This window comes from Grampus griseus (genome assembly GCF_964374135.1).
Source record: "Grampus griseus genome assembly, chromosome: 5".
NCBI lineage: Eukaryota > Metazoa > Chordata > Mammalia > Artiodactyla > Delphinidae > Grampus > Grampus griseus.
This window is the reverse complement of record NC_138998.1, coordinates 32,816,627-32,960,805: the sequence shown is the minus strand read 5'-3', so window position 1 is coordinate 32,960,805 and position 144,179 is coordinate 32,816,627. Positions and strand designations below refer to the sequence as shown.

The 144,179-nt window shown below is 38.5% G+C and overlaps 2 protein-coding genes across 6 annotated transcripts; one reads left to right on the top strand and one right to left on the bottom strand.

Annotated features, from left to right (window-relative positions):
- Positions 1–6,292: 6,292 nt before the first annotated feature.
- On the top strand, positions 6,293–22,939 carry CDV3 (CDV3 homolog). Of its 3 annotated transcripts, none has more exons than XM_082654451.1 (5): positions 6,293–6,905; positions 7,633–7,709; positions 17,297–17,442; positions 18,721–18,880; positions 20,528–22,939. In XM_082654451.1, exons 1-5 carry the CDS (start codon positions 6,666–6,668, stop codon positions 20,532–20,534), a joined length of 630 nt encoding a protein of 209 aa, XP_082510577.1. In that variant the 5' UTR covers positions 6,293–6,665; the 3' UTR covers positions 20,535–22,939. The 3 variants fall into 3 exon arrangements, with proteins under 3 accessions (XP_082510577.1, XP_082510578.1, XP_082510576.1); XM_082654452.1 differs by having other exon boundaries at positions 20,248–22,939; XM_082654450.1 differs by having other exon boundaries at positions 20,070–22,939.
- A 34,727-nt stretch (positions 22,940–57,666) lies between these two features.
- TOPBP1 (DNA topoisomerase II binding protein 1) lies at positions 57,667–134,988 on the bottom strand. Of its 3 annotated transcripts, XM_082655611.1 has the most exons (28): positions 134,882–134,988; positions 134,151–134,241; positions 131,802–131,936; positions 130,195–130,338; positions 129,344–129,525; positions 127,922–128,118; positions 126,293–126,472; positions 125,407–125,567; positions 123,534–123,697; positions 123,135–123,385; positions 97,052–97,395; positions 96,229–96,401; positions 92,018–92,229; positions 90,264–90,550; positions 83,493–83,666; positions 83,291–83,400; positions 80,580–80,703; positions 79,841–79,987; positions 79,621–79,723; positions 77,839–78,031; positions 76,216–76,433; positions 75,251–75,417; positions 74,901–75,012; positions 72,865–73,028; positions 72,195–72,332; positions 69,355–69,444; positions 69,056–69,217; positions 57,667–58,508 (listed from the first exon to the last, which is right to left on the bottom strand). In XM_082655611.1, the coding sequence occupies exons 2-28, from the start codon at positions 134,232–134,234 to the stop codon at positions 58,365–58,367; spliced, it is 4,560 nt and encodes a 1,519-aa protein (XP_082511737.1). In that variant the 5' UTR covers positions 134,235–134,241; positions 134,882–134,988; the 3' UTR covers positions 57,667–58,364. The 3 variants fall into 3 exon arrangements, with proteins under 3 accessions (XP_082511737.1, XP_082511738.1, XP_082511739.1); XM_082655612.1 differs by lacking the exon at positions 79,841–79,987; XM_082655613.1 differs by lacking the exons at positions 131,802–131,936; positions 134,151–134,241; positions 134,882–134,988 and adding an exon at positions 131,134–131,260.
- Positions 134,989–144,179: the final 9,191 nt, after the last annotated feature.

The following is a 144,179-nucleotide window of genomic DNA, read 5'->3' as shown; positions in this document are numbered from 1 at the left end:
GGTTGGGAAGCCTGATGTGGGGCTCAGAACCTTCACTCCAGTGGGTGGACTTCTGTGGTATAAGTGTTCTCCGATTTGTGCATCACCCACCCAGCCATTATGGGATTTGATTTTATTGTGATTGCGCCCCTCCTACCATGTCATTATGGCTTCTCCTTTGTCTTTGGATGTGGGATATCTTTCTGGTGAGTTCCAGTGTCTTCTTGTCGATGATTGTTCAGCAGTTAGTCGTGATTCCATTGTCCTCGCAAGAGAGAGTGAGCACACGTCCCTCTACTCTGCCATCCTCTTAAATTGCCTTTTTAATTATTTTTTTAATTGTCAGCAAATGTTTAGTTATTGTTTACTATGGGGCTGGCACCCACTCAGCAGGAAATGAAGACCCAGTAATGAGCCGCAGGGTCAGAGAGGACAGATAAAGGAACAGTCACCAAAAACCCCTATGCAACTATAAATCATGTTACATGCCTTAGTAATAACAAGAATACTATTAATAATAATAACTAACAGTAACTGGGATGACTCTGTGTCAGACACTGAGCTGGGTGGGCTTCAATTCCATCCTCTCATTGAGTCCTCACAGCTCCACAAGGCAGGTGTGTTTATCATCCTTAATTTACAGGTGAAAAAACCTGAGATGCAGAGAAGCTAAGTGACTTGCAAGGAAGAGGCAGAGCTGTGATTTGAGTCCAGGTCTGACTTTAGAAAACAGGTGCTTGGGGCTTTCCTGGTGGTGCAGTGGTTGAGAGTCCACCTGCCGATGCAGGGGACATGGTTCGTGCCCCAGTCCAGGAGGATCCCACATGCCGCGGAGCGGCTGGGCCCGTGAGCCATGGCCACTGGGCCTGCACGTCCGGAGCCTGTGCTCCGCAACGGGAGAGGCCACAACAGTGAGAGGCCCGTGTACTGCAAAAAAACAGGTGCTTGATCATGAAGTAAAGAGCAAGGTGCTTGTGAGAATGTAAAGGACTTGCCTTTAGTATGGGAAGCTCTCTCTAGGCTCCCTACACCCTCACCCTTTTCCTGCTTTTTTAGTCCAAGGAGGATGACAGTACTATTGACCTACTGACTTGGTAACCAAGACTGGGCTGGCTCTGATTCAGAAGCCGAAAATGTCAGACAATTTCACATTTACTTGTTGGGTCATGAAATAGGATTAGGACCGGAGTTAAGGTCAGGGATAGGATAATGGTACCTTGCCAACATAATTATATCCTTGCACTCTATGATCAAAACGATTGAGTCAGAAGGTTTTGCATTGTGCCAGAGTCATCTGACTGGCTCCCAAAGAGGCCACCCAGGGTAGTTTTACCTTGATCAATTTACCACAGAGCTGAAACTGTTTCACAGCCAAGTCAGTGTTCTGAGGTTTGTCTGCCTAGAGAAGACTGACTCCCAACAATCCAACGCATAGGAGGCTGAAGTATATAACCAGATGCCCATGTATTCATTAACAGTTGGTGTTAGTCCTCCAGTAACTGGCTGTCTCCTCCCTCAACCAGAGCACCCTTTTCCCAATATAAGCAATCCCTGGGAGCCAAATCAGTCATCAGCAGGCTGGTTGGTGAGTTAAGGGAGGCAGATGTAATAATCCAAGTCAGGGTGGGGTTTGGAGAGTCATCTCCACCTCACAGCAGGGTACGGTGTGAGCTCCAATTTCATGTTGCTCTTTCCTGGACAGTGGTAGGTAATAAGTGCCAACTTCTAGCCTCTTGGCTTTACCCTACTTCTTTTTCCTTCCTCTTTCTATATGCCAGCCTCATTCTTTCTCTTTGTTTCATGCATTCTCCATAGAATACAATTGATTAGATTGCTGATTATTCAACTGCCATCACATTCCAGCCCTTCCACCCTAAGATTACATCAAGGACATCACCTTAATGGGTGGGTTGGTTGTTCCCAAGCTCTTCATTCATTTACATAATTTTTTTGTTTATTCTCAGATATATTAGGTTGAACCATATGGAACTGCTATTTTGGTAGGTTAAAAAACAGATAGCTGCAATTTCGTGTGGTTCAACAAACAGCAGACCTGATCCACTAGGGGTGGGCTTAATGAGTCCAACTCCCTTTTGCAAGCCTTGGTGGTAGGTTTATATATGGTGTGGGGGGGTGCAGGGTCATGCATGGCAACCCTTTACCTCTTTCTGGAAACAGGCTCTTCTGGGTAGCCACTGGTGTCTGGGACCTCATTCCTCTTGTTAACCATTTATCCTCCAACTAGAACCTTAATGTCAAGGACGAGCTAACGAGGGACTTGAGGTTGAGGAAGAAGGTCAAATTTTTGGCTACACATGACTGGCTATGTATTCTAAAGCCAACAAGGAAAGATGTTAAGGAACACTTAGATAGTCCATGGTTTGTGCAATCCCCTGTTAATGTGGAAAACTGGGGACTAGTGGAGACATTTTACAAACTTCGGTCAAATGCCTCTGTGACATAGGCTGTATGCCCAACACCATTCTTACCTTCAAGTGTTTTTGTTACTGAACACAAGGCCGTGTGTCCAATGCATAGTGAGGCGAAACAATACCAAAACATCAGAGTTTGGAGCAGAGAAAGGTTTATTGTGGGGCCACGCAAGGAGAGGGGTGGCTCATGCCTTAAAAACCCCAAACTCCCCAAAAGCTTTCAGCAAAGCCCTTTTCTAGGAAAGGTAAGACAGAGGCATGGTTAGTTGCTGCAAACTTCTTGGTGTCAGATCCTTTGTTCTTGAGGTCAGGTCACCATGTTCCTGTAAACCTCCACCAAAACAAATGTTATCCTCTGTTCTACCTAAAAGGGGCAAGGTTCCAAGGCTCAACTTTCGCCCTCCAAGGTCCAGGCCCTGGCTAAGGGGAGGGGGTCCTTGCATAGGCCGGTTACCCTGCCCAGGAGCATTTGTCCGGCACCCAGTCTGGGTCCTCCCTCCAGTGCCCAGGCCGGGCTGAAGAGGCAGATCTCAGCTGGTGGCGCCCTCAGGGCCAGGTCCCCAGACCCGCCCAGCCTTCATCACTGAGGGGGCAAGGTGCACAGGACCCCACAGGCCCTCATGTTCCTCAAGCCACCCAAACGGGGGCCAGGTCCTGCAGAAGACAGCCGCTGCCATTAGATCACAGAAGTGGGGATGAGGGAGAGGTTCTCGGCTGTTTCAAGGCCTGGGCCTGGCCAATGGGTGCCTGTGGCGAGGACTCTGGAGCCCCGCAGGACACAGCCCTGTCCCCGGGCCCCCCAGCTCACCTGCTGGCCCCGAGGCCGGAGGGCCTGGAGGGTCCCAGGGAGAAAGCCGTGATCCCCCTCTCACCGCACTCTCTGCTGCAAGGACCACTGCAAGGATGTTGGTGGAGTGGACCTCTAACCCAGGCTCTAAGGGCTGCGCACCCACCCGGCCCCTATTACATTTTCAATGTGCTATAATTGTATGTATACGTGTGTGCTTCTGGCTACCAGTTTACCATACAGTAAGCTCTGTGAGGGAAGGGCCTATATCTGACTTATACTTAACTCCTAACATCAGGCCTGGCATACAGTAGGTACTCATTAAATAAATGTTTTACATAAATGAATGAGTTAATGAGTGGATGAATAGTTAAACAACAAATCATACAAATACCAGGAAAGCATCAAATACCCATGCCAAACAAAAGGTCTCTGGGCCTTTAAAGGTCAGGAACCAGGCTGCCTGTAGAAGTCAGTAGAGGTTTCACCAGAGGAAGTGACCTGAAAGTAGCTGCTCCCCAACTGGAAAAGGTCATCAGTGGAACAGGCCAGGCAGTAGCTCACAGATCTGAGAGAGGAAGCCACAAATGAAAAGTTACTCCCCATTTCCTGGTAAGTCTTTGGCCAGCATGAGCTGCATTCCTTTGAGCTGAGCGTGTGTAGAATTTCCAGCCTAGGTAGCAGAATGGAACTTGGAATGAATAGCTCAGCAAAAAAGAACCCAGGGATAATGGGGCTGGGCCCAGCTGCCCTGTGCCAGCTCTTGAGCTCATGGAATATTGGAGCTCAGTGGGCCTTGTCGAGGGAGATAAATGATGTCCTTTGGATTATACCACTTCAGAGGACTCAGAGAGAAATTTCCACATTCAGACAGCATTAGGATACTTAGAAGATGTGCTGAAATACCTGGTAATGTTCCGAGTGCTCGCCACTATTCAACTTTCCATCTACCGAGTACAAATGAAGGTCTGTTTTGCTTTAAAGATGGGGAAGGTCCAAATATCGAGAGAGCTGGATGATGCTTCATGATGAGGACGGGGTGAAGATGAGGATTCAGGGCTCTGTGTAACCCATCTGGAGGAGGGTAGCAAGGGAGATTTAAGAGGAAAACCTGGTAGGAATATATGCTGTCAGTTTCAGGTCAGGGGATTCAAAGTGGAGGAGATCAGCTCCATGCGGGAGACTATTAACTACAGATAATGACACAACCACAAAGACCCTTGTCTCTCTACTGGCCTGACCTGAGTTTTCTACATATGATCAAGTTTGGGGAGCATGCCATCAATCACACTGAAAGATGTAGTAGAGAACTTTACTGCATTAACCCTCAACTGCTGTAACTTCTCTGCTTTTTTCCCATCATTACTTCTTTCAAGACACGGATACATTGATGGGGACCTAAGAAAAGGAGGACTGAATTTCAGTTATTCATATCTAGATCTTTTCTTCTAGATTATAACGGAGTTGAAGGCAGGAATGACAAATTACTCTGCCTGGAACAAAGGACATTGCCTTAAATATAGCTAAATAGGTCCTTCACAGATGATGAAAGAAAGAACAAAAGGAAGGAAGGGAACGAGGAAGGAGGAAAGCAAGGGAGGGAGAGAAAGGAAGAAAAAGAAATTGGATCAGAGATGTTAAGGAAGGTGGGGGAAGGGCAATACTGAACTTGGCCTGCATCACAAGAAGATACCTGGTGTCACAGAAGGAAGTTACCTAGAGACCCATCCCAGATGGTTGAGGGCAGTTTATGTTTGCGGAATTATGCGTAAGCTTGCTGTTGGCCAAGGCCAGGCCCTTGATTTGCTTCTTTGACATATTCTAGGCTTAGTACGTTAATAGTGTAGGTGGAGGGGGCATGGGGGAGACAAACTTTAACGGAAAAACTGTAAAGGAAAAGACCAAGAAGTAGCTCCATTTATTGGCTGTGCTCTATCTACCCCACAAGGCTACTAACATAAGTCTGAGTCATTTCCTCAGTGGTTGTGACAGTTCTCTGTCTTTAGAAGGAGGAAGTGGAAAGTTTAATACCTTACATTAGAGGCCCTTTTTCATATGCAAGGATTCATTTCATTCTCAAGGCCAAAAAGGTACTTAAATAGCACAACCACGTATAGCATGGGCACATTTGGTCCCCATTACTATGGTATGCCATTCCCTTCCTCTTATCAGGGATAAAAAAAAAGATAGATTACAGTCATCTCGTCAGGGCAGGGGATACTATTTAAATGTAAAATCATTTATCGCATCCAATGTGTATTAAGCACTGCAACTAAGAGGTACTCTTTCCCCAAGTATCTTGCAAGAGCTAACATCTCCATTTTACAGATCAGGAGCTTGAGGGTCAGATTTAGCTTGACCTTGGTAGATAAATCAATATCTAGTAGAGTATAGATAAAACCAATAGATAAAACCAATCTCCTTTTAACTACCTACTGGCTTACTAAGATCTTTTAGTAAATGAGAACTAAACTTCAAGGCCACTGCTCCTCACTTTCATAACAATCATCCCCTATGATGAAAATGAATAGTTGCCAGACCAGAGAGGGTGAAAGTACAGAGGCCAGCAGAGCGGGTGGTACCATCTTTAACATAGCTAGCTTAACACAGGGCCTTTCCGTCTCGCTAAAGTTCAAACGACTAAAAGGCCCCAGCTGGCCCCTGACGAGCAGACACACGTGTATCGTACGCATGCGCCCAGACGGGACCTACCCGCCCCTTCGACCGGACCTCTTTAGCCAAGTCACCAACCAGCCCTCTAAATGCCCGCCCCCAAGGCTAAACCTTCGACCAATCGGGAGGCAAGAGTCATCAGGCACGTCACATTTAGCATATACCCTCTCCCCGCCCCCAAGCCATGGCCCCGCCCCGTCCGAGACAGGGATGGTCGCCAAAGCACTTCGTTCTGGCATATGATTGGCTCCTTTTCCAGCCCCGCCTCCGTCTCCTCCCGCCGCCCTCCCCTCCACTCTCCCACACTGGCGGGCGGAGCTAAGTACGCAGGCGTGGGTGTTGCCTCTCTCTTCTGGGGGCCCGCCCGCCCTCCTCCCCCTCCCTCTCCCTCCCTCCCCAACCCCCTTCCCCTCCTATCTGGGCCTGCGTGCGCGCGTCCTCCTCCTTCACGCGCCGCCGCTAGCCTAGCACTCTCGCTGGAACCTCTGGCCCGAACGTTCCCTTTGCCCTCCGGCTGCGGAGCGGGCGGGATCCTGCACCGCTGTTGCTGCAGCCCGGGCGGGCGGGCGGGGCGGCGGCAGCGGCACGCGAGCCCGGAAGAGGGCCGTACCACCATTCGCCAGCACGCGGGGGGAGCCGCTCGCCCCGCCGCAAACGCCTCGGCGACCCCGCGGGGCTGAGGCGTCGCCGCGCCCGGGAGCTTGAGCGCCGAGCCGGCCTCGACCCCGAGCTCGGAGCCCCGCGGGCAGCGCCCGCCGCCGGCCCCACCCATCCGGGCCGAGGAGGCCGCGACCATGGCTGAGATGGAGGAGCGGAGCCTGGACAACTTCTTCGCCAAGAGAGACAAGAAGAAGAAGAAGGAGCGGAGCAACCGGGCGGCAAGCGCCGCGGGTTCGGCGGGCGTCGCCGGCGGGAGCAGCGGAGCCGCGGGCGCGGCGGGCGGTGGGGCGGGCGTGGGGACCCGGCCGGGCGACGGCGGGACCGCGGGCGCGGGGGCCACGGGCCCCGGGGCCGCCACCAAGGTTGTGACAAAGGTGAGGGGCCAGGGAGACTGGGAGTCGGGGCCCGGGCCGCGCGCTTGCGCCCATGTGCCCGCCCCCGCCCGCCTGCCTGCTTGCCTGTCCGGGGAAACGGCCGGGAGGGGCGGCCGGGGCCCGGCTGGCGGGCTGATGGGCGCGGAGGCTGCCACGTGACGCGGGCTTCCCACGGCGGGCCGCCTCGCGCTCCCCGCTGGACCCCCGGCACCCCGCTCCCGACCCGCGTCGCTTGGCTCGGGCGAGGACGCAAGCTGGCGGCGGCACCCTCCCGGGGAATCGGCCCGGGTCGGAAGTGCATCTATCGAATGACGTCTACTCTGAGTAATTTAGCGTTCTGATTTCAGACCAGTAGTCTGAGCTGAATTTTCTAACAATCACATTTGTGGCAGCTCTAACTGGCACGACTTGGTCCCGAAGTCCGTAAAAGAAAAGTCTCATGGCAAGATTGAGCTAGACGTTTAGTTGTGGGCTTCCTGTTGATTTCATCTGGCGTTTCCTGGTTGCTTTTAAAGTAACAGGTCTCATGAAGGAACGCGGTGGAAGTAAAGTTTACTCACGTTTGTCCTCCAGCCTAGTTGGCCTTGGGATTGAGCAAGGGCTTTGGCCAGAAAACGAGTCCACACTTTAGGTTCCAGCCGCTTCATCCCTTTTTCATAGTCTGATAGTTGTCTTAGTTGTGTTTTTACAAATAGCTTTAATTGACTAAGTGGTACCTGTTTTACAGGATGAAGATGAGTGGAAAGAATTTGAGCAAAAAGAGGTTGATTACAGCGGCCTAAGAGTTCAAGCAATGCAAATAAGGTATGGTCTGGTTACAGACGTGCTTAGATAACTCAAGGGATAGATACTGTATGTTTGGGGGTTTTTAGCCCCAAAACAGCATCACAGTACTCTTGTGCTTTAGATATGCTTATTAGGACTCTAATGGATTGTGCCTATTCCTCTGATGGCGGCCCTTCTATATGCTGATCAAATTAGCTGCCAGCTCTAAAATCCTGTGAGAGCTTGCCTGCTTCAAATCTTGGTTAGGCCTTTTTGAGACAGCTAAAATGGATTTTGTGGTTTCAAAATTTTTACTTTTAATATTGGTGGGTCGAAGTTAGTTTTTCTTTTTGTTTCAAAAAATAACAGGGGTGGTTTTCAGATCCTCTGTGACAGACAAGTTATATATGTATTTGTAATTGAAGCATAGTTAGAGGGAAATAGCAGATTTTACAAACAAGTTATATATGTATTCGTAATTGAAGCATAGTTAGAGGGAAATAACAGATTTTACGTATTCACACAGTGAAACCAACTTGTGTAATTAGCACTGAGGTCAAGAAACTGAACATTACTGGTAGAGGAGAAAGCCCCCTCATAGTCACTGTTTTCACCCCTCAAATGACCACTAACCTAACACTAGATTAATTTTCCTAGAAACTTATAGAAATGCAATCATACTCTAAGTATATTTTTAAAGTTCAAGAAAACAGTAATTTCTGAAAATTGGATTGGTTGGCTTAGAGAATTTGAAATTAACGTATTTTATCAAGTCCAGTCTATGGTAGTCACATGGACTTTAGATTCATGTAAATAAATGTCATGTTTTTGAGGGTCTCATGAAGTAGAAAATCCATTGGTTTAGATTAAAAACCCTTTATTCTCAGTTTCAAGAAATAAGTGATCCCTGGAAATTCCCTGGCAGTCCAGTGGTTAGGACTCAGCACTCTCACTACCAGGGGCCTGGGGTCCATCCCTGGTCAAGGAGCTAAAGTCCCGCACGCCACACAGCACAGCCAAAAAAAGAAGTGAACCCGATGCACTGCCTTCCAGTTTGAAGTCTGTGATTTATATATGCCCGTGACTGCCTGGCACAGTGGAGGAAATACTTTTCCTTAACAAAATACTGTCTTTTGACCTCTCTAGATAGTAACATTTATGGTGTTAAATAACTTATTAAAAAACCAGGGCTAACTTTTATGACATTTGTTGGATACTTACCACAACTAGGCATTCATGTCCTAGGTTCTTTCACGTCGCTGTGTGAGCTTAAGCAAAGTGAAACCTGATTGGTAGTGGGAAACTTTTAGGAAATGCAGCTTCCCCACATTTGAAATACCTTCCGTGGTGGTGTGAAGTAGAGGTGATTAGACTGGAGGTTTATTCCCAGCCACTTCTTGGCTTCCTTCGTGTGTTAGATGTTTTTTGTTTTTTCTTTTTTTGGTTGTGTTGGGTCTTTGTTGCTGCGCACGGGCTTTCTCTAGTTGCCGCGAGCGAGGGCTACTCTTCATTGTGGTGTGCGGGCTTCTCATTGCCGTGGCTTCTTTTGTTGCAGGGCATGGGCTCTAGGCACACAGGCTTCAGTAGTTGCGGCACACAGGCTTCAGTAGTTGCAGCACACAGGCTCAGTAGTTGTGGTAAGCGGGCCCTAGAGTGCGTGGGCTTCAGTAGTTGCGGTACACTGGCTTGGTTGCTCCGTGGCATGTGGAATCTTCCCGGACCAGGGATCAAACCCATGTCCCCTGAATTGGCAGGAGGATTCTTTTTTTTTTTTTTGCGGTACGTGGGCCTCTCACTGTTGTGGCCTCTCCCGTTGCGGAGCACAGACTCCGGACACGCAGGCTCAGCGGCCATGGCTCATGGGCCCAGCTGCTCCGTGGCATGTGGCATCTTCCCGGACTGGGGCACGAACCCATGTCCCCTGCATCAGCAGGCGGACTCTCAACCACTGCGCCACCAGGGAAGCCCAGACCAGCTTTTTTGTACTGCTTTTTTCATTATTTAGCATCTAGTCATTGCCCCTCAGTGGCCATCCAGAGATCTTTCTCTTACCTGCTAACATTGAGAAACATACCTTCTTCAGGAAGCTGCTTTTGTGGATTCTCAGTCACTGTGGAGTCTGGGGTCTGTCTCCGTTGCCTTCATAAATCAACAGGGGAATCTAATCAACAGAGGGCTTCCAGGAAAGGCTTGAGAGTGAGAAGCCATCAGAGGGTTAATAATAATGACAAAAACTTTCACTTTATACAGCTGACGCTTGAACAACATGGGTTTGTACTGCATGGGTCCACTTATATGCAGATATTTTTCAATAGTAAATGCTGTATTACACGACCTGCGGTTGGTTGAATCTACCGATACGGAAGAACTGCAGATGAGGCATGTTAACACCCCTGTTGTTCAAGGGTCAACCATGTACTGAATATCTTTATAAACTTTGTATTAAATGTTCTTGACATTGACTCAGTAGGAGTGGGAGTCTACAAGGAAAGACACGTTGGTTCAATAGAATGGGAAGTAGGTTACTCACACAAATAGGATATAGTTGATAATGTGGCAAAAACATGGACTTTAGGGAAAGACAGACCTGGGCTTGCATTTTAGCCCTGCTGCATATGTGTGACCTTGGGCGAGTTACTTTACTTGTGAATGTTATCTGCAAAATTGAGATGACTACTCAGGATTTTTGTGAGGATTTTGAACAGGATGTTCATAATATATCCACTTGGTTAATGTTAATCAACCTCTGTTTAGTGGGTAAATTAGAATGTCTTACTCTTGGGAATTTCTCTGCTATTTAACCATGAGGCACCTGCTTTATAATACCAATATTTGAGGAGAAGGGGTAATGGAGGCACATAATATTATCATGACTAAAGTCCTACTCTGGTGAGTCAGTTCACTATGGACTTAATAGGAGAACATGACATGTTCAGGTTGGCATTAGTATAACCATATAAAGAAAAATCCTTCTCAGAGTTGCTGGAGATCTTGAATGATTGTCTTTTATGACTTGGTCTTACCTTTTGTGCAGAAGCCCTCAGAAGGGGAGAGAAATGAGATCTCTCTCTTCTGTGGAATTGGAGGAGGGTGGTTATGCCTTTAGTTTGTTACCTTTTCTATCCATGAGAGAGACAGCCTTGCTATTTCAATATGAAACAAGGGAAATGACACTTTGAAGTTGACTTAAAAATATCTTGAAATTCTCCATCTATAGTCTTAATTGTTTTTCTCCCAACTTATTGTGTTGAAAAATTACAAACCTCAGAAAAGTTGCAAGAATAGTAGAATAAGTACCCTTATACTCTTGCTGGAGATGTACAAATCATTTTTGCCACACTTACTTTCTCTTTAGTTAGCTGCATACAGTCTTAAAAGTTTTTGACACTAGTCCTCATAGTAAGTTAGCATGCTGGACGTTTGTTGAAGGTGAGTGTGCAATTGAAAGGGGGAGAGTTTTCAGCAGCAGCAAGCATACTGTATTAACGTCCTAGCTCACATTTACCCATTAGCTCAAGATTTAAGGACCAAGAGTATTATGAGGTCATGTGTCAAGTTTTGTGTCTAGGTTAATCTTATTCAAGATCACATTGTTTACAGACAAGTTCTGAGAGGGAAGCCATTGAGATGGTGATAAAAGAAGGGGCCTAGCGCTTGAGCTTAGATTATTGGTTGATAGTAGGACCTATAGGCCTTTCCCATCTTTAAAATGGATTTGAGGAAGAAGGATTTCATTTACTACTTATTACTAAATGGTGAGCATGTGTCATGTTTCAATAAAAAATTGAGTCCTTGGATCCCAGTGGTTTTCTAGGAATCTTAAGAAATCTAGACTTTTAAACCCATTAGGTAGAGCTGGTTAATTTGTCCTTTGAAGAGAAGAAATTATTCCAGCATCCAAGCTGGATTCGTAGTAGCAAATATTTGTGGGACTGCTTTGTCCTGGATATTGGGCATCAACTACTGGGTCTTGGAGTTGTAAAAAAAAAAAACTCATGCTCTACTGAACACTAGTAGATCATTTCAGTGATGTGCAGGGGCCGTGGAGTCCAGGAGAGACGCTTAGGTCTACCATGAACGGGTCAAGAAAGAGTCCTTGGATGAAATACAGTGACATTTTAAGCTGCCAGCCATGGCTCATCAGGCCATTTCTATCCCCCCAGTTTACTGTTGTAACAGTGATTGGATAATAGGGTCAAATCAGTGGTGCTGCCCAGCATTCTGGCAAAAGTGCAGTCAAGTCTGGATTTTGTTTTAGCTGCTTTTGGGGAAGGGGGAGTTAGGATACATAAATTCTCCTGTAATGTCCCTTGAGATAAGGAGGTAAGAATGTTCTGTTCTTTATAAATACACCACTGTAGAATGTGTGATCCTGATCAGTCTTACTAAAAAAAAGTGAATTTCTCAAATCTCAAAATAGGGAAAATTTTTGTTTCATATTTTAGAGCTATAAAGAGAGTGAAATGAAGTAATAGGCAACCTGAAAGAATATGGGCTCTGGAGTCCCACTGACTTGGCTCTGCTACATTGTAGCCCTGGTGAAGGTACTTAAGTATCTGAATATCAGTCTCCTCATATGTACAATGGGTCTTCTCCCCGCCTTAGTGTTCTTTCGATTTTTAACTTTGTAAAACGGGTACAACACTGCCTGGTATAGTAGATGCTCAGTAAATATTCCTTTTTGTAGCATTATCATTCCCAGTACCCCAAAATAGTGCCTTACAGACTAATGCATATTCAAGACAGTATACTTTGGATTGTGATAATGAATTTACAGTAACATTGTAGTTTTTATTTTTATTTTATTTACTTATTTTTTAAGCATTGTAGTTTTTAAAACATCAAATTTAGCTGATGAGACGTTGTATATTATATTTGGATCAGACGCCAAATTTTAGCCTAGTTGTCTTCTGTGGAAATAATTCTCTGCAACATGATTTTTGTTCTTTGGCATTTGGAGGTTTGACATTTTCTGGAATATGTAAATATGAAAGAGTAGTAGGCTATTTAAATTATTTCTATCCTGCCATTGTTACTATAGCACTTGGGCAAGGCTCTTAGCATCTCTGGGCCTTATTTCCCTCTGTTGGGTGAAGTGTCTTGACTAGACAATTTCCAATGTTTAGTTTAGCTGATATTTCAGAATCTTATGAAGCAAAATACTAAGTTGTGTTGTGCCTATTATCAATATACAATCCCTCTAATTAAAACAGATCACTCTTATTTTCTAGTAATAGTTTGTAATCTAGAGGTATTTTAGATTTGTGATTTTTTAAATTCATTTCTTCACTTGTCTCTGAGGGTGAAAAGGTGATGAACACTAGACAGTAAAGGAATCTTCTTTTCTTTGAGACTCTCAGCATTCTATCAGACCAAATTGGAGTTTTTCTTCAAAGTTTATTTTTTTGCAGATTAGGAAAACAATGTTTTTGTTCTTTAGAACATTTGAAGAGTATAACAGCATAAAGAAATATGCAAGAATTATTCATAATCCCTTCTGCTTAGGGATAATCAGTGTTAAAATTTTTTTGATTTTCAGTTTATTGCAAGCTGATAATTCTGGAGTTTAAATATTAAAATAATTTAAGGGAAAAGCTATTTTAATTCAGTGCATTGTTGAAATTAACCATTTCTAAATGTAACTGATCAAATGAAAGCTATCACAGTTTGGGGATATAAGAGTGTAAAAGTGCCATGAAGTCACTTAAATCTTTGTGGGGATCTTATCACCCAGTCTGGCATGGATTGGGTTGCTGCGACATTGCTAACTACATAGTCAATTATAGCTAGGTCAATTATAGCTAGTCAGTTATACCTGTGCTTTTACTCATGGACCAAGCAAATTACATTTTAGTGTAATTACATAGGTGTGGCTTCAGAGGTGGGTAACTTTTTAAAAAAACTTCTTTTGGGACAATTTTGACATTTGGATACCACTGTTAGACTCCTGGATAAATTATGACTTTCATACTCTTACCTGATCATTCTACTTAAAAGCTTTAGGAAGCAAGATCATACTGCTTAGTGTCCATTTTAAAAGAACATGTTTTCATGTTGCTTTTTTTTTTTTTAATGAAAACTATGTTTTTTCTTATTATAAAGGTGGTATATGTGGTGCTTATATGAAAACCTAAATATGAAAATGCTGGAGAGGGTGTGGAGAAAAGGGAAACCTCTTGCACTGTTGGTGGGAATTAATACAGCCACTATGGAGAACAGTATGGAGTTTCCTTAAAAAATTAAAAATAGAACTACTGTATGACCCAGCAATCCCACTACTGGGCATATACCCTGAGAAAACCATAATTCAAAAAGAGGCATGTACCACAATGTTCATTGCAGCTCTGTTTACAGTAGCCAGGACATGGAAGCAACCTAGTGTGCATCAACAGGTGAATGGATAAAGAAGATGTGGCACATATATACAATGGAATATTACTCAGCCATAAAAAGAAACGAAATTGAATTATTTGTAGTGAGGTGGATGGCCGTAGAGACTGTCACACAGAGTGAAGTAAGTCAGAAAGAGAAAAATAAATACTGTATGCTAACACATATATATGGAATCTAAAAAAAAAAAAAAAAAAAATGGTTCTGAAGACCCTAGGGGCAGGACAAGAATAAAGACACAGATGTAGAGAATGGACTTGAGAACACGGGGAGGGGGAAGGGTAAGCTGGGACGAAGTGAGAGAGTGGCATGGCCATATATACACTACCAAATGTAAAATAGATAGCTAGTGGGAAGCAGCCGCATAGCACAGGGAGATCAGCTCGGTGCTTTGTGACCACCTAGAGGGGTGGGATAGGGAGGGTGGGAGGGAGACGCAAGAGGGAGGGGGGATATATGTATACATATAGCTGATTCACTTTGTTATAAAGCAGAAACTAACACCATTGTAAAGCAATTATACTCCAATAAAGATGTTAAAAAATAATAAATAAAAAGCGTGTAATACCAAATGCTTACGGCACTTACCATGTGCCAAGCACTGTTATCAGTGCTTTGTGTCTGTTAATCTTCATAATGGGGCTGTTACCCCCTTTTTACACGAGAAGACTGAGGCATACAGAAGTTAGATGCCGTACTTAGTCTTCCAGGCTAGTAAATGGCAGAGCCTGGGTGTATTGAACCAGCCAGTTTGGCTTTAAAATCTGCTCATAACTGCTTGCTCCATGAAGAAAATAAAATCATGCATTCTAGCACCCACTTTTTAACATTTACCCAAGAAATCATTCTAATTGTCTTTCTATCTATATTAGGTGCATAGATTTTTAGTATTGATACGTTGTTGGTTTATGTGACATGATTATTACTTCCATGTTAGTGTAGGCCTAACATTTTAAATGGCTCCATAGGATTCTATTATATGTTAGCAAAAAGGAAGACTGAAGGCTGGCTTAGCCATACTCCCCACGCTTTTTTCCTCTCAAACTATAGTCTTTAGTAAAATCGTGCTCTAAATGCAGATTGAAGGTAAGTTTGTTCCCTTTCTCGCTTTCTGTTGCCACCCTAGGCCTCTAAATTCTGGAATCATCTCTGGTTGGTGGACAATAAGTGATGGTACTATTATCTGAGTGTCTTTAAAGAAGACCATTAGCTATTCAAGAAATTTGTCATATAGCCAGAACTTATTTTAATAGACATGGAAAGAAAACACCCTTAGATGTCATTTTGCAGAAACCAGGATATGCCCTGATGTTCCCAAGGTCACAGTCAAGGTAGGAGTCATATATACGTTGTTATGGCCATTGTCATGGATCAGATATCAAAAGGAGAAAATGTCTGAAAGAGTGGAAGGCCAGGGACAGAGCTTTAGGCAGCAGCATGTAGCATTTTCTTTTTTCTTTTTGTTGCGTTGGGTCTTCACAGCCGCGCACGGGATTTCTCTTTGTTGCGGTGCACAGGCTTCTCATTGCATTGGCTTCTCGTTGAGGAGCATGGGCTCTAGGCACACAGGCTTCAGTAGTTGCAGCATGCAGTCTCAGTAATTGCAGCACATGAGCCCTAGAGCATGGGGGCTTCAGTAGTTGAGGCACATAGGCTCAGTAGTTGCAGTGCGTGGGCTTCAGTAGTTATGGCACACGGGCTCTAGAGCACAGACTCAGTAGTTGTGGCACATGGGCTTAGTTCCTCCGCGGCATGTGGGATCTTCCTGGACGAGGGATCGAACCCATGTCCCCTGCATTGGCAGGCGGATTCTTAACCACTGCTCTACCAGGGAAGTCCCGCAGCCTGTTTTTTTTAATAGAGGAAAGGACAGTTAGATTGATGACAGAGATTGATAAGCTGAAGACCTAGGAAACACCACCACTGTCATGGAAAGTAATCCAGGGAGAAGGTTGGTGGTCTGTGCCAGGTGCATCATCTGCAAGGGCAAAGAGTTGCAAAAAGGAAGTTTGATTTGGCAGTTATCTTTGTGCTGCCAAGCCAGCGGTATAGAGGCAAGATATATGTACTTGATAATTTAGCAAATTCAGGCTTACATAAAATAGTAATAAGTAATCCAACACAAGGAGAAATAAAGATACCTTGCAGAGATCACAGACTTCTGACTCAAGTCGATTCAAGAATAAAAAAATAGGGACTTGCCTGGCAGCCCAGGGGTTAAGAATTCGCCTTCCAGTGCAGGGGATGTGGGTTCAGTCCCTGATCGGGCAGCTAAGATACCACATGCCTTATGGCCAAAAAACCAAGAAAACATAAAACAGAAGCAATATTGTAATTCAGTAAAGACATTAAAAATGGTCCACATCAAATCTTAAAAAAAAAAATTAAAAATAGGCATTAAATAGAACAGTTCAGTCAGTCTTAGAATGGTATGTCACCACTGAGGATATATTTTGCATTTATAATCACTAGTAAGCCAAAGACTGAGTTCTTGTATTCTCTTCTTTAAATGCGTGACACATCTCTGATGTTAGGGACCAGTTCTATGTATTTCCTATGTCTAGACAGTAGAGACTGACACTAATAAAGTATGAAGCACTGATGTAAATACTGAATGCTAACTTGTTTTCCTCTGTTGGAATGTGAATTAATTTTGAGAGTATTTTTTTACATGTACTAAAGGATTAGCAAATGAAATTATACAACTTTTAAAACCCATACATTTGATCACTAAAAATATGCTTACCGTAAGTGCCTGTTTGTACACTTTGGTCCTAGAAAAAAATCAAGTAATTGTACTTTTAATCTTTCAAGTTGCCCTTTTCTCTACATTTCAGGTTAGATTGACCTCTCTTCCCTCCCTCAGTAGGGGCTGCTATAAATAATCAACACAGATTGTTAAAAGCCTGGCATGTCAGTGCGTTAAATATTTCTAGATATTCTTGAGTGTATGGAGTTTGCAAAAAGGGAAATGGAGACTGTCAGACAGAGAGGTTTTCTCAACCTTTTTCCAGCGATTGAATCCTTTTACATGAAGTCCTAATGCATAAAATAGATTAAATCCCCTAATTCTTCCTCTCTTTTTTTTTTTTAAAAGCAAGTGAGGCATTTGGGCTTGAAGAGGTTAATAAGTACCTTCTCCAGAATCACAGATCATTATTGATAGAATTAAGGATTTGGACTGACAGTTTTCCTGGTGTTTCTGTAATTGAATTCACTTGTTTATTTTCCAATAGTGAAAAGGAAGAAGATGAAAATGAAAAAAGAGAAGATCCAGGTGATAACTGGGAAGAAGGCGGAGGAGGTGGTGGTGGTGTAGAAAAATCTTCAGGTCCCTGGAATAAAACAGCTCCGGTACAAGCACCTCCTGCTCCAGTAGTTGGTAACCTTCATATTTCATTTTCATAAAGATGTCTATTTGTGTATAATTTTATATGCAGTCAGCTTTCAACTAAATGCATGCTTGCACTGGGTGAGTAGGGTCTTCTTTCCATTCCTAGGAGAGAGACTTGTGTCTGATCTAAAGACTTTCATATCCTCAATAAAGAAATTTGGAAGTTAAGGCTGTAGGCTGCTTAAATCTTACTGCAGCCCTATAGCTTGCCAGATTTACATGTTTAAGCATTTTTTTTCAATGTTTGACGGCTGACTAAGGAATATTGGGTACCTGTGTCTTTTTTTTTCCATTCCCTATTTTACTCTCTCTGAAGAATGAATTCTCAGACAGGTGGATTTTATCACTCCCAAGAGGATGAAAAGTGCTTCTTGGCTCGGGGGAGAGTGGGAATGGTAAAGAAATCTTAAAGGGATCTTACAGTGGTTTGTGGCCCATCAGAGGGCCAGAGTATGTAAACATATGTACAGTGTATCTATGGTATTAACATTTTTTGCTTGGGGCGTGGGGACAGTACTGTTTAGAAGAAAGTTGTCTAAAAAGGCTCTTTTAGGAAGGCAATAAAGAAAAAATGTTGAGAAATAATGCTCTGATGTATACCCATTTTATACAGAATAATATAAAGGATAACAAATCACCCCCAAATGTTACTGTCCAAAGATCACAGATTACTACCATGCATAGTTTTTCCTTCTAGCTGCATTACACTTGAGCTAATGAATGATGTAGAGATGTTCATTTGAAAGGAAGCTTTGGATAACTAGAAAACGTGTGTAAAACACTGAATTCATGTTTAGGATGGGGGGCGGTGAATGGTATGTAAGAAAAGCTGAAAGGCTGTGTCCTCAAAATCTTGGTCATGGTACAAGACTTTGGGCTGCTTAATTTTTTCTCCTGTTTTACTAGAAAATAAAAAATTCATTGATGATGTAAAAGTGGTCATACTTTGAAAGGTAGTCCCTGATGAGACCTGTCTCCCAGGAACAGCAGATGCCTTTCCCACTTCCAATAAGTTGACTTAATAGAACTCACTTACATAGATAATTAAAATTGTACATGGAAGAGAAATTGGAAGACTACTTTTACCCTAGAAAAATAGGCCTTTGCTTTTGGACATTTCCTCAGATAACTTTCCTTCTGTTGTTCAGAGACCCTTAATGTAAGTATTGTTTTTTTCCATACTGTTAAAATGATCAGGAATTCAGGAGTAGCTTATTAAAACGCCAAGCACTTGAATAGTTTCTCTAAACTGTTTTGAAATGTTAGTTACAGAAACCCCAGAACCGACAATGACTAGTGGCGTGTATAGGCCTCCTGGGGCCAGGTTGACCACAACAAGGAAAGCACCCCAAGGACCACCAGAAATCTACAGTGATACACAGTTCCCATCCCTGCAGTCCACTGCCAAGCATGTAGAAAGCCGGAAGTAAGTATTCTCAATATTGTGTTTTGGAGCCCTATCCTTTGGCCAGGGAGTGGGGTTTTTGGGATTTGAAAACCCACCTGGGGTGTTGCAGTAAAGCCCAAGCTGCAGCTGAGAGGCAACTGAGAATTAAGGTGGGACTTATATGCCCAGGACTGGGGGGAGAAGGGGGGAAGGACCCGGGGCGGGGGGGCGAGGGGAAAGAGCACCAAAGACAAACTTCGTCTGCAAGTTTCCCTTATCCCTAGTTTATGTCATTCAGTAGCCATGACAAGTCTCATCTAGTAAGAATTCTTAATAAATATTAAGTACATTATTGCTGCTTCTGTGTTCCTTGTAATATAGAAACTAGAAAAGTCAGCAATGCTTCATTATATTCCCAGTTAATATGAGTAGATGACAGATGTTGGCATTTATAAATCTAATATTAAAAATAATCTTATTTCAGCAGGTACTTAAAATGAATGCTACCTGGAGTTAAATGACCACATATGGCACATCCACATCTTATTTAGGGACATGAATTTTTTACAAAGTAAATAAAATGGGAAGAAATGTAAATGACATCAGATGGAAATTTTTCGGGGTGGCTTTTAAATTAAATCCCAGCGTTTTTGCCTCTTTGAGAGCATAGCTGGCTTGAATTTAAGCCTCCACTTGACTTGTTCCTCTGCTCTGTCCTCCACGAGAGGCAGTGATTCACCACACTCATCTTTATCTGACCCACTCCCATAAAGTAGATGTGTGGAGAGTTCTTTGAATAATGAGTAGAACTTTACTTGAATGAGGAAATTGTTGTTCTTACTTTATGCATAAAGAAAGAGATGTGTATTGTCTATTATTTGCTAAGAGTAACAATGAGTCTTAGAAGGAATCACCATGTCATTAGACAGCTTTTTAACTTTCCAGTTGTCTTGAAGTTGGTCCCAAAATAGGTCTTCAGTTAATAGTATTCAGTAGATTTGCTACCACAGAAAATAGGACCCTAGAGCTTCAGTACAGTATTCTATATTTTCTGTTCATTTGAAGCCTTAAAAGTGGTTTTGGTAAGGATTTATATACCAGTTTCCCCCTCCTGTCCCTTCCTCAGGATTTTTCTAAGGGGTGGCTTTTTTTTAAATTCAAGGAAGGATATTTTCAAAACAACCTAGTGAAGAAGAAATATTTACTGATTACATTTCTTTTCCCTTAGGGATAAAGAAATGGAGAAGAGCTTTGAAGTAGTAAGACACAAAACTAGAGGTAGGGATGAGGTTTCAAAAAACCAGGCCCTTAAACTTCAGTTAGACAACCAGTATGCTGTGCTTGAGAATCAGAAAAGCAGCCACACACAGTACAATTAAGGAATGGTGTTTGCTAACCCTTCTAAGGTAACTAGACCACAGCTAACCACCACGGACAGCCATCATCATCTGATCTCTGCTGGATCTACAACTGATGCAGACCACTCGGTATACGGGACCGGCCCTATTGCACTATGGAAGTTTAAAGTATCACAACTGCTCTTTATGTGTATTGGATTTAGGGGGATTTTCATTGTTATATAAATGTGTCAACTAGATTCAGCAGTGTTCTTTCAGAGTTACTCTGCAAATACAAAATAATCGAAAACTGCAGCCAGTGGTCATTTCAAAATCTTTTTATGTTCAGATACTGAGCCTTCGTAAGGGTTGACTACCTCAGATTTGCTGCACTCATTGTGGACTTCATGTGGATCACAACTTCTGGATAAGAAGGTTACAGCTTTTAAGTGTCGATGTGAAACTTGAAACCAGCTCTACTGGATTCCTATCAGAAATCCTGCAGAAAGTCAGCCATCTTCTGGGTTCTGATCTGCTGTAAAAGATGAAGATTTAAGTGACCTTAATTAACCTGTCCTGTGCCCCATTCATAAGGAACACTCTGTAGTGGGTATTAGACTTCCTGGAACATGCCGCTCTCTAAAGAACTGATGTGTTCAGATAATCTGTGTAGGGCTGTGATTTATAATTTAAACTTTGAGTTGTATTCTGAGGTAACCACAAATTAAATTCAACCAAACTCGGGTCACCAAGTGGGAAAAGGGGTGTGGGGGGGGAATAATCTTATTTTTTTAGTAATTTTTTATTTGGGTAGTACTTTTTCTGTGTTCCATATTAAGGCTTTTTCTTTCTTTCTTTCTTTCTTTTTTTTTTTTGCTTTGACTTGGAATAGTTCTTTGACAGAGCATATTGCTTGGCTAAGTAACCTGAAATATGCATTGGAATTGTGAAACGTCTCATGAATTTGCCAATCCCTAGAGCAGAACCAGATGGCCTTTGATACAAAGGGCAGTAGATGCAGGGGGCTCTACTTCAGGTGCTGCTAAAGCTTCCTCTAATCAGGTCTAAGTTGTATAGTAAACTTGTGGAAAGAGTATATTTTCTGCTCAGGCCAAGGGAGTCACAGATGTGTCCTTATAAATTCAAAGCAGTGAGAGCAGAACCTCAACCTAAAACCCACTGAAGTTTCATGGATCTTGCATGATCTCTGACAAGAATTCCAGATGCACTTGTGCCCAAACGTTTAAGGTATTAGACGCAGTGATTGTCTCAGCCTAGCTCTGTCATCAACCTCCTGGTGTGTCTTTTTACGTTGTTCATTTGGAGAGTCAGGGGCGAAAGACAGGTGATGTAGCACTTCTGTTTTTAATGATTACAGCTTAAACTATCCAGTAATTTTTAGTCCTGGAAAAGGACATCAGGACGCTACCCAGGATTACTGAAAAGTCTTTCCATCTAATGAGATAGTCTGGTAATTTCCTAGTTTTGTATCTTCGGTTCAATAGAAATATTTCAAAGTGGCATGTGACCACTTGATGCAGAGTCTGGATTTCTCTGTAATAAAATCCCTTTGCCAAATGTAGGAGTTGCAGACTTGCTACTGGCAAGAGTGAAGCAAATGGGTGAGTAAAACTATCCTGATGTGGGAGCATTTTCCTCTAGGAGTTCAGTCTTGATAAGTGTCAGTGCAGGAATCGCACTCCTAGGAGTGTTACAGAGTCATCTGCTGTCAGATGCGAACCATATCTGGGCAATAATGTTGGCATTATTTGAAGTGGCAGGCAGGATGCCTACGTTCTGGTGTACTTGGGTGAGTAGCTGAGCCAGCCAAGGAGAGGTTGGATGAGTGAGAAACAAAGGATTCTTGGTTAATCTGAAGACTTCATTTGAGAACCAAAAATCTTTTAACAAATAACCTCTTGGACCTTGAGCCACATATTTCCCCTAAAAAGTATGCATTTTTTTCCAGCAAAATTTCGTTGGGGGTTATGTTATTGAGGAATGAACTGAGACGAATATGTGGAAATGTTACTTAATGGCATAGAAATCTGAAGACCTGCAGGAGATTTAAAATTCCAACCCTTCTTATAACTTTTTAAAAGATTGTGAAATTATCAAAATGCACATGAATCAAGTTTTAATATGCTGTATGATGGGTGGATGAGGCTGTCCATTGTACCATTTCTTTCTTTGAATTCTCAGGCATGGTTTGGCAGTGCAAAAACTCTGTAACATTAACAAATTCAATAAAAAGTAAATATGTAGATTTTGGAGTCTGGTGGTTTTTACTCTTAACTGGTAACTGATTATCTTTGAAAATGGAGAATTGATGACATTCCTCCTTTGCTCTAGGAGGCTGATAATGTCATCTCGAGTGACCTTTCCATTTGAGAAATGTTTGTAGAGTACTCTTAATGTTAAAACCAGACCTGGAATGAAACTGGCTGTGAACCTGTGATGAATATTATTTTCCAAAGATAAACATTGAAATGTATTCTTGTCTTCATTGCTGTATTAAATTGTGTTATCTTAGACCATAGTAGGGAAATCTACAGTCTTTATTATGTAAACTAAAGATTTCAGGGCTTGTCCTCTGAGAAGCTTACAAATTTCTCAAATAGCCATTTTAAATTTCAGGATTTAGTCTGGATTATAGTTCCTAAATTTCTAAACTAGAGGAAGTATATTTTCAGTCATTTTTGGTTGGAGTGTGAAATTTTTGAAATATCAAAAATCAAATACAAGTGCTTTTTTAACTGAACTGTTCATTTTGGAATGTAAGTATATGTATTTTTTTCATACCTACAACTCATTTATTTTGTAACTGGAAGTATGTACCTGTTAATGTTCCTCATCTATTTCACCCATCCCCACACACACCCCTCCCCTCTGGCATGTGTTGTTCTCAGTATCTATGACTGTTTCTTTGTTTGTTTTTGTTTTATAAATTCTACATATAAGTGAAATCACTATTTGTCTGAACTATTTCACTAAGCATAATACCCTCCAGGTCCATCCATGTTGCTAATGGCAAATTTTCATTCTCTTTTATGGCTGTTATTTCATTGTATCTATGTAACACATTTTCTTCATTAGGTTGCTTCCATATATTGGCTGTTGTAAATAATGCTGCATTGAACATAGGGATGTACATGTCTTTTCAAAATAATGATTTTACTTTGCTCGGATAAATACCCAGGAGTGGTATTGCTGGGTCGTATGGTAGATCTATTTTTAATTTTTTGAGGAGCCTCCATACTGTTCTCCATAGTGGCTGCACCAATTTACATTCCCACAAATAGTGCATGAGGGTTCCCCTTTCTCCACATGCTTGAGAACTCTTGTTATTTGTTGTCTTTTTGATAATAGCCATTCTGACAGGTGTGAGGTGATAACTGTGGTTTTGGTTTGCATTTCCCTGGTGATAGTGATGTTGAACATCTATCTGCATGACTTTTGTGGGAAAATGTCTTCTCAGGTCCTTCAGGTCCTCTGTCCATTTTTATCTTTATTTTTATTTTTATTTTTGGCTATGCCATGTGGCATGCAGGATCTTAGTTCCCTGACCAAGGATCGAACCCATGCCCCCTGCAGTGGAAGCGTGGAGTCTTAACCACTGGACTACCAGTGACATCCCTGTATGAGTTCTTTTTATATTTGGATATTAACCACTTACCTGATACATCCTTTGCAAATATCTTCTCCCATTTAGTAGTTGGCCTTTTTATTTTGTTGGTAGTTTCCTTCACTGTGCAAAAGCACAAAAGCTTTTTAGGTTTATGTAGTCCCATTTGTTTATTTTTTTTTGTTTCTTTTACCTGAGAAGACAGAAGATATATATATACACACACACACACACACAAAACTGAGACCAATGGTAAAGAGCATCCTCCCTATGTTTTTTCTTCTAGAAACTTTATGGTTTCAGGTCTTACATTTTGAGTTTATATATGGTGTGAGAAAGTAGTCCAGTTTATTTTGCATGTAGCTGTCCAGTTTCCCAAATCATTTATTGAAGATGCTGTCTTTTCTGTTGTATATCCTTTATCATAGATTAATTGATGATAAAAGTGTGAGTTTGTTTCTGGGCTCTATTCTGTTCCATTGATCTGTGTGTGTTTTTATGCCAGTACCATTCTGTTTTGATTACTATACCTTTGTAGTATACTTTGAAATCAGGGATCATGTTACCTCTAGCTTCGTTCTTTCTCAAGATTGTTTTGGCCTTTTGGGGTCTTTGGTGTTTCCATACAAATTTTAGAATTATTCTAGTTCTGTGAAAAATAGCATTGGTATTTTGATAGGGATTGCATTGAATCTATAGATTGCCTTGGGGGGTATGGTCACTTTAACAATATTCTTCAATCCATGAGCACAGTACATCTTCACATTTGTTAGTGTCATCAATTTCTTTCATCAGTGAATACAGGTCTTTTACCTTCCTAGTCAGATTTATTCCTGGTATTCTTTTTGATGCAACTGTAAATGGAATTTCTCTTTCTGATAGTTGTTAGTGTATAGCAATGCAACAGATTTCTGTATATTAATTTTGTAACCTGCAACTTTACTGAATTCATTGATAAGTTCTAATAGTTTTTTGGTGGCATCTTTAGGATTATCTGTATACAGTATCATGTCATCTGCAGACAGTGAGAGCATTACTTCATCCTTTGAAATTTGAATTCCTCTTATTTTTTTTCTTGTCTGATTGTTGTGGCTAGGACCTACAATACTATGTTGAATAAAAGTGGTGAGAGTGGACATCCTTGTTTTGTTCCTGATCTTAGAGGAAATGCTTTCAGCTTTTTACCATATGATGTTACCTGTAGGCTTGTCACACATGGCTTTTATTATACTGAGGTATGTTCTCTTCTGTACCCACTTTGTCGATAATTTTTTTAAAATATTTTTGTATTTATTTTGGTGGCTCCAGGTCTTAGTTGTGGCATGCATGTGGGATCTAGTTCCCTGACCAAGGATCAAACCCGGGCCCCCTGCATTGGGAGCACAGAGTCTTACCCACTGGACCACAAGGGAAGTCCCTTTATGAGAATTTTTATCATAAATGGATTTTGAATTTTGTCAAAAGCTTTTCTGCATCTATTGAGATGATCATGATTTTTATTCAGTTAATATGGTGTATCACATTGATCGATTTGGGGATAAATCATCCTTGCATCCCTGGGTTAAATCCCACTTTTATCATGTTGTATGATCCTTTTAATGTATTGTTGAATTTGATTTGCTAATGTTTTCTTGAGGATTTTTGCATCTGTGTTTATCAATGATATTGGCCTGTAATTTTCTTATTTTCTTAATATCTTTGGTTTGGGTATCAGGGTGATCGTGGCCTTGTAGAATGAATTTGGAAGTGTTTCTTCCTCTGCAATTTTTGGAATTTGAGAAGGGTAGATGTTAACTCAATGTTTCGTAGAGTCAGCTGTAAAGCTGTCTGGTATTGGACTTTTGTTGGAAGTTTTTGGGGTTTTTTCTTTGTTTTGTTTTTTTGTTTTTATTACTGATTCAATTTCCATTACTGTTAGTCTGTTCATGTTTTCTCCTTCCTGAATCAGTCTTGGGAGATTGTACATTCCTAGGAATGTATCCATTTCTCCTAAGTTTTCCAGTTTATTGGCATATAAGTGTTCATAGTATTCTCATGATCTTATATTTCTGTGGCATTGGTTGCAACTTCTCTGTTTTCATTGCTGATTTTTACTTACTTGGACCTTCTCTCTTTTCCTTGATGTATCTGGCTAAAAGTTTATCAATTTTATTTATCTTTTCAAAGAATCAGCTGTTTCATTCCTTTTTTTTCTATTGTATTTTTAGTCTCTGTTTCATTTATTTCTGCTCTGATCTTTATTATTTCTTTCCTTCTACTTAACTTTGGGTTTTGTTTGTTCTTTTTCTACTTCCTTTAGGTATAAGGTTGTTTGGGTATAGGTATAAGATTTTTCTTGTTTTCTGAGGTTTACCTATAGGTATAGGTATACCTATAGGTATAGGTATAAGATTTTTCTTGTTTTCTGAGGTTTGTATTACTATAAACTTTCCTCTTAGAATGACTTTTGCTGTGTCCCATGGATTTTGGATCATTGTGTTTTCACTTGTCACCAGGTTTCTTTTTATTTCCTCCGATTTTTTTTCAGTGACCTATTGGTTGTTCAGTAGCATATTGTTTAGCCTCCATGTGTTTGTACTTTTTGCAGTTGTTTTTTTTCTTGTAATTAATTTCTAGTCTCATGGCATAATGGTTGGAAAAAATGCATCTGTTAAGTCCATCTGATCTAATGTGTCATTTAAGGCCAGTGTTTGTTGATTTTCTGTCTGGATGATCTGTCCATTGATGTAAGGAGAGAGGGGTGTTTAATTTAAAGTCCCCTACTATTGTGTTACTGTCAGTTTCTCCCTTTATGTCTGTTAAAATGTGCCATATATATTGAGGTGCTCCTATGTTGGGTGCATGTATACTTACAATTGTTATACATTTACAATTGTTATATCTTCTTGGATTTACAGTTGTTATATTTACAATTATTATACCTTCTTGGATTGATCCCTTGATCATTATGTAATGTCTTTCTTTGATTCTTGTTACAGTCTTTGTTTTAAAGTCTGTTTCGTCTGATATAAGTATTTCTGCCCTGGCTTTCTATTCATTTCCATTTATATGGAATACCTTTTCCCATCCCCTCACTTTCAGACTCTGTGTGTCTTTAGATCTAAAGTGAATCTCTTATAGGCAGCACATAAATTTGGGTCTTGTTTTCTGGTTGTTTTTGTAGTTCTTTTTGGTTCCTTTTTTTGTTCTCTTCCCTTGTGATTTGATTGGCGTGTTATATTTGGCTTTTGTGTTATATTTGGCTTCCTCTCTTGTGTATCTATTATAGATTTTTGGTTTGTGGTTGCCGTGAGGTTTATACATAACTATATATATATATATGATTAAGTTGATTATCTCAAGTTTGAACACATTTTAACAGCCCTGCATTTTCACTCCCCCATGTTTAATGTTTTTGACACCATATTTTACATTTTCTTGTTTTATGTATCCCTTAACTACTTGTGGATATAGGTGATTTTACTGCTTTTCCATATAACATTCCTAGTAGCTTCGTAAGTGATTGATCTACTACCTTGACTATATTTGCCTTTACCAATGAGATTTTTCTTTAGTAATTTTCACATTTCTAGTTGTGGTGTTTTCTTTTCCACTTAGAGAAGTACCTTTAACATTTCTTGTAGAACCAGTTTAGTGGTGCTGAACTCTTATCTTCAAATATGTTCCTTGCCTCTTTATTCTCCTGGGACCTCTATCATGAGAACGTTAATACACTTGATGTTGTCCCAGAGGTCTCTTAAACTGTCTTCACTTTTTTTTTTCTTTTTTCTGTTCAGCTTGGGTGATTTCCACTACTCTGACTTCCAGTTTGCTGGTCTGTTCCTTTGTATCATCTCGTCTCCTGTTGATTCCATCTAGTGTATTTTTTTTCAGTTACTGTATTCTTCAGATCTTTTTGAGTCGTCTTTATATTTTCTCTTTGTTAAACTTCTCACTGTGTTCATCCATTCTTCTGAGTTCATTGAGCATCTTTATTATTACTACCTTGAACTCTTTACTGGGTAGATTATCTCCACTTCATTTATCTCTTCCTCTGAGGTTTTATCTTTTTCCTTGTTTGGAACATATTCCTCTATTTCCTCTTTGCCTGATTTGCTGTTTTTATTTCTATGTATTAGGTAGGTCTGTTATGTTTCCCGATCTTGGAGAAGTGGCCTTATGTAGGAGATGTCCTGTGTGTCCCAGCAGCACACTGCCCTCCGGTCACCAGACCTATATTCTCTAGGGGTGCCCGCTCTGTGAACTTCTGGGATTTTCTGTTGTGGTGGAGCAGACTGCCGTGGGCATGCTTGTAGTCATGACTGGCCCCTGGTCCAGTTGGTCACAAGGACCTGCTTAGTGCACAGGCCACCAGCCACTGGTGGGCAGGGCTGATTCATGGGCAGCTGGCTTCAGGAGGTGGGGGGGGCGGTTCTAGGGCTGGTGCCAACTTGCTGGTGAGAAAACTGAGTCCTGGGATGGTTGCTTGCAGGCCCAGGTGTCCCAGAGCTGGTGTTAGACTGCCAGTGGTTGGGGCCAGGGCCTAGGGCTAGTGCTGGCCCACTGGTATGTGAGGCCAGACCCCAGGCTGCTGGCTGAGGGGCCCAAGGTGTCTCGGAGCTGGTGTCCAACACTGGTGAGTGAGACCAGGTCCAGGGCTAGTGCTGGTCTCACTAAACCCCCACTAAAGGGTGGAGCTGGGTCCTGGGGTCTCTGGTAGGGGCCCAGGGTTCTGGAGCTGGTATCAGCCCACTGGTGGTCAGGGCCAGGTCCTGACATGGCTGGCTTACGGGCTTTGGGGGCCCCACGAGTGGGTGGGGCCAGCTCTTGGGTTCTATGTTATGAGGGGCCAGGTCAGGGACCTTGGGGGCCTCAGGCAGGCCCACATCTGCTGTTGGTCTCCTGATGGGTAAAGCTGTGTCCCCATGCAGATAGCTGCTTGGCTTGGGGGGGCCCAAGGACTGGTGCCGACAAACTGGTGTGTGGGGTGGGGTCCTGGTGCTAATAATCTAGAAGGAGGATTCCAAAATGGCACTTGCCAGCACCAGTGTCCTTGTGATAGAATGAGGTCCCCAGAATGGCTGCTGCCAGCCATTAATGTTAACGATTTACTATTTGGTCATTCTTTGTATTTGATTGAGATTATTCTCAAAGCCCTATTTAAAATAGAACACACACAAAAACACACTTCCTATCACTCTTCCCTCCTCTAAGTTCCTCCATGGATTTTTTAACCAACTTTTTTTTCTGAGATAAAAGTCACCATTTTAAATTGTACAATTAAGTAGTTTTCAATATATTCTCAAAGTTATGGAACTATCACTACTTTTAATTCTGGAATGTTTTCATTGTCCCCAAAGAAACCCCATACTCATGAGCAGTCCTTTCCTACTTCCCTTCAAATCCCCAACGCTAGGTACCGACTATTATTTTTTCTCTATAGATTTCTCTATTCTGGACATTTCATATAAACTGGGCTTTATAATATGTGGTCTTTTTTGACTGGCTTCTTTCATTTGGCATGTTTGTTTTTTTGTTTATTTATTTTTGGCTGTGTCGGGTCTTCGTTGCAGCACATGTGCGTCTCTCTAGTTGCGGCACACGGGCTTCTCTCCAGTTGTGGCATGCGGGTTTTTTTCTCTCTATATTTGTGGCTTGCGGGCTCCAGGGTGCATGGGCTCTGTAGTTGTGGTGTGTGGGCTCCAGAGTGCATGGGCTCTGTAGTTTGCGGCAGGTGGGCTCTCTCATTGAGACGCGTGAGCTCAGTAGTTGTGGCACAAGGGCTTAGTTGCCCCACAGCATGTGGGATCTTAGTTCCCCATCCAGGGATCGAACCCGCATCCCCTGCATTGGAAGGCAGATTCTTTACCATTGGACCACCAGGGTAGTCCCAGTACTTCATTCCTTTTGATTGCCAGACTTGTGTGGATATACCATATTTCATTTACCCGTTCATCATTTGATGAACATTTGGATTGTTTCCACTTTGTCCTTGTTATGAATAATGCTGCTATGAACTTACAAGTTTTTATGTCAACATGTTTTTCAATTCTCTTGGGTATATATCTAGGAATGAAATTGCTGGGTCACATGGTAACTTTTTTTGAGTAACTACCAAACTCTTTTCCAAAATGTCTGTGCAGTGTCTGAGGATTTTGATTTCCTCATAGCCTCATAATTACTTGTTACCTGACTTTTAATTCTAGTCATCCTAGTTGGCATGAAGTGATATCTCATGGTTTTGATTGCATTTCTGTAATGATTAATGATGTTGAATATCTGCTCATGTGCTTGTTGGCCATTGATATAACTTTGGAAAAATTCATCTATGCAAATCCTTTGCTAATTTTTAAATTGACTTTTTGGCTTTTTATTATTGTTATAAGAGTTCTATATATATATATATATATATATATATATTCTGGATACTACTCCCTCATCAGATACATGATTTGCAAACATTTTCTCCCATCTTCACTTTCTTAATAGTGTCTTTTGAAGCACAAAAGTTTTTAATTTTGATGAAGCCCAATTTATCTTTTTTTTTTAATTGCTTATGTTTTGGGTGTATCTAAGAAATTACCTACCAAAATCACAAAGATACTTGTTCTAAGAGTTTTGCAATTTAGCTCTTTCATTTAGAACTTTGATCCATTTTGAGTTACTTTTGAATATGGTGTGAGGTAGGAGTCTAACTTCATTCTTTTACACGTGGATATTCAGTTGTCCAGCACCATTTGTTAAAAAGACTCCTCCATCATTAAGACTCCTCCATTATTTTGCACATTAAACATCTTGTTTATCTCCCTCCACTAGAATGTGAAATTGGAGTAGAAACATATGGGAAGTGATGTCAGGTTCGGAGTGTGGCATAGGATTTGGGGAGAGAGGTCAGGTGGAGGGTGGTAGACATGAAAGGATTGTGATCAGAATCTGTATTACAGGGACTTCCCTGGTGGCACAGTGGTTAAGAATCTGCCTGCAAATGCAGGGGACACGGGTTCAAGCTCTGGTCTGGGAAGATCCCACAAGCCGTGGAGCAGCTGAGCCCGAGGGCCACAACTACTGAGCCTGTGCTCTAGAGCCCGTGAGCCACAATTACTGAAGCCCACATGCCTAGAGCCTGTGCTCTGCAACAAGAGAAGCCACTGCAATGAGAATCCCACACACCATAACAAAGAATAGTCCCCACTCGCCGCAACTAGAGAAAGCCCGCACAAAGCAATGAAGACCCAACGCAGCCCCCCAAAAATGTTTTTAATAAAAAATTTTAAAAATTAAAGAAAAGAATCAGTATTACACAGTGGAGACAGAATTTAATGGGATAATCAGAGCTAGGAAGGAGAATCAAGGAAGTAGAGAATCATATACACAGATGCTCTAATAACCAGTGTCTTGAAACTGCAGGCGTATAATAGTTTTATCACCCAGCTACTTTGACAAGGCATAATGGGGCCTGCAGAATGCAGGCAAGTTATGAATTGCTTCTTTTGTTTGTTTGTTTTTTGGCCATGCTGTGCAGCTTGTGGGGTCTTAGTTCCCCAACCAGGGACTGAACCAAGCCCTGGCACTGAAAGCTCCAAGTCCTAACCATTGGACCACCAGGGAATTCCGATGAATTGTTTCTAGAGCTTGATATAACGGTAAAGAATATTATGAAGAATAAATTAATCAAAAGACATAGATAACTGATCTAAATAAGTGTTTTTATTATCTAAAAATCAATGAGAAGGGATTATATCCACATCAAGGATTTAGAATATATATATATATATATAAAATCATTAAGGTATTTTAAGCCTTTTGAAATTATAACCCAAGTGAGAACTAGCATTTTAGACAATAACTGGATATAGTAACAGAAGATGCGTTGAACTTAAGTTGTCAACTATTATTTCACCTGCGAATATCCTCCCCACTGAACACCCTCCTGCAACTGCACTCCACAGGGATCCAGTCAGAGCAGGCAGCAAGAAACTTGTGTGTAAGAATAAGATCCTTTGTCTCCAAATAGATGGAAGATAGTGTGTAAGTATGAAGGAAGTGGCATCCATAGTCTGTCTTAATTGGTAATAGGCCTGAGCAGACAGCTTTAATATCAGGTGAAAACATCTAAGGAGGTGGCCACATTCTCCTTAAAAAGCATAGCAGATTCAACTGAGGGGATGATTTTAAAAATTTATTACAAATATTTAGGGACTTCCCTGGTAGCACAGTGGTTGAGAATCCATCTGCCAACACAGGGGACACAGGTCCGATCCCTGGTCAGGGAGGATCCTGCATGCCATGGGTCAACTAGACCCGTGCACCACAACTACCTCTAGAGCCCACCAGTCACAACTACTGAAGCCCATGCACCTGGAGCCCATTCTCCATAACAGCAGAGGCCATCACAGTGAGAGGTTTGCACACCGCGGGCCCCCGGCAGCAACGAGGACCCAGCGCAGCCAATAATAAATAAATAAAAATAAATAAATAAATTTATTTTTAAAAAATTATTGCAAATATTTAGTATGATGTTCTACATATTTGCAGTGCCATTTTAGGAAACATGGTCTTCTGTTTTTGTTTTTCTTTAAACCTGAGAAGTTTTGACCGAAGCTCTCAGGTTTTAAATCTTAAACCAGGGTATTTACCTTTCCTTACTTTGTTATGACAAAGTGGCAATAACTTTCTATACCATCTCTTAACTCCTGTTGTATAACTTAACCTTTTTTTCCCCGAAAAACTCAAACTTTGATTTTTTAAATCTTTTTTGTGTAAGGAGGCAAAATGTACAAAATAAACTATTGATAATTTTGAATGTGAGCGTATGGAAACACAGAACATTACCTCGGGACAGAGACTGTGTCCTGGATTTTCAACTCCAAAGTTCAGTCAGTGTATCATCCCTAAAAAGACTGCAGCTGAAGTTTTTATCCTGTAGCGACTTTCTTCTTAAGAAGTGAGGCAGCTCTATGGGTTACATCCATGGTTCTCAAACTGCTTCATTTTGGAAAGCCAGGAGATCTTTCTAAAAATACTGATGTCTGTAGGAGGAGGAGTTCAATCAAAGCAACGTATCAGAGGGCAGACAGCAGAAGCAAGAACTACAATCCTGCACCTGTGAAACAAAAACCACATTCACAGAAAGATAGACAAGATGAAAAGGCAGAGGGCTATGTACCAGATGAAGGAACGAGATAAAACCCCAGAAAAACAACTAAATGAAATGGAGATAGGCAACCTTCCAGAAAAAGAATTCAGAATAATGATAGTGAAGATGATCTAGGACCTCAGAAAAATAATGGATGCAAAGATTGAGAAGATGCAATGTTTAACGAAGACCTAGAAGAATTAAACAACAAACAAACAGAGATGAACAATACAATAAATGAAATGAAAATTACACTAGGAGGAATCAATAGAATAACTGAGGCAGAAGAACGGATAAGTAACCTGGAAGACAGAATAGTGGAATTCACTGCTGTGGAACAGAATAAAGAAAAAAGAATGAAAAGAAGACAGCCTAAGAGACCTCTGGGACAACATTAAATGAAACAACATTCTCATTATAGGGGTCCCAGAAGGAGAAGAGACAGAGGAAGGACTAGAGAAAATATTTGAAGAGATTATAGTCGAAAACTTCCCTAACATGGGAAAGGAAATAGCCACCCAAGTCCAGGAAGCGCAGAGAGTCCCATACAGGATAAACCCAAAGAGAAACACACTGAGACACATAGTAATCAAATTGGCAAAAATTAAAGAAAGACAAAGAAAAATTATTGAAAGCAGCAAGGGAAAAATTACAAATAACATACAAGGGAACTCTCATAAGGTTAACAGCTGATTTCTCAGCAGAACTCTACAAGCCAGAAGGGAGTGGCATAATATACTTAAAGTGATGAAAGGGAAGAACATACAACCAAGATTATTCTAACTGGCAAGGATCTCATCCAGATTCAATGGAGAAACCAAAAGTTTTACAGACAAGCAAAAGCTAAGAGAATTCTGCACCGCCAACCAGCTCTACAAGAAATGCCAACAGAACTTCTCTAAGTGGGACACACAAGAGAAGAAAAGGACCTACAAAAACAAACCCAAACAATTAAGAAAATGGTAACAGGAACATACATATCGATAATTACCTTAAATGTGAATGGATTAAATGCTCCAAAGAAAAGACACAGGCTTGCTGAATGGATACAAAAACAAGACCCATATATATGCTGTCTACAGGAGACCCACTTCAGACCTAGGGACACATACAGACTGAAAGTGAGGGGAAGGAAAAAGATATTCCATGAAAATGGAAATCAAAAGAAAGCTGGAATAGCAATACTCATATCAGATAAAATAGACATTAAAATAAAGAATGTTACAAGAGACAAGGAAGGACACTACATAATGATCAAGGGATCAATCCAAGAAGAAGATATAACAATTATAAATATATATGCACCCAACATAGGAGCACCTCAATACGTAAGGCAACTGCTAACAGATATAAAAGAGGAAATCGACAGTAACACAATAATACTGGGGGACTTTAACACCTCACTCCAATGGACATCATCCAAAATGAAAATTAATAAGGACACAGAAGCTTTAAATGACACAATAGACCAGATAGATTTAATTGATATTTATAGGACATTCCATCCAAAAACAGCAGATTAGGGCTTCCCTGGTGGTGCAGTGGTTGAGAGTCTGCCTGCCGATGCAGGGGACATGGGTTCGTGCCCCAGTCTGGGAGGATCCCACATGCCGCGGAGTGGCTGGGCCTGTGAGCCATGGCCGCTGAGCCTGCGTGTCCGGAGCCTGTGCTCCGCAACGGGAGAGGCCACAGCTGTGAGAGGCCTGTGTACCACAAAAAACAAAAAACAGAAACAAAAACAAAAACAGCAGATTACACTTCCTTGTCAAGTGCACACGGAACATTCTCCAGGATAGATCACATCTTGGGTCACAAATCAAGCCTCAGTAAATTTAAGAAAATTAAAATCATATCAAAGCATCTTTTCTGACCACAACGCTATGAGATAGAAATGAATTACAGGGGAGAAAACGTAAAAAACACAAACACATGGAGGCTAAACAATACATTACTAAATAACCAAGAGATCACTGAAGATATCAAAGAAGACATCAAAAAATACCTAGAGACAAATGACAATGAAAACATGTCGATCCAAAACCTATGGGATGCAGCAAAAGCAGTTCTAAGAGGGAAGTTTATAGCTATACATGCCTACCTCAAGGAACAAGAAAAATCTCAAATAAACGATCTAACCTTACACCTAAAGGAACTAGAGAAAGAAGAACAAAGAAAACCTAAAGTTAGCTGAAGGAAAGAAATCATAAAGATCAGAGCAAAAATAAATGAAATAGAAACAAAGAAAACAATTAGCAAAGATCAATAAAACTAAAAGCTGGTTCTTTGAGAAGATAAACAAAATTGATAAACCATTTGCCAGACTCAACAAGAAAAAGTGGGAGAGAACTCAAATCAGTAAAATTAGAAATGAAAAAGGAGACATTACAACAGACACCGCAGAAATACAAAGCACCCTAAGACTCTACTAGAAGCAACTCTATGTCAATAAAATGGACAACCTGGAAGAAATGGACAAATTCTTAGAAAGGTATAACCTTCCGAGACTGAACCAGGAAGAAACAGAAAATATGAACAGACCAATCACAAGTAATGAAATTGAAGCTGTCATTAAAAATCTTCCAACAAACAAAAGTCCAGGACCAGATGGCTTCACAGGTGAATTCTATCAAACATTTAGAGAACAGCTAACACCCATCCTTCTCAAACTCTTCCAAAAAATTGCAGAGGAAGGAACACTTTCAAACTCATTCTATGAGGCCACCATCACCCTGATACCAAAACCAGACAAAGATACCACAAAAAAAGAAAATTACAGACTAATATCACTGATGAATATAGATGCAAAAATCCTCAACACAATACTAGCAAACAGAATCCAACAACACATTAAAAGGATCATACACCATGATCAAGTGGGATTTATCCGAGGTATGCAAGGATTCTTCAATATATGCAAATCAATCAATGTGATACACCATATTAAGAAGTTGAAGAATAAAAACCATATGATCATCTCAATAGTTGCAGAAAAAGCTTATAACAAAATTCAACACCCATTTATGATAACAACTCTCCAGAAAGTGGGCATAGTGAGAACCTACCTCAACATAATAAAGGCCATATGCGACAAACCCACAGCAAACATCATTCTCAATGGTGAAAAACTGAAAGCATTTCCTCTAAGATCAGGAACAAGATAAGGATGTCCACTCTCACCACTATTATTCAACATAGTTTTGGAAGTCCTAGTCATGGCAATCAGAGAAGAAAAAGAAATACAAATTGGAAAAGAAGAAGTAAAACTCTCACTGTTTACAGATGACATGATACTCTACATAGAGAATCCTAAAAATGCCACCAGAAAACTAGTAGAGCTGATCAATGAATTTGGTAAAGTTGCAGGATACAAAATTAATGCACAGAAATCTCTTGCTTTCCTATACACTAATGATGAAAAATCGGAACAAGAAATTAAGGAAACATTCCCATTTACCATTGCAGGAAAAAGAATAAAATACCTAGGAATAAACCTACCTAGGGAGAAAAAAGACCTGTATACAGAAAACTATAAGACACTGATGAAAGAAATTAAAGATGATACCAACAGATGGAGAGATATACCATGTTCTTGGATTGGAAGAATCAGTATTGTGAAAATGACTATACTACCCAAAGCAATCTACAGATTCAATGCAATGCCTATCAAATTACCAATGGCATTTTTTACGGAACTAGAACAAAAAATCTTAAAATTTGTATGGAGACAAAAGGCCCTGAATAGCCAAAACAGTCTTGAGGGGAAAAAACAGAGCTGGAGGAATCAGACTCCCTGACTTCAGACTATACTACAAAGCTACAGTAATCAAGACAATATGATACTGGCACAAAAACAGAAACATAAATGAATGGAACAAGAAAGAAAGCTCAGAGATAAACCCACGCACCTATGGTCAACTAATCTATGACAAAGAAGGCAAGGATATACAATGGAGAAAAGATCGTCTCTTCAATAAGTGGTGCTGGGAAAACTGGACAGCTACATGCAAAAGAATGAAATTAGAACACTCCCTAACACTATACAGAAAAGTAAACTCAAAATGGATTTAAGACCTAAATGTAAGACCGGACACTATAAAACTCTTAGAGGAAAACATAGGAAAAACACTCTTTGACATAAATCACAGCAGAATCTTTTACCTCCTAAAGTAATGGAAATAAAAACAAAAATAAACAAATGGAACCTAATGAAACTTAAAAGCTTTTGCACAGCAAAGGAAACCATAAACAATATGGAAAGACAACGCTCAGAATGGGAGAAAATATTTGCAAACGAATCAATGGACAAAGGATTAATCTCCAAAATATATAAACAGCTCATGCAGCTCAATATTAAAAAAACAAACAACCCAATCCAAAAATGGGCAGAAGTCCTAAATAGACATTTCTCCAAAGAAGACATACAGATGGCCAAGAAGCAAATGAAAAGCTGCTTAATATCACTAATTATTAGAGAAATGCAAATCAAAACTACGATGAGGTATCACCTCACACCAGTTAGAATGGGCATCACCAGAAAATCTACAAACAACAAATGCTGGAGAGGGTGTGGAGAAAAGGGAACCTTCTTGCACTGTTGGTGGGAATGTAAATTGGTACAGCCACTATGGAGAACAGTATGGAGGTTCCCTAAAAAACTAAAAATAGAATTACCATATGATCCAGCAATTTGACCACTGGGCATATACCCAGAGAAAACCATAATTCAAAAAGACGAATGCACCCCAATGTTCATTGCAGCACTATTTACAATAGCCAGATCATGGAAGCAACCTAAATGCCCATTGACAGACGAATGGATAAAGAAGATGTAGTACATATATACAATGGAATATTACTCATCCATAAGAAGGAACGAAATTGGGTCACATGTTGAGACGTGGTTGGATCTAGAGACTCATACAGAGTGAAGTAAGTCAGAAAGAGAAAAACAAATATCGTATATTAATGCATGTATGTGGAACCTAGAAAAATGGTACAGATGAACCGTTTGCAGGGCAGAAGTTGAGACACAGATGTAGAGAACAAACATATGGACACCAAGGGGGGAAAGCTGTGGCAGGGTGTGGATGGTGGTATGATGAATTAGGTAATTGGGATTGACATGTATACACTGATGTGTATAAAATTGATGACTAATTAGAATGTGTTGTATAAAAAAAATAAATTAAAAAAATTTAAAAAACAAAACAAAAAAGTACTGATGTCTGACTCCCACTCCCAGGCATTCTGATTTAATTGGTTTGGGGTGTGACCTGCACACAGGGATATTTTTTCTCTTCAGTTAATTCTAATGTGTGGCAAATTATGGGAACCACTGGGCTATGTCAAAGTGAGAGACAAATGGTCTCTCTGTGACTGAGTGGGAAAACATTCACAGAGCTCATTAGACTATGTAGGAAATTCTTTCTACTGTATTCTTAGCCCAGAAAAGATTATCATATTTCTAAATGCATTATTGGAGACTGTGAAATGGGAGGAAATGGATACTGAAATGGGAAGGGGGAAGACCTGTAAGCTGAAATACTAAGTTTTTTTGATTTTTCCATACACCTTTTTATAGTTCAGTAATTATCAGCATAAAGGCTATGTTAAATATTTCCCAGAAAACTGCCTCACCATCAATATAATTACCGTAGCTACTTTGTTTTCCTTCTCATACAGTAATTTGTTTGACTTGTGTCTTGACAATAAGTCTGACCATTCCAGAAGTTACTCACTGTACATGTTAATCTGCCTTACACTGACTACTTTTAATTTGTCCTTCCATTATGTTGCCCAGTGACACCACCTCTAGGTTTTAAGGGTTTCTTTGTAATTCTGAGTTCTCCCTGGTGACTATGAAATGAACATGATTAAATTTACCAGAGACAGGCTTTAGCAACTGCACTATCCTACGGCTTACCTACTCAGCCCTGGAACCTCAGACGCTTTACTGCCCACATTCCTGGCCGGTGGTTTACTTCAGTCACCTTCTAGGGGTTTTTGGGTTGCACTGAAGCATCCTTTTGAATGGCGTGTGGGCACAGAGAGGAATCCTCTTAGGCTTGTCTTTGGCTTTAGATGGCTGGAACTAATGCAGTTGTCTTCCTGGGTTTCTCTGATTTTAGAGTTCAGATGTATGCCTTTAATTAGGACCTGAATTAAACTTGCATGTCAGGGACTCCCAACCTCAGTTAACACCACGTTAGTGTAATGGGGATGAAAGCAGGTTGCAGCTTCTGTTATGTTCCTGTGTCCTTTTCTGACACTCCCTTCTTCCTTCTCTTTTTTTAACCTTAGCTCTAGTCTGGCAAGGGTGTTAAATAGCAAATCATTTGTTAGAATTTTTTTTTAGAGAATTATTTTTTTTAATTAATTAATTTATTTAGGCTGCACCAGGTCTTAGTTGCAGCACATGGAATCTTCGTTGTGGCATGTGGGATTTTTAGTTGCAGCATGTGGACTTCTTAGTTGTGGCATGCATGTGGGATCTACTTCCCTGACCAGGGATCGAACCCGGGCCCCCTGCATTGGGAGCATGGAGTCTTAATGGACCACCAGGGAAGTCCCCATTTGTTAGAATTTTTAAAAATTACTCATATAGTATTTAACCTTGGGCCAGGCACTCTTCAAAACAGGTAACAAATGTTACTCATTTAATTCCTGGCAGTCCCTTAAAGATGGGAAAATAGGTTCTGAAAAATTAGGTAAACTTGCCTGAATCACAGAGCAGGTGATAAAGGAGCCAGGATTCCACCCCAGGTGTTTTGGCCCTGGCGTGTTCTTAACCATGAGGCTTTACTTCCACTCCACTTGCTAGATTTAAGGCTAGAGAAGGAAAGTGGGAAACTAATGTTTCTTCGAATTTGGCTTGAAAATGCCTTTTGCCATATTCCCATCCCAAGGTCGGTATGAATGTCCTAGAGGCTGGTTTCCTTACAGTCTCCCTCTCAAAGTAGCAGAAGATAGAGTTCCTGATACTGAGGTGAGGTGTACTACCTTTAATTTTTTTTCTGGGTGTGGGATTTTATTTTTTAGGATGTTTTATGATTCAAATACACTAGTACAGAGAATAGTATAATAGATGTCCTCAAACCCATAGCCCAGCTTCAACAATTACCAATCTGTGGGCCACTCTTATTTCACCTGCAAACACCCTCCCCATTTCCCGGATTAATTTAAACTAATCCCAGACTTAGTTCATCTATAAATGTTTCACCTAGGGATAAAGATCCCTAACCATAACACCATTATCACACATAAACAACTAACATTTTCTTTCTTTTTTAAAAATTAATTTTATTTTATTTATTTTTGGCTGCATTGAGTTTTCTTTGCTGCACGTGGGTTTTCTCTAGATGGGGCAAGTGGGGTCTACTGTTCATGGCGGTACGTAGGCTTCTCATTGCAGTGGCTTCTCTTGTTGTGGAGCACGGGCTCTAGGCACACAGGCTTCAGTAGTTGTGGTGCGTGGGCTCAGTAGTTGTGGCTCGTGGGCTCTAGAGTGCAGGCTCAGTAGTTGTGGCGCACAGGCTTGACAACTAACATTTTCTTAATATCAAATATCCTATTGGTGTTAAAATTACTCTGATTTCTCCTGGTGCTTTACAGTTGGTTTGTATGAAACAATCCAGACAAGGATGACCCATTGCATTTAGTCTTTAAGGCTCCTATAATTTTCCCACTGTATTCTTACCACAATTCTGGTCATTTGGCTTGTAGAATTGTCCACATTCTGAACTTAGCAGGTTACTTTCCTATGTCTCCTATAAATGAGTCGTGTGCCCGTTATTAATTGATAGCCTTATTTTGTGGTTCAAGAACTCTGGACCCTGTACACATCTGTGCTTTGCCAACAGAGGGCGCCAGAGGAACACTGCAGAGTTAGCAAGAGGACCGTGTCTTTCTTCAGGTCCTCTGGGAGGATTGGCATGTGGAGCCTGGGATGGTCACCTCAGCAGCCCTCGCGGTTCAGCCACCCTCCAGAAGTTACTTCAGCCCATATTCCCCAGCAAGTTTCTCTGCCACTGGCAGGTTGGCTGTTGCAGTGGCAGCCATGCTCTCCCCTCACAGGTTTGAACCTCAGCCTTGGGAGGGACCCTTGCCTTTAAGTTTCTAAGTTCCTTTCTTGTTCACTCTTCCTCAGCTCTAGGACTAGTGGCTGCTTTCTGTAGTTGCTACTGCTGTACCCCTAAGCACACTCTTTTACCCTTTTTAATTGTTAACCACTTTAACTAGTTAATAATGCTTTATATTTTTCCTGTCTAAATTACTGGTTTAATTTGTTTCCTGACTGAATGCTGGCTGATGAAATGGTACCAGGAATGGTCTCAGGAGACAAATCTTCAAAGATTGGATTTGGGGATTGGTTTGGTGGTACCTTTGGACTCAAGCAAAATGATGAGCTCCTTGCCAGTGGGAAATGGGATACTCATAATCCACGACATGCATTACAGTTCAGCTACCACCTCTGTTTGTGATGAAGTGTCTGCTGAAGCAAGTGCTTTGGGAGCCCCTGGGACTTGGGCTGCACTTGAGTTTTATGGCAGTAATGATGCCTGCAAGGGCTAGTGTGGGGCTGGTTCTCCATGCACTGGAGTGCTTACAAGAAGAAATGACAAGCTCAGGTCCTGAAACTCTCAGCTCAAGTCACCGTCCAAGGACCAGAGAGCATCCATGGCAGCCCTAAGAGAATCATTTCACGGAGCCAGGGAGCTGATGTTGCTGAAAATCAAACAAGACTTAATTGTGCAGGTTGTAGAATTATGACATCAGTTGAATTCACAACCTCATTAAGTTGCTCATGTGAAATTTAGGATATTGACTGGGAGAGATGGAGGAACTTGGAATGGCAAATTCTGGTTGGACTCAGGCTAAACTGAGAGTGTTAAAAAGTCAAGTCTCTCTGAGCCTTCCTTGTCAGTGGACATAGTTTGCCCTCCTGTGTTAGCTGAGGAGGCGAACATTTTCTTGAAAATCCTGAGATTCTTCACTTGAGTCAGAGTGCCTTGCAAAGACATGCTCATTCTCAAGAACTTCTTTGATGCCAGTAATTGTGTCTGACAGGCTCTAGAGTGCAGGCTCAGTAGTTGTGGCGCATGGGTTTAGTTGCTCCGTGGCATGTGGAATCTTCCCGGACCAGGGATCAAACCCGTGTCCCCTGCACTGGCAGGTGGATTCTTAACCACTGTGCCACAAGGGGAGTCCCTTCTGCCCATTTTTTAATCAGATTGGTTTTTTGCTATTGAGTTGCATGGATTCTTATACAATTTGGATATTAACCTTTTATCAGTTATATGGTTTACAAATATTTTCTCCCATTCAGTAGGTTGCCTTTTCATTTTGTGGATGGTTTTCTTTGCTGTGCAGAAGTATTTAGTTCCACTTGTTTATTTTTGCTTTTGGTGTCAAATCCAAAGTATCATCACCAAGACCTATGTCAAGGAGATCACTGCTATGTTTTCTTCCAGGAGTTTTATGGTTTTAGGTCTTACGTTCAGGACTTTAATCCATTTTGAGTATATTTTTGTGTATGGAATAAGATAGCGGTCCAGTTTCATTGTTTTGCATGTGGTTGCTCAGTTTTCCCATCACTATTTATTTATTTATTTACTTATTTATTTATTTATTTTGCGGTACGCGGGCCTCTCACTGTTGTGGCCTCTCCCGTTGCGGAGCACAGGCTCCGGACGCACAGGCTCAGTGACCATGGATCACGGGCCTAGCCGCTCCGCGGCACCTGGGATCTTCCCGGACCGGGGCACGAACCCATGTCCCCTGCATCGGCAGGCGGACTCTCAACCACTGCGCCACCAGGGAAGCCCCTTCCTATCACCATTTATTGAAGAGATTATCTTTCCCCCATTGTATATCCTTAACACCTTTTTTGTAAGTTAATTGACTATGTATGTGTGGGCTCATTCTGTTCCATTGATCTATGTGTCTGTTTTTAATGTCCGCACCATAATATTTTTTAAAATAAATTTATTTATTTTTGGCTGTGTTGGGTCTTCGTTGCTGTGCGCGGGCTTTCTCTAGTTGTGGCAAGCGGGGGCTACTCTTCATTGAGGTACTCAGGCTTCTTATTGTGGTGGCTTCTTTTACTGTGGAGCACAGGCTCTAGTCACATGGGTTTCAGTAGTTGTGGTGTGCGGGCTCAGTAGCTGTGGCCCACGGGCTCAGCTGCTCCACCGCATGTGGGATCTTCCCAGACCAGGGCTTGAACCCGTGTTCCCTGCATTGACAGGCAGATTCTTAACCACTGAGCCACCAGGGAAGCCCCACACCATACTATTTTGATGAATATATCTTTGTAATATAGTTTGAAATCAGGAACCATGATGCTTCCAGCTGTGTTATTCTTTCTCAAGTTGCTTTGGCTATTCAGGTCTTTTGTGATTCCATACAAATTTTATGACTACTATATATATGTATAAAATATATATTATATATATAATATATATTATTCTTTAATCATCAAATTATATATATAATTACATATATATTTTATTGAAATATAGTTGATTTACAATGTTGTGTTAGTTTAAGGGTAGAGCACAGTGATTCAGTCATATAGCTATATATATAGATATATGACAATATATTCTTTTTCAGATTATTTTCCCTTATAAGTTATTACAGCATATTGAGTATATTTTTCTGTGCTATATAGTAGGTCCTTGTTGGTCATCTATTTTATATATAGTAGTGTGTATATATTAATCCCAACTTCCTAATTTATCCCTCCACCACTCCTTTTCCCTTTGGAAATAAGTTTGTTTTCTATGTTTGTGGGTCTATTTCTATTTTGTAAATAAGTTCATTTGTATCTTTTTTTAAAAAAAGATTCCACATATAAGCAATATCATATGATATTTGTCTTTGTCTGGCTTACTTCACTTAGTATGACAATCTCTAGGTCCATCCACATTGCTGCAAATGGCATTATTTTACTCTTTTTTATGGCTGAGTAATATTCCATTGTATACATATAACACACACACACACACACACACACACACACACACACACACATCTTCTTTACCCATTCATCTGTTCACGGATATTTGTGTGGTTTCCGTATCTTGGCTATTGTAAATAGTGCTGCTATGATAAGTGGGGTGCATGTATCTTTTTGAATTAGAGTTTTTGTCTTTTCTGGATATATGCCTAGGAGTGGGATTGCTGGATCATATGGTAACTCTATTTTTAGTTATTTAAGGAGCCACCATACTGTTTCTCATAGTGGTTGCATCAATTTACATTCCCACCAACAGTGTAAGAGGGTTCCTATTTCTCCACACCCTCTCCAGCATTTATTACTTGTAGACTTCTTCTTTTTTTTTCTTTTTTTGGTCATGTTGCGCAGCATGTGGGATCTTAGTTCCCTTACCAGGGATCAAACCCGCACCCCCTGCATTAGAAGCATGGAGTCTTAACCATTGGACCACCAGGGAATTCTATTTGTAGATTTTTGATGATAGGCATTCTGACTGATGTGAGGTGATAGCTCACTGTGGTTTTGATTTGCATTTCTCCAATAATTAGCGATGTTGGGCATCTTTTCATGTGCTTGTTGGCCATCTGTATGTCTTCTTTGGAGAAATGTCTATTTAGGTCTTCTGCCCTTTTTTGATTGAGTTGTTTGGCTTTTTTTTTTTTATATATGAATTGTATGAGCTGTTTATATATTTTGGAAATTAACCCCTTGGCATTATATCATTTGCAAATATTTTCTCCCATTCTGTAAGTTGTCTTTTCATTTTGTTTATGGTTTCTTTTGTTGTGCAAAAGCTTGTAAGTTTGATTAGGTCCCATTAGTTTATTTTTGCTTTTATTTTTTTGCCTGGGGAGACTGATCTAAGAATATATTTCTACGATTTATGTCGGGGGATGTTTTGCCTATGTTTTCTAGGAGTTTTATGGTGTCATGTTTTTTTTTTTAAATAAATTTATTTATTTTTGGCTGCGTTGGGTCTTTGTTGCTACATGCGGGCTTCCTCTAGTTTCGGCAAGGAGGGGCTACTCTTCTTTGTGGTGCACAGGCTTCTCATTGTGGTGTCTTCTCTTGTTGCAGAGCACGGGCTATGGGCATGTGGGCTTCAGTAGTTGTGGCACTCAGGCTCAGTAGTTGTGGCTGGCAGGCTCTAGAACGCAGGCTCAGTAGTTGTGGTGCGTGGGCTTAGTTGCTCTGAGGCGTGTGGGATCTTCCTGGACCAGAGCTCGAACCCATGTCCCCTGCATTGGCAGGCAGATTCTTAACCACTGCGCCACCAGGGAAGTCCAGTGTCATGTCTTATATTTAAGTCTTTAAACCTTCTTGAGTTTATTTTTGTATATGGTATGAAGGAATGTTCTTTTTTTAAAAAAAATAAATTTATTTATTTATTTTTGGCTCCATTAGGTCTTCATTGCTGCACGTGGGCTTTCTGTAGTTGCGGTGATCGGGGGCTACTCTTCATTGTGATGCGTGAGCTTCTCATTGCAGTGGCTTCTCTTTGTTGTAGAGCATGGATTCTAGGCACACAGGCTTCGGTAGTTGTAGCACACGGGCTCAGTAATTGTGGTTGGTGGGCTCTAGAGCGCAGGCTCAGTAGTTGTGGCGCATGAGCTTAATTGCTCCACGGCATGTGGAATCTTCCTGGACCAGGGATTGAACCTGTGTCCCAAATAATTTTAGGATTATTTGTTCTAGCTTTGTGAAAAATGTCATGGGTAATTTGATAGGAACTGCATTAAATCTGTAGATTGCTTTGGATAGTAGGACCATTATAACAATATTAATTTTTCCAATCCAAGAGCATGGGATCTCTTTCCATTTCTTTGAATCATCTTCAATTTCCTTTATCAATGTTTTATGGTTATCAGCGTATAGGTCTAGGATTGTTTTCTTAATTTCACTTTCTGATAGTTCATTATTAGTGTACAGAAATGCAATTTATTTTTGCATATTGATTTTATGTCCTGCTTCATTACTGAATTCATTATTTAATTCTAACAGTTTTTTTGGTGGAGTCTTTAGGGTTTTCTTGCTATAATACCATGTCATCTGGAAACAGTAACAGTTTCACTTCTTCCTTTTCAATTTAGATGCCTTTTATTTCTTTTTCTTGCCTCATTGCTCTGGCTAAGGCTTCCAATACTATGATGAATAAAAGTGGCAAGAGTGGGCCTTTGTCTTGTTCCTGATCTTAGAGGAAGAGCTTTCAGCTATTCACTGTTGAGTATGATGTTGGCTGTTGGCTGGTCATGCATGGCTTTTATTATGTTGGGGTGCATTCTCTCTATAACCACTTTTCTGAGAGTTTCTAAAATGGATGTTGAATTTTGTGAAAAGCTTTTTCAGCATCTATTGAGATGATCATAGGATTTTTATTCTTCATTTTAATATGGTGTATCACATTGACTGATTGTGGATATCGAACCACCCCTATCCCTTGCATCCCTGGAATAAATCCCATTTAATCATGGTTTCTGATCCTTTTAATGTATTGTTGAATTCAGTTTGCAAATATTCTGTTGAGGATTTTTGCATCTAGGTTCATTGTTGGCCTGTAATTTTCTTTTCTTCTAGTGTCTTTGGTTTTGGTATCAGGGTAATGCTGGCCTCATAAAATTGGTTTGGAAGTGTTCCCTCCTCTTTTGTTTTTTTGAAAGAGTTTGAGAAGGATTGGTATTCTTTAAATGTTTGCTAGAACTTACCAGTAGAATCATCTGGTCCTGGACTTTTGTTTGTTAAGAAGTTTTGGATTACTGATTCAATCTCCTTACTAGTAATCACTGTAATCAAATTTTTTATTTCCTAGATACACCAGAAATACATCTACACGTGGAACAACTCATACAGAGCACCTACTGAACGCTGGCAGAAGACCTCAGACCTCCCAAAAGGCAAGAAAGCCCCCACGTACCTGGTTAGGGCAAAAGAAAAAAATAAACAGAGACAAAAGGATAGGGACGGATCCTGCACCAGCGGGAGGGAGCTGTGAAGGAGGAAAAGTGTCCACACACTAGCAAGCCCCTTCGCGGGCGGAGACTGCGGGTGGTGGAGTTAGGGGAGCTTCGGAGCCGCGGAGGAGAGCACAGCAACAGGGTGCGGAGGGCAAAGCGGTGAGATTCCAGCGCGGAGGATCAGGGCCGACCGGCACTCACCAGCCGAGAGGCTTGTCTGCTCACCCGCCGGGGCGGGAGGGGCTGGGAGCTGAGGCTCCGGCTTCAGTCGGAGCGCCGGGAGAGGACTGGGTTTGGCGGCGTGAACACAGCCTGCAGGGCGTTAGTGCACCGCGGCTAGCCGGGAGGGAGTCCGGGGAAAAGTCTGGACCTGCCGAAATGGCAAGAGACTTTTTCTTCCCTCTTTATTTCCTGGTGCGCGAGGAGAGGGGATTAAGAACGCTGCTTAAAGGAGCTCCAGAGACGGGCGCGAGCCGCGGCTAAAAGTGCGGACCCCAGAGCAGACATGAGACGCTAAGGCCGCTGCTGCCGCCACCAAGAAGCCTGTGTGCGAACACAGGTCACTATCCACACACCCCCTTCCGGGGAGCCTGTGCAGCCCGCCACTGCCAGGGTCCCGGGATCCAGGGACAACTCCCCCGGGAGACCGCACGGCGCACCTCAGGCTGGCAACGTCACGCCGGCCTCTGCCGCCGCAGGCCCGCCCTGCAATCTGTGACCCTCCCTACCCCCCGGCCTGAGTGAGCCAGAGCCTCTGAATCAGCGGCTCCTTTAACCCCGTCCTGTCTGAGCGAAGAACAGACGCCCTCCGGCGACCTACACTCAGAAGCGGGGCCAAATCCAAAGCTGAGCCCCTGGGAGCTGTGAGAACAAAGAAGAGAAAGGGAAATCTCTCCCAGCAGCCTCAGAAGCAGCGGATTAAAGCTCCACAATCAACTTGATGTACCCTGCATCTGTGGAATACCTGAATAGACAATGAATCATCCCAAATTAAGGAGCCGTGTGGATGAAAGGCTCTTGGTGCTGCAGCCAGGAGTTAGTGCTGTGCCTCTGAGGTGGGAGAGCCAACTTCAGGACACAGGTCCACAAGAGGCCTCCCAGCTGCACATAATATCAAATGGCGAATATCTCCCACAGATCTCCATCTCAACGCCAGCACCCAGCTTCACTCAATGACCAGCAAGCTACAGTGCTGGACATCCTATGCCAAACAACTAGCAAGACAGGAACACAACCCCACCCATTAGCAGAGAGGCTGCCCAAAATCATAATAAGTCTACAGACACCCCAAAACACACCACCAGACGTGGACCTGCCCACCAGATAGACAAGATCCAGCCTCATCCACTAGAACACAGGCACTAGTCCCCTCCACCAGGAAGTCTACACAACCCACTGAACCAAACTTAGCCACTGGGGACAGACACTAAAAACAACAGGAACTACGAACCTTCAGCCTGCAAAAAGGAGACCCCAAACACAGTAAGATAAGCAAAATGAAAAGACAGAAAAACACACAGTAGATGAAGGAGCAAGATAAAAACCCACCAGACCTAACAACTGAAGAGGAAATAGGCAGTCTACCTGAAAAAGAATTCAGAATAATGATAGTAAAGATGATCCAAAATCTTGGAAATAGAATAGACAAAATGCAAGAAACAGTTAACAAGGACCTAGAAGAACTAAAGATGAAGCAAACAATGATGAACAACACAATAAATGAAATGAAAAATACTCTAGATGGGATCAATAGCAGAATAACTGAGGCAGAAGAACGGATAAGTGACCTGGAAGATAAAATAGTGGAAATAACTAATGCAGAGCAGAATAAAGAAAAAAGAATGAAAAGAACTGAGGACAGTCGCAGAGACCTCTGGGACAACATTAAACGCACCAACATTCGAATTATAGGGGTTCCAGAAGAAGAAGAGAAAAAGAATGGGACTGAGAAAATATTTGAAGAGATTATAGTTGAAAACTTCCCTAATATGGGAAAGGAAATAGTTAATCAAGTCCACCAAGCACAAAGAGTCCCATACAGGATTAATCCAAGGAGAAATACGCCAAGACACATATTAATCAAACTGTCAAAAATTAAATACAAAGAAAGCATATTAAAAGCAGCAAGGGAAAAACAACAAATAACACACAAGGAAATCCCCATAAGGTTAACAGCTGATCTTTCAGCAGAAACTCTGCAAGCCAGAAGGGAGTGGCAGGACATATTGAAAGTGTTGAAGGAGAAAAACCTGCAACCAAGATTACTCTACCCAGCAAGGATCTCATTCAGATTTGATGGAGAAATTAAAACCTTTACAGACAAGCAAAAGCTGAGAGAGTTCAGCACCGCAAAACCAGCTCTACAACAACTGCTAAAGGAACTTCTCTAGGCAAGAAACACAAAAGAAGGAAAAGACCTACAATAACGAAACCAAAACAATTAAGAAAATGGGAATGGGAACATACATATCGATAATTACCTTAAATGTAAATGGACTAAATGCTCCCACCAAAAGACACAGATTGGCTGAATGGATACAAAAACAAGACCCATATATTTGCTGACTACAAGAGACCCACTTCAGACCTAGAGACACATACAGACTGAAAGTAAGGGGATGGAAAAAGGTATTTCATGCAAATGGAAACCAAAAGAAAGCTGGAGTAGCAATTTTCATATCAGACAAAATAGACTTTAAAATAAAGACTATTAGAAGAGACAAAGAAGGACACTACATAATGATCAAGGGAATCAATCCAAGAAGAAGATATAACAATTGTAAATATTTATGCACCCAACATAGGAGCACTTCAATACATAAGGCAAATACTAACAGCCATAAAAGGGGAAATCGACAGTAACACATTCATAGTAGGGGACTTTAACACCCCACTTTCACCAATGGACAGATCATCCAAAAAGAAAATAAATAAGGAAACACAAGCTTTAGATCCATTAAACAAGATGGACTTAATTGATATTTATAGGACATTCCATCCAAAAACAACAGAATACACATTTTTCTCAAGTGCTCATGGAACATTCTCCAGGATAGATCATATCTTGGGTCACAAAAAAGCCTTGGTAAATTTAAGAAAATTGAAATTGTATCAAGTATCTTTTCCGACCACAACACTATGAGACTAGATATCAATTACAGGAAAAGATCTGTAAAAAATACAGACACATGGAGGCTAAACAGTACACTACTTAATAACGAAGTGATCACTGAAGAAATCAAAGAGGAAATCACAAAATACCTAGAAACAAATGACAATGGAGACACGACGACTCAAAATCTATGGGATGCAGCAAAAGCAGTTCTAAGAGGGAAGTTTATAGCAATACAATCATACCTTAAGAAACAGGAAACATCTCGAATAAACAACCTAACCGTGCACCTAAAGCAATTAGAGAAAGAAGAACAAAAAAAACCCCAAAGTTAGCAGAAGGAAAGAAATCATAAAAATCAGATCAGAAATAAATGAAGGAAACGATAGCAAAGATCAATAAAACTAAAAGCTTGTTCTTTGAAAGGATAAACAAAATTGATAAACCATTAGCCAGACTCAACAAGAAAAAAAGAGAGAAGACTGAAATCAATAGAATTAGAAATGAAAAAGGAGAAGTAACGACTGACACTGCAGAAATACAAAAGATCTTGAGAGATTACTACAAGCAACTCTATGCCAATCAAATGGACAACCTGGAAGAAATGGACAAATTCTTAGAAAGGCACAACCTGACAAGACTGAATCAGGAAGGAATAGAAAATATGAACAGACCAATGACAAGCACTGAAATTGAAACTGTGATTAAATATCTTCCAACAAGCAAAAGCCCAGGACCAGATGGCTTCACAGGCGAATTCTATCAAACATTTAGAGAAGAGCTATCACTTACCCTTCTAAAACTCTTCCAAAATACAGCAGAGGGAGGAACACTCCCAAACTCATTCTACGAGGCCACCATCACCTTGATACCAAAACCAGACAAGGATGTCACAAAGAAAGAAAACTACAGGCCAATATCACTGATGAACATAGATGCAAAAATCCTCAACAAAATACTAGCAAACAGAATCCAACAGCACATTAAACGGATCGTACACCATGATCAAGTGGGGTTCATTCCAGGAATGCAAGGATTCTTCAATATACGCAAATCAATCAACGTGATAAACCATATTAACAAATTGAAGGAGAAAAACCATATGATCATCTCAATAGATGCAGAGAAAGCTTTTGACAAAATTCAACACCCATTTATGATAAAAACCCTGCAGAAAGTAGGCATAGAGGGAACTTTCCTCAACATAATAAAGGCCATATATGACAAACCCACAGCCAACATCGTCCTCAATGGTGAAAAACTGAAAGCATTTCCACTAAGATCAGGAACAAGAGAAGGTTGCCCACTCTCACCACTCTTATTCAACATAGTTTTGGAAGTTTTAACCACAGCAATCAGAGAAGAAAAGGAATAAAAGGAATCCAAATCGGAAAAGAAGAAGTAAAGCTGTCACTCTTTGCAGACGACATGATACTATACATAGAGAATCCTAAAGATGCTACCAGAAAACTACTAGAGCTAATCAATGAATTTGGTAAAGTAGCAGGATACAAAATTAATGCACAGAAATCTCTGGCATTCCTATACACTAAGGATGAATAATCTGAAAGTGAAATCAAGAAAACACTCCCATTTACCATTGCAACCAAAAGAATAAAATATCTAGGAATAAACCTACCTAAGGAGACAAAAGACCTGTATGCAGAAAATTATAAGACACTGGTGAAAGAAATTAAAAATGATACAAATAGATGGAGAGATATAGCATGTTCTTGGATTGGAAGAATCAACATTGTGAAAATGACTCTACTACCCAAAGCAATCTACAGATTCATTGCAATCCCTATCAAACTACCATTGGCATTTTTCACAAAACTAGAACAAAATATTTTACAATTTGTATGGAAACACAAAAGACCCCGAATAGCCAAAGCAATCTTGAGAACGAAAAACGGAGCTGGAGGAATCAGGCTTCCTGACTTCAGACTATACTACAAAGCTACAGTAATCAAGACAGTATGGTCCTGGCACAAAAACAGAAATATAGATCAATGGAACAGGATAGAAAGCCCAGAGATAAACCCATGCACATATGGTCACCTTATCTTTGATAAAGGAGGCAGGAATGTACAGTGGAGAAAGGACAGCCTCTTCAATAAGTGGTACTGGGAAAACTGGACAGGTACATGTAAAAGTATGAGATTACATCACTCCCTAACACCATACACAAAAATAGCTCAAAATGGATTAAAGACCTAAATGTAAGGCCAGAAACTATCATACTCTTAGAGGAAAACATAGGCAGGACACTCTATGACATAAATCACAGCAAGGTCCTTTTTGACCCACCTCCTAGAGAAATGGAAATAAAAACAAAAATAAACAAATGGGACCTAGTGAAACTTAAAAGCTTTTGCGCAGCAAAGGAAACCATAAACAAGACCAAAAGACAACCCTCAGAATGGGAGAAAATATTTGCAAATGAAGCAACCGACAAAGGATTAATCTCCAAAATTTACAAGCAGCTCATGCAGCTCAATAACAAAAAAACAGACAACCCAATCCAAAAATGGGCAGAAGACCTAAATAGACATTTCTCCAAAGAAGATATGCTGACTGCCAACAAACACATGAAAGAATGCTCAACATCACTAATCATTAGAGAAATGCAAATCAAAACTACAATGAGATATCATCTCACACCAGTCAGAATGGTCATCGTCAAAAAATCTAGAAATAATAATTGCTGGAGAGGGTGTGGAGGAAAGGGAACCCTCTTACACTGTTAGTGGGAATGTAAATTGATACAGCCACTGTGGAGAACAGTATGGAGGTTCCTTAAAAAACTACAAATAGAACTACCATATGACCCAGCAATCCCACTACTGGGCATATATCCTGAGAAAACCATAATTCAAAAAGAGTCATGTACCAAAATGTTTATTGTAGCTCTATTTACAATAGCCCAGAGATGGAAACAACCTAAGTGTCCATCATCGGATGAATGGATAAAGAAGATGTGGCACATATATACAATGGAATATTACTCAGCCATAAAAAGAAACGAAATTGAGCTATTTGTAATGAGGTGGATAGACCTAGAGTCCGTCATACAGAGTGAAGTTAGTCAGAAAGAGAGAGACAAATACCGTATGCTAACACATATATATGGAATTTAAGAAAAAAAATGTCATGAAAAACCTAGGGGTGAAACAGGAATAATGACACAGACTTACTAGAGAATGGACTTGAGGATATGGGGAGGGGGAAGGGTGAGCTGTGACAAAGCGAGAGAGAGGCATGGCCATATATACACTACCAAACGTAAGGTAGATAGCTACTGGGAAGCAGCCGCATAGCACAGGGAGATCAGCTCGGTGCTTTGTGACCGCCTGGAGGGGTGGGATAGGGAGGGTGGGAGGGAGGGAGACGCAAACGGGAAGAGATATGGGAATATATGTATATATATAACTGATGCATTTTGTTGTGAAGCTGAAACTAACATATCATTGTAAAGCAATTATACTCCAATAAAGATGTTAAAAAATTTTTTTATTTCCTCATGACTTAGTCTTTGTAGTCTGTATATTTCTAGAAATTTATCCATTTTTTTATAGGTTGTCCAATTTGTTGGTGTATAATTATTCATAGTAGACATCGTAATGTCTCTGCTTTCATTTCTGACTTTGAGTCCTCTTTTGAGTCTAGCTAAGGTTTGTTTCTTTAGTTTATATTTGATATTTCATTTTTCAAAAACAGCTCTTAGTTTCATTGATCTTTTCTATTGTCTTTTAGTCTCTACTTCATTTCTGCTCTGATCTTTGTTATTTCCTTCCTTCTAAATTTATAAATTTAGACTTAGTTTTTTCTTCTTTTTGTAGTTTCTTGAAGTCTAAAGTTAGGTTGTTTGAGATCTTTCTTGTTTCTTAATAAGGCTTTTATCACTATTAACTTCCCTCTTAGAACTGCTTTTGCTGCATCACATAAGTGTTGGTATGTTGTATTTCCATTTTCATTTGTTTCAAAGTATTTTTTTATTTCTCTTTTGATGTCTTCTTTGACCCATTTGTTGTTCAGTAGCATGTTGTTTAATCTCCACATATTTGTTGATTTTTCCAGTTTTCTTCTTGTAATTGATTTCTAGTTTCATATCGTTGTGGTCAGAAAAGATGCTTGGTATGATTTCAGTCTTCTTAAATTTATTGACTTGTTTTGTGGCCTAACATATTATCTATGCTGGAGAATGTTTTATGTGCACCTGAGAAGAATGTGTATTCTGTTGCTCTTGGATGGAATGTTCTATATATGTCTGTTAAGTCCATTTGATCTAATGTGTCATTTAAGGCCAGTGATTCTGTATTGATTTTCATTGTGGATGATCTATTCATGAATTAAAGTAGAATATTAAAATCCCTTACAACTATATTGCTGTCTATTTCTTCCTTTATGTGTGTTAATTTTTGCGTTATATATTTAGGTGATTCTATGTTGGGTGCATAAATATTTACAAATATTGTATTCTCTTGTAGGGTTGACCCTTTTATCATTTGTATAATGACTTTCTTTGTCTCTTTGACTTAAAATCTATTTTGTCCATTATAAGTATAGCTAGTCCAGCTTTCTCTGGGTTCCATTTCAAGGAATGTCTTTTTATATCCCTTCACTTTCAGTCTTTTTGTGTCCTTACATCTGAAGTGAGTCTCTGCTGAGGCCCATATAGATGTTTTTTGTTGTTGATGTATTGTTTTGTTTTTTTATCCATTCAGCTACTCTATGTCTTTTGTTTGGAGAATTTACTCCATTTACATTTATAATAATTATTGATAGGTACATAGTTATTGCCATTTTGTTAATTGTTTTCTGGCTGTTTTGTAGTTCCTCTGTTCCCTTGTTCATCTCTTGCTCTCTTACTTTTTGATTTGATGGTTTTCTGTAGTGGTATGCTTTGATTCCTTTCTCTTTGTCTTTTATGTATCTACTGTGGGTTGTGCTTTGTGGTTACCATGAGCTTACATAAAACAACTTATATTTTTATTTATAACAGTTTATTTTAAGTTGATAACAACTTAAGTTTGATCTCATTCTAAAGCTCTACATTTTTACTCCCCACACCACATTTTATATTGATGTCACAATTTACATCTTTTAATCTTGTGTATCCATTAACAAATTGTTATTGTTATTAATGTTATTAATATTGTTATTATTGTTAAAAAATTGTAGTTTTACTACTCTTGTCTTAACCTTCCTAGTACCTTTATAAGTGATTAACTCACCAATTTTACATTAGATTTTTCTGAATTTTACTATATATTTATCTCTAACAGTGAGATTTATACTTCCATGTTTCTCATTACTAATTAGTGCCTCCAACCCTCTTTCAGCTTAAAGAAGTTCCTTTAACATTTCTTGTAAGTCTGGTCTAGTATTGATGAACATCTCTAGCTTTTCCTTGTCTGGAAAACCCTCTATCTCTCCTCCAATTCTGAAGGACAAGTTTGCCAGCACAGTATTTTTTTCTTTCAGCACTTTAAATATATCATGCCACTCCCTTCTGGCCTGATGTCTTCAGAAAGTGAGAGTGACCCCAGGGCATGGGGTTTTTGGGTTTTATGGGCTAATTTCATAGGCTAATGAGTGGGAGGAATATTCTTGCTATTTCAGTGAAACGTGGGTATTTCCCAGGTATTCAGCCACTGCCCACTTTTCTGGTCCACGTAAGGGGGAGTGATTTTTAGTATTACAACAGGGGTCCCCAACGCCCGGGCCACACAGCAGGAGGTGAGCGGCGGGTGAGCCAGCAAAGCTTCATCTGCCGCTCCCCTTTGTTCCCATTACCGCCTGAACCATCCCCCACCCCACCACCCCCCATCCGTGGAAAAATTGTCTTCCTCGAAACTGGTCCCTGGTGGCAAAAAGATTGGGGACCACTGTATTACAATATAGGTATAATGAGCTAAAGGTCAATGACCAGACTATTCTTGAAGCCTCCTTGGTTTCAGCCAGTTCCAGCTCCTTTTTATTGAATCCCAACAGCTGTGCCCCTCCTTCATTTTCTAGCTGTTCTGTCCTCCCCTTCCCTTCCTGTCTTTTAACAGGTTTGGACTAGAGCAGTGGTTTGTCTTTTTTGGGTGGGAAGCCACGGATGTGAACTCTAAAACTCTGAGCTCTACCCTACGAAAGTGTGCTTATGCCATTCCTGAGCATTATGGCGCAGTTTGTGAACCTCTGCATGGTAATATTGTTATTAGTCTGCTGGGGCTGCCAAAAGAGAATACCACAGAGTGGGTGGCTTGAACAACAAACTTCTCACAATTCTGGAGGCTAAAATTCTAAGGCTGAGGTGCTGCCATGGGTGGCTTCTGGTAAGGCATCTCTTCCTAATTTGCAGACAGCTGCCTCTGTGTCCCCACATGGTCTTGTCTTTCCTCTCTTTCCTCTGTGCCCATGAACTCCTGGTCTCTCCTCATAAGGCCACCAGTCCTACCAAAGTAGGGCCCCATTCATAGGACCTCATTTAGCCTTAATTACCCCCTCAATGGCCCAATTTCCAAGTACAGTTATGTATGGGGTTAAGTTTCAATTTACGAAATTTTCTTTTGGGGGTTGAGGAAGAAAGACACGATTCAGCCCATAATATAAATACTGAGTATAACTGAGTGCTGTGTCTGCATTGAGGGCCCTGCTTCTGTAAGCTGTCTCAGAGAGCACGTGCTCTAAGTGGTTTGCTCCTGAAGCCCACGCACTACCTTACAGCTAAGGTGTCTTATTTGTTGAATTAATGGTGATGAGATCAGACCAATGAACATGAAAAATTCATGGAGGAATATAAGATGCTAATTTAAGCGGCACAGATTAAAATACTGTAGTAATACTAAGGAGAAAATAAGAATAATCAAGGAAAGATTTTTGTTTTTTTTTTCCTTTTTAAATGAGATACCTACCTATGCTTGGAATTATTTGCATGCTAAGAAGAACTTGCTGGCATTAGGACATTTACAGTGTAAGAGCCAAAGCCTGAGTTGAAATGATTTATGCAGGGTGTAGACCGATCTGGAGCCTTAAAATTGTAAACTGTGTGTTGAAGGCCTGAACTGAAAAAATAGTTCATAATCTTGGCAGAAAAGAAAATGGTACATTAGTTAATTTTTCCTGGGATAGAGAAATGGAATAACATTTGTTGTTTTGTCAACAGTGTGCTCATCAAGATTTGTAGAGTAACTATTTCAAAGAATTTTTAAGTAGTGAAATTCAGGGAGAAACTTACTGCAATCTGCCAATGAAAGGACCCAACTAACACAAACTGGCTCTAATAAAACCAGGCCCATGTGTTTTTTTGCTTGGGGGAGGGACAGGAGTACAGTTTATATAACAGTGCTACCTGTTTGGCGGTGTAGGAATTCGTATTGTGAAGGGCAAGGATAACCCCTACTCCATTTAGAGGAAAACCTGATGAAAACTTCAGGGGTTTGATGTCCAGGTTGAGGACTTTAATCCATCACCATTTGAATTTGGCTTTAAAAGAATTATTAGGAATTGAACAGTTTACATCAAAATTACAAACAAAATGAGGTAGCTTTATAATTAGAGAATTGTGGTCATGCATGTAGTACCTGGTGTTTAGGTTTAGATTATTTAATAGAGGCTACTGCAATTTTGTAGTTCCTTTTTTTTCAACCCACTAGACCAATATTCTATATAAACAACATCAGAAACATGACTAGATTCACTTTTTAATGTGTTTTACAAATCTTTTATTGCTTCAACAAGAAAATGGATACCAGAAAGCTTTTCTTTTTAAAAACTTATTTGAACTACTTTGAGTCACTACTTTTATTCTTTATTGTCCTTATTTTCGAAGTTTTGGCGTCCAAACTTGGAAAACCTCATGGAGATTTGTATAAACATGCATATACATATATACACACACATTAAGTTTAAAGCCTCAGTTCCTCATTAAACCTTGCGCTCAGGCTCCTGTTAAAAAGAGGTAAAATGGTGAGAAGCTAAAAATCATGGAAAACAAGAATAAATCCCAATTGATAATTTCCTTGTTGTTATGAATTAAAAGACATTTTAAGGCAAAATCTATCACCTTGCTAAAACTTCTACTAAGCTACAGACTCAGATATTTACAAGAAAATAAATAAACAAAAAGCCCTTTACACATGTCAATATGGTTTAATGACAAGCTAGCTGAGGAGTTGCACTTTGTTATTTTAGGTAACTTTCCATTCAGGAACAGTTAATATTTCAATGATTAAAATTTCAGGTGTTAAAAACTAACTTCAAGCAGGGTCATTGTTACACTGAAGCTGAATTCTTCAAGTTCTTGTCTTTAAATTACTATACAAATCCATCACAGTTACATTCAAGCTATTAATTTAAAACACATTTAATGTTTGGTAACTGAGTAAATACAATTACTGTACTCTAGGTCGTTTGATTTTATTTTTCTCTGTAGCAGCTTTCCTCTTTTGTGAGAATCCAGGCCCAGGTTCCTTATTATTCTGAAGAAATGAAATAGCTTCTGGTAGACAGTAATTTTCTACTTGAGGAGGAGATTCCTATAAAAGGGGGTAAAAAACCCAACATTGTTCATTTTTTTCAGATTTCAAACTGTTAATTAGGTAATAGATTCCTTTACTCTGCTTTATGACCAAAAAACTTAAAACATTTGTCTTTCAAGGTAGCTATTTAGCACCTGTCACCATTAGTGACAGATCCTGTGTAACAAAATTTCACCTTTATCAGAAAAATGAGTTTATAGCTCAGGCAGAGTGGGGCTAGCTCAGATCTTAATGGTTTCATCTGTAAAATATGGATTAAGTACAGAATATGGAAAATATGGTAAAATACAGTTAATAGCTATCATTTAACTGTGAGATATTATGTTTAGTGTAAATTTTTGAAAATCTTTGAATGGAATGGGATGAATTCCCCTTTTCATTTTTTATGGCTTTTAGTCTGAGGAGAAGCCCCTGTCTGTGTCATGTTGACTGGCTAAAACTTTAACAGAAAACTTTGAAGAACCAGAGGACAGAATGGCAACCACAGCACTAGAAAATGAGGTGGGAAATTCCAGAAAGTTTGGGAGGAGCTCCAAACTCTGTGTTATAAACACTGACCAAATCCTTGCTTGACCCCTAAATCATGTATGTGCAGAGACTCAAGGTAAGGCTCAAAGAACCCAACTAAGATTTGAGCTGCCACTCACTGCGGAGGGTCAGCCAAGTAAACTGCCTGCTAAACAAATAAAATGGTCCTCTTCAGAAGAACATGACAGGATCTAGTCTCTACAACTGATTTGTAATTTCTAGGATACATCCATAATTACTATACACGTGAAGAAGCAGAACATGAACTATTCTCAAGAAAAACAAATCACCCCCCAAAATGGAAATACTTAAGCATCAACTTAAGAAAAAAATATACATATACTGAAAATTACAAAATGCCCATGAAAGAAATCAGACAATCTAAATAATTAGAGATAAGCTGTCCTCAGTGACTAAAAGGCTTAACATAGTAAAGATGTCAAACACTCAAACTGATCTGTAGGTTTAATGTAATTCCTATCAAAATCATAGAAAGGTATTTTTATAGACAAACAGACTTATTAAAAAATTTACATATAAAGACACAGTCAAAAAGAAGTACAGGCCCTAGAATAGCAACAACAATTTTGAAAAAGAGGAATAAAGAGGAAGGAATCACGACCTAATATTAGGACTTATTATGTATACAGTAATTAAGAGTCTTGCAGAGGGAAAGACACATAGATCGATGGAACAGAACAGAGAATGCAGAAATAGACCCACACAAAATGCACATCTGAATACTGACCAAGGTGCAAGTGCAACTAAATGGAGTATAGTTCTTTTAACAAATGGTGCTGGAGCAACTGGACATGCTGAGGCAGAAAACCCCTCAACCAACCTCCTAACAATTTTGACCTAAACCTTACACCTCTACGTATTATCAGACATAAAAAGTAAAAACTATAAAACCTTTTTTAAAACTTGTTTTGCAAAAATTCCTGTTAAGAGGATAAAGGTAGGGGATCCCTGGTGGTCCAGTGGTTAGGACTCAGTGCTTCCACTACCGGGGGCACGGGTTCAATCCCTGGTTGAGGAACTAAGATCCTGCTAGCTGTGTGGCTAAGCCAAAAAAAAAGAGGATAAAGGTAAATGGATGAATACATAAGCCACAGACTGGAAGAAAATATGTGCAAATACATATCCAACAAAAGACTAGTATCTATTATAAACAACTCTCAAGCGTAAAAAAAAACAATTCAATTACAAAGTGGACAAAAGACATGAAGAGACATTTCAAGGAAGAGGATATGAACATGGCAAATAAGCACACAAAAAGATGGTCACTTTGATTAGCCATTAGGAAAATGCAAGTTAAAATCACAAGAGAGATCATACACCAAATGAAATGGCTAAATAAAAAATGACAACTAAATGCAGATGAGGATACAAAGAAACTGGATCACTCATACATTGATGGTGAGAATGTAAAATATGCCCACTTTGTAAACACACTCTTGAGAATTTATCCCAGTGCAATGAAATCTTATTTTCACATATGAAACTGTACATAAACGGAAACAACCCAGATGTCCTTCCATAGGTTAATGATTAACTGTGGTACATCTGTACTACTCAGCAATAAAAGGTAATAAAAGTATTCATTGTTGCATAAGAATGCAACAATCTGGATGAAACTCAAAGGAATTTTACTGAGTGAAAAAAGCCAATTGCCAAAGTTTACACACTATTATTAATTCCATTTATTTAAGTTTTAAAAAATGAGGGATTCCTGGGCTTCCCTGGTGGCGTAGTGGTTAAGAGTCCACCTGCTGATGCGGGGGACATGGATTTGTGCCCCGGTCTGGGAAGATCCCACATGCCGCGGAGCGGCTGGGCCCGTGAGCCATGGCCACTGAGCCTGCGTGTCTGGAGCCTGTGCTCCGCAACGGGAGAGGCCACAACAGTGAGAGGCCTGCGTGCTGCAAAAAAAAAAAAAAAAAAAAAAAAAAGAGGGATTCTTGTAGTGATAGAACTGTTCTGTATCTTGACTGTGGTGACAGATACATGAACTTACACATGATAAAACTGCAGAAATCTAAATACACAAATATACATGAATAGAAGTAAAACTGGGGAAATCTGAATAAGCTTGGATTGTATAAAGCCAATATCCTGGTTGTAAGGATATCCTTGTTTTTGCAAGATGCTACCCACTAGTGTAACCTGGAGAAAGTGTATATGGAATCTCTCTGTATTATTTCTTACTACTGCATGTAAATCTACAATTATTTCCAAATAAAAAGTTTAATTAAAAAAAAAGTAACAGAACATCTTGCTCATGACCCAGATGTTGGAAATAGTAGACAATTGCAACATAGCTATTATAACTGTTCTTAATGATATAAAGGAAAATATGCTTGAAATGAGTGAACAGACGAAATCTCAGCACAAAAACAGAAACCACAGAAAAGAACCAAAGCGATTTTAGATATAAACAAGTAATACTTAAAAAAAAAATTTTATTTATTTTTGGCTGTGTTGGGTCTTCACTGCTGCACGCAGGCTTTCTCTAGTTGTGGCAAATGGGAGCTACTCTTCGTTTTGGTGCGTGGGCTTCTCATTGCAGTGGCTTTCTTGTTGTGGAGCATGGGCTCCAGGCATGCAGGCTTCAGTAGTTGCATCATGTGGGCTCAGTAGTTGTGGCATACAGGCCCTAGAGCACACGGGCTTCAGTAGTTGTGGCACACAGGCTCAGCAGTTGTGGCGTGCGGGCTCTAGAGCACAGGCTCAGTAGTTGTGGTGCACAGGCTCAGTTGCTCCGTGGCATGTGGGATCTTCCCAGACCAGGAATTGAACCCGCGTTCCCTGCATTCGCAGGCAGATTCTTAACCACAGAGCCACCAGGGAAGTCCAAAAATATAAGACTTAAATCAAAGTCTCACTGGATAGGATTAAGAGCAGATGAAAATAACAGGAAAAAATCAGTGAAGTTGGAGATAGATACACAGGAATTGGGCAATCAGAAGAGCACAGAGAAAAATAATTGCAAATAAGTGAATACAGGCTTAGGGGCCTGTGGGACAATATCAAAAGAGTAACATGAGTAACTGAATTCCCAGACAGAAAAGAATGAAGCAGAAAAATAGCAGAATGAAGAAATAATGCCCCAAATTTCCCAAACTTGGTGAGAGACATAAGTTTAAAGAAGCTTTGTGAATACCAATCAGGATTCATACAAAGAAACCATACCTGGAAATATAAATGGTTGAAAATCAAAGATGAAGAGAAAATCCTGAGAACAGCCAGGAGAAAAATGACACATTGCATAAAGGAGAACAATTCAAATTACCATTAACTTCTTATTAGAAACAATGGAGGCCTTAGGACTTCCTCAGTGGTCCAGTGGTAAAGAGACCACCTTCTAATTCAGGGGACACAGTTTCGATCTCTGGTCAGGGAACTAAGATCCCACATGCCCTGGGGCAACTAAGCCTGTGCGCCTCAACGAGAGAGCCCGCATTCCACAAAACTACAGAGCCCAGGCGCTCTGGAGCCCACGTGACCCAACTAGAGAGAGAAAAAAACCCACACACTACAACAAAAGAGAAGCCTGTGTGCCACAATGAAGAGCCCATGCCACAAAGATCCTGCATGCCTCAACGAAGATCCCAAGTGCTGCAATTAAGACCCAACACAGCCAAAAAACATTATTTATTTTAAAAAATAAATATTCTGTTCAAAAGTAAAAAGAAAAAGAAACAATGGAGGCCAGGAGAGAATGAAGTCTTTATTGAAGTACCAGAAGAAGAAAAAAAACTCAACCCCAAATTCTATATCCTGCCAAGAATCTTCAAGAATAAAGGTAAAATAGACATTTTCAAAAAAAAGAGAAAAAAAGAAAACTAGCATTGGTCCCCATCATATTTGTACTACAAACTAAAGAAAGTTCTTCAGGCTGAAGGAAAATGATACCAGATGGAAACTTAGATATTCAGAAAAAAATAACACTCAAAATGGTATACATTAGGGTAAATATAAAAGACTTTTTTCCCTTTTGATTTCCTTAAAATACATTGGATTGTTTAAAGCAAAACTTACGTAAAGTATAACACTGTACTTGTGGGGCTAAAACAGATAGATGGGCCAGACATTAAATATTTTAGTAGTTGCAAATTTCTGTTGCGACCACTCAACTCTGCAGTTGTAGTGCAAAAGCAGCCAAAGAGAATATGCAAATGTAAGAACGTGGCTGGGTTTCAATAAAACTTTATTAATAAAACAGGCAGTGGGCTGGATTTGGCCTGTGGGCTATAGTTTACTGGCCCTTGGTTTGAAGAACAGGGGAAGCAAAGGAATCTATATGGTTCAAGATTTCTGCATTTTATGCAGTGGCACAATATTAACTCTAGGAAGATTATGAAAAATTAAGGAAGTATATTGTAATCTGTAGAGCAAAACACCCCCGCCCCTCTAAAAAAAAGCAGAGAAGTTTTTGCTTTAAAAAGACAATGGAGGGTCTTCCCTGGTGGCGCAGTGGCTGAAAATCTGCCTGCCAATGCAGGGGACATGGGTTTGAGCCCTGGGCAGGGAAGATCCCATGTGCTGTGGAGCAACTAAGCCCATGCACCACAACTACTGAGCCTGTCCTCTAGAGCCTGTGAGCCACAACTACTGAGCCCGCGTGCTGCAACTACTGAAGCCTGTGCACCTCGAGCCCATGCTCCGCAGCAAGAGAAGCCACAGCAATGAGAAGGCCACGCACTGCGATGAAGAGTAGCTCTTGCTCTCCACAACTAGAGAGCACGTGCAGCAACGAAGACCCAACACAGCCAAAAAAAATAAAAATAAAAATAAAAAGAGACAATGGAGGGGATTTCCCTGGTGGTCCAGTGGTTAAGACTCCACATTCCCAATGCAGGGGGCCTGGGTTTGATCCCTGGTTAGGGAACTAGATCCCATGTGCAGCAACTAAAGATCCTGCAAGCTGCAACAAAGATCCCACACATGGCAACAAAGATCCCCCATGCCACAACACAGCCAAATAAATAATAAATAAATATTAAAAAAAAAGACAATGGATGAAATGGAATTCTAAAAAATATTAAATACCAAAAAAAGCAAGAAAAGAAGAACTGACGAACAAAGAACTGAAGAGACAAACCAAAAACAAATGGCAAAAAAAAAAAAACCAACAGTATCAGTAATTACGGACTAAACATTCCAGATAATAAAAAGCAAGGCCCAACTATGTCCTGTTTACAAAAAAGCCGTTTTAAATATAAAGACACAAATAATTTAAAAATTAAAAAAAGATAAATTAAATACCTGGGAAAAAAATTAACCAAGGAGGTAAAGCATCTGTAAACTGAAAACTGTAAGACACTGATGAAAGAAACTGAAAAAGATACAAATAAATGAAAAGATAAGCTGTGCTCATGGACTGGAAGAATATTGTTAAAATATCCTTACTATCCAAAGCAGTCTGCAGATTCAATGCAATCCCTATCAAAATTCCAATGGCATTTTTCAGAGAAACAGAACAAACAAACCTAAAATTTGTATGGAACCACAAAATATCTCAAATACCAAAAGCAATGTTAAGAACAACAAAGTTGGAAGCATCATGCTCCCTGATTTCAAACTATATTACAAAGCTACAGTAATCAAAATAATACGGTATTGGCACAAAAACAGATCAATGGAACAGACTAGAGAGCCCAGAAGTAAACATATGCATACATGATCAATTAATTTACGACAAAGGTGCCAAGAATATACAATAGGGAAAAGACAGTCTTTTCGATAAATAGTGTTGGGAAAACGGAACCCCCACATGCAGAAGAATGAAACTCGACCACTATCTTATATCATACACAAAAATAAACCCAAAATGGATTAAAGACTTGAACATAAGACCTGAAACCATAAAACTCCTAGAAAAAAACAGGCAGCAAGCTCCTTGACACTGGTTTTGGTGATGATTTTTTGGATTTGGCACCAAAAGCAAAGTAACAAAAGCAAAAATTAACAAGTGAAACTATATCAAACCAAAAAACTTCTGCACAGTGAAGGAAACCATCAACAAAATGAAAAGCCAACTTATCAAATAGGAGAAAGTATTTGCAAATTATATATCTGATAAGGGTTAATATCCAAAATATATACAGAACTCATACAACTCAACAGCAAAAAAAAAAAAACAACTGATTAAAAAATGGGCAGAGGATCTGAATAGACATTTTCCCAAAGAAGACATACAGATGGCCAACAGGTACATGAAATGGTGCTCAACACCACTAATCAACAGAGAAATGCAAATCAAAACCACAATGAGATACCACCTCACACCCATTAGGATAATTAACATAAAAAAGACAAGAGATAACACATGTTGGCAATAACATAAAAAAGACAAGAGATAACACATGTTGGCAAGGATGCAGAGAAAATGGAAACTTTGTGCACCATTGGTGGGAATATAAATGGTGCAGCCACTCTGGAAAACAGTATGGAGGTTCCACAAAAAATTAAATACAGAACTACTATATGGTCCAACAGTTCCACTTCTGGGTATTTATCTAAAGGAAACAAAAACATTAACTCGAAGATATCTAACAGCCAAGACATGACTGTCCAGCAATGAATGAATGGATAAAGAAAACTGGTATGTACACGTATACACACACACACACACACACACAAAATGGAATATGATTCAGCCATTAAAGAGGAAATCCTGCCAATTATGGCAAAATGGATGGACCTTGAGGGCATTATGCTAAGCAAAAAAAGTCAGAAAGAGAAATACAAATACTGTATGATCTCTTGTTAAGTGGAATCTAAAAAAAACAAAACCCTCAAAACTCAATAGATACAACAGAGAACAGACTGGTGGTTGCTTGACAGAGGCAGGGGGGTGAGGGGTGGGCAAAATGGATAAAGGTGGTCAAGAGGTACAAATTTGTTATAAAATAAATAAGCTGTGGGAATATAATACACAGCATAATGGTTATAGTTAATAATACTGTACGGTATATTTGAAAGTTGTTAAGACTCAATTTTGGAAGTTCTTATCACAAGATTAAAGAAAATTGTAATTATGTGTGGTGATGGATGTTAACTAGACTTACTGCGTAGATCATTTCGTAAAATATACATATACTGAATCATTCATTATTTTGTACACCTGAAACTAATGTTATATGCCAATTGTATCTCAATTCAAAAAAAAAAAAAAAAAAAGGTGGCCAGACTCATCATTTAGGCAGATCAGAAGACTCCTCTTTGGATAAAAATGAAACAATTCAAGAAGCACATAAAGTTATGAATCTAGGAGAGGTGTCCAATAACTAGTTCATCCACACCATCTCACCCAGCTCAAAATGGACAAGACCCAACTATGCTCAGTACTTCTAAGCAGCTTTTTACCCCCTGTTTTTTTTTTAAGTGATATTTAAAAAAATTAATTATTTATTTTTACGTTTGGCTGTGTTGGGTCTTCATTGCTGTGTGCAGGCTTTCTCTAGTTGCGGCAAGTGGGGGCTACTCTTCATTGCGGTGCGCGGGCTTCTCATTGCAGTGGCTTCTCTTGTTGAGGAGCATGGGTTCTAGGCTCGCAGGCTTCAGTAGTTGTGGCACACTGGCTTAGTTGTTCTGCAGCATGTGGGATCTTCCTGGACCAGGGCTCGAACCTGTGTCCCCTGCACTGGCAGGCTGGTTCTTGACCACTGTGCCACCAGGGAAGTCCCTACCCCCTACTCTTAATCATGGACAGAAAACCAAGAATTACTAGATATCTGATAAATTCCTCTAACATGGAAGATAAAAACACAGATAAAGGGAAAAACACAGCTTGGTGGAAGTAGAAACTATGCAGAGATAAGAAAACTTAAAAAAAATACATCAATAAATCCTCTGAGAGCTCACAGAAGGTATTAATCAATGAAACAAGAAAACATTAAAACAATAAAATATAAATTCAAAAAATGAAAACAGGTCTAAAACATGATAGCAAAATGAAGTTGATAGAATATTGAACTGCAAGAATCTCTCAAAAAGATAAAAATAAGTGAAAAATAATAAAATCTAATATACAAATAGCAGAAGTACAGAAGGAGAGAACAGAAAGTGGGAAAAAAACCCCTCATCATTGAAATAATTCAAGATTTCCCAGAACTCAAAGATAGAAGTTACCAGACCAGAAAGGGCCCAAGTGCCCAGCATAATATAAACAGATCCTCATGAGAGTGTATCATTTTGAAATTTCATGAAACTGGGGCAAAAAGAACTTCCTAAGTAGATTACAGTTACATATAAAGGATTAAGAATCAGATGGCTTTAGACTGCTCAATGGCAATACTAGAAGCAAGGAGACAAACAATCAAAAGTCTAAGAGAAAGCAGTTTCCAACCTAGAATTTGATGCCCAGCCAAACTATCAGTCTAGTAGGAATGAGAATAGAAAAAAGAATTTCCACACATAGAAAGTCTCAATTTACCTTCCATGTGTTCCCTCTCAAGAAGTTACGAGAAGAGACCTCCATCACAATGAGACAGCAGATCAGGATGACATGCAATTCAGAAAGAGGAGATTCAACAGAAAAGAGACAAATGGTGGTGAATGGAGCTCCTGGGACGATGGCAGTGTACAGAAGTAGACAGAGGGTGACAAAGATCCCTGCAGTCACCACACCTAGTTTCTAAGCTGAAGTCAGAACACTGGGGTGAGCCTATCTCAGAGTCCTATCTGTGCTTGGCTTATCTTGGCCATGAACTTGACATGAAGCTGCTGCTCTCCCCTCCTTAGCCTGCTGCTTCACACTATAGAAGTGTTCTGTTTTGACTTACTCCAGAGAGCTAGAGATAGGCAATAATAAGCTCAGATGCAGAAATACAGAGCAGCTCACTCCCCCAATGTGTTTCTCCAGACATCTAGTATTTGACACACATTACAACGCTGAGAAAGGCAGGAACAACCGGGAAGGAGCAACAGGGAGTTCCTATGGGACTAGCAATCTTCTATTTCTTATCCTCGGCACCTGAATGACATTTTGCTATTCTTTAACCAGAACATATTTTCTATACACTCTTTTTTATGTAAAAAGAAAAAAATACCCCCAAATTATAGCACATGTACAAGTTTAACACAGCACAAGTTTAAGCAATTAATCTATGTTGGGTCCCATCTTAGACGGCAGCTGTATCCCTGAAACGATCAGAAATTTCTGGAGGGATGAGGTATGGGAAGTTCTCTACATTCCCCCAATCCCTGCCCTTTTCCCAGTGGGTAATATTTTAAAACCTCATGTCTCAACAAATAGAGATTTTTAAAAAGTTATTTAGATGTTCAAGGAGAGCTAGTACTGGTTTACTAAGTCCTAATCAATACACCCCACTGCTTTATGACAGAGGCTTTGCATGCATGTTTCAGGCACTCCTATTAAAAGCTGACCAACTTCCAAAAACAAGCAGCAACAACCACAAAGCAGGTTAGTTTTGGCTTCCCCCTACTTCTACACTAATCTGTTTGAAATCCTTTGTTTTAAGACATTTACAATCATGTGTCATATCTTGCTGATTCCTGATGGCATTTTAGGCACTCCAGTGTCAAGATTTTTCTTTGCCCATTCAAACCACCCAACATAGGCCAATTCTGAACAGGAGTATAGTGAGCCCTCCATGTAGTGTTTCATTTCCCTTACTGTCTAACACAGGTATTTACAGTGTATCGAAACAAAAGGTCAAGAAAATTTAAAAAGGACCCTTGGGTAAATGTTTCTCCTTGGACTCGCGCAATCAATTTCTGCTTTCTTTATATTCCAACATTTTAGAGGGCACTTTTAGAGGTACCCAGATTTTTATACCCATTTCATATTTAACTTCTAGGCTAAATGTTTACATAGGTTTTCATTATTTTAAAAAATAGACCGAAACTGAAAGGGGTTGAATGGGGGAGACTAACAAGAGATTAACAGTCTATGAATAACAAGCCGAGGGTTTTGTTGTGCAGTTATGTCTCTATGCATATAAGCACATTTCTGGTGGTGAGGAGGTCAAGGACAGGATCTTACAAACCTGCATAAGAAAATCAGCAATGTATTCCGTTTTCAAGCAGTACACATTCTGGGCAGCAGCTTCTGCTATATTAACTCCCAAGTCATCTGGTTTTAGTTTATTAAAGTCAGAAAAGAGATGTGTAGCTTCTTTAAATAAAGATACAGAATGACCAGGTAGCACCTAAGGAAAAAACAAAAAGCATCACAATCTATCAGTGTTTCAAAGTAGTTCAACTGTATAATCTACACATAAAGGATTACCATTTCACAAAGCACAGAAAATCAAGAATTGATCACAGCAACCTTGTCAATACAAACCTTTGCTCCTCCTGACTGAAGAAGGCGTTTGAATCCTGCTTCTCGGGACTGATCGACATGTAAAATAACCTTCCACCCACTAAATGCCCCCTACAAATAAAAAAATAATCAGTGTTGAAATTATTTGGAAAAATAAATGACAAAATAATATAAAAAATACATTATTTTCTCTGTCAATGAATAACCTTATAACCTTTACTTCTGATGAACACACTGATAACTATCTTGGTCAGAATACTCTGAAACACATAGCCACGGTGTCTGGCACACAGCAGCCCATCAATAAATACTTGAAGAATGAAGGAAAATGTTTTAATGATTTGGTAACATTAAAACAAAGCAACGTGACATTTGTTTAGTCTTTTCTACTATTTTTTTCTTAAAACTAATCAAAGGTAGAGCCTAAAGCACAGCTTCTTAGATGAGATGAAGCCTCCAGTTAATATTTCTCTTGAAAATATTTACAAATTTGAAACATAAAATATTTAAGTACAGAATTAGCAATTAACAGAAGCCTGTGGAATTACTTTAAAAGAAAGGGAATCAAGGCTAACAGGGACTTGGAGACAGCAGAGAACTCAGAATATAACACAAAAGATGATATAACTCAGGTTCTTAACCTTTTTGTGAGCCATGGACCCATTTGGAAGTCTAGTAAAACCTATGGATCTGTTCTCTAAATAACTTAAAAAAAATAACAGCTTATATTGAGATGTAATTTCCATACCATATGAATGTTTTTTAAATGTCCAAAATAAAATACAAAGTATTACAAAAGAAACCATTTTATTGAAAAGTATCAAAATGTTTCAAAATTTGTGACATAATAATAGACGTGCTTCTATATTAAACCCATCATAGGGTTGAAAATACGGTTCAGTCAAAAATGCATTAAGGGACTTCCCTGGTGATCCAGTGGTAAAGAGTCTGTCTTCAAATGAAGGGGATGCACGTTCGATCCCTGGTCAGGTCCCAGGGATCCCACATGCCGTGGGGCAACTAAGCCTGTGTGCCACAACTACTGAGCTTGCATGCCTCAACGAGAGAGCCTGCGTGCTGCAAACTACAGAGTCAACATGCTCTGGAACTCACGCGCCACAACTAGGAGCCCATGCACCCTGCGTGCCACAAATAGAGAGAAGCCCGCACGCCAATGAAGAGCCCATGCACTGCAATGAAAGATCCCATGTGCCTCAATGAAGATCTCATGTGCCACAACTAAGATCCAACACAGCCAAAAAAAAAAAAAAAAGCATTTAAATACACCTAACCTACTGAACATCATAGCTTACCAGCCCAGCCTATCTTAAATATGCTCATAACACTTATATTAGTCTGTGGTTGGGCAAAATCATCTAACACAAAGCCAATTTTATAATAAAGTGGTTGAACATCTCATGTAATTTATTGAATGCTATACTGAAAGTGAAAAACAGAACGGTTTTAAGTATATCGGTTGTTTACCCCCATGATCACGTGGCTCACTGGGAGCTGTGGCTGCTGCCTCTGCCCAGTATCACCAGAGAATACTGTACTGCATAATGCTAGCCTGAGAAAAGACCAACATTCAAAATTCAAACTATGGTTTTTATTGAATGTGTATCACTTTTGTACCATCATAAAGTCGAACCATCGCAAGTTGAGGAGGTCTGTATGTACTATTTTAAAGTTGTGCCAAACATAAACAGTATTTCAAGTTGCAATCATAATACAAGCAAAAATATCTGATTCCTGTGGGGCAAAATCATAGTACTGTTCATAGTGTTGCGATTTGTTGCCTAGACTTACAATGAAGGAAATGTTAACTTTCAATTAGAGGTTAGTAAAAATAAGGATGTATTTCTTCCCCCATCCAAAGTGTATAGCCTTCCTGGATCCCAATGTTCATTGTAGCACTATTTACAATAGCCAGGACATGGAAGCAAGCTAAATGTCCACCAACAGAGGAATGAATAAAGAAGATGTGGTACATATATATGATGGAATATTACTCAGCCATACAAAGGAACAAAATTGGGTCATTTGTAGAGACGTGGATGGACCTAGAGGCTGTCACAGAGTGAAATAAGTCAGAAAGAGAAAAACAAATACTGTATATTAACGCATATATGTGGAATCTAGAAAAATGGTATAGATGAACTTATTTGCAAAGCAGAGAGACACAGATGTGGAGAATAAACGTATGGATACCAGTGGGGGGAAGGGAGGGGGTGGGATGGATTGGGAGACTGGGATTGACATATATACAGTACTATGTATAAAATAGATAACTAATGAGAACAGAATGTATAGCACAGGGACCTCTTAGTGCTCTGTGGTGACCTAAATGGGAAGGAAATACAAGGAAGAGGGGATATATGTATACATGTGGCTGATTCACTTTGCTGTACAGCAGAAACTAACACAACATTGTAAAGTAACTATACTCCAATAAAAGACAAAACAAAACAAAACAAAAACAAAGTGTATATAGCCTTCCTGAATTTGATCTATAAAACTCCTTTGGGAGAGTCTGTGGACCCCAAGTTGAGAAGCCCTGAAGCTGGATGCTAGAAAGACTCTTTGGAAGAAATACAGTATGGGTCAGATTTTACACATATAAATGATTTTTAAGAGAGCTATCAACATTATATATATCTTACTGCTGATCATAATTAGAAGAATTAGGAATCAACACTAAGCTCAATTTAGAATGTCCAAATTAAGTATATCAATCAAGTGATAAAAGACAAACAGAATTATTCTTATTTTATCAAGCACATTCTCTGAAAAAAAAAATCTGGACTAGTCATGACATCGAATGCCATTTATACTACCTACATAATTATATACGTTAATACCTCAATAATGCCTGATTCTTGTCTTTGCTGGATTTTCTTCCTCCATCTCATCGCTGCAAGTGCTAGTTTTCGTTGCTGTACACTGATTCCAGTCAAAACATCAAGTATGGAACTACTTCCCCATTCATAGTCTTCTTCCTAGAGAATTAGTCCAACAAACTTTTGAGTTCATAGAATATGTCCTCAAAGAATCCACAATCTAATAAGAGTTACAAGCTATACATTCCATTCCTCTAAATACAGAGGATACTAAGTAAGCATCAGTTTATGAGCATGGAGGAAATGTAGATTAATTTGGCTTCGTATGAAAGTCAAGTATATCTGGCTTTTAATTAGAAATCAGAAGAATATTGCATACATTTCTAAGAAACTATATCTTAGCAATTGGTAATAGATTATTGGGCTTCACCTACTGTAAGATGAACTTCACAGAAGGACATGGTCTCAAAAGAGGTATGTATTAACAGCTTGATTACCTGTCTACACAGGCGAGATCCCTGAATGATCTTGATTGAAAACGTCAAAAAGTACACGATAGATATTACTGCAATGGTCAGTTAGGAACCAAAATATTTCAAATAATTAGCTTAATATTTTATGTGCTGGAATCAGTTATTAAGACCTTTACTTTTAAAGAAAAACAACCCTTCACATGAATTTGCATACACACCAGCATGAAGCGCCCAGCAGTCCTGCAAGCTTCAAGGTAGGAGCGATGGAGCACCCACTTCCCAGCTGCCACTGAAGCTAAATACTTCTCGTTTCGAAGTGGATGTCCCACAACAATGTGTGTACAGTTGGGATCAAAGCACTGCTTCTCAATCACTAATCCACCTTGATTAGAAAAAATATAGGTATTTTATTGATTCTTAAATTTTCCTGCGGGAAAATGTACCTCAACTATGCAGAGGAATTATTTATAAACAAAATGTACCAATAAACAAACCCCCTAACATACTTTACATATATTTTTTAATAAAATAATGTTTATTATGAAAATTTAAACTCCAACAGTAGATAAAACAGTAAAATGAACCCCCATACACTGGCTACCATACACTGGCTAAGATTATCAAAATTTCACCATCCTTACTTCAAACTACCCCGTTTTTTGCTTAACCATTTTAAAGCAAATACCAGATATCATTTTAATTTATCCCTATGTATTCAGTATGCATCTCTAAAATACATGGAAATTTTCTCATACAGCTACAATGCCACTATCAGATCTAATATAATTAACAAAAATTCTTTGCTCTCTCAATACTAAATCCTTGTTCAAAGGGGGAAACTATTTCTTCTGCTTTTAGTGGAAATAAGGTCAGCAGACCCACACAGAAGCTTGGGAGGAAAACACTAGGTAAATAGAGATGAAGAAGGTGGGAGCTGAACCCTTTTTCAGATATGTATTATGAAGTCTGACTTTGAGGACAGAAGAAGGCATAAGTAAATGTAAGCTTATGTAAAGCATGGCTTTTGATTACACTTTAGAGGTTAGGCAGAGTATCAAGAACTTTCTAAGATTTCAACAAAACAATGGAACTCCACTCATGCTTTACAGATGACTCTAATAATAGCAACAAGACTTTTTGAGCACTTACTATATACATGCCAGGGACTGTTGAAAGTTGAAAGTATTAACTCATTTAATCCTCACAACTCTATGAACGCACTATTGTTATGTGCAATTTGCACATGAGGACACAGGTACAGAGTAACTCACCCAGAATCACAGTGACAAAAGAATAGGTAAAAATTCCATTCCTAATATCAATATCTAACTCTACATAACAAATTTATTCTGTGACCAACAGAATAAATAGTTCTCCACATCCTTAAAAGGATAGCACTAAATGACATTTAATCTTTTCTTGATGATTCAGGGCCACTATTAAAAACAACCATTATTTCTTAATGTTTTCTCTAGGTCAAGTTGTCATATTAAGTTCTTCCCAGTAATGTTCTTAACTCTATAGGGCTGCTTTGTTCAATACAGTAGCCACTAGCCACATGTGGCTACTGAACACCTGAAGCACAGCCAGTCCAAGTTGAGATGTGCTGTACGTGTAAAATATATCCCAGATTTCAAAGACTTAGTAAGAAAAAAAGGTAAATTATCTCACTGATATTTTATACTAATTACACATTGAATATAATATTTTGCATATACTAGGTTAAATAAAATATATATTTAAAATTAATTTCACCTCTTTCTTTCCACTCTTTAAAATGTAGCTCCTAGAAAGTTTACCTTCCTAGTATGCTGCTTTCAGAATGGTGTCAGATGGAGAGCCTGACAACTAGTGGAATAAGAATGTCACATGAGGAGGAGCTCCTGTCTGGATGTCACTGTACCTTCAACTTCATAAAAATGTAGTTTTAATCATATTTTAAGTCTATAATTCCATTGATTTTGTCCAAGGTTTCAACAATGAACAAATGCTCAAAGCAGCATAAGATTCTTAAACCTTAATGGTTGGTTTCAATTTAAATCTTTAAATCCTATGACCCAGTGACTTTAGATTTAGATTAGAGCTTTATAAAATCAAAGTTCTACTGGTGACTCAGTGTATGGCCTGAGGCAAGTTACCCATCTTTTTAATCTCAATTTCCACAACTTACAAATGATATCAATAATTAGCTACATTTGACTTCCAAATAAGGTTACTATATGGGACATTTTTGACCTAAGTAAAATACTTGTACCTAGTTTTTCAATCAGATGACAATAATCAATACGTTCTTGAGGATTCAGAGATGACAACTGAAATATGTACTGTTTTTTTAAGTCTTCATGAGTCTCCTCTATCGTTATAATCTGGAATGGAAGAGTTTATTTTAGAAAAAATTAACATTAAAAAGTTATCAGGCCTATGTTCTTTTATAGTGACATTTTACTTAGTCTTCTGAGTTATCAAATATAGAAATAATAATAGAGTGCAAAGAAATGCAGTTTTCAACATTCGATGAACCCTTGATATTGATATCAATAAATTCTGAATGCAGCATAAGAGCAATATCCAAAAGCCTTATCACCAAACTAAGGATAAACGAACCTTTTCTCTAGGGTGTGGAGCCACAGGTGGGTTGGCTAGGGGGAAGGCAATACTGGGGGCTTGAGGCGTAGGGATCAGGTGGCTGTCTTTTATTGGAGTTTCCAGTTCTTCAGAGATCGGGTGTTTTGGGGCTTCAGTCACACATATGTTCTCAGGATCACAGACAGCTGAGGGCAATAAAATGCTGCAGTGTGATGTTATCCAAATACGACTAAGAACAAAGTCTAGGAAATATTCTCATCTGTCTTAGCCAAGATGAAATTAAACACAAATTCTGGAATGTAAAGAGTACATGCAAAAAAAGTAACCTATTTCTAGAGCTTATAATTAAATGCAATTAGTTAGCTTTAAAAGGGCAAATGGCTTCTCTGTGGGTTTGCCTAACCCTTTCTTTAAGTACCATGCTCTCACCAGTAAAATGTAAACAAAATTTTAAAAGTGAGAGCAATTCTACACCTGAAGAAAATCAGAAGCAGAGATAAATCTATATATCTAGTATAGAGATATAATCATGTGAAAGAGAAAGGGGGGGAAAATGACCAATGATGAGAGATGGGAAGTATTTTGTTTTCAAGGTAAAGTCCAAGGAAGTTGGATAGGGAATCCAGAAAGAAACACATACAACTCCAAATGTAGGTATGTGCTGGGTGGAATTCAGAAGAAGACTTAAATGTAACTAAGATGACTGGAAGAAAAACCAAGCATTAACTACACAACGCAAAAAGGACTGGAAAAATGTACAGGGAAAAAAATGCCTAACCCTAAATTTCCAAATTTAAGAATCAAAATATATTTTTCAATTTACCCAAATCTAAGGTTTGGGTTTAAACTTAAAACATCTAGTGAGTTTTTCATTTGCATGTACAATTCAGAGAACCACAGTAACCACAGGTGCTTATCTGTTTATTGTCAAGAGGTCAACATGTACCTAATACAAACAACTAAATAGATTTCTTTCTCATTACCCTGTTCAGCAATTTCTGAATCATGTAAAGGCTCCTGGGGAGAATCCTCCAATTTTTTAACATCAGCCTGAAGCTCAGAGTATTGTGTGGGACAACTAGGCCACTGCAAATTGCTGGCAAGTCTTGCTCTCTCTTCCCTGGCTGTAGGGTCATCCCAAATGATCTGTTCATTTTGGGAGGGCTCTGTGTTGACATCAGGTACTGTTTGACGAGATTGCCTAAGGAATAAAAGTCACAATTTTAGTAACGGATAGCCATAACAAAATCCCACTCATAAATTCTGTAAGTCTTGTAAATTGGTGGTTCACCTTTATATGTCCACCATCTAGCACATAGTAAGCACTTGAAAATACTTATTGAATAAGTGAACTTCGGGAAATTTTTAATTTTTAAAATGTTTCTCCCAGAAACTTATCTGTTTTACCTAGAAAATGAAACACATATTTTGACTGAATGTCCATATATTTAAAACTTCAAAGGGGGAGTTTACTGTCAAGAAATTTTAAAAAATTCTAAATGATTACTGCTTTTAAAAAGGGATTTCTCTTAATTATATAGGCTTAGGGTAACATGGTAATGTTTAGAAACCTGGTTACTTTGCTGACCAGTCAATAGTGGTATTTTTATCACTGGAAATAGTAAGAACTATAATTACACAGGAAGTGTACTATCTACAGGCTGCCTTAAAAGCAGGTCCTTTTGGCTACTGGTAACCAAACCTCCCAGAGTCTAGGTAGAACAGTCTTACAGTGAACTACGGTGAAACATGTTTTTATGGTATAACTGTAACAATTCCACTGGAAAGTACATAGAATTCCAATATCTTCCTTCACTGTGTATACTGAATATTTCAATTCCATATATATATGGAATCTTAGTAAAAATAATTTGCCAAAGCTGATGGTACTCCCAAAGTGTTCATTTGCCTCAAATACAAGGAAGATGGCCTTTTATTCTCAGAGCTTATTTATTTACTCTGACTTTGACACAAGATTTAGGCCCTCTAAAATGATAAAACATGATCTGGTCTATTAAACAAAAAACCATTTTTGCTCAGTACTCAGATAAAAGAAATAGCCTCATGAAATATACAGTTAATGTAGATAAATGCACAGTTAAATTAATTCAAGATATAAGTACCATAATTCATCAATCAGAGATTTTTCTATCAAGGAAAAGATGAAGTTATTCTACTGAACTTAAGTCACATCACACTAAGATCTGTAATCACCTTCCCTAGAAGACAGATTTATAAAGAGAATACAAAACACATGTAGTTCCAATAAGAAGTAACTGCTTAAATATATATATACACACATATATATGCACTTACTGTTTAATACCAATATTATTTAATTCTAATATTAAGAACTGAGGGGACTATCCATTGAATCCATTTCAAACAAGGCAAACTGGATCTTAAAATCATTTCTTTCTCAGGGGAGGTAATAAAATGTATTACTCATGCCTCACAGGAAGCAGTTGCTTCGTATGGAATTAACCTCTGCTTCCTGTCCCCAAGTAAGAATTCTAGAACTGCCTGGAACAAGAGAAGGAAGAAGGAAAAGTTAGGAAGGAAGGGAGGAAGGAAAAGCTATTCTGCCACCAGCGACAGGTACGGACCTCAGTGCCTCTAGGACTCTACTTCGTCCGCTGCGGGCAGAGCGAGCGCTGTCAGGGGTTGAAGAGGCACTGTTACAACCACTTCTTGAAAGGGAAGTCCTCTGCCCTTGGGGTTTCACTAGTGAAGTTGCAGACATTATCTCCTGCAGCTGCTTTTGAAAGTTCTCTCTCATCTCCAAGGTCTGTGTCAGAGCTTGAAACAAACACAAATACACCAATCAAGGGAAGTTTCTCCTTTCTATCACACCCTATTCACATTAACTATTTTGTCTAGATTTGGTTGAACATAAATTTATTAACTTGACATTTATCAGATACTTACTATAGGCTATAGTAATGTACTAAGACTATGAATCCTGCAGAACATAAAGGCAACCCTTACTACGAGGACTGTAGAGGAAATAATCAGGAAGCCCTTTGCAGACACTGTGCTAAGACCCACAGTCGTCATCCTTTTGTAGAGCTCCCTGCCTGCTTCTGACCCTCTCATGTTCTGTACTACACCAAGGTACATTACAGTCATTTATGATTTTCCCCTATGGTCCTCAAAAACACAGACCACAACATACTTATCTTTGGTTTCCTTGTAGACTAAACATTGAAGTAGGTACTAAATAAAGATTTTTGGAATGAACAGAGTGGGACTAACTAAACAGGTAAATCATAGACAGGGAAAGCTATGGTAGGGTGAGAAAAATAGAAAATATTAATCCATTAAAAAGAGGACACCTATAGATATAAGGTTATTCAATGCTGTACTCTTTATAACAGCAAGAAATTAGAAATAAACTACATTCCCATCAACAAAGAACTGGCTAAATAAAGTGGGCCATTCATACTGTGAATACTATACAGTTGCCAAAAAAAGGGAAAATGACTGAAAAAGATCCTATGTACTAATAAAGACACTCCACAGGTAGAACTGCTAAATAAAAAGATCAGGATCAAAGTATAAAACAGAATATACAATAGTCAGTATTTACGCATTTTTTTAAAAGTGGGGAAGGAGAAAACTTATTTATTTATTTTTGGCTGTGTTGGGCCTTCATTGCCGCGCACGGGCTTTCTCTAGTTGTGGCGAGCGGGGGCTACTCTTTGTTGTGGTGCACGGGCTTCTCATTGCGGTGCCTTCTCTTGTTGCGGAGCACGGGCTCTAGGTGTGCAGGCTTCAGTAGCTGTGGCACACAGGCTTAGCTGCTCTGCGGCATGTGGGATCTTCCCGGACCAGGGCTCGAACCCATGTCCCCTGCATTAGCAGGTGGATTCTTAACCACTGCACCACCAGGGAAGTCCCAGAAAACATGTTTGATTGTACGCATGAAACAGCTCTAGAAGGCTCCATAAGAAAATAACATCAGAAGGGTGGGAGAAACTTTTCACACCTCCTTCTGCACCTTTAAAACCATGTGAATTTATGTTAAAATATATTGTGCACATAATAAAACTTTTTGAAAGTCACTGAAAGGAACTGAACCAAAGGACAAATGTTTAAAAAATTACCAACTCCACCTACCTTTAATAGAATAGGGCTGTGTCACACTAACTCTGTAAAATACCTAGTTCCACACATTTCACAGGTTTCACACTAAAATCACTTAAAGCTTTGTTAACTATTACTTAATGATTGGCATGGAACCTCAATTCAGTCCTCAAATATATGCTTTACTTGTATTCAGCAACATAGAAAAAAACTTTTATTTGTCCATCTGATGCAAAGGAAGCATTCCATATTAAAGATACATATTTATAAATTTTTTTTGTTTGTAATTTGAAATATTTTACCTCCTTTAGAGTCATTCCTGCCATTTCCATTTGATGTTGCTGGTTCTTTATTATTGGTAGTCATACTGTCTATATCATTTTCTTCTACAGGCAAATGATCTGGCTATTGAAGGAGAAAAATTACCATTTCTCAAACCAAGCCCAGTATAAGGTTTCATAGCAGTATATGATTGTACATTCAGCTTAAAGAGGGGGTAAATGTATCATCGATATCATCTACCTCATCATCCTTCGTTGTCAAATCAGCTGAGAGTAGTCGGTTATTACAAAGTCTGCCATCTTGCACTGCACTGATATCCAAGCTCATTTTGGGATTATAAGTATGTGGATAAAGAGATTCAGGAAGATGTTTATACTCTTGGGCACACTGCAATACAATGGTGTGCTTTAAAACAGGACTGAAAAAAAATCTTAGCAAATAAGTGATGTTAAGTAGAATAAAGACAGCCAATACATTATGTTTTAAGATGGCAAGAATCCACAAAATTAAAGTTTTGAAAAGTAGTTGACACTTAAAAATCCCATCAAATGACAAACTGTCCTCACTTTTTAAATGTCATGTCCACTAAAGTATAAAATCTAATTCTATTTCTATGCTTTTGCCAAGGTATCTATCACATTCCAGGCAATACCCAGAAAGAAAAGGAAAGGGAAGAAGAGGAAAGAAAAGAAGCTGTATTGCCATGCTAAATTAATTCTCCTCAAATTATTATAAAATTTTCTTTCATACCATTTTTAATTAGCAAAAAGAATCAGAGACTCTGAAAGAGTACCCATTAAAGACTCGTTAAGCATTTAAGGATTAAAGATCTTAATTTTTTGATGCCAAAGATATGAAATGTGTAATTAACTAAGGTTATCGAACTTGTTTACATACAAAGAAATGGGTTTGTGCCTTGAAATACTGTTTACATGCATTTTCATTTAACAGGGAGGGGAGGGAAAAAAGTATGGCTTACTTCTAAAAGCCAGTGCTCTGACACAATGTGTATTCCTCTCTCTTTTACAGATTTATACTCCCGATTAGTGTCATTTGGTCTCCCTTGATAAATGAAATGAGTCACTGTCTCATCAAAACTCCACCTGAAACAAGCAAACACACACAAAAATGAATACCTGAGAGAAATAACTACATTTGTTTAACATGATCATTACTGTCTATAAACAGAATACTCTGACCTTCTCAAAACTTTCAAGAACCAGAGTAACCAAAAAACACTAAATGACAGGCTCCACTTTCATTGTCAAATTTTATACATATATCTCTAGGTATATAAATGCAGAGACATATTTAGAAGGATATTCTTGAAAATATTACTTTCCTTTGTATACTTTTCTAAATTTTCAATTTTCTTTTATAATATCATTTTATAAAGGTGATATAACAATAAAAGTATTTTCAAGTTAATGAAATGGCAAAGCATCCAATCTGTCTTCCAGTTGTTGGCAGTCACTATTCACTGTACATTTGCTCTGTGCCCCATAACACACTGTACTTTACATAGCATTATTTCATCCATTCCTCACAACAATCCTAAAACAATGTATTATTTTACTCATTTAACAGATAAGAAAACTGAAGGGCATGGTTAAAGTAACCTGTTCAAGGATATTCAGTGAATAAGAGGTAGAGCCAGTTTTGACTTCAAAACTCACACTCTTAGCTATTACATTATGCTCCTGATTTCTTTCCATTTAATATTTTCTTGATTATTTTAGGAAAATAATCTAAAAAAGTAAAATATGTCATCCTTCAAAAGATCAAGTAAAAACCAAGGAGGAAATAAAAAGTGTAATTCTAAATGTAATCACCAAAATAAAGGGAGGTTTCTCTTTATGGATACCTAACATACTTCCCATTTCCTAATTAAGAAATATCTCTGAACGTGTTTTTTTTTTTTTTTTTTTTGCCACGTCGCTCGGCTTGCGGGATCTCAGTTCTCCGACCAGGGACTGAATCCTGGCCACAGCAGTGAACGCCCAGAATCCTAACCACTAGACCACCAGGGAACTCCTATTTCTGAACTTTTTAAATAGCCAAGTTAAACAAATTAAGAAGGAATATTCCCTCCTAAATTATATTATAAACATTCTATTTCTCACTGTCCATGTGTCCTTAGAAATAATAGTGAAAAACCCCCTGCTAATTGAATTGCCAGTCTTTCTAATAATTGTTTCTATTTCTGCTGTGAGGTAAAACAGTAAAATGTAAATAAATTATCAAGATAATTCAAAAAAAAAAGGAATATCTTTTGCCTGAATCATCTTGGTTTACTACTATCTGACTCCACTGTGATAATACAAAAACTGTGCCTTTTAGTCCTTCAAGAACAGACCATCAATGGTTATAGACAGTAGATGGAGATAGATCAGGAGTTGGCAAATTTTTTCTTTCTTTCTTTCCTTTTTTTTTGGCTGCACTGCATAGCATGCAGGATCCTAGTTCCCCGACCAGGGATGGAACCTGTACCCCCAGTAGTGGAAGTGCAGTCTTAACCACTAGACCACCAGGGAATTCCCAGGACTGGCATTTTAAATCTTATAGAAACACAAGTCATATATGTTCCTTTTAAATCTTACATCAAGTCCACATCCAAATGGAATACTGAAGGAAGCATTCAATTTTGACAAATATGAATACTCTCATAGGGCTACTGTGAGAATGAAATGAGATAATACTTGCCTCATACTAAGCCCTCAGCAACTAGTAATATAAATATAATAGTAATTATATAACATTAGACAATTACATAATAATTATTATAGAATAATATGTCTATAAAATAGACAATACAAATAATAGTTATAATAAGTAAGAAACCTTTACCCTTCGACAATAGATGAATTAAACACTAAGGTGCTTATAACTATCACAGACCCATTTTATTTTTACATTCTCCTGATCTAATTTCTTTATCAAAAAGAAAGATAACTGAAATGACTTACCAAAGGGAAAGATAAAGCTAATCATGTTCCTCAAACTGTTTGTTACTTGTAAAACCAATCATTGTGCTATCTATGAATGGCTGAAAACAGGTGATCAAGAAAGCAAGCTCCACAGACAATGGAGGAATACAATCAATTCAGGATTGGCCGGAATAGGCAAGGGTCTCTCATTCCCTGATACTGATGCCATTTATGCTAGAGACCTGTCTCTAGTTTGGCTGTCAGGTTGAGAGTGGATCTGATAAACTATGCCTCCAGAGTAGTAAAAATGATAGAAATTCAAACATGCTCAAAAAGACACTTTTAATTCAGGAGTGCTGCAGTACTTAGTACTACTTACAGAAAGGTTCTAATTTGAAAATCACTAAGAAACATGCTTAATGTCAGACCTAAATGTATTACTAGACTATAAACTCCTTGAAGACAAGGATTTTTTTCTAGATTATACTCATTCATGGATCCCAAGTTTTTAGAATAGTGAGTGGCACAAAGTAAGTTCTCATGTATTTGTTAAACATGCCCTAAAAACATACTTGTAAGAGTGAATTGATATGGGAGAGAATATTTTAAAAGGATGTGCTAAATTAAAAATCAATTGGAGAGATTTTGTAGATAATATGACAAACTAAAAGTCAAAATAATGTTTTTTGTAGATGCTCACAACAGTTTTAGGTTTCCCTATAAATTTAGGCCGTACCACCAAACAGAAAGATGAACCAACTACCTGTAGTCTGCACCTAGAGAGGCTGCAATCCCATTTAGTTCACTCTGCTTCTTACTGAGTTTTTTACTAACACATACCACTACCTTGTGAAGTGGCTTTGGAGCTTCTTCCTGCCCATGGAAAATAAAAGAAACAGATCAACGATTATTGTTTTAAGTGTTTTTTATCTAAAACTTCCTTATAATGAGAGATTTAATTCTACCTTTTCTGACTGGGCATCTTTCAGTTGAGGGCTGGCAGAAAGAGCGACAGTATTTCGAGAGCTATTTGCCAAAGCAAGTTTCAAGTTTCTGACAATGACTTCTGAGAGTGGTGTACTCAGTTTCCTTTTCTGCTGGCTGGGACCTCCTGGAGTTTCCAAGGCTGCAAGTGCATCCTGTATGTATGGAGGGGGAGAGGGAGAAAGGAAGAGAGGAAAAGGAGAAGAAAAGGAGAGAGAAAGGAAGAAGAGGGGAGAGAAGGGAAGAGAGAGAGGTAAACAGAAAAAGGAAAAAGGGAGAAAAAAGAGGTAAAGAGAGAAAGGGAATAATCCTCAATATTAACTGGATTATAGTTTTAACCTCCTCCAGTTTTCCTCTAAACAACAATAAAAAGACTGAACTAGTATCTATTATGAAGAAAAGAAATTTCATACTGTCCAGCAAATTAGTTCAAAGAGACTGACAAGTTTACATTTTCAGCAGCACTTACCACATTTGTCTGATCTTAGAGTTGAAGTTGGTTAAAATTAATGATACCAAAAAACAAAATAAATGAACAAGTAAACAAACAAAACACACAGACGGAAACAAGTAAGCAAGGATGGATATAAATAAGACATGAACTATAAAGAAGGTTAAAAAGTTAGATTGAGCTGAGAATTGTGAAAAATCTTCAAAGGTACAAAATGTATTCCTGTTCCCAAGCCACCCACAATTCCCTCGTGAGCAGAGGCCACTGCTGTCCAGGGCTTGTGCTCATTCTCTTTCCCATCTACATAGTATTCCATGTATACAGCAGTAAGTATTTAACCAGTGCTCAACTGATGAATATTTAGATTAACAATCATTTGCCAGTATAACAATGTAGTGAATAACCTTGTACACACACATTTTGTACACACAAGAGTAAAGGGAACCATTTAAGCAAAATGTGCGCACCAACACTGACATTCTCATGAGCAAAGCATTAGTGTTTCCCAACATGCTTGACAGCACAGTGGGTAATCAGATTTTTCTTTTTTGCCAATCTGATAGGTTAAAAAATATATCTGCATGCTTTAATTTTCCATCCTCTTATAGTGAATGAGATTAAACATCTTCATGCATGTATAGTTTTCCATCCTCTTATACTGAATGAGATTAAACACCTTCATGCATGTATAATATTTCTATTCAATTTTTTGTGACAGATATCTCTTCCTATCCTTCGCTTATTTTCCCATTAGGTTATTAGTCTTTTTAAAATATCCACTTGCCTAAATATATCTGTATATATTTTTATGCACATATATACCCACTATGATATACACATATTTGTTCCCAATTTGTCATTTGTCAAATTTTTGCCATGGAGAATTTTTTTTAAAACAAATACTTTTATTGCATATTTATAAAATCTGCATAGTTGAATGTAGAGAATTTTTTAATGCTGTCAAATTCATATGAATCTTTTATTTCTTTTGGTATTATGTTATAGTTAGAAAGGCCTTCCTCACAATGGAATTATTTAAAAACAAACTCACTCTCTCATGGCCTGTTCTAGTATTTTTATGCCTTCCTTTCTTGTACTTAAGTATCGGATCCTCTGAAATTCATTCTGATGTAAGGTTTGAGGTTTTATCCTAACTGTTTTCTCAGATGGCTACCCAGTTGTCTGATTTGAATGTCCCCTTAGTCATATAATGCATTCTTCTATCTATGGGGTGTAATTTTCTGCATTGATTTGATTATTCATGTAACAATAACACACTGCTTCAATTACTGAAGCTCTATAAGATGTTTTAATAATTAGTAGGGCTAGTGCCTTCCCTTAATTATTCTTTTCAGAATTTTTATACTATTTCTGCTTACATTTTTAATAGGATCTATATTATCTTTTTAGATCTTTAGGATGTTTAATCTTTTTTTTGAGAACATGGTAAGGCTTTCTATTTGCAAAAGTTTTTTTTTTTAAATTTCTCTGCAGCATTTAAAAGAATTCTTCATATACAAAAGAAATCAGAGCTCCCACACCATGTCTACCCGCCTTCTGAACCTATGCCATGAGCACTGCTTTCCTTCTGGTACTTTCCCCCCCTTAAACATTAGATCCCAACTCCTCTCACTAATTCTCCCCTCTCATCTGCACCATCAACTGGATCTCTACTGATCCATCACATTGGCATAGTTATTTCTTCCATTATAAAAACAAAACAACCTTCTTTTGATCATACTTTGCCCTACAGCTAGCACCCCATTTCTTGATTCCCCTTTACAGTAAGACTCCTCAAACGCATAGTTTATAGTCAATGTCCCGAACTCTTCCCACATTCCTGTAGGAACCCACTTGCTTCCACCGCCACAATGTCACAATAACCCTTATTGTTAAGATCACCAGCGTCCACAATGCCAAATCCCGTGGTCAACTTTCTATTCTCACCTTTGTTGATCTTTCAGCAGCATCTGACATAGTGAACTACTCCTTCCTCAATACTTTCTTACTTGGTCTCTAAGACAATCTCTAGGCTTTCTCTTCCCTCACTGGTGGCTCCTCTCAGTCTCCTTTGCTGTTTCCTTCTCTAAATGTGAGCCCCTATGGGTGTTCCTTAGACCTTTTCTCTTTTCTTCTTCTGCTCTCTTGGCATCTCTTCCTATATGGCTTTAAATATTACCTACAAACTCGGATCTCCAAATTTCTTTCTCTAGCCCAGACCACTCACCATTCCTCAAACTCCAGGCTTTATGTGTAACTGCCTATCTGACAAAGTACTTAGATGTCTAACAGGCATCTCAAACTTTATGTGTCCAAAACACGAGCTCTTGATCTTTAGGCTCCAATCCCAAAGCATTCTATTCAACTCAGTTGACTGGCAGCTCCATTTTTCTAATCTCAGACCAAAATTCAGAGAAGCCAAATTCTAAACATTTAAAAACTCACCATGTATTAGGGAAAATTGATTGAGAATGATCAATATCTACACATATCCTTGTAAAACTATTAGACTTTAAAAATAAAAGAAAAATCCACATGGCTTTCAGGCAAAAGGAAATAATTTACAAAGACAACATAATTAGATTGGCATTACAATTTTCAAAAACAACATACATAAAAGCAAGGTAGGGCTTCCCTGGTGGCACAGTGGTTGAGAGTCCGCCTGCCGACACAGGGGACATGGGTTCGTGCCCCGGTCTGGGAAGATCCCACATGCTGCGGAGCGGCTGGGCCCGTGAGCCATGGCTGCTGAGCCTGTGCGTCCGGAGCCTGTGCTCCACAACGGGAGAGGCCACAACAGTGAGAGGTCCGCATATCGCAAAAAAAAAAAAAAAAAAAAAAAAAAAGCAAGGTAGCAGTGGACCAGCATTTTCAGGAAACTCAAGGGAAAAAAAAAAAAAAGCAAACCAAGAATAGTACATCTGAACAATTTGTTGAAGAATCAAGGCCTTAGTAAAAGTTTTAAAGGTGCAGAACTTCATTCCTACCAAAAGAGGACAGGGAAGCTTCACAAAGGACAGACAGTGAGCATTTCATATATTTAAATGCAGAGTTAAGATTAAAACAAGGGTGAGGGCCATGGGTTGAAGAATATATAAACATTTTATTTTCTGACAAAGTAGACAAATGTAACTAAAAATAGTGGAAGAGAGAAAAGGTGGAAACAGGATAAGATCATTGACTGCAATAGAAGCAGTAAGCAGGGGATCTAGACATAATTTAAAACTGTCAAATAAAAGGTTAAGAAGGGGGATTAAGAACACTATAAGAAACCATGAGGCTAAAACAAACACTTTCCTAAATACCAAAAGGAAAAAAAAAACACAAAGAGGACACAATAAGTGAAGAAACATATAATAAAAATATATAAAACATAATCACAAAGCAATTACAATATAATATATGACAGAAATGAGACCAAATACAATATAAGTCATATTAAATGTGAATGTGCTTAACCTGCCTAACTGAAACATTTTCAAAATGGCTCAAAAAGCAAACCCAACTCTAGGCTGTATACAGGAGACCTACTTAAAACACAGCAATCCAAAAAGGCTAAAAATGAAGGAATGCACAGATTTATAAGGGAAATGAAAACAGTAAGAGAGAAGCGATTGAAATCCTGATACCAAAGTACACTTCAAGCCAAAAGCATTAAATGAGACAAAGGACATATTCCTACTTACATAACAGTTATGAATATCTATGCACTAAGTAATACTGCAATTATCTATTCAAAACAAAAACCACATCAGATGCAGGGAGAAATTAAAAACACACCAATATTAGGAAACTTGAAAATACCACTTAGTATAAGAAGAGTTAAATGAACAAAAAATAGTAAAGGATATAAAAGATCTAAACAATATAATCAATATGTCAGACTTTTATCTATAGAGAGAAAACCCTGATAAAGAATATATCTTATCAAAGAATGTTCTCAAAAATCAAAGAATGTTCTCAAAAACTGCTCATATATCAGGGTACAAAGAAAAGATCAGTAAGTTCTGTGAAGTAGAAATATTACAAACAAAAGTCTGATCACAATGCAATAAAACTAGAAATTAAAAATGAAACAAACAAAATCCTTCCATCTGGAAATTAATGAAAACTCTACATATCTGAGTAAAAGGTTATATGAGTATTCCTTATACTATTTTTATTTTGCAACTTCTTGTAAGTTAGGAATTATTTCCAAGTATAATATTAAAAAAAAAAAACTTATAATACTTCTTTGGCAAGGATGGGGAAACTGGGTGCTCAATACACTATTGGTGGAAGTATAAACTGGTACAACCATTTGGACAGCCTGTCAGTCTCTACTGAAGGTGAAAGATGACCCAGCGATTTCACTTCTAGGTATATACCAAAAAGCAAAGCATGTATACATATTCCAAGAGACATGCACAAGAATGTTCATAGTAGTCCTATTTGTAAGAGCAAAAAACTAGTAACCACCTAAATGCCCATCAACAGTAGACTGAATATGTAAATTGTGATATATCCATATACTGGATTATTACACAGTAATAAAATCAATGAATTATAGAGATAGCAACATGGACAAATCTTCTAAATGAAGGTTGAACAAAAATAGACAGACTCATAATACATGTTATGATTCCACCTATTTAAAAGTGAAAAACAAGCATAACAAAGCTAGTGGTAGAAGTCAGGAGTATTACCTTTGGGGAGGAAGGAGGAAGAAGTGATGGGAAGGGGGGACTTGAGGAAGATTCTATAGAATTGGCAATGATCTCTTTCTGAATATGTATTGTGTCTTCCCAACTGTTAACACTAATGTTTCATTTATCAGCACATTTGTTGTACTTTTCTGGATGTGTGTCAATTAAAAATTAAGTTAAATAAGGGGCGCTTTTTATTGTGAGGGCTAATGTATGTTCAATTTTGTGACCCATATGGAATCATGGGCCCTTCTGTTTTCAGAGAAAAAATTCAAAATACCATATTACATCAATTTGAAGAACCACTGATTATAAGATGAAGAACTATTTTATATATCACAAAAGACAGAGAGAGAGAGACACTGCTAAATACACTATGACTAAACAATGAAACCTTTAAATGTGTTTTGTACCTTCACTGAGACTATTTCTATTTCAGAACCATCAGCTTTTCACTGCAAGGTAGAAGAATGGTCTCAATGACTAGAAATATTTCTACTATCTTCTTGTCTCCTAATATTATTTCATTTACTATTCAAAGAGTCTATGAGCTTTGAGACCTTGGAAATCATCTAGATATGCTCCATGATTTTACAGACGGGGATAATGAAACCCAAAGAGGTTGACTCGCCTTAAAAGGCTGCAAGAGGAAAAGCAGAGGCCTGACTCTAGATCTTGCAGTTCCCAAACCAGTGGTTTTCCTCTACTTCTTAAGGCACAAGGAACAGTGTTAATCACAGCACAAAATGTTACTTCAGAAGAAATTTGATCAAAGATTTAGCTTGGAGAAAACTGTCCCGGGTATCAATTTATATTTATTTTCTAAAGATGAACAATCTGTAAACTTTAAGTCTGCTCCAAAACATACTAGTAAAAATTATTAAACTCTATGAGTAAAACCTCAATAGATAAACCGTACAATAATTTTGCAAAGTCATGGATAAAAAAAAACATGGTTTGAATAGCCATTTGAAAGGCCAAAAACTACTAAAGGAATAGTGAAGAAATTATCTTTGGGGAATGAAAGGAAACCATTTGAGAAGCTTGAATTAGCCCTTGATTTGTGAATGAATTTTTCAGAAGGGGAGCCATACTCCAGTGCTCAGAAGATCAAAGAAAGATGCACACTTAACTCATCTTTTTAAGGGAAATGATTGAAAAGTAAAGTGATAACAGACATTTTCAGAAAGAGCACCGGGTGTACACCTAGAATCAAAACGTAAGTAGCAATGTGTTTATGTTATTTTACAGTTTATGAAACTATTTCATCACACAATTACACTTAATCCTTATGATAAACCTGTAAGTTTTCAGAGTAAGTGATACTATGCTCTTTGTACAAAAGGAACTAATGCTCAGATACATTAAATGATCTGTGAGTCATACCGTTCATGGCAGATATAGGACTTGAATCCACAGATGTCCTGATTTCACACCGTATATATCTCTAGCTGTTACCTCAAACCTGGATATATGTAGGGATTCAATACTATGCATCTATTTGCCAACACTTCTGGAAGTTACTACTACAAACTTCAGAGGTGATGGAGAACTTGGTGCTTTACTTTATAAGCTATGAAACTGTTATCTCCAGCACCACTTTCTATAAGCCTTACCTTCACATCAAAGGAAGGCTTGAAGAGTTTGTCCTTGGACAGAAACTTTGATGGTGTATCCAGGCATAATGAGGGCTCCTTCTGAAGTGGTTGTCCTGCTGCAGGGGAGACTGAAGCCTGTCCGGAGTGCTGTGAGATCACTGCATGGAAAGCTTTACTCTGAAAGCGGTTCATATCTAAAGGTGTAACGGCTGTTTTTCTGTGAGTTTCCAGGTCTGTGACAGGATGCTCTGGAGTATCTGGATTTAGATTCACCCCGTTTGTTGTCTCAGTTTCCAGACTTTGTTCTAGAGATTTAAAATGAAAAGAAACAAATGTGAGCCACTAATGTCTTTTGTGTCTAAAGAGGCACACAAGAAGTGATGTTTTTACATCTTATTGTGAGTTTTCATGTGAATTCTCAAGTATACTTCAAACCACAAAGTTATATACCTACTTTCAAAGAAACAAACCAGACAATATACTAAAATGTGTTGAGTTAGATAAGTACATCAACGGAAAGAAATAATTAATGAAATTAGATTTCCTGTTTCATCTTGTTGTAACTTGAAATATTCTCAATAAACCTCATAATTTGCCCAAAATTATATAAATAATGTCATCTTAGTCAATGGCAGAGTAAAAAAGAAAATCCCAATTACATGCACTCAGAGTTAACAACTACGGTCAGGTTTTTGGAAAGTGCTTAATGAAGTTTTAATATTACTTTGCCTGCATTGTAAAATTTCCAGGTTGTCTAAATAAAGTAGTAAGTATGGGCTTCCCTGGTGGCGCAGTGGTTGAGAGCCCGCCTGCCGATGCGGGAGACACGGGTTCGTGCCTTGGTCCGGGAAGATCCCACATGCCGCGGAGCGGCTGGGCTCGTGAGCCACGGCCGCTGAGCCTGCGCATCCGGAGGCTGTGCTCCACAATGGGAGAGGCCACAATAGTGAGAGGCCCGCGTACCGCAAAAAAAAAAAAAAAAAAGTAGTAAGTAATAGCTTTGAGAAGCTTCCCTGGTTTGCCCAGGGATGCCATCATCTTACAAGAGAGGCTACTGTGTCCTCCCACCCTGCCTCCTACCTTTTTTTCAACATTTAACAAATACACTTATTAGACGGCTGCTCCGTGCCAGGCCCAATCTAGACAATGAAAATATATAATGCACAAGACACATGTACTCCTTGCCTTTTCAGAGCTTATGGTTGAGCGGGGAAACATGAAAGTAAACTACAACGGTAACACTGGGATGAGAGCTACAAAAGGCCAGGGTGTTATGGCAAGACAAAGGCCATACTTGGTGAGTCAAGGAAGGCTTTCCAGGGAAAGTGATATCCAAGTCGAGAACTGAAAGATAAGGAGAAACAGGCTAGCATGAAGCAGGCAAGAGATAACATGCAAAAGCCCAAAGATGAGGAATAGAGAGCACTTTACTCACAAGATGTGTCAGTATGAGCCACTGAAGGAACAGTAAATGGGATCTAAGCTCATTAGACTTCAAACACTGAGACCCTAGAATGCTCCTATATTGTTCTGTACCCTGTAGCTTTCAGATAGTGCCTGCACTTGATAGTACAGATACAAATTAAACATTTGTGCTATGAACGCATATTTATTTGGCCCCACACCCCCAATAATGAGTGCCCAAGAGTGGCTCACATGAAAGGGAGAAATTTTAATGACCTGTCCTAAAAATAAGTTTTAGCACATTCATAACCCAGAAACCATCAAATTGTAAAAATATATACATAAAAGGACAAAACAGAAGTATGAACCTTCTTTAGGTGAATTTTTGATCAGAAAATGGCTTTCATTTGCTCTCTTTCCCAATCTAGCAGTCTCCAACAGCCAAGCTATAGTGACCGCTGGTAAATTCCACTTCTTGGCAGCTTCATATTTAGAACCACCTGGTTCTTTCAATACAAGATGTGTACTGGCAAACATGCCTTTCTTTGCATTGGATTTGCGAACGAAGAATTCTTGAACGCTGAAAGTTACATTTAAAGAAAAGCAAATGTCATATGCACAATTAGCCAGCAAAGTAAGAATGAAGTTTCTAATACAATGGTTTTGTTAGAGTTCTGAATATATGAAAATACTCACAGATTAAAAGTTGGCTCTATTTCTTAAATTAAGCTAATCCCCTTACAAGTGCTTACTCTAGAGTGAAATTAAACTTTTTATAAAAACATAAGCAAATTAAACTAGACTTACAAGAAATAACCAGAAAAACCATCTATTTAATTAGTCATCACCCATCCACCTTGTCTTTCCTCCCAAAAGAAGGCAGCATGGAACAACTACGGGAGCAAAGGAAGAGTATGAATAACACATTATATCTTTTAGCCCACTACAACTTCTCCAAGTATTTTCACATATTTCATTCGATCCTCTCAATATTTGTGAAATACCAATATTTTACAAATTATTGTAAAAATACGACCTGAGAAAAGATGCAGAGAAATTAAACGCCTTCCTCATGATCACAGAATATTAAAGGAAATATGGGGGCAAAAACAGAATATGAGATATAAACAGAATTGTCTTTTCTTTTAGGACTTCTGGGTTTTAAGTCTAGATCCCCACTTCTAAGATGTTTTTAATATTCCACATTTTTCCTAGTACTTTCACGGATTCATTTTTCACATTTAACCCACTGATCAATTAATTTGGTACTTATTTTGGGATGAGATGTTGCTCCAACTTTACTGAATCATATTTATTAAATAAACCATCTCTTCCTCAATAAGTTGAAATATCACTTTTATCATATACCAAATTCCTGTTTGTGTTTAGGTCTATTTCTAGACTTTCTGCCTGTTCACTGAACTTTCTGCTACTTACAGACACACTATTTTATCTAGTGAGGTTTACAAAATATATTTAAATAACTATTCTATTTCAGAATTTTTATGACTTTCCTGCTTGCTAATATTTTCTTTGAATTTAAGAATTAGTTTGCTTATTGCCCTCTCTAAAAAATTTCTTTAAAACGTTTAGTCTTCCTGTCCAAGAACAGATACATCTTTCATACTGTTTAAGTCTTATTTATTTCCCTCAATAGCATTTTACAAGTTTCTGTAGCTCTTCCAAGTTTCCCTTTAAAATTTTTTTAAAAATCGAAGTATAGTTGACATACAATATTGTATTAGTTTCAGGTGTACTACGTAGTGACTCGACATTTAAATGCATTACAAATGATCAACACCAAAAGTATAGAAGCCATCTGTCAACATACAAAGCTAGTACAGTATTACTTTTTTCCTTATGCTGAATATTACATCCCCATGACGTTTTAACTTTATAACTGGAATTCTGTACCTGTTAATCCCTCTTCACCTTCCCCTCTGGTGACTACTAATTTGTTCTCTATATCTAATTTGTTCTCTATGAGTCTATTTTGGTTTTATTTTGTTTGTTCCTTTGTTTTGTTCTTTTAGATTCCACATCATGTTGCTAGGTGTTTTATCTCTTATTCCAGATTTAGTAAGAGACCTTTGTTTTCATTAGCTCTTCTAACTGGTTGTACATATGAAGGTCAGTGACTTCTGTATATTAATATTCTACATAACCACTTTGCTGAATTTTTCTGTGAGCACCACTTTAGTCTGTTGCCATATTTTGTTATTGTTATTTGTTACAATTTCAGTTTTTTCCAAAAGCTTACTGTTTGGTATAATCCAAGTACACAACACAGCAAAAAAGGAAATATACAATTTAATGAATTATCATAAGATGAAAAACCCTTATATCAACCACCCACGTCAGAAGACAGAATCTTACCAGTCACTCCAGAACCTCTCCAACGTGCCTCTTCTCAGTTACTAACCCCCTTCCCTCCTTTGCTAACAGTAGCCACTATTTGGATATTTATGATCATCACTTCCTTACTTTTCTTTTGTTTTATCACATAGTGCATCTTTAAACACTACATTTAATTTTTTATGTCTTTTAGCTTGCAGGTTCCCTCTTCTTTCCTTGCCCCCTTGTTGAAGACACTATAATGTAGAGTTACTTCAGAGTCTGGATTTTGCTGATTGTATTGCTGTGCTGTAGTAGAACATGTTATTCTCCTGTATTTCCTATAATTCAGTAGTTGAATCTAGGTTTTATTAGATTGAGGTTTCATTATTTTGCTAAGACTACTTCAAGGTGGTGATGTATTCTTCACAAGGAAGCATATGTCTGGTTTTCTCTTTAGTATGTGATTAACTGTTGGTTTTCAATGCCTAGAATCTTTCATTTATTAGGAGTCACAATCTTATCATTCCTTTTTCACTTATTTGTTGGAATACTTCTATAAAGGGAAATTGTCTTATCCATTATTATGGTACTCTGATACAGACTGTATAGGAAAGGCAGGATAAATACTTTGATCCTTTCTCTTTATTTACCAGCTTTCAAAATAATGAGTTGGTTTCCTAGCATCCTTCAAACATGACCAATTAGCTTAGTTTGTTTGGTGCCATTATGAAGTTATGATTTAAACATTATTTGATGTGTCTGGATCCACTGCTATTATTATCTCTAGTGACAACTTTTCCTGTCTTTAGCCAGTGGAGGTCCTTTTGACACAACCCTTCCTACTAGTCTTCAATAATATATCAATACTTGCTCTCTGTTCTGACAAAATGTTCCAGACTCACTGGTATCTTTTCTGCCCCAGACCTAGAACTGATCATTTCTTTAAGCTTTAGTTTCTTTTAGTGGGAAGTGGTATTTTAAGGTCACAATGTGGGCACTGGTGTTGCTTGTTACTATCAGGTTGATAATGATTTCTAGGCTTAAAAGTGGTTTTGAATTCCTCTTTGAACCAAGAGTTACTAAAAAGTTCTAAAATGCTGAGTTGATAAAGTCTTTTCATCTTCTATTTCTCCTACTCATTTCTAATTTTGGGTTTTTTTTTTTGTACTGTGATTACAGAATATGGTCTCCACTCTTTCTACTTCAGGGAACTTACTGAGGTTTTCTTTGTGGCCAATTTCTATACAGGCAACGTTTATGAGTGTTCCACAGGTGCTTGAAATGGTATGGTCACTGTTTTAGAGTGGATAGCTAACTATGCTGTTTAAATCTGTATCCTTTCTTGTTTTCCATTTGACCTGTCATGAGGTAAAAGGTGGGAATTAAAGTCTCTTACAATTAATGTTTCTGCTGATTCCTCATTGAATTTCCTGCTGTTTTTGTTCTATGAATGGTAGTCATGCTCTATTTGGTATATACATATTTTTTACCTTCAGTGTAAACAGCACTCTTTATTTACAGTGCTCTTCTTTTTCCTGTTTAATGCCTTTTGATTTGAATCCAAACTTGTCTGACTTTAAAACTGCAACACTCTCTTTTCTTTTGATATATCTTTGCCCATCTTTTTTTTTCCCCAAATGTTCTGAATCATTTAGGTTTAGATGTGTCTCTTGTTTAAAAGCATTTTAAGCGCTGCTTAATGATATAATCTAAAAGAACTTTTCCTTTAATGTAAAGTTTAGTTCATTTATATTTATTTATATAATGAGTTTTCTACTTCCTTTTTAAACAGCCACCATTAAAGTTCACTTACAGGTTGGGCTAATCTGGATTTTGGAACTTTAAAATTCATTTTCTTTCTCCCAAAGTATTCATTATTTCTGCTTAACATTTGCACTGCAGAAAAACAATTAATGTACACTGAAAAATAAATCATCCAGATGGCATATGGAAGGGAATAAATAATGCTTAGATAAGCAACACTCAATAACGACCCACGTATCAGCTTTAAATATTCCCTTTCCTGGTAGGTAAGCATTAACACCTGGAGCCTTAACATTTGCCAGGCATCCGTCTAACAGCATTCTCCCTCTCCCACTTTGAGCCATCACATAGATATGCAACACACTCCTCATAAATATTATAAAGACACCCAGTGAAATCCTAATTTGAATGCTCTTCTATAAGTCAAAACAAATAAAAAGTACACCAAGACAGCAGGTACACTAAAAATACTACATACCTTGCTCCAAGGCGATTTGCTAAGAATGTCAACGAATCTTTTTCAGCTCCTGCACACTGGCTGAATGAAAGAACACAATCCTCTAAAGGAGTCATTCCTGCCATTACTGGGACTGGTGTGAAGAGAGGATTTGACTTTGGATCAGTTAAAGTCTGACAGTCTATACAAGTTACCTTTCAAAAACAAGAGAAACAATAACATCAACCTGAAATAAGCGACTAGTGGTTAACACTGGTTCAGTTACAGTAACAGTAATTTTAGTTTAGATGAAAACCAATTTTACTTTCATATAAATGTGTATATATGCTCATTCTCAACACATTTAAAATTATAACATTAAAGAAATACATACACACCAATCCGTTATATAGGATGTTAAAATCAGTCAGATTTGTCATCGAATTTATTGAATTTTGCTTAAAATTTAATTTCTTCCAATGTATTATCACTTTTTCTCTTTGAAAGTTGAAAAATAAATCAATGATGAAATTATTAGTGATAAGCCAACAAGATGGAATAATACAAAAGTGTATGTCATGTTTTGGTAGTAAGAAAACTAGGAAAATTGAAATAATATGAGATGACCTGGAGTAACTTCCTAAGAAGGAACACTGCTGGTGTGGCCCCTCTATTCTACCAGGATTAGGACCAAGAAGCTTGCATAGTTTATTATTTACACTTTCCATTGTTAAAAGCAAAATCCAGACAGTGCTCAAACCCAAATACCAATTTACTGAAACTGAACTGCCTAAGAAATAAATGTGTACTCCTAGTTTCAGACATCCTTCAATACTATATTTCAACTGCTACAGTGTTTTCTTACCAGCCACGTATTTGTAACAACTTCTCCCACAGTTGCCTGTACTTCACACCCCAGCAGAGGAACCACAGCATAATCAGCAACAACTCTGCTCTGAAGTGACACAATTTTTCCAGCATTTTCTCTTATGATAGTTGCAATATTAAATTCATTTTCATTACTAAAACCTAAAATAAGAAAACTCTTTTGGCTAAATAAACCTTCTTCAGTAATTGTAGAAGCATCAGGGAGGCAATGACTGACGGAAGACTGGTTTTCTTCTTGCAGAGAAATATGAGTAGAATCAATAAGGGGCTCCACATGAGCAGAATCATTAAAGGGTCCAACTTCAGACTGCGCAACTTCAACTGGAACAGAAAAAGAAACGTTTTCTAACAGGTATTTTATTTTATAAAGTTTATTTCCTAGTAAGGATATTAAGGTAACCTGGAACCTGAGAACTGTGACCACACATATAAAACTAAGGCTTTATAAGTATACAATGAAGAAAGAATATGAACCATCCCATCCTCTGGGTTCCCAGGAGTGTTATCAGTATTACTATCCTAGGACAACAGCAATCATGTTGCTATTCTAAGTATTACTAGTGTACTAGAAAACTCTAATTAGTTGAAAATTATGAAGCTCCAATAACTCCATGGGCCTGTTTGAGTTCCGAAACTGGTTCAGATAATTCACAACAGAAAAAAATATCATTAAGGAAAAAATGGAAGCAACAGGCCTAAGTGGTCAAGCCCATCACATGGAAATAACTGAATAAATGCAATAATAAGAGAATTATGGTTATTTCCCTTTCAAAAATTTCTATAAAGTTTTATAATGAAATTGGAGCTATTTAGCTTCTATACCGATTCTTAAGAAAACAACTGATCAAGGACCCAACAGTCTCAACAATTTCATTTCAGGATAAAGTTGGCTTATAAATGGGTAGTAGAAGAAAAAAAACATAGATATTTTAAAATATAAATGTCAATAATGAAAATGCAGCTGCTGCCAGTGTCCTAGTCCTCACGGTGAGACACAGCTACCCCCTGCCTCTGCAGGAGACCTTCCAACACTAGCAGGGTGTTAGACACTGGAAAAGTCCTGGTTTAAAAATAAAGGGATTAGGAGAGGGCAGACAGCAGAAGCAAGAAGAACTACAGTCCTGCAGCCTGTGGAACTAAAACCACATTCACAGAAAGACAGACAAGACAAAAAGGCAGAGGGGGCTTCCCTGGTGGCGCAGTGGTTGAGAGTCCGCCTGCCGATGCAGGGGACACGGGTCCGTTCCCCGGTCCGGGAAGATCCCACATGCCGTGGAGCAGCTGGGCCTGTGAGCCATGGAGGCTGAGCCTGCGCGTCCGGAGCCTATGCTCCGCAACGGGAGAGGCCACAACAGTGAGAGGCCCACATACCGCAAAACAAAAACAAACAAACAAACAAACACACAAAAAAGGCAGAGGGCAATGTACCAGATGAAGGAACAAGATAAAACCCCAGAAAAACAACTAAATGAAGTAGAGATAGGCAACCTTCCAGAAAAACAATTTAGAATAATGATAGTGAAGATGACCCAGGACCTTGGAAAAAGGATGGAGGCAAAGATTGAAAAGATGCAAGAAATGTTTAACAAAGACCTAGGAGAATTAAAGAACAAACAAACAGAGATGAACAATACAATAACTGAAATGAAAAATACACGAGAAGGAATCAACAGCAGAATAACTGAGGTAGAAGAATGGATAAGTGACCTGGAAGACAGAATGGTGGAATTCAGTGCTGTGGAACAGAATAAAGAAAAAAGAATGAAAAGAAATGAAGACAGACTAAGAGACCTCTGGGACAACATTAAACGCAACATTCGCATTATAGGGGTCCCAGAAGGAGAAGAGAGAGAAAAAGGACCCGAGAAAATATTTGAAGAGATTAAAGTCAAAAACTTCCCTAACATGGGAAAGGAAATAGCCACGCAAGTCCAGGAAGCACAGAGACTCCCATACAGGATAAACCCAAGGAGAAACACGCCGAGACACACAGTAAGTAAATTGGCAAAAATTAAAGACAAAGAAAAATTATAGAAAGCAACAAGGGAAAAACGGCAACATACAAGGGAACTCAAATAAGGTTAAAAGTTGATTTCTCAGCAGAAACTCTAAAAGCCAGAAGGGAGTGGCATGACATATTTAAAGTGATGAAAGGGAAGAACTTAAAACCAAGATTACTCTACCCGGCAAGGATCTCATTCAGATTCCATGGAGAAATCAAAAGCTTTACAGACAAGCAAAAGCAAAGAGAATTCAGCTCCACCAAACCAGCTCTACAACAAATGCTAAAGGAACTTCTCTAAGTGGGAAACACAAGAGAAAAAAGGACCTACAAAAACAAACCCAAAACAACTAAGAAAATGGTAACAGGAACATACATATAGATAATTCCCTTAAACGTGAATGGATTAAATGCTCCAAGCAAAAGACACAGGCTCGCTGAATGGATACAAAAACAAGACCCATATATATGCTGTCTACAGGAGACCCACTTCAGACCTAGGGACACATACAGACTGGAAGTGAAGGGATGGAAAATGATATTACATGCAAATGGAAATCAAAAGAAAGCTGGAGTAGCAATACTCATATCTGATAAAATAGACTTTAAAACAAAAAATGTTACAAGAGACAAGGAAGGACACTACATAATGATCAAGGAATCAATCCAAAAAGAAGATATAACAATTATAAATATATATGCACCCAACATAGGAGCACCTCAATACGTAAGGCAACTGCTAACAGCTATAAAAGAGGAAATCGACAGTAACACAATAATAGTGGGGGGACTTCCCTAGTGGTGCAGTGGTTAAGAATCCGCCTGCCAATGCAGGGAACATGGGTTTGAGCTCTGGTCCAGGAAGATCCCACATGCCGCGGAGTAAGTAAGCCAGTGTGTCACAACTACTGAGCCTGCTATCTAGAGCCCGTGAGCCACAACTACTGAGCCCATGTGCCACAAGTACCGAAGCCTGTGCACCTAGAGCCCATGCTCTGCAACAAAAGAAGCCACTGCAATGAGAAGCCTGTGCACCGCAATGAAGAGTAGCCCGCTCCCCGCAACTAGAGAAAGCCCACGCACAGCAACGAAGACCCAATGTGCCAAAAATAAATTAATTAATTAATAAAAATAATAACAGTGGGGGACTTTAACACCTCACTTACACCAATGGACTGATCATCCAAACAGAAAATTAATAAGGAAAAACAAGCTTTAAATGACACAATACACAGATATATTTATAGGACACTCCATCCAAAACCAGCAGATTACAGTTTCTTCTCAAGTGCGCACAGAAGATTCTCCATGATAGATCACATCTTGGGTCACAAACCAAGCCTCAGTAAAGTTAAGAAAACTGAAATAGTATCAAGCACCTTTTCCAACCACAACACTATGAGATTAGAAATCAATTACAGAGAAAAAAAACGTTAAAAACCACAAACACATGGAGGCTAAACAATACGTTACTAGATGACCAAAAGATCACTGAAGAAATCAAAGAGGACATTAAAAAATACCTAGAGACAAATGACAATAAAAACATGACAATCCAAATCCTATGGGATGCAGCAAAAGCAGTTCTAAGAGGGAACTTTATAGCAATAGAATTGTACCTCAAAAAGAACCAAACATCTCAAATAAACAATCTAACCTTACACCTAAAACAACTAGAGAAAGAAGAACAAACAAAACCCAAAGTTAGCAGAAGGAAAGAAATCATAAAGATCAGAGCAGAAATAAATGAAACAGAAACAAAGAAAACAATAGCAAAGATCAATAAAACTAAAATCTGCTTCTTTGAGAAGATAAACATAATTGATAAACCATTAGCCAGACTCATCAAGAAAAGTGGGAGAGGACTCAAATCAATAAAATTAGAAATGAAAAAGGAGACGTTACAACAGACACTGCAGAAATACAAAGCACCCTAAGAGACTACTACAAGCAACTCTATGCCAATAAAATGGACAACCTGGAAGAAACGGACATATTCTTAGAAAGGTATGACCTTCCAAGACTGAATCAGGAAGAAACCGAAAATATGAACAGACCAATCACAAGTAATGAAATTGAAACTGTGATTAAAAATCTTCCAACAACAACAACAACAAAAATCTTCCAACAAACAAAAGTCCAGGACCAGATGGCTTCACATGTGAATTCTATCAAACGTTTAGAGAAGAGCTAACACCCATCCTTCTCAAACTCTTCCAAAAAATTGCAGAGGAAGGAACAATTCCAAACTCATTCTATGAAGCCACCATCATCCTGATACCAAAACAGACAAAGATACTACAAAAAAAGAAAGTTACAGACCAATATTACTGATGAATATAGATGCAAAAGTCCTCAACAAAATACTAGCAAACAATCCAACAACACATTAAAAGGACCATCCACCATGATCAACTGGGATTTATCACAGGGATGCAAGGATTCTTCAATATATATAAATCAATCAATTTGATACACCACATTAACAAACTGAAGAAGAAAAACCATATGATCATCTCAATAGATGCAGAAAAAGCTTTTGACAAAATTCAACACCCATTTATGATAAAAACTCTCTAGAAAGTGGGCATAGAGGAAATGTACCTCAGCATAATAAAGGCCATATACGACAAACCCACAGCAAACATCATTCTCAATGGTGAAAACCTGAAAGCATTTCCTCTAAGATCAGGAACAAGACAAGAATATCCACTCTCACCACTATTATTCAACATAGTTTTGGAAGTCCTAGCCACGGCAGTCAGTGAAGAAAAAGAAATAAAAGAAACACAAATTGGAAAAGAAGTAAAACTGTCACTGTTTGCAGATGACATGATACTATACATAGAGAATCCTAAAGATGCCACCAGAAAACTACTAGAGCTAATCAATGAATTTGGTAATGTTGCACATTACAAAATTAATGCACATAAATCTCTTGCATTCCTATACACTAATGATGAAAAATGTGAAAGAGAAAATAAGGAAACACTCCCATTTACCACTGCAACAAGAAGAATAAAATACCTAGGAATAAGCCTACCTAGGGAGACAAAAGACCTGTATGCAGAAAAGTATAAGACACTGATGAAAGAAATTAAAGATGAAACAAACAGATGGAGACATATACCACATTCTTGGATTGGAAGAATCAATATTGTGAAAATGACTATACTACCCAAAGCAATCTACAGATTCAATGCAACCCCTATCAAATTACCAATGGCATTTTTTATAGAACTAGAACAAATAAATCTTAAAATTTGTATGGAGACACAAAAGACCCTGAATAGCCAAAGCAGTCTTGAGGGAAAAAAACGGAGCTGGATGAATCAGGCTCCCTGACTTCAGACTACACTACAAAGCTACGGTAATTAAGACAATATGGTAGTGGCACAAAAACAGAAACATAGATCAATGGAACGGGATAGAAAGGACAGATGTAAACCCACACACCTACGGTCAACTAATCTATGACAAAGGAGGCAAGGATATACAATGGAGACAGTCTCTTCAGTAAGTGGTGCTCAGAGAACTGGACAGCTACATGTAAAAGAATGAAATTAGAACACTCCCTAACACCATACACAAAAATAAACTCAAAATGGATTCGAGACCTAAATGTAAGACCAGACACTATAAAATTCTTGGAGGAAAACATAGGAAGAACATTCTTTGACATAAATCACAGCAAGGCCTTTTTTGATCCACCTCCTACAGTAATGGAAATAAAAACAAAAATAAACAAATGGGACCTAATGAAACTTAAGTTTTTGCACCGCAAAGGAAACTACAAACAAGATGAAAAGACAACCCTCAGAATGGGAGAAAATATTTGCAAACGAATCAATGGACAAAGGATTAATCTACAAAATATATAAACAGCTCATGCAGCTCAATATTAAAAAAAAAACAACCCAATCTAAAAATGGGCAGAAGACCTAAATAGACATTTCTCCAAAGAGGACATATAGATGGTCAAGAAGCACATGAAAAGCTGCTCAACATCACTAATTATTAGAGAAATGCAAATCAAAACTAGTGAGGTATCACACCTCACACCAGTTAGAATGGGCATCATCAGAAAATCTACAAACAACAAATGCTGGAGAGGGTGTGGAGAAAAGGGAACCCTCTTGCACTATTGGAGGGAATGTAAATTTATGCAGTCACTATGGAGAACAGTATGGAGGGTCCTTAAAAAACTAAGAATAGCATTACCATATGACCCAGCAGTCCCACTATTGGGCATACACCCAGAGAAACCATAATTCAAAAAGACGCATGCACCCCAGTGTTCATTGCAGCACTATTTACAATAGCCAGGACATGGAAACAACCTAAATGCCCATCAACAGATGAATGGATAAAGAAGATGTGGTACATATATACAATGGAATATTACTCAGCCATAAGAAGGAACGAAACTGGGTCATTTGTAGAGATGTGGATGGATCTAGAGACTGTCATATGGAGTGAAGTAAGTCAGAAACAGAAAAACAAATATCGTATATTAACACATATATGTGGAATCTAGAAAAATGGTACTGATGAACCGGTTTGCAGGGCAGAAAATGAGACACAGATACAGTGAACAAACGTATGGACACCAAGGGGGGAAAGTGGTGGGGAGGGGGTGGAGGTGGGGTGGTGTGATGAATTGGGAGATTGGGATTGACATGTATACACCAATATGTATAAAATGGATAACTAATAAGAGCCTGCTGTATGATAAAATAAATCAAATTAAATTAAAAAAAATAAAGAGATTAGGAGCAGTTGCTCTACTGACTTGCTGTATAAAAAGAAAAAGAAAATGCATACCCTAATATGCAATAAATATTATGAAATCAATGCTAAAAGTTTAAGAGGTAAAAACTTAGTATGTTCTTGAAAACTCTAGTGGTGCTGTGTTGAAGGGTAATGCCTTACAGCAGAGATAGGCAAACTACAGCCTAGGGGCCAAAGTGGGCCCATGGCCTGTGTATTATCATTTTTACATTTTTAAATGGTTGCAAAAACAAAACAAAACAAAATAGAATGTGTGACAGAGGCAGAATGTGGCTGGTAAAGCCCCAAATATTTACTGTCTGGCCTTTTACAAAAACAGTTTGCCAAGCCCTGCTTCATGGGATTCCAACAAGCCTGGAAGGTATTCAAGGATTCTTAACATTTATTTATATAGGCACTGTGCCTAAGTGCTTTACATGCATGTAATTAATGGTCATGATACTATTAGGCTCATTCTATTGCTGTATCTATACCCTTTCTTCAAGAAGAATACCAGGCTTAAAGAGGTTATGTAACTTACCTAAAGTCATACAGTTATTAGGTGGCAGAAATGAGATATAAACCGAAGTCTGTCTGACTCCAGGGTCCATAACATTATGTTATAGTGCCATATTCTTATTTCTATCTTCATCTCCAATAGACACGACCGTTTTCACTTTTAAACTAATTACTGTTTATATATACTTTAATTCCTACTTAATACAAGTATTTAAATTGCTCTTACTGACACTCTGAAGAAGCAGTTTTGTCTAGAGCATTACTGATCAGTAGGTCAGGAGACTCTATGACCCTCAGTTTCATATTATAAGGAATAAGGGATAACAGTATATTTATAATTTGTAGAGATGTATGAGGATGAATAAGCTTAGATGGAAATAAAGGTGACATGATACTATAAAACATTTTGGAAAGTAGTTTTAAAAATAGATATTTCTAATATAAAATGTAAAAACAAAATATTTTGCCATTAAAATTGTTCACAATCACATCTAGGAGGAAAAAAACAACTTTGTTTGATGTCTATATATAGGTGGTGAGATAGGAAGAAGGAAGAAGCCCAGGGGAATTTTAGACTACTATAAAAACAAACTAGAAATACTAAGTTTTATAAATGATAAGTAAAACCCTGAAGTTATTAAAGACTCAGAATAAATTAACATGTTCTACAGTAGTTCTTCCCATTTATTTTAGAAATAAAACCCTTTCTCAAATAGATTTCATTCAGTAGCCCAATAGACTACCAAATAATAGGCTTTTTGACAAGACTATTATTGAAAAAGCTCTCTCAAATCAAAAGTAATTTTGTTTTAAGAGGTAACTGAAAATACTTGATTACATTCTTCTAAATTTGATGCTTGGGGATTCACTGAGATTTACTGTCACTAAATCCTTTCAAAGTCAGTAGACTACTAGCTGCTTTAGAAAGGAAGGTTTGAGAAACCAACTGCCTGCCTCCAGCAAGTACCCTTGTTGAAGGATAATGCATAAAACTACTTCCAGTCAATCTGCGGCTTCTTTATACTAGAACATCCTGAAAAATTAGGATGATCTGATATGATACACTACTAAAGCATAAGCAAGTGGTCTGACAAAATTCAATTCTGCAGTACTCCATGAAGAGAAACAGTGTGGATAAAAAAATATGAATACTGAAAGTTCCTTTCTAGAAATATGGTAGGCTAGATATTCAAAACCTACTCACTAAAAACACCTAAAATACAGGATGAAATATTAAAGGTATCCTTATAAATACATAGCTGAGTTTGCAAGAAAGCAAGAGAAATTCTCAAGGGCTAAAAAGGAAGTAGTAGCATGAATTCAGATCATTAAGTGATTACTAAAGCTAACGATTAACATCTATTTTGGCAGTGACCTATACCCTTAGAATTTAAGGATATCACATAGAGGGATAGGAGTCAAGCCTTTGATCTCACACAAATTAGACGTGGGGCAGAGTATTCCTTACCACTCAGAAACACTAAAGGGAAATGCCTTCAGTGAAAATGTCGACCAAAACCCAATCAACCACCACCACCACCAAGTCCACCCTGCAAAAGGAGATGACAAGTACACTTTATTTTTCTGAGGCACAGAAGAACATTTATGAAAATCACTTCCTAAACACCTCATAGACCAAAGATATGATAAAATTAGAAAGTATTTAGACTTGAACAATTACAAAAATGCTACATAGAAGATCTTTTGAAATATAACTGAGTTACTACTTTCAGAGAAATCTACTGACATAAACACTTAGATAAAAAGACTAAAAAAAACAAATTGTGCAACTTAAGAAATCAGAAGAAAAAAGAGAAGAAAAAAAAGAGTAAGACAATAAATGAATGAAACAAAAATCAAACTTGGTTTGTTAAAAAGACTAATGAAACTGGTATTTAAATCTCCTAGAAAATATAGCTTACCAAAACTTATTCAGGAAAAAATAGAACAATGAAATAGTTTCATATCCATTAAATAAATCCGTACTATAAAATCAGGCCAGGCCATTAGACCAGGCCGTTAGACAGATGAGTTTCATCACACATTCAAGTATAAGGGAACTCGAATCGTACATAAACTGAGATTAAAGAAAAAAAAATCGTACATAAACTGAGATTAAAGAAAAAAAAAGTAACTCACCAATCCATTTTATCAATAATAACAAAACCCAACAAGGACAACAGGAAAAGGAAAATTATAGGCCAATATCACACCGAATAGATAAAATCCTAAATAAAATATTAGTAAACTGAACACAGTAAAAAAAAAGATGAATATATCATATCCAGAAGAATTTAAACTTGATTTAACAATGTAAAATCTACTAATGCAATTTACCACACCAAGGAGAAAAAACCATATAATTCTAATGAGCAGAGGAAAAGTACATAATACCCAGATCACAGCCCTAAAGAATAAAAACTACAAAACTTTTAGAAGAAAACATACAAGAAAAGCATCATTACATTAGATTTGGCAATGATTTCTTAATTATGACACCAAAAACACAGGCAATGAGAAAACAATAAATTGGACTTCATCACAATTAAAACTTTTGTCCATCAAAGAACACAGGGTGAAAAGGCTACCCAAAGAATGGGTGAAAATATATGCAAATCATATATCTGATAAGGGATCAATATTCAAAATACATAAAGAACTCCTACTACTCAGGAACAAAAAAATCAACCCAATTGAATAAACATTTCTCCAAAGATTTATAGATGGCTAATAAAAACATGAAATGATGCTCAGTGTCACTAATCATCAGGGAAATGCAAATCAAAACCACCAGTGAGATACCACTTCATACCCATTAGGATGATGTTTATTAAAAAAAAAGCAGAAAATATAATATGTTGGTAAGGATGTGGAGGAACTGGAACCCCTGTGCATTGCTGGTGAGAATGTAAAGTGGTACACCACTGTGGAAAACAGCAAGGTGGTTTCCCAAAAAATTAAACATAGAATTACCATATGACTTATCAATTCCACTTCTGGGACTGTATCTAAAAGAAATGAAAGCAGGGACTTGAACAGATACCTGTACAGCGACGTTCACAGCACCATTATTTACAAAAGCCAACCACAGAGAAAACTCAAGTGTCCATCAACAGAAAGGAAGAGACAATTCCAACATACAATGAACTATTATTCAACTTAAATAAGGAATGAAATTCTGACACATGCTAAAACATGGATGAAACTTGAGGACATTATGGTAAGTGAAATAAGACACAAAAGGACAGATACTGTATGAGTCCATTTATATGAGCTACCTAGAATGGTCAAATTCAGATACAGAAAATAGAATGGTTGTTGCCAGGGACTGGGCAGAGGGAGGAAGACAGAGTTACTATTTAATGGCTATAATGTTTCAGTTTGGGAAGATAAAAAAGTTCTGGCATGAATGGTAATGATGGTGGCACAAGAGTGTGAATATAGTACCACTAAATTGTACAACTAAAAATAGTTAAAATGGTAAATTTTATGTTAGGCATATTTTACCACAATTTTTAAAAACTCAATACCCAGAGAGAGGAGGAAGATGGCGGAAGAGTAAGACATGGAGTTCAACTTCCTCCCCACAGATACATCAGAAATACATCTACACGTGGAACAACTCCTACAGAACACCTACTGAACGCTGGCAGAAGACCTCAGACCTCCCAAAACGCAGGAAACTCCCCACGTACCTGGGTAGGGCAAAAAAAAAAAGAATAAACACAGACAAAAGAATAGGGACGGGACCTGCACCAGTGGGAGGGAGTCGTGAAGGAGGAAAGGTTTCCACACACTAGAAGCCCCTTCGCGGGCGGAGACTGCGGGTGGCGGGGTGGGGGGAGCTTCAGAGCCGCGGAGGCGAGAGCAGCCACAGGGGTCCGGAGGGCAAAGCGGAGAGATTACCGCACAGAGAATCGGTGCCGACCAGCGCTCATCATCCCGAGAGGCTTGTCTGCTCACCCGCTGGGGCAGGCGGGGCTGGGAGCTGAGGCTCGGGCTTCGGTCGGAGTGCAGGGAGAAGACTGGAGGCGTGCACACAGCCTGACGGGGTTCGTGCACCACAGCTAGCCAGGAGGGAGTCTGGGAAAAAGTCTGGACCTGCCAAAGAGGCAAGAGACTTTTTCTTCCCTCTTTGTTTCCTGGTGCGGGAGGAGAGGGGATTAAGAGCACTGCTTAAGGAGCTCCAGAGATCGGCGCGAGCAGTGGCTAACAGTGCGGACCCCAGAGATGGGCATGAGACGCTAAGGCTGCTGCTGCCACCACCAAGAAGCCTGTGTGCGAGAACAGGTCACTCTCCACACCTCTCTTCCAGGGAGCCTGTGCAGGCCGCCACTGCCAGGGTTCTGGGACCCAGGGACAACTTCCCCGGGGGAATGCACGGCGCGCCTCAGGCTGGTGCAACGTCACACCGGCCACTGCTGCCACAGGCGCACCACGCACTCCGTGCCCCTCCCTCCCCCCGGCCTGAGTGAGCCAGAGCCCCCGAATCAGCAGCTCCTTTAACCCCGTCCTGTCTGAGCGAAGAACAGATGCCCTCCGGTGACCTACACGCAGAGGCAGGGCCAAATCCAAACCTGAACCCCAGGAGCTGTGCAAACAAAGAAGAGAAAGGGAAATCTCTCCCAGCAGCCTCAGGAGCAGTGGATAAAATCTCCACAATCAACATGATGTACCCTGCATCTGTGGAACACCTGAAGAGACAACGAATCATCCCAAATTGAGGAGGTGGACTTTGAGAGCAAGATATATTATTTTTTCCCCTTTTCCGCTTTTTGTGAGTATGTGTACACTTCTGTGTGAGATTTTGTCTGTATAGCTTTGCTTTCACCATTTGTCCTAGGGTTCTATCCAACCGTTTTTTTTTTTTTTACTTAAAAAAAATTTTTTTTTCTTAATAATTTTTTTATTTTATTATACCTTATTTTATTTTCCTCTATCCTTTCCTTCCTCCCTCCCTCCCTCCCTTTCTTTCTTTCTACTTTTTCTCCCTTTTATTCTGAGCAGTGTCGATGAAAGACTCTTGGTGCTGAAGCCAGCAGTCAGTGATGTGACTCTGAGGTGGGAGAGCCAACTTCAGGACACTGGCCACAAGAGACCTCCCAGCTCCACGTAATATCAAATGGCGAAAATCTGCCAGAGATCTCCATCTCAACAACAACACCCAGCTTCACTCAACGACCAGCAAGCTACAGTGCTGGACAACCTATGCCAAACAACTAGCAAGACAGGAACACAACCCCATCCATTAGCAGAGAGGCTGCCTAAAATCATAAGTCCACAGACACCCCAAAACACACCACCAGACGTGGACCTGCCCACCAGAAAAAAAAGATCCAGCCCCATTCACCAGAACACAGGCATGAGTCCCCTCCACCAGGAAGCCTACACAACCCACTGAACCAACTTTAGCCACAGGGGACAGACACCAAAAACAACGGAAACTACAAACCTGCAGCCTGCAAAAAGGAGACCCCAAACACAGTAAGTTAAGCAAAATGAGAAGACAGAAAAACACACAGCAGATGAAGGAGCAAGATAAAAACCCACCAGACCTAACAAATGAAGAGGAAATAGGCAGTCTACCTGAAAAAGAATTCAGAATAATGGTAGTAAAGATGATCCAAAATCTTGGAAATAGAATAGACAAAATGCAAGAAACATTTAACAAGGACCTAGAAGAACTAAAGATGAAACAAGCAACAATGAACAACACAATAAATGAAATTAAAAATACTCTAGAAGGGATCAATAGCAGAATAACTGAGGCAGAAGAACAGAAAGGGACCTGGAAGATAGAATACTGGAAATAACTACTGTAGAGCAGAATAAAGAAAAAAGAATGAAAAGGACTGAGGACAATCTCAGAGACCTCTGGGACAACATTAAACGCACCAACATTCGAATTATAGGGGTCCCAGAAGAAGAAGAGAAAATGAAAGGGACTAAAAAAATATTTGAAGACATTATAGTTGAGAACTTCCCTAATATGAGAAAGGAAATAGTTAATCAAGTCCGCCAAGCACAGGGAGTCCCATACAGGATAAATCCAAGGAGAAACACGTTAAGACACATATTAACCAAACTGTCAAAAGTTAAATACAAAGAAAACATATTAAAAGCAGCAAAGGAAAAACAACAAATAGCACACAAGGGAATCCCCATAAGGTTAACAGCTGATCTTTCAGCAGAAACTCTGCAAGCCAGAAGGGACTGGCAGGATATATTTAAAGTGATGAAGGAGAAAAACCTGCAACCAAGATTACTCTACCCAGCAAGGATCTCATTCAGATTTGATGGAGAACTTAAAGCCTTTGCAGACAAGCAAAAGCTGAGAGAGTTCAGCACCACCAAACCAGCTCTACAACAAATGCTAAAGGATCTTCTCTAGGCAAGAAACAGAAGAGAAGGAAAAGACCTATAATAACAAACCCCAAACAATTAGGAAAATGGGAATAGGAACATACGTATCGATAATTACCTTAAATGTAAATGGATTAAATGCTCCCACCAAAAGACACAGACTGGCTGAATGGATACAAAAACAAGACCCAGACATATGCTGTCTACAAGAGACCCACTTCAGACCTAGAGACACATACAGACTGCAAGTGAGGGGATGGAAAAACATATTCCATGCAAATGGAAATCAAAAGAAAGCTGGAGTAGCAATTCTCATATCAGACAAAATAGACTTTAAAATAAGGACTATTAGAAGAGACAAAGGACACTACACAATGATCAAGGGATCGATCCAAGAAGAAGATATAACAATTTTAAGTATCTATGCACCTAACATAGGAGCACCTCAATACATAAGGCAAATACTAACAGCCGTAGAAGGGGAAGTTGACAGTAACACATTCATAGTGGGGGACTTTAACACCCCACTTTCACCAATGGACAGATCATCCAAAATGAAAATAAATAAGGAAACACAGGTTTAAAGGATACATTAAACAAGATGGACTTAATTGATATTTATAGGACATTCCATCCAAAATCAACAGAATACACTTTTTTCTCAAGTGCTCATGGAACATTCTCCAGGACAGATCATATATTGGGTCACAAATCAAGCCTTGGTAAATTTAAGAAAACTGAAATTGTATCAAGTTTCTTCTCCGACCACAATGCTATGAGACTAGATATCAATTACAGGAAAAGATCTGTAAAAAATACAAACACATGGAGGCTAAACAATACACTACTTAATAACGAAGTGATCAATGAAGAAATCAAAGAGGAAATCACAAAATACCTAGAAACAAATGACAATGGAGACACGACGACCCACAACCTATGCGATGCAACAAAAGCAGTTCTAAGAGGGAGGTTTATAGCAATACAATCCTACCTTAAAAAACAGGAAACATCTCGAATAAACAACCTAACCTTGCACCTAAAGCAATTAGAGAAAGAAGAACAAAAAAACCCCGAAGTTAGCAGAAGGAAAGAAATCATAAAGATCAGATTAGAAATAAATGAAAAAGAAATGAAGGAAACGATAGCAAAGATCAATAAAACTGAAAGTTGGTACTTTGAGAAGATAAACAAAATTAATAAACCATTAGCCAGACCCATCAAGAAAAAAAGGGAGAAGACTCAAATCAATAGAATTAGAAATGAAAAAGGAGAAGTAACAACTGACACTGCAGAAATACAAAAGATCACGAGAGATTACTACACGCAACTCTATGCCAATAAAATGGACAAACTGGAAGAAATGGACAAATTCTTAGAAATGCACAACGTGCCAAGACTGAATCAGGAAGAAATGGAAAATATGAACAGACGAATCACAAGCACTGAAATTGAAACTGTGATTAAAAATCTTCCAACAAACAAAAGCCCAGGACCAGATGGCTTCACAGGCAAATTCTATCAAACATTTAGAGAAGAGCTAACACCTATCTTTCTCAAGCTCTTCCAAAATACAGCAGAGGGAGGAACACTCACAAACTCATTGTACAAGGCCACCATCACCCTGATACCAAAACCAGACAAGGATGTCACAAAGAAAGAAAACTACAGGCCAATATCACTGATGAACATAGATGCAAAAATCCTCAATAAAATACTAGCAAACAGAATCCAACAGCACATTAAAAGGATCATACACCATGGATCAAGTGGCATTTATTCCAGGAATGCAAGGATTCTTCAATATATGCAAATCAATCAATGTGATACACCATATTAACAAACTGAAGGAGAAAAACCATATGGTCATCTCAACAGATGCAGAGAAAGCTTTCGACAAAATTCAACACCCATTTATGATAAAAACCCTGCAGAAAGTAGGCATAGAGGGAACTTTCCTCAACATAATAAAGGCCATATATGACAAACCCACAGCCAACATCATCCTCAATGGTGAAAAACTGAAAGCATTTCCACTAAGATCAGGAACAAGACAAGGTTGCCCACTCTCACCACTCTTATTCAACATAGTTTTGGAAGTTTTAGCCACAGCAATCAGAGAAGAAAAAGAAATAAAAGGAATCAAAATCAGAAAAGAAGTAAAGCTGTCACTGTTTGCAGAGGACATAGAGAATCCTAAAGATGCTACCAGAAAACTACTAGAGCTAATCAATGAATTTGGTAAAGTAGCAGGATACAACATTAATGCACAGAAATCTCTTGCATTCCTATACACTAATGATGAAAAATCTGAAAGTGAAATCAAGAAAACACTCCCATTTACCATTGCACAAAAAGAATAAAATATCTAGGAATAAACCTACCTAAGGAGACAGAAGACCTGTATGCAGAAAATTATAAGACACTGATGAAAGAAATTAAAGATGATACAAACAGATGGAGAGATATACCATGTTCTTGGGTTGGAAGAATCAACATTGTGAAAATGACTGTACTACCCAAAGCAATCTACAGATTCAATGCAATCCCTAGCAAACTACCACTGGCATTTTTCACAGAAGTAGAACAAAAAATTTCACAATATGTATGGAAACACAGAAGACCCCGAAAAGCAAAGCAATCTTGAGAACGAAAAACGGAGCTGGAGGAATCAGGCTCCCTGACTTCAGACTATACTACAAGGCTATAGTATCAAGAGAGTATGGTACTGGCACAAAAACAGAAATATAGATCAACGGAACAGGATAGAAAGACCCAGAGATAAACCCACGCACATATGGCCACCTTATCTTTGATAAAGGAGGCAGGAATGTACAGTGGAGAAAGGACAGCTCAGGAAGTGGTGCGAGGAAAACTGGACAGGTACATGTAAAAGTATGAGATTAGATCACTCCCTAACACCATACACAAAAATAAGCTCAAAATGGATTAAAGACCTAAATGTAAGGCCAGAAACTATCAGACTGTTAGAGGAAAACAGGCAAAACACTCTTATGTCATAAATCACAGCAAGATCCTTTTTGACCCACCTCCTAGAGAAATGGAAATAAAAACAAAAATAAACAAATGGGACCTAATGAAACTTCAAAGCTTTTGCACAGCAAAGGAAACCATAAACAAGACCAAAAGACAACCCTCAGAATGGGAGAAAATATTTGCAAATGAAGAAACTGACAGAGGATTAATCTCCAAAATTTACAAGCAGCTCATGCAGCTCAATAACAAAAAAACAAACAACCCAATCCAAAAATGGGCAGAAGACCTAAATAGACATTTCTCCAAAGAAGATATATAGACTGCGAACAAACACATGAAAGAATGCTCAACATCACTAATCATTAGAGAAATGCAAATCAAAACTACAATGAGGTACACCTCACACCAGTCAGAATGGCCATCATCAAAAAATCTACAAACAATAAATGCTGGAGACTGTGGAGAAACGGGAACACTCTTGCACTGCTGGTGGGAATGTGAATTGGTACAGCCAGTATGGAGAACAGTATGGCAGTTCCTTAAAAAACTACAAATAGAACTACCATATGACCCAGCAATCCCACTATTGGGCATATACCCTGAGAAAACCATAATTCAAAAAGAGGCATGTACCAAAATTTTCATTTCAGCTGTATTGCCCGGAGATGGAAACAACGTAAGTGCCCATCATCGGATGAATGGATAAAGAAGATGTGGCACATATATACAATGGAATATTACTCAGCCATAAAAAGAAACGAAATTGAGCTATGTGTAATGAGGTGGATAGACCTAGAGTCTGTCAGAGAGTGAAGTAAGTCAGAAAGAGAAAGACAAATACCGTATGCTAACACATATATATGGAATTTAAGACAAAAAAATGTCATGAAGAACGTAGGGGTAAGACAGGAATAAAGACACAGACCTACTAGAGAAGGGACTTGAGGATATGGGGAGGGGGAAGGGTGAGCTGTGACAAAGCGAGAGAGAGGCATGGACATATGTACACTACCAAACGTAAGGTGGATAGCTAGTGGGAAGCAGCCGCATAGCACAGGGAGATCAGCTCGGTGCTTTGTGACCGCCTAGAGGGGTGAGATAGGGAGGGTGGGAGGGAGGGAGATGCAAACGGGAAGAGATATGGGAATATATGTATATATATAACTGATTCACTTTGTTATAAAGCAGAAACTAACACACCATTGTAAAGCAATTATACCCCAATAAAGATGCTAAAAAAAAAAAAAAACATGTACCAAAATGTTCATTACAGCTCTATTTACAATAGCCAGGAGATGGAAAGAACCTAAGTGTCCATCATTGGATGAATGCATAAAGAAGATGTGGCACATATATACAATGGAATATTACTCAGCCATAAAGAGAAATGAAATTGAGCTATTTGTAATGAGGTGAATGGACCTAGAGTCTGTCATACAGAGTGAAGTAAATCAGGAGGAGAAAAACAAATACTGTATGCTAACACATATATATGGAATTTAAGAAAAAAATGTCATGAAGAACGTAGGGGTAAGACAGGAAGAAAGACACAGACCTACTAGAGAATGGACTTGAGGATATGGGGAGGGGGAAGGGTAAGCTGTGACAAAGTGAGAGAGTGGCATGGACATATATACACTACCAAACATAAGGTAGATAGCTAGTGGGAAGCAGCCGCATAGCACAGGGAGATCAGCTTGGTGCTTTGTGACCACCTAGAGAGGTGGGATTGGGAGGGAGGAAGACGCAAGAAGGAAGAGATATGGGAACATCTGTATATGTATAACTGATTCACTTTGTTATAAAGCAGAAACTAACACACTATTGTAAAGCAATTTTACTCTGATAAAGGTGTTAAAATTTTTATTATGAAGTATTTAATACATCTAAAAACATATAAAGAATAATGAGTAACCATATACTACTAATCTAGCCATTAGAAAAAATAAAATATTTTACTTGGCCAAAATTCTCCTGTGAATTCCTTCCCATTTTCTTTGTGGTTTACAACATATATATAACTGTAAGTAATATATACACTACTTCATTTTGTGTGTATTTTGACTTACATAAGTGATACATGGTATGTACTCTTTTGCTATCCTAACCTCAGCATGAGAGACATTCATCTCATCCAAGTAACTGGTTATGAATGTACCACACTGGTATATGAACATACCACAATTTATTTTTCCACCTAAGGATATTTTTATTGTGTTTTTTTTTGGTTTTGCTTTGTTGTTTTGCCAATACAGTACAAACCGTACTGCTGAGATTGTTCTTATGCACGTCTCTGTGCACATGAGCAAGAATTTTTCTAGGGTTGGCTTGGCTGATTCCTGGGATATGTACATATTCCACTTTCTTACATAATGCATATTGCTTTCTGAAGTGTTTGTTCTAGTTTACCACTTTATACTAGAACAATAGTAAGGATTCCTATTGCACATCCTTTCAACATTTAGAATTTCCCATAAGGCTTGAAATTCTTATTAATTTGATGGATGTAAAGTGGGATCTCATTGTGGTTTTAATCTTATAACTGACTGCTAATAAGGTAGAGCATCTTTTTGAGTGTTATTTGACAAATACTTTAAAGTAGTTGGATTTTTCAATCTTATTTTGTGGTCTGTGGTTTTCTATTTTATACAAGTTTTCCTATCTGAGGGTCATAAAGTTACTTTTATGTATATGTTTTAGAGGTCTTAAAGTTTTGCCTTCCCACGTTACGTCTTCAATCCACATGGAGTTGATTTTTGTATTTGATAAGAAGTGTTCAGATTATCCATGTGGATAATCACTTGTTTTCAAACTTTTTATTGAACAGTTCACCCTTTTTCTACTAATTTGCACTGCTGCCTCTGTCATTTATTAAGGGTCTGTTAAATGGGGATCTGTGTTTAAGCTTTTTATTCTGTTCCATTGAGATACTGCAGTGATAAACCATCTTATTATAATAACTTTGTGTAAAATGTTTTGATATCTGAAATAAAAGGACTCTCCAATTTTCTTTACAAAAGTGTCTTACCCTTTTTTGGACCTTTGCTTCTAATTTTTTAAATTAGTTTGTCAGTTTGCATAAATCAGTATGGGAATTTGGTTGGGATTCTATTAAATTTATAATTTGGAGCAGAATTGACAACTTTACAATGAAAAATTCTTCCTTTCCATGAATATAGAATATCAGCATACAGTTTTATCTTTTTTTAATGTTTTTCAATAAAGTATAACTACACTCATAAGATCCTGCACATGCTGTGTTATAAGTATTCCTAATTTTTTGTTTTCTATTTATATTATGTTCATTTGTTCTTTTTGATATTTTAATTTTTATGTCTTAAAATTACATTTTTGAACTGTTTGCTGGTATATAAGAATGAAATATTTTTAATATCAGATATCATATTAAAAGTTTTCTATAGAACATTCTGTGTATTGAGTTGTTTTTTTTTTTTGTTTTTTTTAACATCTTTATTGGAGTATAATTGCTTTACAATGGTGTGTTAGTTTCTGCTTTATAACAGTGAATCAGTTATACATATACACATGTTCCCATATCTCTTCATTCTTGCGTCTCCCTCCCACCTTCCCTATCCCAACCCTCTAGGTGGACCCGCTAGGCAGATGTTTCCCACTAGCTATCTATTTTACATTTGGTAGTGTAAATAAGTCAATGTTACTCTTTCACTTCATCCCAGCTTACCCTGCCCCCTCCCTGTGTCCTCAAGTCCATTCTCTACGTCTGCGTCTTTATTCCTGTCCTGCTCCTAGGTTCATAAGAACCTTTTTTTTTTTTAGATTCCATATATGTGTTACCATATGGTATTTTTCACTTTCTGACTTACTTCACTCTGTAAGACAGACTCTAGGTGCACCAACCTCACTACAAATAACTCAATTTTGTTTCTTTTTATGGTTGAGTAGTATTCCATTGTATACATTGCCACATCTTCTTTACCCATTCATCTGTCCATGGATACTTAGGTTGCTTCCATGTCCTGGCTATTGTAAATAGTGCTGCAATAAACATTGTGGTACATTAACTCTTTTTGAATTATGGTTTTCTCAGGGTACATGCCCAGTAGTGGGATTGCTGGGTCATAAAGTAGTTCTGTTTTTAGTGTTTTAAGGAACCTCCATACTGTTCTCCATAGTGGCTGCACCAATTTACATTCTCACCAACAGTGCAAGTGGGTTCCCTTTTCTCCACACCCTCTCCAGCATTTATTGTTTGTAAATTTTTTGATGATGGCCATTCTGACAAGTGTGAGGTGATACCTCATTGTAACTTTGATTTGCATTTCTCTAATGATTAATGAGGCTGAGTATCCTTGCATGTGCTTGTTGGCAATCTGTATATCTTCTGTGGAGAAACGTCTATTTAGGTCTTCTGCCCATTTTTGGATTGGTTTTTTTTTTTTTATATTGAGCTGCATAAGCTGCTTGTATATTTTGGAGATTAACCCTTTGTCAGTTACTTCATTTGCAAATATCTTCTCCCATTCTGAGGGTTCTCTTTTCATCTTGTTTATGGTTTCCATTGCTGTGCAAAAGGCTTTACGTTTCATTAGGTTCCATTTGTTTACTTGTTTTTATTTCCATTTCTCTAGGAGGTGGGTCAAAAAGGATCTTGCTGTGATTTACGTCATAGAGTGTTCTATGTTTTCCTCTAAGGGTTTTATAGTGTCTGGCCTTATATTTAGGTCTTTAATCCATTTTGAGTTTATTTTTGTATATGGTGTTAGGGAATGTTCTAATTTCATTCATTTACATGTAGCTGTCCAGTTTTCCCAGCACCACTTATTGAAGAGGCTGTCTTTTCTCCATTGTATATTCTTGCCTCCTTTATGAAAGATAAGGTGACCATTATAGGCAGGGGTTTATCTCTGGGCTTTCTATCCTGTTCCATTGATCTCTATTTCTGTGTTTGTGCCAGCACCATACTGTCTTGATTACTGTAGCTTTGTAGTATAGTCTGAAGACCGGGAGCCTGATTCCTCCAGTTCTGGCTTTCTTTCTCAAGATTGCGTTGGGTATTTGGGTTCTTTTGTGTTTCCATACAAATTGTGAAATTTTTTGTTCTAGTTCTGTGAAAAATGCCATTGGTAGTTTGATAGGGATTGCATTGAATCTGTAGATTGCTTTGGGTACTATAGTCATTTTCACAATATTGATTCTTCCAAAGCAAGAATATGGTGTATCTCTGTGTTTGTATCATCTTTAATTTCTTTCATCAGTGTCTCATAGTTTTCTGCATACAGGTCTTTTATCTCCTTAGGTAGGTTTATTCCTAGGTATTTTATTCTTTTTGTTGGAATGGTAAATGGGAGTGTTTCCTTAATTTCTCTCAGATTTTCTGTCGTCAGTATATAGGAATGCAAGAGATTTCTGTGCATTAATTTTGTATCCTGCTACTCTACAAATTCATCAATTAGCTCCAGTAGTTTTCTGGTAGCATCTTTAGGATTTTCTATGTATAGTATCATGTCATCTGCAAACAGTGCCAGTTTTACTTCTTCTTTTCCGATTTGGATTCCTCTTATTTCTTTTTCTTCTCTGACTGCTGTGAGTAAAACTTCCAAAACTATGTTGAATACTGCTGAGAGTGGGCACCCTTGACTTGTTCCTGATCTTAGAGAAAATGGTTTCAGTTTTTCACCTTTGAGAAGGATATTGACTGTCAGTTTATCATGTATGTCCTTTATTAAGTTGAGGTAGGTTCCCTCTGTGCCCACTTTCTCGTGCGTTTTTGTCATAAGTGGGTGATGAATTTTGTCGAAAGCTTTTTCTGCATCTACTGAGATTACCATATGGTTTTTATCCTTCAATTTGTTAATATTGTGTATCACATTGATTGATTTGTGTATACTGAAGAATCCTTGCATTCCTTAGATAAACCCCACTTGATCATGGTGTATGACCCTTTTAGTGTGCGGTTGGATTCTGTGTGCTAGTATTTTGTTGAGGATTTTTGCATCTATGTTCATCAGAGATATTGGCCTGTAGTTTTCTTTTTTTGTGACATCTTTGTCTGGCTTTGGTATCAAGGTGATGGTGGCCTTGTAGAATGAGTTTGGGAGTGTTCTTCCCTCTGCTATATCTTGGAAGCGTTTGAGAAGGATAGGTGTTAACTCTTCTCTAAATGTTTGATAGAATTTGCCTGCGAAGCCATCTGGTCCTGGGCTTTTGTTTGTTGGAAGATTTTTAATCACAGTTTCAATTTCAGTGCTTGTGATTGGTCTGTTTATATTTTCTATTTCTTCCTGGTTCAGTCTTGGAAGGTTGTGCTTTTCTAAGAATTTGCCCATTTCTTCCAGGTTGTCCATTTTATTGGCATAGAGTTGCTTGTAGTAATCTCTCATGATCCTTTGTATTTCTACAGTGTCAGTTGTTACTTCTCCTTTTTCATTTCTAATTCTGTTGATTTGTCTTCTCCCTTTTTTTCTTGATGAGTCTGGCTAATGGTTTATCAATTTTATCTCCTCAAAGAACTAGCTTTTAGCTTTATTGACCTTTGCTATCGTTTCCTTCATTTCTATTTCATTGATATCTGATCTGACCTTTATGATTTCTTTCCTTCTACTAACTTCGGGGTTTTTTTGTCCTTCTTTCTCTAATTCCTTTAGGTGTAAGGTTAGGTTGTTTGAGATATTTCTTTTTCCTTCAGGTAGGATTGTATTGCTATAAACTTCTCTCTTAGAACTGCTTTTGCTGCATCCCAGAGGTTTTGTGTCATGGTGTTTCTATTGTCATTTGTTTCTAGGTATTTTTTGATTTCTTCTTTGATTTCTTCAGTGATCTCTCGGTTATTTAGTAGTGGATTGTTTAGCCTCCATGTGTTTGTATTTTTTACAGATTGCTTTCCTGTAACTGATATCTAGTTTCAAAGCATTGTGGTTGGAAAAGATACTTGATACAATTTCAATTTTCTTAAATTTACTAAGGCTTGATTTGTGACCTATGATATGGTCTATCCTGGAGAATATTCCATGAGCACTGGAGAAGAAAGTGTATTCTTCTGCTTTTGGATGTAATGTCCTATAAATACCAATTAAGTCCATCTTGTTTAATGTCATTTAAAGCTTGTGTTTCCTTATTTATTTTCATTTTTCATCTCTTCATTGGTGAAAGTGAGGTGTTAATACCCCTACTATGATTGTGTTACTGTCGATTTCCCTTTTATGGCTGTTAGCATTTGCCCTATGTATTGAGGTGCTCCTATGTTGGGTGCATAAATACTTACAATTGTTATATCTTCTTCGAGTGATCCCTTGATCATTATGTAGTGTCTTTTTGGTCTCTTGTAATAGTGTCTATTTTAAAGTCTATTTTGTCTGATATGAGAATTGCTACTCCAGCTTTCTTTTGATTTCCATTTGCATGGAGTATCTTTTTCCATCCCCTCAGTTTCAGTCTGTATATGTCCCTAGATCTGAAGTGGGTCTCTTGTAGACAGCATATATATGGGTCTTGTTTTTGTATCCATTCAGCCAGTCTATGTCTTTTGTTTGGAGCATTTAATCCATTTACATTTAAGGTAATTATCGATATGTATGTTCCTATTCCCATTTTCTTAATTGTTTTGGGTTACTGTAGGTCTTTTCCATCTCTTGTGTTTCCTGCCTAGAGAAGTTCCTTTAGCATTTGTTGTAAAGCTGGTTTTGTGGTGATGAATTCTCTTAGTTTTTGCTTGTCTGTAAAGGTTTTAATTTCTCTGTTGAATCTGAATGAGATCCTTGTGGGTAGAGGAATCTTGGTTGTAGGTCTTTCCCTTTCATCACTTTAAACATGTCCTGCCACTCCCTTCTGTCTTGCTGAGTTTCTACTGGAAGATCAGCTGTTAACCTTATGGGGATTCCCTTGTATGTTATTTGTTGCTTTTCCGTTGCTGCTTTTAATATTTGTTCTTTGCATTTAATTTTTGATAGTTTGATAAATATGTGTCTTGGTGTGTTTCTCCTTGGATTGATCCTGTATGGGACTCTCTGCGCTTCCTGGACTTGACTATGTCCTTTCCCATGTTAGGGACATTTTCAACTATAATCTCTTCCAATATTTTCTCAGTCCCTTTCTTTTCCTCTTCTTCTTCTGGGACCCCTATAATTCGAATGTTGGTGCGTTTAATGTCCCAGAGATCTCTGAGACTGTCCTCAATTCTTTTCATTCTTCTTTTTGTTTATTCTGCTCCCTGGCAGTTACTTGCACCATTTTATCTTCCAGCTCACTTCTTCTGCCTCAATTGAGTTCTTCTGCCTCAATTATTCTGCTATTGATTCCTTGAGTATTTTTAATTTCAGTAATTGTGTTGCTCATCACTGTTCGTTTGCTCCTTAGTTCTTCTAGATCCTTGATAAATGTTTTTTGTATTTTCTCCATTCTGTTTTTGAGATTTTGAATCATTTTTACTATCATTACTCTACATTCTTTTTCAGGTAGGTTGCCTATTTTGTCGTCATTTGTCTTGCAGGTTTTTACCTTGCTCCATCGTCTGCAACATAGTTTTTTGTTGTTGTGTGTTTTTTTTTTTTTGATTGGTGGTGCTGTATTCCTGTCTTACTGGTTGTTTGGCCTGAGATGTCCAGCACTGGAGTCTGCAGGCAGTTGGATAGAGCCAAGTCTTGGTGCTGAGATGAGGACCTCCAGGAGGTGTCACTCCAATTAATATTCTCTGGGTTCTGATGTTCTCTGTTAGTCCAGAGATTTGAACTCAGATCTCCCACCACAGGAGCTCAGGCCTGACCTCCGGCCTGGGAACCAAGATTCCGTAAGCCTCATGGGGGAGGGGAGGGGAGGGGAGGGACAGATCAGTACAATATCAAAGAATAGAAAACAAAATACAATTAGAAAGATATGAAATATATTAGAAAAAATAAAACTATAATTGAAACAACTGTAACAAAATAAAACCACAACAGAAAAAAAAAAAGGGTGGAGGGCGGGAACAAGGCAAAACGAGAGAAGAATAACAAAGTATAAAGAGTAAAAAAATAAGAAATGCTGCCCACAACTCTTTACTGGCAATTTTGCTTACCACACTGAGACTACATCCTGAGATGGTAGTCTACAGTGCAGCATTATACCCATCAAAGAGCACAATTACCAAGTAAGAGGCATTTGTTACAAGGTTAAAATAAAAGTTCAGGGCTTTACAAACTCACACAAACCAAGTAATGCCTGTGTATAAAACAGATCTAAGAGGAACAAGTGAGTTGAAGAGAGAAGAGGGAGTCAGAAGGTCCAGAATCCCTTAGCCTTGCCTGCTTAAAAAAAAGAAGTGACACACACAGAACTTCAAGGGAAGAAAAACGTTAGTTTAACTAAATTCCAGAGAACCTGGCAGAAATCACATATGTATATATTCTGCTACCAAAATATTTAATGACTGTAAACACTAATCACTCTTTCTTACCTATGGTTGGGTTATTAGTCGCATATTGAGAGAGCAGATCTTCATCAGTTTCCTCATGCTTTTCATTTGGAGCAAAGTCTTTCTTAGAGAAGCTGCTCTTCTTCCTTTTTAAAAGGGTTGTTTTACTTTCAGGTTGGTCTGAAACTGGAATTTCCACGGGCTGGTAGTTAGCATGGATATATGGCTCTTCAGGAAGCATATTACCTTTACTAAAACACTCCAGCAACCATTTTGCTCCCACTACATGAGGCCTACAAAAATAGTACATAGTTATATATTAGTTTAAACTATAAGGACCACAATCCCACTTGCCATGCAGTTTACATAATTGCCAGGACATGCAATTTAAAAAAAATTATCACAGAGTAGAAATTGCTTTGAATTAAAAACTGACAAAACCTGTGGGCTGATTTATCCCAAAACTGCTTCAATTCATCATCATAATCTCCCACAATAACATGAGTTACATCTTCATTGAGCTGATTAAAGCGAACTCCACCTCCACTGTTAATAAGTCTTCTCAGTTTATCTAGCTTTCTGCCACTAAAACCGCAAAGATAGATCTGCAAAGAAAGAAAACATTTACTTTAGATTAATGTATTTAAAATGGCTTATTTCTCTCAATAGAAACCTATTTATTAAAAGCATATATCTAAATCCATTGTGCGTAAATAAGACAACTCTTGTTTACACTTTAAGATACATTAAGAAGTGACGTATATTCTGAAGGTTTGAATTTTAAAATATTCTTAAATTTTATCATTTCTTCACAATCCCATAGCATTATTACCCTTTACAGTAGACACTACTTGATAAGTATTCTGAGGCTTTAAATAAAATAGAAGCCAGAATAATTCAATTATCTTCTGAACATTAGTGCATAGCAATTTCTAAAATCAGGTAGCTTCTTAAATTGTTCTTACCACTTTTAAATTTTAAAGTAATTACAGAAATAAGCTGGCATTAAACACTTGAATTCAGAAAAGCTAGGTTTAAATTTTGGTTCAGCTGCCAATGATTAACCACATGACCAGCTCAAGATACTCAGACTCTTTAAACCAATTTTCTTACTTATATATTGAGATATCTTTTTCACAGAGTTGATTAAACAAGAAAATTTAAGTCAAAGAGCTAAGCAGAATGCTTAGGATGATATGTAAGCAGTAACTTATTTTTAACTATCAATATGTATATATATACTTTTGGAGGCACAGATGGGGTTATGTATGTATTTAAACCAATTTAATCAATATAACAATCTTCTTCAACTCTATTTTACATAACGTGTCTTTAAAAAACTTCTTAATGACCAATCTATTCCTAACTGCATTTATATCCCAAACTAAATAACCTCCATCACTAGAATACACTTTAACAAAAATGAGGAATCATATGTTTTTCTATACGAATAATTAAGTCATATTCAGAATTAGTATAGTCTAGATAAAAGATTACACAACACACTTCCTGTTCTGCTAGTAAACTGCTAAGTTTTAAAAGTATAGAAAGGAAGGTAATTTGCCCAATTTCCTTAACAATAAAATAAGGTTAAATCTTTGCTACTCTAGAATTAATGCTTAGCCTACTGATTCTACAAACAAGAATATATTAAGTATTCAGTTCTAGGAGATATATATATGATGATCCCATCAAAGGCACTTATAAGATAGTTACTCAGACACTAAAAAATAAAATAGCCCAAGAGATATTAAACAAAGCAGTACACCTAATGGTTAGGAATATAGGCTTTGGAGTAGATGTCTGGCTACTTAATGTCTGTGAGATTCTGAACAGGAACTTTAATCCTCTAAGTATCAGTCTCAATATTATCTGTTTTAGAGTTATTTGTGGGAATTAAATGGGATTATATATAAAACGTATCAACAATGTATATGAAATAATTAGCACACTGTCTAGTATGTTATAAACACTTAATAAATGATAGCTATAAATAAAAATTCATTAAGTGGTTCAGAAACTAAATGCTCTCAAAACACAGTAGATGGAAAGATTAAGGTAGTTATTAGGAAGGTTCAGAGAAGAGTTGAAAAAAATGATATGAACTTTTAATGGATGAGAGATGAAGGTACACCCCAGGCATAGAGCCCCTAAGCTAAAAGATAGACATGGCCTAATGAGTGCATCTGCTTAGCTAGAGTGGAGGGCTTATGTAAATGAGGAACAAGCCCAACTCTAAAGGGTCTTCAAAGTGAAGCTACAAGTACTAAAGTATATTATCACTTACTGCATTTATTACATGATAAAGACATACCCGACAACCATCTAATAAATCTTCAGGTGCCTGAAATGCACTGACATCCAGATTTTCAAGTGTAGGCTCCACTTTGCTATTAAGAACTGAACTATATATTGATTCATTTATGCAACTTGCACTGATGTTGGAAATATGGCTGACATCTGAAAGAGCATAACCTACATATTGAAAACAAAGATGTAATTTATGGAGATAAAATAATTGTGATTACATATTTTCCTACACATGAACTTTTCTTATACAAAAAGAGCCATGAACAATTTCTAAAGTAAGATTCAAATGCTTTTACTGAAATCTTGGTGGCAAAGTATGAAAAGGGAAAATGAAACTAATTAAGGCTCATATCTTATTTAAATGAAAATATATTTAATACATTCTCTTAATAGTGACTTGCTTCCAATAAAAATCTGAAGTTGCTGGCTTTAAGGTCCAGGAAAGTTACATTTGAAAAAAAATTTATAACATTTGTTAAATTGCCAACATTAATACCTCCAAAACAGAAATGGTTTTAAATTTTATATGAATACAGATGATCTATAACAATTGCAGCAAACTAATAAAGAAAATGTACTAATACCTGCCAGTCAAGTTTTAAAAAATTAATTCTCTTAAGTCTTTATTAACATTCTTAATTTCTTTAATAATCTTGTGCATTACATGAGGGTATGAAAGTACGCACTCATTATAAAAAGAAATATCAGGAGTTCTGGATTAATTTTTTAATACAATTCGGTTATTTTATTATACAATTATACCTGGAAGCATAGCAAGAAAAGATGGAATTTCCTACTGTACCTCCCTGATCCTATTAACAAATCAATTCTTACACAGAAAACTGACTGTCTTAAAACTGATTGTTTACTTTAATCCGAAAGAGACTTACTATTAGTTGTGTTGATCTGGCCAGTAGGAGTTGAAGTATCAGGCATAGTCTTTGCTTCTGGTCTAGGCTCTGTCTTATATATGGATTCATCCTGACAAAAACCTTTCTCAACACTGTCAAAAAACCACTGCACAGTCACACAGTGTACATTCCATCTCCTGGCACATTCATATTTTTGACCTATTATGTTCATTAAGAAAGAGAAACAGAGAGAGAGAGAAATGCAAACCATTAAAATCTTTGTAGAAATATTTAAATGACAGGTTATAAAAAAAATCTACCTGGGACAAAATTAAAGTTACCAGCAATTACTCTTACTTTTAACAGTATGCTATAGTGTATTAAAAGGTAATATATTAGGTTATTGCTCAATTATATTTTCTATGTGTTGTTAAATACACATGCTATGATGCTATGCGAGGGGGTTTATCTTTTACAAAACTGCACAGAGACAGAGGCAACTGTGGGGTAACTCAATATTTTCGAGTACAGCCTCCATCATTTAAATTCTTTAAACTATTTTCTTAATCTGTAACATGGGGATAACTCACAGAATTATGTGGTTTAATAAACTGTATAAAATAACCGTGAAAATTATAAATGTCTGCAATATAAAAAACAGCAACTTTCAAGAGACTATTCCTATGTCAACAGGATTCTACTTGAAGTCCAGGATAGAGAGGCAAATAGTTAAATAAGTCATATTAAAAATACGTATCTTTTATTGCCTTAAAAAAACTTTTTAACACAATGTATTTTGAAACGGTATAGAGAAACTGAGGACAATATATAGTAAACAAGAAAGGTTTCTTTGACGTTCATGAGAGCTGAGAGATGTACTGTCTTTAGATTCAGAAAACCAATAGCAGTTATCAACTTTACTCACAATCATAATATCATAATTGGCCATACCCAAAGTTCTCACTTAAAGACAATTATTAATTTTAATTTTTTCCCTAATTTTACTTATTTAGGGAGCTTAATAAAAGACAATACAGATATAAAAAGATATAATAAAAATATTAATAAAACTCTGCTCTTATCAATTTTTATATATTTTAAGAGTACTGGTAAAAAATATTCTCCAGAATAAAGGTTATAGAACACCAAAATTAACTGCAATTTTAAGGAATTCTTCTTCTTGGTAATATATTTTTCTTCTTTTAGTAGTCTCATGTTCTGCAAGGTGCATCTTCAAGTTAAAACTTGTAGTTCATTGAGTAAGGTTGATTCATTCAACTAAAAACTAAGCCAAGCCTTTAAAATTTATAATTAGAAAGAAATGTAATTTAGCGACATCTATTAGCTTTCTTGTTATTCATTCAAATCTCTCATCTCTTAAGTACTGGGTAACCGTGTGGGGACTTAAAAAACAAACAAAAAAAGATCTGAAAATAAATTTAGATAAAACCCCACTGGAAATTTTTGTTTTTTAATATTTATTCAATGACCTGATAAAGACTTGGGAAGTCATGTAAGTTTCCTAAAGATTATAAACCAAACTATGTTTGCAAGAAAAAAAACCATAGCAGATTTATGACATGTCAGAAGTAAAAGGTATTCTATAATGATCTTAAAATGTTAAATAGTAGAAAATGTTGCATTTGTTCATTTGGGAAACAGTTTTACCTTTTGGTTCTTGCACAATGAGGTGTGTACACTCATTCATTTTCAACTGTCCCATATATTGACCTCCATGCTTAACTGTGAGTTGCTGAACTGCTTTCCTGTCTAAGCCACGTAAGCCAGTGACACAGATTATGCAACCAAGAAAAATAGGACACTTGAAGTCTTCCATGTCTATATCGGTATATCTAACTATTTTTCTGGGGTAAACAAACAATAAAAAAGAAAAAAACATTAACATATTAAATATACCAGATAGTTTAAATTTACCAGAAGAATAATGACAAACAACAGAAATATCACTAATGCTTTCCTCATTTTTTAGGATTTTAATCATTATTAAGAAAAGAGAAACTGATAAACACACTTCAAATGATACTAATTGCTCATGTAGCTCAAACCATGTCTCTAATAAAAACTAATGTTTCAGAGTCTCTCAAGTAAAACTGTTTTACGGGAAAATATATATTTCATTAACTGTAAATCCATGCTGGTGAAAGTGGTGCATTTTCCAAAATTATAAGTCTAAATTTCTACCTAAAAACCCAAAGGTTCCTTGGTTGCCTACTAGAAAAACAGACTTTTAATTCCTCCATTATACTATACAAATAATAAGGAATGCTTTTTGGCAGAATGCCAACAAAAATATCATTATCATTCTGTTGCCATGCTAGGCAGATGTGCTGACAAAACAGGCTAGGACGAAACACAACGTGGAGACGTGTTTAGGATGTGCTAGATGGTGTTGAAAGGAAGACTGGAAAATGCCTGTTTAATTCAAACAGTGGTACCTGGACTTATTGGTTGTTAATCTAATGGAAACTCAATTCTATCCTTTGAAATAGGCTCTAAGCTCCATGAGGGCAGGGATGCTGTCCTGTTCTGCTCTCCACTTATATCTAATGCCTAACTCAGGCCAGGTACATAAAATGGGCTCAGTTAATGTTTACTGAATGATCACATCTCAGTTAATGGCTTATATGTGTTTATATTCAACCTTAAATATGTCTTTTTTGGGAGGGAATACGAATGCCAAAGTGGCTAAAATTTACTCTCCATCTTAACATGTTAGCACAGTATTGAAGGATAAACGCAACATAAAAGCTACAGTTGCCACACTGATTTTCTCAACTATTTTATAAATGTTTACTTCTGAAAACCATTTTATTATCAAAGCATTGCTTACCTTGTAGCTAATGCTAAAGCCCATAGCCCATTCCACCTATCAACTTATACCTTGATAATAAGAGCTTGTAGATTACCTTTTGTTTTCATTGGAGAGAAGAGTAATGATCCTATTTTTGTCCCCAAATAACAAATCCAAAGAGGATACCATAAAACCTCCCCTATGAAAACCCACAATGTGCCAAAGTGATTGCATGTATCATTTATTCAAATCTAGAAAATATCTGAAAACTTTCTTACTTCTCTTGTGACTTCTCCCAAAGTGTTTTTACCCAAGAAGGAAGTAAAATAGGTTTCTTCAGGTTTGCAGCAACTAAATACTTTTTGCTACCAACTTCTCCTGCAATAAGGTGAGTTACTGATATGTTAAGGTCTCTGTATATGCGTCCACCCATCATTTGTACATATTTATGAACTTCTTCCTATAGCCCCAAAAGAAAATATACTGTTAATACTGAAACAAACAATATCTCTTCCATTTTTTTATACAATATCCCATAAACATCTTTTGTTGTTAGCTTGAATGCACAAATGTTTCTCACCACTATAAAGTTAAATAATTAATGAAACTACTTTTTGGAAGATAAAGTTTAAATTTTAGAATAATTACCTTTATATACATTATTTTCCTACATTTATCTCTTGCAACTCCATGAATTTAATTATGTTGGTTCTACAGTAAACACTATATATTTTAATATACTACATACACATTGATACTTAAAAATATACAAATTATATATAGAATATATAAAAACATATATGTAAATCTCAATCCTTTTTTAAAAGATTAAGCAACTACGGTGGAAAAATGTGACTCAAAAACAAACAGGGAAAATTACACAGGGAAAAAAGTGAGTTTCCTTTTTAAATCAAAACAAAAAACTTCAACTAGCCAGTTTGCAATAAAAGATTCCACTGTATTCAATTTATTAAAAAATAAAAAAAGATATACACTGTCATCTTGACTTAGTTATCAGTCATAAACACCAAGTCAAGGTCTTTCAAAATATACCCTACACAGTGAAAAGTTAAGTGTGGAAATACATACATATTGACCATGATATTCCACTCAATACTGCAACACCTACCCTTTTATCATTTTCCAGGCTTGTACAAGATATGGTTACATCAGACATAACCATGTTATAAACTGGATGTTCAGCTCTTGGGACACATCGTTGATGGTGCATACAAAATATGACTACTTGAGGACCAACAATTCTGCAGCCAAGCTACAAAAACAGAGAAAGTTTACTAAGTAGAAAAAGACCTCCAGTCTTATAAAATTACATTTTGTAATACTGTATTTACCAATTCTTTACAGAAGTTGATGACCACTGCAGAAAAACCACCAAATTTTTACAAGAAAAAAAAATAACCATTATATAACTTCTCAGACACATCACACGTTAACATATACACACAAGCAAATCAAACAATGCAGGCTATCAAAAGAAATAAGCTCCAAAAGCCACACTCACTCAAAATTGCCATTAAAATTTTAATTTCTGAAACAAACACAATAGGAGATATGAGTAACAGTCTTATGCCATAATAATTAGGAAATATCTCCATTTACTTTTCAAATGAAGCAGCCAGCCAATGAAGCGGTTAAAAAGTGTTGAGAGCCCAACTAACCCCCCTGTAAAAAACCTATTCTGCTACAAAAAATGTATAATCCTAGGCAGTTCCTACATTTGTTTTTTAAATACTTTGTTCGCAACTCAATGTCTTTCCAAGGAAGACCTACAAAGACTTCTCCTAAGGTATCACTTTCATTGATAACTGAGAAACGTGACAATCTTGCTCAACATCAGCACATCCAACCCAGGCTAAAAAGCCTACAGCTGCCAAAGTCACCAAAGCATGACCGATATAAATATCTACAGGGTAAATGATTATTGCTATCTTTTCCATCAGTCATAAGAAAACTGAGTTTTCGATGCTATTGATTCTATCTTACAAGCGGTGTTATTTCCAAAAGGAGGGTAAGACCAACAATGCTTTTGGCAAAGGTGGGCACAGACCTTCCATATACTGTACAGATAGTACTGCATCTACCTACTCTTCTATGCTTTCTTCTCCTTCAAACAAGAATCACTTCTTTGTAATCTGGATGTAATTACAGCCAGTTTACTTTTATTTCAATGCTTCTCTCTTGTCCAGACACCAAAAAAGTAATGAGTCAGTAGACTCTAGAATCAACAAAAAGAAATAAGATGGCTCAATGGTATATTAGCAATGCTCGGCCCCCAAATGCTTCCTTTAGCATATAATTTTTCAGACCCTATACAAAGTACAGGTACTAAAATTCAAGAGCACACAGGAAAGACAGTAAGTAACCCAGGATTATGTTGAAGTCTTTTCCTACTCTACTATTTTTCCCTAATATATCTTGCAATCAAACTGAGTTTAAGTACAGTAGAACTTCATCAATAAAATGCTTCATTACTACAGGGTTAAATTATTCTAAGTGAAGTTAAATTCCCTGAAATATAAAAATTACATACTAACCAAAGCCTACTGTAATATGATTTACCATAAAAAATACTATTCTGGTCTTCCAAAACCAAAGGATTCCTCTCAATTCATAATTTGCAAAATACTTCATGATCAGTAAAGAACTTACGTCCACTGAAGCAAAAACAAACCAAAAAACAGACTACCTGAAAGAACACACTAAAAGTTAGCAAACCTTTTTGAGATGATCAAAGACTTTGCCACTAAAAGGGTCACAGATATAAAGTGATCTATCATTCTCCTTCATTTTCAATGCCTCTTCTTCTGTAATAATCTGAAGATATTCTTCTGATTGGAACTCTTTCATTGACTGAAAGAAAAAGTAAGAATGCATATGAAATAATTCACCTGTATTTATGTCCTATGAACTCTATCTTTAAAATCCATCTCAAAACCAGTCTTTCTCCTATTGAAAGGAACCGTCATCTCTCACTAGACCTGTGCAGAAGTCTCCAAAGTGGTTCCTTCTCCCTCCCTTCCCCTAAATCTGTTCTCTACCCAGCACCTGGTAATCTTTTTAACAATACAAAAAAGGTCATGTCACCCTGTTAAAAACCTCCAGTGGGGCTTCCCTGGTGGTGCAGTGCTTGAGAGTCCGCCTGCCGATGCAGGGCACACGAGTTCGTGCCCCAGTCCGGGAAGATCCCATATGCCGCAGAGCGACTGGGCCCGGGAGCCATGGCCACTGAGCCTGCGCGTCTGGAGCCTGTGCTCCGCAACGGGAGAGGCCACAACAGTGAGGGGCCCACGTGCCGCAAAACAAACAAACAAACAAAAAACCTCCAGCAGCTTCCCACCACACTCAGAATAAAATCCACGTTTCTTATAATTGCCTACAAGACCGTAGAGTCTGGCCCCTGCCTATCTCCCCACACTTACCTTCTTCCTCTAATCCCTTTTGCTCCCTCTTCCCTAGCCACTCCTGCTTTCTTTTGCAACCTAGAACAAACTAAGCATGACCTCATTTAGAGGTTTTACTCTTTTTCCCGCTGCCTGGAATACTCTTCCCCCCAGGACTTCACCTGACTTACCTTACTTCAACCACATCTGCTCACATGTCACTTCCTCAGAGATGCCTTTCCTTATCACCCTTTTCTAAAATATTCTTTCCCTATCCCTCTAGTGTATTTTATGAAGAAAAATAACATAGATAGTATATATATATATACACACACACACACACATACACACACACACGTATACACATACTGTTTTTGTCTCTCTCCCTTCTAAGAATGAAAATTTCATGATCTATCTTGTTTGCCAAAATATCCTGGCTCCCAGTAAACACTCGAATATTTTTTGAACAAATTTTGAAGTCCTTACATTAAATACTTAGGGTGATCCTTTTAAAACGATTAAGTCAAATCATGTTACTCTTCCGATTAAAAGCCCCCAGTGGCTCTCCATCTCACTGGAAGAAAAAGCCAAAGTCTTTACCATGGCCCACAAGGCCCTTCATGACCTCCTTACTCTTACTCTCTAAAGCACACCTTAGCATTCTTTCCACCTCCCTTCTTCACTACACTACAGCCACACTAAAGCAGGACAGTCACCGCAAGCACTTTCCCAGGGTTTGTGTATGATTATTTCCTCTGCCTGAAACCTTCCTCTGCAGATATCCACATGGCTCATTTTCTCACCTCCTTCAAGTATACTCAAGTATCATCTTCTCCATAAAGTCTACCCTGATCACACTCCATTTAAAATAAACTGTAACTTTCCCTTCTCCCCCAACAAACAACCTCCAGAACACCTTAACTGCTTTGTTTTTCTCTTCCCATAGCACTTGGCACCTTTAACATTACAGTTTACTCATTTATATGTCTGATTAATGTCTATTTCCTCCAGCTAGAATAGAATGTAAGCTCTGAGAAAGTATGGATATTTGCCTGATCTCATCACTGATATATCCCAAGTACTAGAACAGTGCTTCTTAGATGATGGACATTCAATAATTGTTTGCTCAATGAATGAACTTTAAAGAAAAACCTGCTACAACAGTGTTCCTTAAACTTTAACGTACACAGGATCTTGTTAAAAAGCAGATTCCAACTGGTAAGTCTGAGTTGGGGTCCAACTCTCAGGCCATGGTGATGCTACTGTGGTCTGTGAGTAGCAAGGCTCTACACTATCTAGATAATATAATACTGTACATAATGAGACATAGTTAACAATTAACAACAACAGAAATGAAGTGTAACCAATATAGGACTGACTCAAATTTTTTCAACACACAAAGGTCTATGGTTAGTAGACAAAAGAAAACAATTTCCAAGAATAGTAGGTCCATCACTGTCAATAGAAATGTCATTAAAGATTTCAAGCCCCCCAAAATACAGTGATATACTAATATCAATTCAAAACTGTGTAACAATGAGATACTTATGAATGTAGACTACAGTAAAACTATCATGAAAATAAAATAACTATGACTAAGACAAAAAAGCCTAATAAATCAAAAACACTAAAAACAAGAAAATGAATTCACAGCATCAAACAAGACATTTTCAAGTAGTCTTACCTCAAGAGCTTTAAAAAAACATTCAGAATTGTCTGAAGACTTTAAAAACTTCACAAAAAGCGGTTCTTTGTCATTGTGGGACATTTCTGAACTGTCAAAATAAAGGAACCATGAACAAGAACAAAAACACATTACATATTAAGTTAAATGTTTTAAAGCACCTATTCTTCTGCGAAGACAAGAATGCCACAGCACAAACATTCCGGCTTTGCCCATGAATTCGTCCATTACGATTTGTAACAAACACTGGAATGTGGGTACAATCAAGGGAAAAGATGACAACACCAATCCTTGCAAATCAGAGAACGAAATTAATGTACGCTAAACTGAATATATCTAGGACCTTTGCTCTGGGGCTAAGTCTCCTAAGCCAAGAGTCATTCAATTGCATTATGCTTAAGGATGCTCAGAACGAATCGGTCCCTGTGGGTATCCGCGGCCCTCGAGGTAGGTTCAGCCCTCAGTAAACGGACTTCAAATATAAACATGAAAGCCAGCCAGCAAAGTCAGGCGCCTAAAAGGCCGGACGCTCTAGCTCCCCAGGTCCCAGGGAAAGGCCCGGCTCTCGGTCCAGCCGCAGTTACTCCCTCTCCGGCGTCTAAGTCCTATCCGCCGGCCCAGGGGCCGGTTACAAGGTCCGGAAACCAGGGCTCGGAAGGCCAGAAGCAGCATCGCGACCTCCCAGCGGGGCGGCGGGAGGGAGCTGGGTCCTTACTCCGAGCCTCACTCACCTCGGTGGAGCCTGGGAGTCTCCAGGCGGCGAGTGGGGGGCCCCGCGGCCCGTGGGACGGCGGCTGGGGTCGGGCGCCAGCCCGGCGCACAACCGCCGCCCCCTGCGGCGCCCCCGGCCCTAGCAAGCGCAGACCCGGAAATTGCCGAACCGCGACCCAACTTTCGCGCCAGCCGCGCGGACGCGCCCGCCCCTTCCGGCGGAAGTGACGCCACCGCAGTTGCGGGAGGAGGGCGGAGACGTAAAGCTGCGGAGGTGGGTGGGGCGCGTGGCGCGCTGGGCCGGGGGCAAGGGGTACCCGGAGCTTTGAGGTCGGAGCCTCGAGGTGGGAGCCTCGCGATCAGGGCTTGCAAGCGCGGGCCTGTGCTCCGCTGGGAGCTGGCCAAGCGCCCACGGCTAGCGGGTGGGGCCGCAGGCCAGAAGTTCCTTAGAGGAGGCCCTAGCACATCAAAAAATATAGGCAGGAAAAAGGTTTCTTTAATAAATATTTTATACTGAGAAACCATATATTATCATCCAAAACAACTCTGTGAGGCAAATAGTGGTATCTCCATTTTACAGATGTAAAAACTGAGGCTTAGGGAAGGTATATGACGGGTTCAAGGTCACAGTAAGTGGTAGAATTAAGACTGCATCCAAGTCTTTTTGATTCCATGGACTGGCGGACTGGATTCTTTTTCCTCCAGTATAGTCCGAATGTACTCACCAGCTACCACAGCCAAGAGGTCTAAAGGGAAGAAAGATGTCAGGATGACGTGAATTACACACCTGGTGCAAAGAGGTCTTTGCCAACTTCTTCAGGAGTGCCACACCACCCCCTTCAGTGAGCATCTCATTTTCTTTCTCTGTAATTCCCCGAGTGTTGGGCAGATTCTGGGATGGAACCTAATGTTCAAATAGCACAGGTCAGGGGAGAGGAGGTGAAATAGGACTGCAGGATCTCCGCTTGTTGACGGCCAATGACAAACTGCTTAGTTAGCGTTTTTCCTCATTTTATTCTTGACTACTGAGATTGAGAAAATCAGGACTTGAGTAATGTGACAGTTTCATGACCTGTACTTCAATTGTTTTTAGTGTCTCAAGATGGCAAAGATCAGCAGTGTGTGAACACACCTGTGGAACGTGAGTCAGAATCAGTAACACTGAGGCTCAAAGGTAAAGGCCTGTTGTCAGGAAGGGAGTGAGGAAAGCCTTACAAATAAACCAAAGTTAGTAGAGTTGTTAAACAAAAAGAGAGAGAGAGAGCTGACACTGCCACAGTCCATCGTGAAGGAGCAGGTCTGTCGTGGGGCATGTCACAGTGGACAGAGGGCTCCTGCTTGGACTGCTTCTGCTCACTCTGCTCGGCAGTCCTCTAGAACATGCACATTGCTGGCCGCATCACGTAGATGGGCAAGTGAGGCTCAGGGACGGTGTGACTTGCCCAGGGCCACACAGCCAGGAAGTGGCTGCACCTGGGTTTGGGCAGAGCCCCCCTGCCCTTCCTGACCCACCGCAGTGCTCCCTGTCACATACTGCCACCCATGTCTGCACCGGGGCAGGAGCCCGTTCCTGACATTTCTGGGGCCCAGTGGATGCCTCAGAGGGGGAGGAGGGGAGTCATAGATGCTGCTACTGAAGAGGAGGAGGATGAAGATGAAATCAGCCCTTTAGCTTTTAGTGGCTGGCTTTGAATAGCTGGGGAGTGACCTCCTCTTCAGAATAGGAGACCAGGTGATGAGTTTTCCCATCCATGTCTCCACATGGGCAGAGAGGTTCTGTGTCTGTCCCTGAGGTACCTAGTGTTGGGCATTGGCTAGAGCAGTGGTTCTCTAGGTAGTGTGGTGTCTGGACCAGCGGCATCAGCGTCGCCTGAGAACTTGTTAGATGTGAGCGTTCTTGAGTCTGACTGCAGGTCTGCTGGGGTCCAGGATGGGGCCGCTGCTCTGTGTTTTAACAAGCCCTCAGGATGATTCTGATGCATATTAACGTTTGCTTGAATAGCAGTCCCTTAGGGAAAGGTGAAAATGGTTATATGGGTTGGGGTCCATGAAGATATTGGTGACTGCGGGGACTAGTTGTGATGTGTCCTCAGGCAGCTGCCTGTGAAGTTGGGGTCTGGGCATTAACTTCCCCCTTCCTTCCCTGTTTCCTTGTCACTTCTGTCACCTAGAGCGGAGCCAGTCACTCCAGACCCTGCTTGGAGTAGAATTAAAGGGAACTTTATGTGTTTGTAAAATGAAAAAATACAGGAAACAAATATGACAAAATAGTTACTTCTAAAATATGGGTGGTGGGAATATGAGTATTTCTTGTTATGTTTTGCTACGTAAGATTTCTGAAAACTAGAACATAAACTAAAAGTAGATTTTTTTTCAGGGATAGGGTTTTAGATTTGTTTCCAGTGCTGTAAATTAATAAATATGTACAAATAAGGGGATGTATAATTTAAAAATGAGATTAGTAAACCATCTTTCTTGCTGCAGAAATAGTCTTTGCAGTGGCAAAATACTTATTTAAACTGTTGTCTTCAGTACGTGGAAGGTAGAACACAGGCCTACTGAGTCTGCTGAAGTGTTGGGAAGAGGAGGTAAAATAGAATGTTAGTGGCACGTGTTATTTGCTATTGGCTGCATTTAATTAGGCATTATAAGAAAGTGGTAAACTCAGGGAAGAACTGGCTTGTTTGCAAGCAAAAAATAAAAGGAATTAAAAAGTCCAAAACTGGCGATTTGCAGGGTTGGAAAAGCTGACTGCATCTAGGCTCTAAAAGTGAGAGAGAAACCCAAGAGAGGTTTTCCAGAACAAACGTACATTACAACCCATCCACGTGGAAAAGACCTAGTTAGGAGTGTGGTCCTCCCACCCAAGCTGAGTAGGCACCATTAATTGAGAGAGAAAGGTTTGGGGCCAAGGATAGCAATCAGTCATGAAAATTAGTCCAGGAGAGAACTGTGGTGTGGCAGCTACTGTAGGGGAGCAGCTCTGCCATGGCTTCCTGGCAGACATGCACACATCCATGCAGGCTAAGGTTGGGATTGCAGCATATGTGAGCCAAAACACTCTGTGATCCTGCAGGAACATGAGAGGATGGAGGCCACCTCCCACTTGTCTTCCTGCCTCCCCTGGAAGGCTGTCATCAGATAGTTTCTCATCACCTCCCAGATTCTGATGAAGTGTGGGGCTTTCTGCACCACTCCCCTCAGAATAGAGCTACAGAATAGAAAACGACTTAGCTACCATCTAGATTTGGCTCCCCAGTGATGGGGTTTCCCACAACTCAAGTTGCAGCCACCAGCCACTTCAGTGTCGTCCTTTTTGGTGTGTGGGTAAGGACCCAGGGAGCTGGCACCTTTGACTTCTTCCTTTTTGCTATCTATGGAATAATAAACGTGTCTCATGTATCTTCACCAGCCTCATCAGTCAGGCCTTGCCCTTGACCTTGTCTTGTATGTGTGAAACTGACTGGGAGCAAATAGATCTGAAGGTTACTAAGGTTCTGAAGGTTCATTGTTTTGTGAAGAAAACCAGAAATCCGGAGTATTCAAACTTTATACAACCTTCAAGCTTGCATAGTCGGAAATGGGTGAAAAGTCATACAGCACCCACGGAGCACAAGCTCCTCAGTACCCCGTCCAGACCTGGCTGGAGAGGATAATATTGATAGAAAAGGAAGACCATCCCAGAGGGAGGGGCCAGGGACCTTGGAGAGCAATGAGCAAAGGAACTGCTTTCAGAGAGCAGAACCTGGATCTAATCAGGCAGAGGAACCACCCAATGCCTGCCCAGTAGGACTTCAAAGTTAATGCTGATCAGCAACAGCTAGGAGTCTCCCCTCCTTCCCTTTCTGAAAAGGAATTTTATTGTAATTATTCTGTCCCTGCTCCACCATTGTATATCAGGTATGCGACTGGGTCGGGGTGAGGGGTGGGCAACAACTGGTCTTGTTAGTCCACATGTCACTGGACCATCCCGTGGACTCTGGCTGAGACTGTGTAGCAGATCCTTAGTATCCCATACATATCCCCTCAGCCTTACCACTCACAGACATATTGGGAAACTTCCAATTGCCAGCACCTGCATTCCCTTGCATGAAGCCATTCTCTGACACCAGGAGTCTGCTTAGCCGCCTGCACAGTATCCCAGAAGGCAAGGGGATTTATACCCATGGGAAAAAACCCTCAAACAATGACTGACAGAAGTTCGTGTATAAAGACTCTTGTTTGCAAGCCTCTTAATGGGATATTCTACCCTGGCTCCCAGAGTTTCCCCAGTGGAATTAAGCCCCAGTCTCCACAGTGATAACTGACCTGTCAGTACATCCTTTGGATGCCTTCTTATCCCTGTCTCCCTTCCCCATTCTCTAACCTTTGTTTCTTCACTTACCAAATAAAACATTTAGAAAGGCTTGTCTAAAAGTGTGCTTTCTGGGGAAACTCAAACTGAGACAAAAGACCCAAGGTATGCGGTCCTCTTTGATAGTGTGTGTTGTTGCTGGGACAAAGTTGCCCAAACCAGGGATTCCAGTTCCCATCCTATTTGCATCTCCGTGGGATCGTGTGACTGAGTTATAGCCAATAGAATATAGGTAGAAGTGATGTTTAGCACTTCCAGGCCTGGCTCATGGAAACTTCTTGTACTGCCTTACACAATTCCTTATTCTAGATGTCAATACACAAGGCAATCTTGGAAACCACATGTTGAAAATGGCAGAGCATCTCTTAGCCTGGATCTCTGAATGACTGACCAGAGCTATGAAGGTGAACTCCCCATCCCTGCCTCTCCAACCAAACAAGACCACTGCTGCCATCTGGATTTTATATTAGCAAGAAGCCAACTTCCATTATGTTAAACCATTGAGATCGGGAGTTTCATCTGTTATGTCAACTAGTACCAACCTAATCAATTCTGAAGTTGCCAGGGTTTAAACAAATGTGCTGCCACTTCAAAAACTGTTTTTATTACCACAAAGGGCCTTGGAAAGAGGAAAGTGAAACTGCTTCAGAGACAAATGCCAGAGGCCACATGGGGAGAGCTTGGACTTGGAAGCAGGCTGCCTAGTTTGATTGCCGGCTCTGACATGTACTGGCTGTCTGACCTTCGGCAAGTAACTTAACCTCTCTGTACTTCGCTTTCTTCCTGTATGAAATGAGGATGACAATAGCACCTACCTTATGGAGTTGCTATAAATTAATATCTGAAAAGCACTTAGCTCAGTGCCTCGCACACAGTTAATGATAAATTCACAAATTCCTAATTTTCCAAAGGCCATAATGAAGTCTTTAACTTGTTTCCTACAATACAATCTCCTAACCTCCTGCTCTGCTGTTAGAGAGATTGTGCCAAAACAACAGAGATGGCTTTAGGACTATGGATGTCCTTCCTTTGCAATATGACTTTGTTCCGGTACACAGGAATTTTCCAGAGTTTGCTCCACTCAGAGGTCAGAGGGCATCTTGGTCTATTGGATTTAGGCTGTGTTAGCTTTAGGTAGATCATTAACCTTAGGAGCAATGCTCACCTCTTGACCCTATTTGATTTTTGTCCACAGGCCTATAGAGAAGATTGTTCAACCTCCTTTTGAGTCAATCCTTTACATGCATTTATTCATAATAATTATCATATATTTGATCTTTTTTTTTGAGTCTTATACCAGGCACTGTTTTCCAACCTAGGGTTAGCATGCTGAACAAGAAGAATGTGGTCTCTGCCCTCATAGACCCTATTTCCTTTCAAAGGTATGAATAAATGAGGAGTTAGAGCAGTTGTGAGCACAGTAACTTGTTAAATTCATTCATTCAGTAACAATATACTAGAATCTTCAAAAATAAAGATTAAAAATTAGTAGTTAATGTCCTCATTTGTGCTTCTGTAATGGTGAAGTAGCTTGTTCAAGAACTGTGCTCTTGTTGAGCACATCTAGATGTGGATAAAGCACCAGAAAACCTATTTAAGAGCATTAGACATTAGAGGTGCCAAATTTCTGGAAAAGGGAAGGGGTAAACCAGGGAGGTGAGATGACATTCTGCAACCACATTTCCTTGGGGGAATTTGCCACTTCCTGGTACAAGGTAAGAGGTATCTGGTTTTGCCTGAGCAGAGGGCTACTGCTAGCAGAGCTTTGGCAGTCTCACGGCTGGAAAAACACAAGTGGAGACAAGATCCCAATGAGAAGGGAGGTGCAGAGAACTAAGCCTGATAAATGACCAGTTCTCCCCTTAAGATATTTGGCACAATTTGAAGTTCTGTGGAAAGGGAGGCAAAAAATATAATTCTACACCTTAGAGAGGTCCCAAAGAATATACCAGGTGTATCAGTTTCCTATTGCTGCTATAACAATCACCACAAATTAAGTGGCTTAAAACAACAGATTTATTATATTACAGTTTTGTAGGACTAAAGTCTGAAATGGGTCTCACTGGGCTAAACTCAAGTTGTCAGCAGGGCTGCTCTCCTTTCTGAAGGCTCCATAGGAGAACCCATTTTCTGGCTTTTCCTGCTTTAGAGCTGCTCACGTTTCTTGGCTCATGACTGCAGCCCATTCCATCTTCAAAGCCAGCAACTGCAGGCTTTCTTTGCCTTATTCAAACACTAACCCTTCTGCTTCCCTCTTCCACATTTAAAGGACCCTTGTGATTACATTGACCCTCACAGATAATTTAGGATAATCTCTTTATTCCCAAATTGCCTTGCTAGCAACTTTAGTTCCATCTGCAACGTTAATCCTCCCCTGCCATGTAGCATAACATATTCACAGTTTGTGGGATTAGGACATGGATGTCTTTGGGGGTCCATTTTCTGCCCACCACACCAGGCTTTCAGTGGGTAGACATAGGAGCCTATCAAAACTGCAGGCTAGTCTTGATTCAGCCAAACCTCGATTGGATGAAAGTGATCAGTCCCCATTTTATCTTCTTAGTAGAATAAAAGGATGAAAAAGGTGGAGAATTTCATTTGAGAATTGGAATCTATGAAGAAGAAATAAAAATGGAAATTCCAGCAGTGAAAAAGATGCAAGAAAAAGATGCACTAAAAAGATGCACTAAAGATGCACTAAAAAGATGCACTAAAGATGCAAGAAAAAGTGTCTTTGCACTTGTGGCAGCCAAGACTGAATGGGAGAATACAGGAATTACAAAACCATGGAAAGAGAATTTTTGCAACTCAGAAATAACATTCTAAACAGCAAAGAGCCTGTTTTACTCCCCCTAAAAAGTCTGAAATTTGAGTTTACATGAAAAAGGCAATAATTTGTGTCAATTTCTCATTAAGTATATTTAACAATACAATAGATGCAAAGAAGAGAGGATTAGTAAACTGAAAGTTAGTTTAATATAAAATATCCAAACTGAAACACAAGGAAAAAAATGGAAATACAGAAAAAGGCATGATACATGTGTGCATTTGAAAAAGATTACTACAGGGACTTCCCTGGTGGTCCAGTGGGTAAGACTCCACGCTCCCAATGCAGGGGGCCCCGGTTCAATCCCTGGTTGGGATACTAGATCCCGCACGCCGCAACTGAGTCTGAATGCCGCAACAAAGATCCCGCACGCAGCAACAAAGATCCCATATTCCACAACTAAGACCAGCCAAAATAAAAAAATAAATATTAAAAAATGAGATTACTACACATACAATTATAGTTGTAGAAGTAGAATCAACAGAATAGGCAGGAGGGATATTTAAACAAACAATGGCTGAGAATTTTCCAAAAGTGATAAAAAAAATTAGCCCAAACCTTCACAGCTAGGGTAAAATCACACTTAGGCATATGATGGTCAAACCAAAGAACATGAAGAAGATAAAGGGAATATTTTAAAAGCAGCCAGAGGAAAAAGACAAATTACCTTCAAAGGAACAACAGTTGACCTCAGTTGACTTCTCAACAGAAATTATAGACAAAAGAACACAATACAGTGACATTATTAAAGTTATGGAAGAAAAGAACAAACTCTACAAACTGTTAGTTAAAAACATTAAAAATCCTGAGAAAATGCTCTGCCAGAAGATTTGCACATTAAAAACAGGTGAGCCAAATAGAAAACAAATATAAGGTGGCAGATAACACTCTAACATATCAGTAATTACATTAAATGTCAACAAACTATATGCCAATTAAAGTCTAAGATTGTCACATGGAGTTTTTAAAATATATGCTGCTTGTAAAAGACACACTTTAAATATAAGGACACAGAAACACTGAACACAAAAGGATTAAAAAATATATGATGCATACAATAGCCAGAAGAAAGCTGGTGTAACTACCCCAATATTAGACAAGACTCTAAAGCAAGAAACATTACTAGAGATAAAAAGAGGCACTTCATAATGATTAGAATTATAAAGGGAATAACCTAACAGTAAGGTATCACAATCTCAAATATGTATGTACTCAAAAACATAGTTTTAAAATATATAAAGCAAAGGTCAGCAGCGTTAAAAGAAGAAATAGACAAATCCACAATCATAGTGGGGAACACACTTCTCTCCAGTGCTAATAGAAAAATCGGATAAAAACAATTATAGAGCTGAACAACACAATTTTCAACATGTGTGTGTGTGTGTATATATATATATATAAAACACATATGTATGTATTTGATTTATGTATAGCATTATAAATAAAACACTTTACCTAACAGCCATAGAATACTCATTATTTTAAAATGCATATTAAACAACAAAAAGTAACTGTATGCTGGGCCACCAAACAACCTTCAGCACATTTCAAAAGACTGAAATCATTCTGAGTATGTTATCGTACCATAGTGGAACTCAGTTAGACATAAATAACAAAAGATAACCAGGAAATTGAAAACACTGGAAATTAAGCAATACATTTCTAAATAAACTATGAGTTAAACAAGAAATCACAATGAAAATTGGAATATATTTTGAATTAGGATATATATTTGAATATATTTTAGATAATCATAAAGATATAATAATATATCAAGAAAAAGGAAATTTGTAGCCTTCAATGCATATATTAGAGTAGAAGAGAGGCTGAAAATCAATGATCTTAACTTCCTTTTATAAAATCCAGAAAAAGAACAAAGCCCAAAGAAAGTCAAGAAAGCAGAAATCAATAAATGAATTTACCATAAAGAAAATCAACAAAGCCAAAAGTTGGCTCCTTATGAAAATTAATAAAATAGGTAAAACCTTGGCAATACTAATCAAGAAAAAGGAGAAAACATAAATTACCAATATCAGAAATGAAAAAGAAAATTATAGCAAGGATCCTCCACACATTAAAAATGTATAAGAGCTTCCAGGTTGGTGAACACTTTCACGTGCTGGGAGGACGGTGCATC

Excerpts from the sequence above, each read along its gene's own strand:
- TOPBP1 (XM_082655611.1), bottom strand. The coding sequence starts at position 134,234 with ATGTCCCACAATGACAAAGAACCGCTTTTTGTGAAGTTTTTAAAGTCT. Across the intron at positions 83,401-83,492 it reads AAGATGCCCAGTCAGAAAAG|GAAGAAGCTCCAAAGCCACT; the intron begins GTAGAATTAAAT and ends TTCCATGGGCAG. Across the intron at positions 72,333-72,864 it reads CTGCTGGGCGCTTCATGCTG|GAAGAAGACTATGAATGGGG; the intron begins GTGTGTATGCAA and ends CTAATTCTCTAG.
- CDV3 (XM_082654450.1), top strand. The coding sequence starts at position 6,666 with ATGGCTGAGATGGAGGAGCGGAGCCTGGACAACTTCTTCGCCAAGAGA. Across the intron at positions 7,710-17,296 it reads GTTCAAGCAATGCAAATAAG|TGAAAAGGAAGAAGATGAAA; the intron begins GTATGGTCTGGT and ends ATTTTCCAATAG. Across the intron at positions 18,881-20,069 it reads AAGCATGTAGAAAGCCGGAA|GGATAAAGAAATGGAGAAGA; the intron begins GTAAGTATTCTC and ends CTTTTCCCTTAG.